General features: G+C 42.1%; 1 protein-coding gene across 2 annotated transcripts; it reads left to right on the top strand.

Moving 5' to 3' along the window:
• The first annotated feature begins 16,713 nt into the window (after window positions 1-16,713).
• On the top strand, window positions 16,714-92,931 carry LOC127580868 (chemokine-like protein TAFA-2). 2 transcript variants are annotated; one of them, XM_052034829.1, is made up of 6 exons: window positions 16,714-17,237; window positions 59,652-59,736; window positions 62,812-62,927; window positions 78,840-78,992; window positions 86,385-86,509; window positions 91,947-92,931. In XM_052034829.1, the coding sequence occupies exons 2-6, from the start codon at window positions 59,726-59,728 to the stop codon at window positions 91,956-91,958; spliced, it is 417 nt and encodes a 138-aa protein (XP_051890789.1). In that variant the 5' UTR covers window positions 16,714-17,237; window positions 59,652-59,725; the 3' UTR covers window positions 91,959-92,931. The 2 variants fall into 2 exon arrangements, with proteins under 2 accessions (XP_051890789.1, XP_051890787.1); XM_052034827.1 differs by having other exon boundaries at window positions 92,080-92,931.
• Window positions 92,932-144,179: the final 51,248 nt, after the last annotated feature.

Below are 144,179 nucleotides of genomic sequence, written 5' to 3' on the forward strand. Positions count from 1 at the left end.
ATAAACCTGATTCTGCATTAGGTCTGTAGCTTTCTATGCCATGGGGATTGTCACATCAATACAGTTGATGGGCAGTATGACCCCTGGTTTGTGGCCACACTATATTTAATGTAGCTGTGACATTAAAGGGATATGATCGACAATAAATTGAGTCAGTAGCACAATAAGTGGAGGCAAGGCTGTACAACAGTTACTGAAGGTGTGACTATATCGTAGTTAACAGGTGTGATTGTACTACAGTTAATGGAAGTGTGACTGTTCTACAGCTAATTAAAGTAAATAATAGAGGTGTGATTCCTGTGTTTGATGGATGTTTGACTGTACTGTAGATAATGGAGGTGTCTATAGTCAAAGAGGTCCATTAGTTAATGGTGATGTGACACCACAAGTTAACAGCAGCGTGACATTGTTACAATTAATGGAGTTTTGATGATCACAATTAGAGATATAATCACGCTATAATTAAATGAAATAACATTAACTTCTGTAGTTAATGGAGGTGTGACAATACAGTTAAAGGAGATGCAACTATTACAGTAAACAGGTGTGACGCTACCATAGTTAATGGGGGTGCAGCTGTAAATGAAGTGTGAGTCTATAGTTAATAGACATTTGATTGCACTACAGTTAGTGGGTGTAACTCTATTACGTTGGGACAATAAATAAACTGCTGGAAGCACTCAGCAGGTGGAGCAGCATCTGTGGAGGCAGAAGGGATGTGTCGATGTTTTGGGTCGAGACCCTGCATCAGGATTTGGTGGGTGGGGGGGGGGGGGGGGGGGGAGGGGGAGTGTGGGAGAGGAAAGATGGCCAATATGGAGTGCGGGGGGGTGGGGGGGGTGGGAGTAGGACAGGAGCTGGGAGGCAATAGGTGGAACCAGATGAGGAGGGGGGAATGATGGGCAGATGGAGCCAGGTGGGGAAGGGTAGGAGTGGAAACTGTGAACAAGAGGGGGAGAGAACCTACGAGAACTGGTGGGAGTGGGGAAGGAACACAGGGCGTGCGGGTTACTTGAAAAATTCAAGCGGAATATGAGGTGTTGTTCTTCTGGTTCATGTTTGGCCTCACCCTGGCAGTGGAAAAGGCCCAGGACAGACAGGTCAGTGTGGCAATGGGAAGAGGAGTTGAAATGGCATGCAACCAGGAGCTGAAGATGGCCATTGTGGACAGAGAGTGGGTGCTCTGCATAAGGCCACCTAGTCTACGCTGGGTCTTGTTGATGTAGAGGAGGCCACATCATGAGCATCGAATGCAATAGATCAGGTTGGAAGAGGTGTGCGTGAATCTCTGCCTCACCCAGAAGGGTGTTTAGGTCCCTGGATGGCGGTGAAGGTGGAGGTGAAGGGACAAGTTTTGCACTTCCTATGGGTACAGGGGAAAGTTCCACTACAATGGGGGTTTGACTCCTACAGTTAATAGAGAAGTGACTGTACTGCATTAATGTTGTCACTCTCCTACTGTTAGTGGAGGTGTGACTGTTATCAGTATTAATGGGGATAGAACATAGAACATAGAACACTACAACATAGTACAGGCCCTTTGGCCCACAATGTTGTGCTGACATTTTGTCCTGCTCTAAGATCTGTCTAACCCTTCCCTCCCACATAGCCCCCTATTTTTCTATCATTCATGTGTCTGTCTAAGAGTCCCTTAAATGTCCCTAATGTATCTGCCCCCACAACCTCTGCGGGCAGTGCGTTCCACGCACCCACCACTCTCTGTGTAAAAAAAACTTACCCTTGACATCCCCCTTATACCTTTCTCCAATCACCTTAAAATTATGTCCCCTCGAATTAGCATTGACGCACTGGGGAAAAGTCTCTGACTGTCCACTCGATCTATGTGACTACTAAATTATTTTTAAAGAGTCGAGTCTGTACAACAGTTAGTAGAGATATGGCTTTGCTACAGATAATGGAGTTATCCAAGACAAAGACAGCAGGCACATGGAAACACCACCACCTACAGGTTGCCCTTTAAGTCGCAACCATCCTGACTCGAGGAGATATATTGCCCGTCTTTTATTGCAGGGTCTAAATCTTTCCACTCAACAACACTACAGGGGGCCTTCACCAAAAGGACTGCAGTGCATCAAGAAGATAGCTCACCACCACCTTCTCAGGAACAGCTAGGGGTGGGTAATAAATTCTAGCCTTGCTAGCAATACCCAGAAAAAAAATGTGTGGCACTACTACTATTAATAGAGACGTGACTCAGTTACCCTTAACAGTGGTGTGACATACTGCAGTTAATGGAGATATGAATACTTCAGTTAACGAAGGCGTGACCAAACCACAGATGGAAGCGATGTGACTACAACAATTAAAGACAGTGTTACTGTGTTAGTTAGTGGAAAAGTTCTCCACTACAATTTATAGAGGTATGTATTAAATGCAGTGGTGACTCATTTAACAAAATAAACTTTATTCATAATAAAAGAAACTATATAGAATAATAAAACAGTGCAAACCTTTACATTCGTGTACAGATCAATTCTTAGTGTTACTTTTTATAAAAACCACAGCACCGATGCCACTCGTGTGGCTCCCTGGGGTGATACCCCAATCCCATATTTACAATATTTGAGGGGCTTCCTCGCCTGACCCCACCCCTCCCTCTCCCGTGGCAAAAGAACCCTAAACTGTCGTCCTTCCCCACCGAGCCCTTGCATTGGCTGCACCCATCTTCAGTGCGTCCCACAGCACGTACTCCTGCAGCCTGGAATGTGCCAGTCAGCAGCATTCCCCTACGGACATCTCGCAGTGCTGGGAGACCAACAATTTTTGGGCAGACCAAAGGGCGTCTTTCACCGAGTTGATGACCTTCCAGCAGCAGTTGATGTCCGTCTCTGTGTGCGTCCCCGGGAACAGCCCGTAGATCACAGAATCCTCTATTACGCAGCTGCTGGGGGTGAAACATGACAAGGACCCTTGCAGCTTTCACCACACCCTCCTCGCAAACCCACAGCCCACAAAGAGGTGGGCGACCATCTCGTCCCCAGAGCAGTCCTCCCGGGGCAGCGCGCGCTGTGAGTGATGTTCTGACCATACAGGAAGGATCTAACTGGGAGGGCCCCTCTCACCGCCAGCCAAGCGAGGTCTTGGGTGCTTGTTGGTGAGTTCTGGCGATGGGGCATTCTGCCGGATAGTCTGGACAGTCTGCTGAGGGAACCACCCCACAGTGTCCATCGAGTCCTTCTCCTGCAGTGTCTGCAGGATGTTCCGTGCTGACTACTGTCTGATGGACTTGGGGTCAAAGGTGTTGTTCTGGAAGAACTTTTCCACGAAGGACAAGTAGTGCGGCAACGTCCAGCTGACTGGGACGTTGTGTGGCCACAGGGCCCAGGCATATCCTTCGCAACAGCCGGGACAGGTGGAACCTCAGTACGTAGTGACACTTGGTGCCCACATACTTCGGTTCCACACACAGCCTGATGCAGCCACAGACGAAGGTGGTCATCAGCATGAGGGCGACATTGGGGACACCTTTACCCCCATTGTCCTGTCGGACCCGCTCCATCTTGGATCCCCAGATGAACCGGAAGATGGCACGGGTGATTTCCAAGCTGGAGGAGCGAGGAACAGGCCACACCTGGGCCAAGTACAGCAGCCCTGAGAGCACCTCACACCTGATGACCAAGTTCTTCCCAGTTATCAATAGGAAGCGCCGTTCCCACAGTCCCAGTTTCTGCTTCACCTTCCCAATCCGCTCCCGCCAATTTTTGTTGCATGCCCTGGCCCCTCCGAACCAGATCCCCAGCACCTTCAGATAGTCAGGCCTGACGGTGAAGGGGACATTAGATCGGTCGGGCCAGTTGCCGAAGAGCATGGCCTCGCTCTTTGCGCGGTTAACTCTGGCCCCTGATGCCAACTCAAACTGGTTGCAGATGCTGATCAATCTGCGAACTGACCTTGGGTCCGAGCAGAAGACAGCGACGCCGTCCATGTACAGGGAGGTTTTCACCTGGGTGACCCCACTGCCTGGCAACGTCACCCCTCTGATGCTCTCGTCCTTCCTGATGGATTCGGCAAAGGGTTCTACACAACACACAAACAAGACAGGGGAGAGAGGGCAGCCCTGCCTGACTCCAGACTTGATGGGGAAGCTGTTTCCCACCCATTGATTTGGACTGCGCTTCGGATGTCTGTTGGATCCAATTCCTGATTCCCTCCCCAAAGCCCATTTTGGAGAGCACGTCCAGCATGTACATGTATGATATCCTGTCGAAGGCCTTCTCCAATTATTGAGGATGTGCCTATTCTAGAGTTAATGCAGTCAGAACCTGTAGTGCAGGCAGGCACGGTAGTGTAGCAGTTAGCGTAATGCTTTACAGCGCCAGCAACCGGGGTTCAATTCCGACTGCTGTCTGTAAGAGGATTGTACGTTCTCTCCGTGTCTGCGTGGGTTTCCTCTGGGTGCTCCGGTTTCCTCTCGCATTCCAAAGACGTACGGGTCAGGAAGTTGTGGGCATGCTATGTTGGTGCTGGAAGCACGGCGACACTTGCGGGCTGCCCCCAGAACACTCTACGCAAAAGATGCATTTCACTGTGTGTTTCGATGTACATGTGACTAATAAAGAAATCTTACTACAGTTAAAGGAGATGTGGTATGATTGTACTACTGTTAATGATGGTGTGATGCAAGTTCAGTTAGAGATGTACTACAGTTAATGGAGATATGATTGTTATACATGTAATGGTGGTGTGTCTCAACCACAGTTAGTCGAGGTATGACTGCCCTACAGTCAATGGAGAAGTGACTCAAATATGGTTGGTAGACGTGTGACTTACGGTTTCTTTATTAGTCACATGTACATCGAAACACACAGTGAAATGCATATTTTGCGCAGAGTGTTCTGGGGGCAGCCTGCAAGAGTCGCCGTGCTTTTGGCGCCAACATAGCATGCCCACAACTTCCTGACCCGTACGTCTTTGGAATGCGGGAGGAAACCGGAGCACACGGAGGAAACCCACGCATTTCACGGGGAGAACATACAAACTCCTTACAGACAGCGGCCCGAATTGAACCCGGGTCGCTGGCACCGTAATAGCGTTACGCTAACCGCTACACTACTGTGCCTGCCCAAACTAGAGTTAATGGACATGTGACCATCACAGTTAAAAGGGATGCGATCCCACTACAGCTTATGGAGGTGTGACTTTGCTACATTGAACAGATGTCTATCTCTTCTGTAGTTAATGAAGATACAGTTAAAAATTGTACTACAGTTAAAGGACATGCCTCCAACAGGTTTGATAGAGGTGAACCTGCACTCCAGTTAATTGGGGCATGCCTATACTACAGTTGAAAGCTGTAAGAGTCTGCCACTGTTACTGCAGTTAATGGAAGTGTTACTGCAGTTAATGGAAGTGTTACTGCATTACAGCTAATGAGATGTGACCTACTATGTTTAATTAAGTTGTGCCTCTACCACATTTACAGGTCCTTCCAGAGCCTGAGGCTTTGCTGCAGTGTCTTCTGATGGCTGCTGATGGAGGTGTGAAGGAAAGCAGAGGAGAGTGCAAGAGGCCAGAGTTGAAGGACAACATCTGGAAAACTTGGGTGAGGGGCTTTTGTACCCTTTTTCAGACATTCAGACAAAGCAGGGAAGTGAACAGACAATTTTTCTCCCTGCACTGTTATCACTGACTCGTTAACTTCAGGGAAGTCCAATTCTTTGGTAATAAAAGATATACAGTATTGTTAAAACCAGATGTCTAAAGTTACCTCTCTTCTGTTTTCTGTGAGCTAAGGGGATGGCTGTGTCTAGGGTGGGTAAGGCTCAAAAGACTGTACAACTCAGCAAAGGGGTATACTCAACAACACCCAGGATTTGGGATTTTTCTGCCTCTGGTTGAAAACAAGCGTGAAAGTATAGACTTTAAGAGGGTTTCTCCATCTCCATTGATCTGCTCTGGTGATATTGCTAGTATTTTTAATGTAGTTCCCATTTTCCCCACCGAAGGATTTTCCTCCAGCCTAGTGTTACGTACCAGCAACAATAGAAACACAACGAGCCATGTTTAAATGTTAGAATCTATTTATTAATAACTACTTGTAATAAGAAAAATAAAAACATTAGATATCAGACATTGATCAAAATAAACCAAAGTGTGTGTGTGTGGCAAGTTCCCAAACCACCCAGTCTAGGAACAGTTCTCAAAGTTCAGTTCCGTCAGTCACGAAGCAAAACGATGAGCAAAAGCTTCTGGAAACCACAGTAGAATGTAGAGAGAATGTAGAGAGGAGGAGTTTACGAAATCCACAAGTTCCACGATGGAACCAATACGACACCCCAATCGCCGAAGATCTCCATTGCTTTTAGTCAGAAATATCTGCCACTCCGAGGGCACTCGATACGTGGCCGCCCACAGATATACCTGATTCCTGGTACAGGTTAACGACAAAGTGGACGCCACAGATTGCTCCAAAGATCCATGGATGGATTGTAAAGTGACAATCACAACGATTGTGCTTCACTCATAGATGCAGAGGCTGGCAGTCAGTGCTACCAACTCTCATGTCTTCACGTGTCTCTCTCTCCCTCTCTCTCTTTCTCAGTCTGTGTCTGCAGTTGCCAGCACTTCAATGAATCCGCCTTCAGACACTTGCATCATTCCAGTTATAGAAGCTTTTTGCTCCCACCCGCACAAGTCAGACAAAACCACCCACACTACAGTTCAGGTGTCTTAAAGGGACACTCACCAAGTAGTAACCTGGCTTGTAACACTAGTTATTGGGGTCCTTGGTTGAATCTGTGGTACAATCAAGACACTATTAACTAGGCTGTAGGAAGATCCCACAACTCTGCTCTTGTACCTTCCCCTCCATCCCAGATACAGTGGGGTTCCTGTTGTCTCATCTTCCCCCACATCATCTCTGAATCTCTCTCCACTATTTCTGACACTTCCAGTGTATTGCTCCCACCATCCTTTCCTCCTTCAGCATTCCTAAGGGACTGTTCTCTCAACAACATCCTGAGTCACCCGTCAATCACCACCAACGTCCCTTCTCCTTCCCTCGGCACTTTAGTAAGCAACCAAAGGTGATTCAACTTTTACCTCTGTGTTTCAAACAGGGAGAGTGCCTTACTTCTTTCAATTTAAGATGCTATACCAATGCTCATGACACAGTCTCCTCAGCAGTGGGTAGATCAAACACTTTGTGAATCATCTCTGTTTAGTTACAAACGTCACCGTGGGCTTTGAAATTTTCTATTGATCTTTCCTCTTCGAGCCAAGAGGATTTTTTTGGGTGGGGGAGAACGATCCAGATTTCTACTGCTCTTTGTGTGAAAGAATGGTTTTTAACATAATCCCAGAATTACGGGGTCAAGTCCCACTAGAGGAAATAGCTTCTCCCTCCTAATCCTTTAATCTGGTGTCCAGGTAATATGCAAGGAGATCTTGTAGTTTAACCCTCTTCAGTTCAAGAACCACCCAAAGTGCTATATGTATGCAGGCAGGTAGCTACAGCTGAGGTGACCAGAGAGAAAGGAGGAAGAGGAAACATATACAATGACCCAAGGGGGCAAGGGGAATCTAGGGTTAGGGTAGCACGAGAGCAGTAGATTATTTTGAAAACAATGTCATTCACAATAATGGATACGAGAAGATAAAAAGAGTCATGAATGTCTCTTGTTCAAAACCGTACAAAATTGTTCAAAACCGGACACAGGATTTCTAGCTTTACACTGAAAATATTGCTGTTAAAGAACTACACACATGCCAACAGGCTCGATATTCCTAACTCACTTAATATTTAGGCCTGTGTTAGAGGAGCATTTTGTTCTCTAATTTCTACCAAATTTTTTTCTTGCTGCAAATTACATTTTTTTAAATCAACTTTTGGAAAAATCCCCATTGATTATTAAAAAGTTGAAGGATTTTTCCCCCATAGACAATTCATGAGATTACCACAGGGGGGCAGCAGGACACCAAGAACCAAAGGTAATACAAGGTTGTATTACCTGAACACTAGATTAAAGGATGCTCCGATTGTGAAGTTCACCATTTTTTTGAGGATTTGCCAGGATTAGGAGGGAGAAGCTATTTCCTCTAGCAGGACATGATCCCGTAATTCTGGGATTATGCTAAGAACCATTCTTTCACACAAAGAGCAGTAGAAATCTGGATCATTCTCCCCCACCCAAAAAAAATCCTCCTGGCTCGAAGCGGAAAGATCAATAGAAAATTTCAAAACCAGGGTGACAACTGTAACTAAACAGAGGTGATTCACAAAGTGTTTGATCTACCCACTGCTGAGGAGACCGTGTCATGAGCATTGGTTTGCCCTTTTCCTATCTTTAGTCCCGAAGAAGGGTCCTGACCTGAAACATTGACCGCCTGCTTTTCTCCACAGATGCAGCCTGGCCTGCTGAGTTCCTCCAGCATCATCGTATTTTTCAACCAAATAGTTGGCAATACTTAAGCACAGCTCCCTTTTGATTACTAGCTTTCCTTCTTTCCCTTGTGAACCCAGTGGGGTAAATATTAAGTTTATCTAATGGTGAACACAGGACATTGCAAGCTGTTGCCCATTTTATCATGGTCCTGCATTTTATATTTCCAATGACTACTTAATCCAAATGGAAGCATGCAAGCGTACGCATGCAGGCAAATGAGCAGTTGCATGCACGAGCATGCACAAGTGCAAACACATTCCAGCGTGTCCCAGATTTAGAAATACACTTATGTACACACATCAAGCGCAAAGTAGACAACTACGCATTTTCCAGCAGAATTATGTGTGTAATGGACAGGAGGCTGTTTCCTATCCCAAGTGAAGGCAGGTAGTAGGGATCTGAGTTTCAGATCTGGCACCTTCTCATTTGCCATGTTCAAAATAGAAGGTAGTTATTCATTAAATTGCTAATGCAGCTGTAAAAAGTTTGTGGTCTATGCTCAGAGTCAGAGGAGACTGAGTAGAAATGAACTGATCAAATGTGATCAATTATGTAGTTTGAGGTACAGAGAGATCTTGGGGTCCAGGGCCACAGTTCACTGAAAGTGGCTACGCAAGTGGTAAAGAAGACACATGGCATGTTTGCCTTCACTGGTAGGGTGTTGAGTACAAGAGTAAGGAAGTCATGCTGCAGCTGTATAAAACTTTAGTCAGGCTGCACCTGGAGTATTGTGTGAAGTTCTGGTCACCCCATTATAGGAAGGATGTGGAGACTGTGGAAAGGGTGCAGAAGAGGTTTACCAGGATGCTGCCTGGATTAGAGGGTACAAGCTATAAGGAAAGGTTAGACAAACTTGGGTTGTTCTCCCTAGAGTATCGGAGGCTGAGGGGAGACCTGATAGAGGTTTTTAGAATTATGAGAGGCAGAGACAGTGTAGACAGTCAGAATCTTTTCCCCAGGGTAGAAATGTCAAACATCATAGGACTTGCTTTTAAGGTTAGAGGGGGGATGTTTAAAGGCGACATGAGGGGCAAGTTTTTTTATGCAGAGAGTGGTAGGTGCCAGGAGTGGGTTACCAGGGGTAGTAGTGGGATCAGGCAGTTTGGTGGAGTTTAAGAGGCTTTTAGATAGACACATGAATATGAAGGGAATGGAGGGATATGGATGATACATAGGGGGAGGACATTTAGTATAAATTGGCATCAAGATCGGCACAAATCGTGGGCCGAATGGTCTGTCCAGTGCTGTACTGTTCGATGTTCTTACGTGCCTTGGCCTTTGCGGATAGCAGCCCCTCTGCCCTGGCCGATGCATATCCCTCAACAAACTTCACTGAAGAAGAAGAAAAAAAAACTCAAGAAAAAAAAATGCTGCAGATGCTAGAAATCTGGCATAAAACAGAGAATACTCCACAGATCAGGCAGTATTTGTAGAGGGAGAAATTATTTCATAGGCCTTACATTAGAACCGAATAAAACAAGTTTTCAGATGCATAGAAAAGAGAGTGGGGTGGGGCAGGGGTGGTGTTGAGGGGAGGAGAGAACACAAAGAAAGGGATGTGACTTCCTTACTCTTATACTCAGCACACCTACCAATGAAGGCAAACATGCCATAGGCCTTCTTGATCACCTTATCCAATTGCATAGCCACTTTCAGTGAACTGTGGACCTGGACCCCAAGATCCCTCTGTACCTCAAACATTTGATCAGTTCATTTCTACTCAGTCTCCTCTGACTCTGAGCATAGACAGAGACCAGGAGAGTGAGTGACACAAGAACACGCGTGTTAAAGGCGTTAGTAAATAATAAGAGGAAGGTCAAGTGGAGATGTAAGGAGAAGATGAAATACCAGCAGAGAGAGAGAGCGAGAGAGAGAGAAATGGTGAATGTTGGAATGTGAGATACACAGGAGGGAACTGATTGTCCAATATTGTTGAATTTAGAGTCCAGAAGCATGAAATGTGCCCCATTGGAAGATGAGGTGCCAGTTCGCCAGCTCAACATTGGGCCGAGATGGAACAATGTGGGAGGATGAAGAGAGAGAGCTCGGAGTGGGATGGATAATGAAAGTGACAGACAACTGGATCAAGGCGTGCAAAGTGGTCACCTAGTCTACATTTAATTCCCCAGAGGAGAAGAGTCCAAGTGTGGTGGCTGATGCAGATCCCTGCTTTTCCTGAAAAGAATGTTTGGGGCCAACTCCACCTTTGCCCAGTCCCCTTCCCACCTCTCCTGTGCAATTACAGGCAACAGCGACACCTTTTTAATCTCTTCTTTTGCCATCATCTAAGGTCTTATGCTAGTTACTGCTGAACCAAGGCCAATATTAGGGCAATTCAACACCATTTAAGGGATGTTCACACATGTCGCCTACTGCATCCATTATAGAATCTGTGGAATGTCCATCCCATTTCAACAGCTAAGGAATCTGCTCTGCTGTACTACCTCCCTGATCTCTGAGTACCACATTAAAATCTTGAGTATCTACGTCAGGTCATCCTTAAACTTATAACTCCAATGAATGAAACTCCGACATACAAACATCTCTTCATCTCTGATTCCTGGCACAATCTTAATGAATTTACTTCTCAACTGCTTTTACAGTAGATGTGCAAAAGTACACTTAATAACGCAACTGTGGTCCAATTAAGATTTTGTAATTGCTTCATTACCTCCTTATCTTCACATTCAAAACCTCTAGATATTATATGAAGGATGCCAGTTGTCAGTTTTATGTTATTATCTAATTGTTCTGCCACATTTTATGACCCACGTACTGGCACGCCAAGGTTTCTTCTTTTCTTGATCCATTTAAGATATATTTCCTGTTCATTTTATTACTTCCAAAGTATATTATAAAGACTGTGTTTGCATATATATCTTATTGGCCTAAATGACTCAGACAGGGAGGTAAAAATTGGCAGACCAACTGGATAAGAAACAGAGGCAGAATCTGAATGATAGAAAGAAATGCTGGAGACAAAGTAAAAGAGAAAGGGGTAAGGAAAGGCAGCCAAAGATTGAGATAGAAACAGATACAAATGTTAATTTAGAGTCAGAGACAAATAGAGAGAGACCTTGGGAAAGAAAGAACAACTGATGGATATAAAGAATGGGAAAGACAATTGGATATAGAGAATTAGAAATAGATGGACATGGAAATGAGAGATGGGTAGAGATAGGTGCTGAGCAAAGATAGAGCTACGGGCTGAGAGTCATAAAGTAATATAGCACAGAAACAGGCCCTTCAGCCCAACTTGTCCATGCTGTTACGGACTCGGTGAATGTCCCTTTAAGATAGAGTTAGTAGTGTGTGTGTGTGTGTGTGTGTGTGTGTGTGTGTGTGTGTGTGTGTGTGTGTGTGTGTGTGTGGCGTGCTTACGTCAACAGAAGATAAAGGACGTAATGACATTGTTGAAGAAGTCAGTTGAAGTCGAAGAGAGAGAGAGAGAGAGAGAGGACAGGGGGAGAGACACCAGCCTGCTAGTTGCTCTATCGATGGATGAGAAACAATAACTGTCTGTTACTGCAATCCACGTATGGAAATTGGAAGTAATCTGGTGGAGTTCACTTTGTTGCTGACCTGTAGAAGGAAACAGGTATTTGTGTGGACGGCCACGATTCAGATGCTTTGCGGGGTGAGGAAGTCACTACCGAGTAAACACTGAGGTGTTGTTTGGGTTCCATCGTGGAACATTTGGATTTCGTAATTACCTTCTCGATGTTCTCTACCTCTACGTTTTATCTTCAGACAACGATGGTTGTTGAAGAAGCCTTTGCTCATGTTTCACCTTATGGCTTGCTGAACTGAACTTTAAGAACCATTCCTGGACTTGGAGTTTGGGACTTTGCCACACACACATGAAGAGTTTAGTTTTTGGGGTTAATGTTCAAGGTTTAACATTTTTACTTCTAAAATTCTAACTTTTATTTTTCTTATTATCATAAGTAGTGATTAATAAAATAATTCTTAACACTGAATCATGACTCGGTGTGTTTCTTTTGTTGCTGGTTCGTAACAATGCTGACCAAGATACCCATCTAAGCTAGTCCCATTTACCCACATTTGGCCCCTCTAAGCCTTTCCTGTCCAGAGATAAAGGAAGCGACAAAAAGGAGTGAGGGAGAAACTGATTCAGATTATTGAAGCAGTGACCGACCCAGAGGGACCAGAGAAATAGAAAAGTGAGTGAATGACAAATGGAAAAAGAAAAACATTATAATGAGACAGAGAAAAAGAAAAAGATGACAGTGTAAGAGAGAGTGGCCAAAAGTGAGAATGATGATGAGTAACTCTGCGAGACAGCACAACTCTAGAATATGTAAGATACTTTTTTGATTCAACAAGTAAGCTCCTCAGTGATACAGTACATGTCAGCATTCATGACCCCTCAGAATATTCCTTTCTTTTTTCTGTCCTATCAATGAACTTTCACAGGAAACATTAAATTCCTCTATTTATGTGGTTGTGCATTTTTCGAACATGCAGATGAGAGCAGTTGCTAAATAGATATCAGGATATTGTTCAGGTCACATTCCAGAGATTTCAGCAGATCAGCTTGGCAGACACACTCGTGTGGCACTTTCAGATGTGAGCTCTCTGAGATGGATGTGTACCGTACCATAGTTCCTTTCAAAGAAGAGGTGTTGTCCTGGTGAATCATTCACTCGACATCATCAGCTGAAGCAAATTATCTGATCATGATCACACTTCTGTTTGTGGGATCTTGCTGTGTCTAAATACTTTGTGTATGTTAGGTCACACTTTGTGTATGTTATGAGGGCAATTAAAATTCAAACGTACTTCATTGACTTATAAGATGTCCTGAGTTTCTAAATCGGAGTTTGTTATTTGTTGTCGGTCTTTACAACTCATGAAAATTTTACAGTTTTTCTTCTTACTCAAGGCTGCATGGTGGGCACAACCCTCCCCACCATCGAGGACATCTTCAAGAGGCGGTGCCTCAAGAAGGCGGCATCCGTCATTAAGGACCCTCACCACCTGGGACATGTTCTTTTCTCGTTACTACCATCAGGGAGGAGGTACAGGAGCCTGAAGACCCACATTCAAGGTTTCAGGAACAGCTTCTTCCCCTCCGCCATCAGATTTCTGAACGGTCCATGAACCCATGAACATTACCTCTTTTGCTCTGTTTTATTTATTTATTTTTGGTAACTTACAGTAATTTTTATGTCCTGCACTGTATTGTTGCCGCAAAACAACAAATTTCATGACATGCATCAGTGATAATAAACCTGATTCTGATTCTGGAAACCACCACGGTTTTGAGAAAGAAAAATCGTTCATTGGTGCTCTTTGAGGAAGGAACATGATGTTGTGGGTAAAGCAAACTGATGGAGATGCTAAGATTTCCAGAAGGTAATTGTTGGAGCACAGCATCAAAGGTTGGGAATATGGGAAATTGTGGAATTGTCCATCTTGGCAGGAAACATACAATAAGAAGAAGCAGATGGTCTCATTGGTGAGAGATTGCAGTGCGCTGAGATACAGAGGAAGCTGGGTGCATGTTTTGCAAAAGGCTAATATTCAGGTACACAGAGTAACTAAGAAAGCTACCAGAGAGTTATCTTTAGGGAAATTGAATATAAAAATAGTGAGGTTATATTTCAGTTATACAGGCCCTTGATAAGCCCACGTTTGGAGCATTGTGTACAAAATTAGCCTCCTTCTTTAAGTCAGGACATTAATGCATTGGAAACGGTTCAGGGAAGGTTTACCAGACTAAATGCTTGGAGATGGTGAGTTGCCTCATGAAGAAAGGCTGGAAAGACTAGACTGGAGTTTTATCTACTGGAGTTTAGAAGTGTGAGAGGGGGCTGGATTAAAACATATAAATCCTGAGGGGTCTTGAAAGAGTGGATGTGGAGAGAGTGTATCCTTCTGAGAGCGAGAGGTTGATAGAGGTTGATAGAGATAAAGTGAATTTTTTTCTCTCAGAGGTGTGCGAGTCTTTGGAGTTCTCTTCCTCAAAAGGTGGTGGATGCAGATTTTTAAATTCAAACTAGGTCGATTCTTTTTAAGTGGGTGGGGGTGTTGTGGGGTTTGATGGGCATGCAGAATTGAGATTACAGTCAGTTCACTCATGGTCTTATTAAATGGTGAAGCAGGTTCCAAGTTTGTATTCATGTATCTATGTTTATATATTTTAGTAAAGCCAGAAATAATTTATATTTATATCGTACCTTCAATAAAGTAAAATATCCCAAGATGCCTCCTCGGAAGCATTATCAAGTATAACACTGGGCAATTCAAGCAAACTTATTGCAGGTGACCAGGTGTTTGGTGAGAGGCTTTTAGGAATGACTCAAAAGAGGGGAGGGGGGAGGTGGTGAGGTGAAAGGATTTAGGGAGGGAATTACAAGGCTTAGGGCTCGGAACATGGTGAAACAGTGAAAATCAGGTATGGGCCTGAGGCTAGAATTAAAGATCTGAAAGATTTGTACCTATGAACAGACACACAGATCTATGAATTAGAAACAGGAGTAGGCCATTTGGCTCCTTAAGCCTGTTCTGGCATTCAATAAGATTGATCTGATTGCTACCTCCATCCTACGTTCCCACCTATCCCCTGTAACTTTTCATCCCCTTCTTGTCAAGAATTAAGCTACCTCAGCCTTAAAAATATTCAAAGACTCTGCTTCCACTGCCCTTTGAGAAAGAGTTCCAAAGATTCATGAACCTCTGAGAGAAAAAATATTACCTCATCCCTGTCTTAAATGCATGGCTCCTTATTGTTAAGCAGTAGCCTGAAGTTCTACATTGCCCAACACAAGGAAACATCTTCTCCACGTCCACCCTGCCTAGACCCCCTCTAGATTTAATATGTGCCTGATCTGCTGAATTCTTCCAGCAGTTAGTTTTTGCACTTAAACTCCAACAGATACGAGCCTAGTCTGTCCAAACTTTTCTCACAAGACCTCCCACCTATTCCAAATATTTGTCTATTCAAGGTATATAAAACCATGAGGGGCACAGATAAGGTGAATGGACACAGTCGTTTTCCCAGGATAAGAGGGTCTAAAATGAGAGGGCATAAGGTGAGAGGGGAAAGATTTAAAGTGGACCTAAGGGTCCACTTAAATCTTTCCCCCCTCACTGTATGCCACCAGTTTCACACAGAGGGTGGTGGGTATGTGAAACGAGCTGCCAGAGGAAGTGATAGAGGTGGTGCAGTTAGAGTCATACAGGCCCTTCAGCCCAACTTGTCTATGCTGACCATGGTGCCCACCTAAGCTAGTCCCACGCTCGTGTTTAGCCCTTTAAGCCTTTCTTATCCATGTACTTATCCAAATGTCTTTTAAATGTTGTTATTGTACCTGCCCCAACTACTTTCTCTGACAGCTCATTCCATACACACACCACCCTCTGCCTGAAGAAGTTGCCCCTCAGGTCCCATTTAGATCTTTCCCCTCACCTTAAACTTATGCTCTCTTGCTTTCGGTTCCCTATCCCCAGCATTCACCCTATCTACACCCCTCATGATTTTATACACCTCTATAAGTTCATTCCTCAGTCTCCTGCATTCCAAGGAATAGAGATGTAGCCTGTACAACCTCACCCTATAACTCAGACCCTCGAGTCCTGGCAACATTCTGGTAAATCTTTGCACTCTTAAGATATCTTTATTAGTCACATGTACATCGAAACACACAATGAAATGCATCCTTTTGTGTAGAGTGTTCTGGGGGCAGCCCGCAAGTGTCGTCACGTTTCTGGTGCCAACGAAGCATGCCCACAACTTCCTAACCCCTACGTCTTTTGGAAAGTGGGAGGAAACCGGAGCACCTGGAGGAAACCCACGCAGACACGGGGAGAACGTACAAACTCCTTACAGACAGTGGCCGGAATTGAACCCAGGTCACTGGCGCTGTAAAGCGTTACACTAACCGCTACACTACCGTGATGCCTTCCTATAACAGGGTTACCAAAACTGTACAACATTTATAAGACATTTAGACAGGTGCATGGATAGAAAAGGTTTAGAGGGATATGGGCCAAACGCAGGCAAATGGGACCGGCTCAGGTAGGCATCTTGGTTAGCACGGACGAGTTGGGCCAAAGAGCCTGTTTCTGTACTGTATGACTCTAAGGCTTCGAACACAAGACTCTCTCTGTACACAGGTTCAGGGTCATCCCATCACCTTTGGGTCCATGTGAGTTGTTTTCTCTTTTGCTAGCGGACAGGATTCGATCTGTTGGCTGCACTTAACTAAAACGGGCTTAGAGTGGCACTGTGCCCTAGCACATGAAGTTCCGGGGAGTCCCTCTAGAGCAAAGGCAACAGCAACTGCGTAGCCCAACCCTGCTCCGATTCACCCTCTCTCTCACCACAGATCACACAACAGCTCCAAGACCTGCATCTGAAGGAGCTTATTTTCTCCCGTAAAACAGCAGAGACATACAAACAGTATCACCAGTACCGGCCCTCATCTGCGACACCTCGCCCCTACGGGGAAACTCACGCAAATTCCAATCACAAATCTAGCAAGAAGTTGGACTCACTCGCCCTCCTGTTTATATAATTTCTATTTTCTTCTGGAGATTAAAGTCAAGACTTTTGAGAGGCGACGCCGCTGTGAGACATTGAAAGTTGGAAGAAATTATATTCCAGAAAACAATCCTTCCAAAAATCTGTCCTTGGCCTGGTGGGGGTGGAATATCCCCCGGTTAACAACAGGAGAGGACTCAGAGCAAGGGAGAGAGCGACACCGCCGGCGCCCATCGGTCTCTAATACCAGCGCAGAATGATTGGCGCTGCTGGGAGAATTTGAAGGGACGGAGGGAGACAGATAGTTCAGACCCACACAACAGGTAAGTGGGGTCTTGGCAGCGATGAGAAGAGAGGAGATTCTAGGGGAAGATACCACCAGAGGTTATTTTATCTTTTGGGAACTTTAAATGATTTTCAACATCCAATGCTAATTGGTTGCGAAAATTGCTCCCAGTTTATAATGTGTTCAGATTTTATCGATGGAAACAGGAGAGCGAGGTCAGTGCTAGCAAAATGCCAGCCCATAAACAATTGGCTTCTTCCATTTCACGGTATGCAACAAATAGGAACTGGTGAATCTTGGAGTTCATTCTCAGCGGTCCCATAACATGTTTCCTGGGGGAAGCTTTAAAATAGGAGCAATTTGGAGCCTGACTTTAACTTTGAAGTTCGCTTGACTGTGAGATTGGCTGTGAGATCGAGGTGGCATTCTGTGTGTATAAGCAGTCTAATAGCAACCAGCTCCACAGTTCATCACGTACTTCCAACCCCTCTGTGAGGAAAAAATAGATTTCCTTTAAGTTCACTAGGAGGGCATTATTAGTCGCAAAGTTAGTCGTGTTTACCACAGTTTCAGCCAAGGTGGCAGATCAATCAGCATTAGACCATTCGGCCCCTTGTTCCTGTGAGGGCCAGGCGAAAGAGCTTTTCGATGGGCCCCACCTTCCTGGCCTCCCCTTCCTTCGCAGCCAGGCAGACTTCTCCGCTTGAAGAATCATTCAATTATCTTTTGAGAGTTACCATTGAATCTGCCTCCGGCGCTCTTTCGGGCAACCAATTCCGGATCATAGCAATTCACTGTGTAAAAAGAAATTCTCATCTTTCCCCCTTAGATTTCTTTCGCCAGTTATGTTTGGTTAGAAGCAGTTCATCCCTATCAACAATCCTTGAACTATTGAAGCTGTCCTTTAGCCTTTTCTGCTGTCAGGTGAATAAATCGAGCTCTAGTCCCTCTATGTAATATCTGACGTGTTTATACAATAGACCCAAAGATAAGAATGCTTGAAGTGGCATTGAAACTAAATTAGCCCCACTTCTGATTGCACTTGGTCTGCTTAACAATCCTGTATGTTTTTGCCTGGGAATTCACCCCAAGGCGTTAGTGCAATATTTAGGTCAAAGGAGTGCATTTTGGAGGCAGGGTCCACACACTGGCACTACTACACGTCGAGACACAAGATACTGCAGATGCTGGAGTCTGCAGTAACAAACAAGATGCTGGAGGAATTCAGCCGGTCGAGCAGCATCTGTGGAGGAAAATGTTTGTCCATTTCCTGTCGCAGATGCTGTCTGATCCCTGGAGTTCCTCCAGCATCTTGTTTGTTGCTCCTATACATGTGTTTAATGTTACCAACCAGGGATGAAGTTCAAGTCATCTGTGTCTCTGCTGGTCAGCGTGGCGGGTGGATTGATCTTTCACTCCCTCCCTCTTTCATCTCTCTCTTCGCTTTTTCATTTCTCCATCCCTCTTTCTTCCCATTTTCTTTCCTTCCTTATTCACCCTTTTCTTCTCCCCTCACTTCCTCCGTCTTTCCTTCTACCTCTTCACCCTTTTCTACCTTCTCTTCCTCCCCTTTTCCTTAAATTTCTCTTGCTCACTCCCTCCCCACTTTCCATGATCTCTCTCTCCTGCAGAGTTGGTGAAATGCTTTGGAGATCTTTGAATAAGGATGAGGTTAGAGAGTTCAGGAAATTTCTAAACCTGGGCAATCAAACTGATATATCTATAGTCCCATGAAGAATTTGCAGGTTAGTTGTCATTGCCCACTCATTCTTAGTCACACTTCTTGAGTTACCTACACTATACCCAGGGGCTAAATAAGACCATAAGATATAGAAGTAAAATTAGGCCATTCGGCCCATTGAGTCTGCTCCGCCATTCAATCATGGCTGAATTTTTTTTTCTTTTCTCAACCCCATTCTTCTGTCTTCTCCCTGTAACCCTTAACCCCCTTACCAGTCAAGAACCTATCAATCCCTGCCTTAAATACACCCAGTGACTTGGCCTCCACAGCCCTCTGTGGCAATGAATTCCACACATTCACCACCCTCTGGCTGAAGAAATTCCTCCTCACCCCAGTTCTAAAGGCACATTTCTGTATTCTGAGGCTGTGCCCTTGGATCCTGGGCTCTCCTGCTACTGGAAACATCCTCACCGTGACCACTCTATCCAGGCCTTTCAGTAGGTTTAAATGAGATCCCCCCCTCATCCTTCTGAACTCCATCGAGTACAGGCCCAGAGTCATCAAACACTCCTCGTACATTAAACGTATAGACAAAAAAGAGAAAGAAAGAGGGACAAGTGAGGAGACGAAGAAGGAAAGGAGGAGCAAGGGAGGAAAGAGAATTGGAATGGGGATTGCAATCCACGATTAACTCACCCTTTGACTGCAATACAGGCAGCCTCCCAACCAGAAAATGATACAAATGTGTTGGCTGTCACTATAATAAATAAGTTTTGATGAAAAGCCATCAGTGTGAAGCTTTAACTCTGTTTCGCTTTCCACAGTTGCTGCTTGACTTGCTAAGGGTGTGCAGCATTTTCTGTTTTTAATTTCAGATTTCCCACATGTGTAGTTTTTTTGCTTTTCAAGATCATAGCTGATCTGGTCTCGGCCTTACACAGTCCAACTATTTGTCTTCCAGCAGATTACTTAGATTACTAAATTGCCACTCTTGGCCTGAGACTGTAGCTCCATGGTTTCATTTCTTGAAGGGAGCCTTCCACCAGCCATATTGCTACCACTGGGATAACATTGCATTGGACGGATGGGATAGGTAGAGACACAGGCACAAAGAGAATGCTCCGCTTGGGAACGTCATGGAATCAATGTTCCATCTGGTATTTGCTCCTTTTATTAGAGGATAAAGAATAGGTGGGGTCACTCTACTCTGGATAGAATAATGACTATTACATTAAATCAATTGGATTAATGTTAATCTCATATCCAAACTGGTAGCTTTACTCTGTACCTAATTTTGTGTTCTATTTGGTCTGGGAATGGGTGTAGGGACAGTGTAACCTTACACTGTATCTAGTCGCTGCTATGTATGCCCAGGGGCGGCACGGTAGCGTAACGGTTAGCGCAACGCTATTACAGCGCCAGCGATCAGGGTTCGATTCCCGTCGCTGTCTGTAAGGAGTTTGTACACTCTCCCGTGTCTGCGTGGGTTTCCTCCGGGTGCTCTGGTTTCGTCCCACATTCCAAAGATGTATGGGTAGGCTAATATGGGTTCAAAATGGGCGGCGCGGACTCGTTGGGCCGGAAGGGCCTGTTACCACGCTGTAAATAAAAAAAAATTCAAAAAAATGAAAAAAAAAGTTATTTAATGGGACAGCGCAGAGGAATCTTTACTCTAAATCCAATCAGTAATGTACCTGCCTTGAGAACGTTTGAAAACAGTGTAGGGGGAGATCCACTCTTCATTTAACCCATGCTAAACCTGAGATAAAACCAGAAAATGATACAAATGCTCAGCAGCACAGGCAGCGTGTATAGAGAGAGAAACAGAGTTAACATTTGAGGTTGGTAACCTCACATCAGGGCTAGGAAATGTTAAAAAAAATACAAACATATTTTAAGTTGCGGAGAAGTGAGAAGGGATGGAGAGAACAAAGGAGTGTCTGTGGAGATGAAGAGACTGAGTAATCTATCTGGAGGAGAAGTAAATAGGAAATGACTGAGAACAGAGGTGAAAGCGAAAAATGTGCTGGAGAGTGAGATACAAAACTCTGCAGCTGCTGAAAATCTGAAATTAAGAAAAGGGAATTTGAAAATATTCAGCAGGTCATGCCGCCTCTAAGGAGAGAGAAAAACAGAGTTAACTATTCATCAGAATTGGCCAGTTCTGACAGAAACTGGAAATGTCTGCTTATCTGAAATTGTTCAATTCAACGCTGACCCCTGAGGGCTGTTAAAAGGCCCAGCTGGTAGATGAGATGCTGTTCCTCAAACTCACATTGCAAGTGCAACAAAGACACAAGAGATTGCAGATGCTGGAATCTGGAACACAAAGCAAACTGACAGAGGAACTTGGAGCCAAAAAAAAAGATGCTGGAGGAACTCAGCGGGTCAGGCAGCATCTGTGTTGGGCGGGGGGGAACGGGGTAGTTGGTGTTTCGGGTCGAGACCCTGCATCAGGACAAAGTGTAAAGGGGAGATAGACGGTATAAAGAGGTGAAGGGGAGGGGTGAGGCAGGAGCTGGCAAGTGATAGGTGGATCCAGGTGAGGAGGGATTGATGGGCAGATGGAGCCAGGTGGGCAGAGTTAGCGACAGAGGCTGGGAGGTGATAAGTGGAGACGACAAAGGGCTGAAGATTATGGAATCTGATAAGAAAGGAAGGTGATGAGTGGAACCAGATAAGGGAGGGATGTGGGCAAATGGGAACAGTGAGGGGGTGGGGATTGTGGACCCAGGAGGTTGAGTGTGTGGGTGATAGGCAGCTGGAACCCTTGAGGGAAGGGAAAGAAACTGAGCAACAGATGGCTGGATGATGGATGGATCCAGGTGAGGAGTCCTGATGCAAGGTCTTGACTTGAAATGTCAACAGTTCCTTCCCCTCCACAGATGCTGCTTGACCCACTGAGTTCCTCCAGCGGTTTGTAGTTTAAGCTATACCTGGTGTCTGATGGCACAATATAGAGGGAGCTTTACTCTATCCATCCTGTGCTGCATCTACTTTGACAGTGTTTGATGGGACAGTGCAGAAGGATCTTTACTCTGTATCTATCCCACATTGTACCTTCATGGGGATTGTAATATTTGAACTTAGTTCTTTAAATACTTCCAGATCAGATGTAATGCATTAGCATGGTTGATCTTGATTAGTGTAGAACAAAAGTTGCAGATCAAAATATTGGGCAAGGAGTCAGATATTTAATGAGGTTGAGATTAAAGGTCTGACTTCATGGTGAGTGCAGTAAGTGATGTGTAAAATTGTGTGCAGGGCTTAATGGGAGTTTGGATTGGAAACCTTGATTGTGTTGCTATTCCATCGATACCCACTCATTCATCTGCCAGGGATTAGTGTTCAGCCAATCAACTGGTGGCAATAGCATTAAAATAGAATTTGTCAGTGATTTATGTTTTGAAAAAGAAGTAGAAAAATTTGCATTGAAAGACCAGCAATATTTCTGCTCAGTAACTGCATATTTAGTTGCCTTTTAAAATGTCTTCTGCAGCACTGACTCACACCATAGGTAAGTCTATAGGGTGAGCAGGAAGCATGGGGTGGGTGGTGAAGAGAGGCTCCTGCATCAATATAGATGTATGAACTTGGATAATGCACATGATGTAACACTCACTTTGCAGTGATAACCTCTGCAATGATACTGGAGCACATTATATGGTTCTCTGACTCCTTAGCAAGTATCTGCTAAAATGAGTTCAGTTTGCGTAAAATACTCTTAGAAGTACCTTTCACATACATTTGACTCTGAGCTCCAGTCCGTGCATTTTATACTTGTCTCAGTTAGCCCTAGTTTCAATTTACATTTTCTCTTTCGACTAAATTAGGCTGTTTTGTCATTTTTAACAGACGGTAAAACCTTCCTCAGTTGTGAGGAAAACAATTTGACCCCCCATATCTGTACTGAATTTAAAATTAATTCTCTCATGAATTTATAGATCCAAAATATTGTTCAAAACATCTCACACCCCTTCTCAGATCACAGCAATTATTGAGAAAAATTGGATTGGTTTCTCGTTCGAAAACTTTGAGTATTTTACTTTTAATTTCCAGCATCTGGTTCAAAACCTTGTGAACCACGGCCCCAGTGCTATTTTAGGAAGAGAGATAGTTTGATCATTCTGCCTTCTGTGTGGATTTTCTTCATGGTTTACATGCTTTAGAAATGCAATGAAAGAGTTTTCTTGAGGAACAAAGTCTCGTTCCTTTAGTGGTGGAGAGAAAAGACATTCTAGGGAGTCATAATAGGAACTAGGCTCTGACTGGGGAACATGCTTGAGGGACTGAATGACCTCTCTTGGTGGAGGCTGAAGATATGGCTGAGGGGCTAAATGAGTATTTTGCATTGGTGTTCTGAAGAGGACTTTGTCGTATCTGCAATGAACAAGAGGTTGTGGGATACAGGAGGAGTTACAAGTCAGTAGGAAAGAGTTACTGGAAAGGCTAATAAAGAGGTAAAATACCCAGGTTCCAATTCTTCACCAACCTATCCAAAACACTAAAGAGGAAAGCTAGGCTCAAAGGGGAGTGTTCATTATCCTCTTGTGGAGAACCGGATACGATCTGAGAAATGAGTGCATATCTGCTAGATATTTAGCATGTTACAACCTGTCCTCTGAGTACCTTTCCAACATGCTTATGACAATCTGTCATTTGGCAGATGAGGAATATTGGGAACAGGGTGGTAGATACTGAATAGAGTGAGTATGAGAACAAGCAGTTACATATTTGTTGCTTATGAGTGGAGTTTTGGGCTCCTCTCAGTGAATTAAATAATCAGATGGGCAAAGGGCCCTGTATGCTGCCTAACAGGCCATACTTCATAAGTGAGAGCCGAGACAATCACAGTGGACAAGGTTTTTTTCTCATGCTTTTTGATGTCTATGTACTTAGTGAGGGAAAGAGTTCCCTCCATTGGTTCCTGTTGTGTTGTCTGAGATCATTTCAAATCAAATAAAGATTTGCATGGTACGGTAGCGTAGCGGTTAGCACAACGCTATTACAGCGCCAGCGATCGGGGTTCGATTCCCGTCGCTGTCTGTAAGGAGTTTGTGCGTTCTCCCGTGTCTGTGTGGGTTTCCTCCGGGTGCTCCGGTTTCCTCCCACATTCTAAAGATGTACGGGTAGGTTAATTTGGGGGTTTAAAATGGGCGGTGCGGACTCGTTGGGCCGGAAGGGCCTGTTACCACACTGTAAATAAAATTTTTAAATTTAAAAAAAAATTGTAGAACTTTGGCACACAATGTAGTGAAAGAAATTGTACCCTAACCAGGAAGCTGCTTAACAGAGTAAGTTTGCAGAGAGATCCAGGGCTATAGTCAATATATTAAAAGTAATAACTCTCATTTTGCTGAAGTAGGGGTTCTTACTATGATTTGAACTCACTTTGACCTGTTAATCATTGGAAGTGCAAATTGATAATGGACCATTTGGGAAGCCTGTGAATAATGAGACTCATGGCCAGTTTCCTTTACCAATGAAATACAAGGTTTGACAAAAAAAACTTAGGAATAACGGAGGAGGAAATAGAGTGAACTGGATATAATACAGAAAAAAGAAAAGGGGGAAGGGAAGATGAACTTAAGAGAAATTGGGAAAGAAATACAAAGGAAAAGTAGGAAAAAGCCAAAACCTTAAAATTTGAATAACATTCCAATATTATTTAATAATAATTTTGTACTTACAGGATTAATTTTCCACAGTTTTAGTTGCACCCTCTCCAGTGTGGAGAGGTTGAGTGGTATTGTCGGAACAAAAATCTCAGCATTATAAAGGTATGATTTTGATTCTAACTTTGTGTGGTCATGTTAATTGGCAATTAATGTGCAGATGCAGTAAATTTGTGGAACTCAGGGGAGGGTTTAGGACCAGCTGCTTATTCAGGAGGCTAATAGTGAAGCAGTGTAAATTATACAGAAATGTTTATGGGATTCTCAATATCTCTGCCTTGCCGCAAATTTCTGGATGATTTACACATTAATAATGGCATTAAATGCTCCCTTATAAAACACAACTTTCTGTTGCCACTTGCTTCTTGCATTCCATCATTTTTGGGATCGGGACTTGTACTCCAGGAGAATCACAAACTGGTTGGGCTAAGCAGCCTGCTTCTGTTCTACAATTTCCATGTAGAGAAAAGGTCAAATATAAGTCAGCAGTCAGGAGACCTGCTGAAAATCTGTCCTTCAAAAGGAATAAAACAGGCTCACAGGCCTTGTCTCTCTTATAAACCTGACCTATATTTTCATACCAGATAAAGCTGTCAATCAAAGACACAAATCCCAACAGACCCAAAGACGTGCATCACATAAAATATTTACTCGACAGTTCTTGTTCAGCGTGTCATAGCTGAAAATTAACTTGTTCAACTAGTTATTAAAGATATTACTAAAGAGAATAAAATCCAACGAATCTTAATGCCCAAAGTATTAACATAAAATTGCATTGAAATAACCGCAGAGTTGCAATTGGTTCATGCTGGGATTCATGCTGCACATAAGCCTCCTCCTAATCTATTTCATGCAGCTCTAACAGAGTAACTCCCTATTTCTTTCTCCTTCCATAACTTTGCCTTAAATGCATCTGATCCTTTACTAATCTGACTAAAGGCATTTCTTCTGATTTCCTTGTTGAATTTTTCTACCAATACCTTAGAGTTATGGACTAGTTTTGGATTCTGCCACAGCAGAAACACATCCCTGGTATTCTCTTCTCAACACCCTTCACAATTATGAAGACTACAATGTGGTCTCTCCTTTGCCTTCCTCTTTCTAAGGAAGGAGCTTCAGCCTGTTCATTCCGTTGGATCGTCATAATCTTTCAATTCTTATTTTGTATTAATGCTCCTTTCACTTGACAGAAATCATTCTCCGATGCTTATTAATATTGTTGGCTTGCTAAAGCATAATTTATGTTCCTGTATCTAGCAGAAAGCAATAATAGCCTATGTGTTCAGGAAATAATCCAATAAATAATCCAACATAGAGGAAAATGCTCTGTTCTTATCTCAATTTCTCCAGCACAGTTTATGCAGTGGGCTTCCAATCATAGGACGGATATTAGCACCACAGAAATGATTAATTGCACTGAAGTATCTGATGAGGCTGTGTTTTTATCCTGGAGAGGGGTGTGAACCTTCAGACAGTTACAGGAAAGACTAATATCACTGAACCAAGTAATAAACAATGTTTGGAAGTTTAGAATGTAATGCATTGGAAGCTGATCAAAGAAAACTTACTGGATTAATATCTGTATCGGAGATACAAGTGACTGCCAATGCTGGAATCTGGAGCAAAAAACAAACTGCGAGAGGAAATCAGTGGGTCAAACTGCATCTATGCAGGCAAAGAGATGGTCAATCTTTCAAGTCGAGACCCTGTATCAGGACAAGCAGGGTCTTGACCCGAAACATCAACTATCCCTTTGAATCCATAGATGCTGCTTGACTCACTGAGTTCCTCCAGCAGTTTGTTTTTTAATATCTGGATCAGGGGGGTTGTCTTGTGAGGAAAGATCAGACAGGCTATGCTTGTACACACTGGAGTTTACAAGAGTGAGAGGGAACTTGATTGAAATATAAGATCCTGAAGGATTTAACATGGTGGGTGTGGAGAGGATGTTTCTTCTTGCAGAAGAATCTCAAACTAGGGGTTGCCATTTAAAAATACAAGTCACCCATTTAAGGTAGAGATGAGGCAAAACTTTTTCTTTCTGAGGATCATTAGTCTTTGAAACTTGTCCTCAAAAGGCATTGGAAGTGGTCTTTGAATATTTTTGAGGAATATAGATACTTGATAAGCAAGATTACTCTGGGTAGGATGGAATGTAATACAGAGGCTACACATTATCTTATTAGATGCTGGAAGAGACTTAAGGGGACATATAGCATACTCCGGCTGCTAAGTTGTATGTCCATATGTTCGTATCTGCATATGGATGGAACAGAGGAAGCAAAGTAGCCAATTGGCTTCTCAAGGCATTGGCTTCTCAAATCATGGCTGACAAGTACCTTAACTCATCTTCCTGTCTTGATTCCGTAAGCTCTAATGCTCTTGCCCTATTAAGGTGGTGAACTTTTTTTATGGATCAATGGTATTGCTGGCACTGTTAGCTTTTACTTCACGAGAGCTGCTCATGGATAGTTACTATGGCAGATGCCATATATTGTTCAAAAGAGAACTGGAAAATTAAATAGAAACAATATTAAAACACATGCCTATAGGCAAGAAAATTGGCTTAGTGGTAGTTACAGAGCAAGAAAGGTTGAATAGCCACTTAATGTAGTGTAATGTCCATCTGACAAGCTTAAAAGTATTGCTTGGATGAACACGAAAGTTTGATTTGATATTACTCTGCTGGTCTTTTCAGTGTGACTGTCAATCGTTTAAATTTGAACGGTTTTGTACATGTTAAACTAAAGAATAGATAAAGTTTTTTTTTATTCCTTCATGCAATATGGATATCACAAGCTGCACCAACATGTATTCTCCATCCCTAGTTGTCCCTTGAGTTGAGTGGCTTGCAAGGGCCATTAAAAATTAACCACATAGGTGGATCTGGGGCCACATGCAGACCAGATCAGATAAGGATGACAGATTTCTATCCCCAAAGAATATTTATGAATCAGATGGGTTTTTACTATAACTTGATATGGTCACTGCTGCTGACATAAGCTTTTCATTCCAAATGTATTAAATTATATGATTTTAAATTCTCTGACTGAGGTACAAACATTTGTTTCTTGATCAATAGTCCAGGTCTCTGGATACTAGTCCGCTAACTCGACACTTTTTTACCATACTCCTTCTATTAGTAAGCCACATATTAAACATTTGTCTATTAAATCATGACACCAGTCTCATATTCAAACTTGTTTTTTCTTTCCCCAAACACTCTTGGATCCCTCACTATTCCCTTAATCTCTCGATTTTGAACACCTTAACTCTGCCTCAGTAATTTACTACCGCGGGCATTATTCCTTCCTTTCTTTAACTGAAGCACAATTGGCCGATCACCCTGATAAATCCCAGGATGGTTGAATCCAGGTTACATTTCAAAGAACAAAATAAACCTTTTTGACATCAGGTATTATGCTTTGCAGGCTTTTGTCTTACTATTTGAGTGAGTCTATTTGTTCCTGGTACTATGTGCACCATGTTTTATGTTATTATTCTCAACTGAATTATATTTTTTGTAAGATGATCCGCAAAGAAAGAGCATTCACCTGTCATACCTGTGGTGGCTCTTTGAAAGAACTATCCAATTAAACTCTCCATTGTTCTTTCCCCAGTGGCCCGAGAAATGTTTCTACTAATGCAACCATTTCTCTTTGGAAAGTTATTATTAAATCTGCTTCCACTGCCCTTTCAGGGAGTGCATCTCAGATCAGAACAACTCAGAGTATTAAAAACAAAGTTCTCCACTGGTTCTTTTGTCAATTGTCTGAACATAATTATTTTTCATTGTATGATTGCACAAAATCCTTGTTCCAGTTTTTAAACCAAGCTTCTGCGAAATTTGAACAAAATTTCATGCTTTAGAATTCCTTTCACCAACACGGAAACCCCATTTTATTCCTTTCAATTTTTGCACTTTTCTGAAGGTAATTCTGACCTTATGTGAAACTGTTAAACAGGTGATAGTGAATTGGCAGCCTGGTTTAAATCTATCCTGGATTTGTTTTCTACGCACACCATATGTCATTGTCTCAAGTTACTCATATTCTGTTTCCCAAAATATTATTTCCTGAATTTGAATTTGAATAAATCAATATTAACTGCTACCACCATCTCCCAGGGGAGCCTGAGCCATAGTCTGACCACTCACTCACCAGAACATTGCTTTCGTGGTTTAGTTTTAAATTTATTCCCCTTTCAAGTGCAGGCAGTCTTCTCTAGTTCCACTGCCCAGGACAAGGTGAAACAGCTTATCATGCTCAGCATTATCTAGCCACTTTGAAGTCTCAGGAGCACCAACCAGATCAGAACTCAACCCTTTATTTTCCAATGAGAACATGCCCAATTTACATAATTGGTTGCCATAATCCAATCGCTTGCTTCTCTCCTTTCAATGAAATCCAAATGTTCTTCGTGTCATGCAGTGGCCAAAACTATACTCAGCCAGAAGACAGAGATTAAGGGAGGTAAGCAATTTCATAGATCGAGGACCAGGAACTGACAGGCTAGACTGTGTTAGTTCCAACTGAGTGAGTGTTTATATAAGCAATTATATAGGATGCTGTGTTTGTGTTGATTGTGACTTTGCCTCAGTTTAATGACATGTTTTGGAGTTTGATTGAGACGTTTCCTCAATTTAAACATATGTTTTGAGTGGTGGAATGATGTTCGTGGGATCTGGTCCAGGATATTACTAATTTAAGTAGTTGAAACTCCTGCCATCAGGAAAACAAAGAAGCTCAAAGATTGTGATGGAACACAAGCTGTAGGATGCTGGAGGTGAGTGTACCATTTTCCATGCGAGAAAAATTGTCCAAGAACTGTTGTTTCTCAGAGAATGATTTTCCATCAGAGAATGATTGTCTACCAAAGAAGGATTGTTCATGAGGAATTGACTGTCAGGGAACAATTTACTCTGCCTACCAGGCAACCACGGTATCTAAAAGAACAGTTGTCTGCCAGAAATTGTCTATCATAGAATGACTGTCATTAGCGAATAATTATCCATCAGAGAATGGTTGCCCATTAGAGATCGAATGATTGTCAAAAACTATCATAGACCAATTTACAATGATAAAACAATATCTATAAGTGAGCGGTTGTCTGCTATAGAATGATTTACTATCAGAGAACAGTTAGCAAATCAGAGAACAATATTCCAATGGAGAACGGATGATTTAGAATTCTCTCTCGGAGAATGATTTACAATTATAGAACGACTGTTTATCAGAGAACAATTGTCTATTAGAAATTATACATCCGAGTGTGATTTACTATCAGAACAGTTGACTATTAGAGGTTGATTTTTCGTCAGGGATCAATTGTCTAAGAGATGGATTAACTAACAGAAAAGGTGTGACATCAGAGAAAGATTATCTAACCGGAAATTGTCTAACCCAGATCAAATGAATGTTTAAAATTGTGCACCAGGGAACAATTGAGTGTTAGAAATTGTCTATTGGAGAGCAGTTGTCTATTGCAGCGTGATTTACAATCAGACGATTGTCCAACAGAGAACAATTCCCTATCAGAGAATGACTTATTGTCAGAGAAGGATTGTCCACCACAGTAAAATTCTCTACCAGGTAACGAAGCATATACGTGCACCTTGCCAGAATTATCTGAACAAACACGGATACCAAAAGCAGTGATCAGTGCAGTGTACCTTCCAAAAATAGAAAAGGGAATAGCTTTCAGAACGATTTCGCTAATTTGGATTTTTAATCATAAGTTTTTCTAAAGCTATGACATTTAAGATGTAATACATAGGGTGTCTTTGAATATGTCCACTTAACTGACGGTGGTGGGTGGTAAATCTGCTTGGTTTGGTATTCCTTTGGCGAGGTCTGTAAACATTTTATTGCTCTGTGGAATGTGTGCTCAGAGCTGACGGTCAACCATTAAGCAACAACTGCACCAACTGTGAATCGAACAGAGTGGTTGCAGGAATGAAGGCAGTTAAACAATTCATGAAAGACGCCAGCTACTTATCTCAACCTCGTGGCTGTAATTGCATTAGGAAATGAACCTTTGCACGAAACAACAGTTAAATTTCCCCTAGAAAGTGGAAGATTTCAGAAGTTCTACTTCAGCAGTCCACCATAAACAACAAACTCACAGCAACATAATGTACAGAGAAATCCGCTCAACCCACCCGACTGCAAGCACTTTGAAAGAGTGATCCTATTTGTTCACTCTTTCCCCACAGTCCTTACAATTTCCACTTTCAAATATCTTCTCATAGAATCATAACATCATATGTTGATGAGGCAGGAGGTGATTATCTGGCCCATTCTACCCCTGTTGAACTTGTCAGACAGATTACGCTTCTCAGCTCTTGATGCCTTTCTGGAAACTAATTCTCACCCAGGCACTTTTTAAAGTGACGAGAGCTTCTGCCTCCGCCACTCTTTCAGACAATGTTCGCGACCGGCGCTAGCCCGTGGTTGAAAATATTTCCCCACTATATCAATCTGCAGCCCCCTTATTATTAAGCTCCCTGGTTATGGAAATAACTCTTGCCTTTTAACTGCATCTGGGTCTCTCTGAATGTTATTGTTTATTCTGCTTCCATCATATTTTCAGGTAGAGCATTCCCAATCGAATAAACAAAATCCTCCTTTCCTTCCCTCTAGTTCTTTTGGCAATTATATCAAATAGAGTTGTGTGCAAAAAGAAGGCTAGATATCAATGCAACAGTAACTTGGTAACTTTCAAGAAGGTATGGAATGAATGCAGGAAGGGAAGAAAAACAAAACCAATGGGAAAGGCAGGAGGGGGGCAAAAAGTTAGCACAAGCATGATGGGCCAAATGGGCCCCTTTGTCTGTATATTTCAGTGATTTTATAACTCTCAGAAATCAATAGCTCAGCTTTTAGGGATCCTGTGCAACTAATATTAGTTGTTCAAATAAAGTTTATCCCCCTTGCACTGATGAGGTGACCACATATTGGTTACTCCTTTCCCAGTTAAAAAACTGGCCTTTTTTTTAGAATGCAAAGACCAACAAGCTAACATTGGGACCCATGTGCTTGTTCTGCCAGGCAAAGGTGCATTTCACTGTGCGTTTCGATGTACATGTGACTAATAAAGAAATCTTATCTTAAAGCTGACGGGTACAAGTTACTCACGATGTATGAGTGGAACGATTACCAAATTAGCAAATAGGATGTTACCAAGTTACTGTTGCATTGATATCTAGCCTTCTTTTTGCACACATCTCTATTCAAAACCATGCCCATTAATTCATGGTCCCCACACATTTTCTTCAGTCTGGGTAATTCATCTCAGGAAAAGCCACTGCCAACCAACAAAAAATAGTGAAGAATGAAAAGGGATGCACACTGGAGAATGGTGCAGGAGGATCTTTACTTTGTACCTAATCTGGGGTCTATTTCCCCTGAGGGGGGTTTGTTGGGACAAAGTTCTGCATTTAACCTGGCCCATATCTGTCTTGGAAATGTTTGCAGCAGTGATGTAGATGGAGTTTATCTTGTATGTAAACCATGTTAACTTGCATTAAAAGTGTTTGATGGGGCAGTGTATGGGGAATTTTAATTTATATCCAACTTCACTGTACCTGCCTTGGAAATGGTTGATGAGCAGCATGGAAGGAAGTTTGCTCTGTATCCACCCTGTGCTGCACCCATCCAATCTATGTTTCAGCGTAGTGTGGAGGAAGATTTACTCTGGACCTAACCTGTGAGTATTAGATGAAAGAGTATAAATGGATTTTTACTCTATATTTAACCTGTAGCATTCTGACACAGGAGTATCTGATACTTAGCGACAGAGTCAGAGGTATTACTAACACTATCAATTTGATGTTATATTGTTACTTCACAGCACTATTTATCCACAGTTCAGACAACTATAAAAGATCCTGTGGCTCTATTTGAAAAAGATGAGCTTTAGTTTGCTTCAATCAACATTATGAGGAAATGTGGGGCATTCATCTCATCCCTTTCTGTGGGATTTCTGTGGTTCGTCTTTCAGCAATAAGTATGTGGCTCCCAAATATTTTCACCGAGTCACTTTTCAGCGAGATTTGTTCTTTCTTCCCTCACCACCATTCTATTCTCCATGCTAATTGCTAATTTCTCCTGGTGACCCATGTCTAGGACTTTATCCTTTGGAGACTGGGGCATATGTTTAAGGTGAGAGGGGAAAGATTTAAAAGGGATCTGATGGGCAACTTCGTCGTGCAGAGGGTGGTCCGTATTTGGAGCGAGCTGCCAGAGGAAGTGGTTGAGGCAGAAACAGTAACAACATTTAAAAGACATTTGGACAGGTACATGGATAGGAAAGGTTTAGAGGGATATGGGCCAAACAGAGGTAAATGGGGCTAGCTTAAATGGGCAATTTGGTCAGCCTGGGAAAGTTGGGCTGAAGGGCCTGTTTCCGTGCTGTATTACTCTATAACACTATGTCAATTGTTACGATGTCCCATCCGGTGGGTGGGTTGGGGGGGCTTACACCCACAGTTTGAAAATCAATGGAATAGAGCATAGGAAGTGGAAGTAGTTGACAGTCTCAAATAGCTTTGAACAACCAATGAGTATGTGTGGTGTCTTTGTGGGTAGGAAAGAAAGGTTTGACAGGCAATGTAAGGTGTAGCTGGGTAGAATATGGCAGAAATATGATTAGGATCTATGGGGCGAAAAGAGAAGGAAAGAGGAGTTGAAGGTAATTTTAAGTGGAGAGAAGGCACAATATCTGTGTGTAGGGGATCATTGGAGGACCAGGAGCTAGGATGTGCTAGGAAACAGGGACAGATCACATGGGGAGATATGTCTTATTGGGCGTGAAAAGAATATAGAACATAGAACATTACAGCACAGTACAGGCCCTTCGGCCCATGATGTTGTGCAGACATTTTATCCTGCTCTAAGATCTATCTAACCCTTTGCTCCCACATAGCCCTCCACTTTTCTATCATTCATGTGGCTATCTAAGAGTCTCTTAAATGTCCCTAATGTATCTGCCCCCACAACCTCTGCCGGCAGTGTGTTCCATGCACCCACCACTCTCTGTGTAAAAAAACTTACCTCTGACATCCCCCTTATAACTTCCTCCAGTTACCTTAAAATTATGTCCCCTCGTGTTAGCCATTTTCTCCCTGGGAAAAAGTCTGACTGTCCACTTGATCTATGCCTCTTATCATCTTGTACACCTCTATCAAGTCACCTCTCATCCTCCTTCTCTGCAAAGAGAAAAGCTCTAGCTCACTCAACCTATCCTCATAAGACATGCTCTCCAATCCGAGCAGCATCCTGATAAATCTCCTCTGTACCCTCTCTAAAGCTTCCACATCCTTCCACATTCTTCCTTTCATAGAGGAGAAGCTACAGTGACTGAGGTTTGGTCTGGAGATATCTGAATGAGAAAGATAGTTGAGGAGGAGGAGAAATCTACATTTTGCAGATTAAAGGAAAATCCATGGGTTCCATAAAATGTGGGAAAGCTCACCTGAAGACCGGATGAACATCAGACAGTGGAGTCAGCCACCCTCACTTGATTATCTTGGATTAGGAAGTTGGTTTAGAGTGCGTGACTGGTGCTGGAGAGCATGGGATTGATCATGCTGAGTGTATGAAATCAACTGGAAGGAAAGGAATTGCTGGCCCATCAAGTCTGTCCTCACACATTATTGACCCAACACTTTTATTCCCTGACTTCCCCATCCACTCATCTCCATAGGTATGGAATCTCCAAGAGGAGGCAAACATAAAGCAAATTCCAAGAGGGAAAATACTTAAGTGATTAAAATTGAGCCAGGAGATAAATTATTCGTATTAGTAATAAAGGTTAGTATTAGTAATATCAGGTATTAGTAATAAAGGTTCATCTTTTATATGATGTAATATCTATCTCGGTCAGGAAGTGGCCAGATCTCAAATACTGACGTGGAATTAAAATGTTGTGGCCATTGAAAAAAAATTACTTCAGAATTTAGAGGCAGGTTTGTCATCCAAGAAAGTGGGTCCCCCACAGGTGAAACATGGAATCTGAGAGACACAAGAGACAGCAGATGCTGGAATCTGGAGCAACAAACAGTCTGCTGGAGGAGCTGTGGGAGGAAAGGAATTGTTGACATTTCAGGTCAAAATCCTGCATCAGACTTTCCCCCCACAGATGCTGCTTGACCCACTGAGTTCCTCCAGCAGATTGTTTGTCAGGGAATCTGAGAGGCTTGCAGTGCTCAAGAGCATCAAGCAAGTTTGACAGAATGGGGGTAGGAGACAATAAAATAGAAAAAACAATGTGCAACTTTCCAGAGTCAAAATAATTCTTGCTTTTGGACCGGTAGGTGCAAACCCTTTATTTTCTGAGAGCATAGAGATGTCATATTGTGACAGGATAGTTTAAGGGGTTTAACAACGTTAAGAAAGGACGAAAGGAATCAACTAATGGATCATAGGTTCATTTGGGATCAATTCTTCATGAGTTAGAGAGGGAAATTCAAGTGAATGTCCAGCTTTACTCAGTAGTAAAATAAGTTAAATTTTCCACCATTCTGTACCATGTGCTCTGTTTTTAAAGCACACTAATTCATTTATTCTTTTTTAAAAATTTGGTGTCATACTATTTTTCATCTAAATAATTGATTCTGTAAAGTCCCAACACAGCAAGGAGATAAATGACTTGAAAACTTCTCTTTTTTGTCATAATCAGTAAGAAAGTAAGTCCCCTTAGGAAGCACGAGAGAAGTGAGCAACTCTGCTACAAATTGATCGGAATGGGATTTTCTTCAACATCTTGAAAGGGCAGACAAGATTTACATTTAGATCTCATCTGAAAGACAGAAGCTCTGGCAGTGCAGCATTCCTGCATCATGGTTTAGATTATCAGTCATTTCATTGAAATATTATTGCTTAGGTCTCTGGAAACGGCTGTGGGACTCATTACATTCCGGCTCATAAACAAGCAAGCAAGCAACATAATGAGCCAAGGCTGACCCAATGCAGCTCCTAGGATTCAATGGGCAGCTGGTTCCTTCCCATCTCCTTTCCCCCAGATAAAGTTCTCAGCTTGGTTCCATACTATTGTTGTTAGAGTTCCCCTCACCAATACCCAAACCCTTTCCTGACAAACTGCCTTGTCCAGAGATGTCAGCTTTCTAGGATTGTTGTGGAATCACCAGGAATGCCCTGGAACTACTAATTCATTCGTTCTTATTTTTTTAAGTTGATGTTATACTATTTTACATCTAAATAATTGGCTCTCGGGAGAATTTATGTCATTAGAGCTTTAAGCAAAGTTTGCATTTTTTAGCAGGATTGTTTACTAGTTATAAATAGTTTGGAGTTGGAGAGATATGTTGTTTAACCATGTGGGGCAATTCATGGCAAGAGGTCACATTGCAGGAACATGGTTAACCAGAAATAGCAGCACCATGGGGTGACTACTTAATTATATGGCTTCAATCACCACCCCCCACCCTCCATGTACTCCCCACCAAACCCTCACTTTCCCAGGTTTGGAAGGTGTGCATGGCATGGGATTGCTTTCAATAGATGGGAAGTAGATGAGAAGGCGCATATTCAAAATGGGGATGAAAAGGAACAGGAAAGGTAGTGTGTTCACCCTCGTGTGTCTATTCTGCCATTCAGTTAGATCATGGCTGACGTGCAACTTGATTCCAGTTAACTTGAATTGGGAGTTTTCTATCAGGAATAGGACCTACATCCTTCTATTTTAGTACATACTCTAAATCGTTTATATTAAAAAAAGCTTGTATTCTCACTAAAATAGCCAGTAAAGTAAAGTCAAAATGACTTACTGTGTTCATTCATGTAACATTTCCAGGCTTATGTGGTGAATCATCAAACTTGCAGCTTTGGTAGTTCTTCACTCATTTGCTTATCATATTTCCCTCTCTGTTCCCCATTTGTTTATGTCTTTTCCTTTTAATATTTTAGTTCTCTTTTGAGCAATGTATTGGTCTTGCCTCAGTTCTCATTTGCAGTGAAGCACCTGTTGTTCCAATGGCTCTTAAATAAGATTATTGAAGATTACAGGTGGAAAGCAGGGGGTTACAAGTAAAACTTTAGAAAGAATAATTTGCAGGCTATGGGGAAAGAGCGGAGGAATGGGAATAATTGGATTGCTGTTCTAAAAGCTAGCATAGACCTGATGGGTCGAATGTGCCTCCTTCCGTGCTGTAACAATTAAATGAAAGTTCCACATGCTATTCTATAAGTCAACTAGGATCTAACTGAATGTAGGAGCAGCCTGGGAGGGTTAAATGTCCCACTTTTCTCTCTTCAATTACCCTGGCAGCAACCGAAGGAAATTTTGATTACTCTCCAGGAAGTTATTATAATTAATGCAGAAGGAGGCCTATGTTATAGTCATAAAAATATCAGCAGAAATGGAAATGAAAGTTTGAGAAAAAATACATACTTTTAAGATTATTTATATATTTCAGCATATTTTACCCTTGTGTCAAGATTCATTCAGTTGGGTTAAAAGGTGAATGTTGGAAACAAGTAGGCAAGTTATTGAGGGTGGACATCTTGGGCATCTAATAGGGGGAGCATGGAGATGGGAGTTGCTTTTGATGAAACCACTAACCAGAGTTGCCAAAAATCCTAGGAAGGGACGACCAATTAAACCAAAACTTTCATGTGTTACACTCAGGCACAGTGGACACAGAGATTTATGAATTATACCAGGTTATTCATACCAAGTCTACTTACTCTGCCTTATCACGCACTACTAGAACATAGAACATTACGGCACAGAACAGGCCCTTCGGCCCACAATATTGTGCTGACATTTTCTCCTCCTCTAAGATCTATCTAACCCCTCCCTCCCACATAGCCCCCCATTTCTCTATCATTCATGTGTCTATCTAAGAGTCTCTTAAATGTCCCTAATGTATCTGCCCCCACACCTCTGCAGGCAGTGCATTCCACATACCCACCACTCACTGTGTAAAAAATCTTACCCCTGACATTCCCCCTTATATCTTCCTCTGATCACCTTAAAATGATGTATCTTCGTGTTAGCCATTGTCGCCCTGGGAAGATTGACTGTCTACTCGATCTTTGCCTCTTATCATCTTATTGATTGATGATAACCAACGAACATCAAACGCATTCTACTGCAGAACCAGTTTAACAGTCACAACATTGCTCATCAGTGCACCAACAACTTGAAAGCTCAACTCTGTCTAATGGGAAAAGATTCAAAAGTCACCACTGCACACACTTCAAGAGCACTCGGTTTCTGAAAATTTTCCCTGTTACTCTGGTTAACTTTCCCTGGATGTAATTCAGTAATTTAAACAGATCCATCAGTGAAATGAGTTTCCGAATAGCATTTGGCCTTTGCATCATCTTTCACTCTCTTATGTTTGGGGTAAAAGAACAATGAAGTATCAAGGAGGCTATAGTTATGAGTTCCAGTAAGTAAATTTGCTGAAAGTCCTATTAAAAATCATCCATTTCCCCAGTGCATTTATGACATGCTACACATGCTACTACTTTGGATATTAGCAGCTGCCATTTTGGAATTAGACAAGACCAAGAAGACAACATAATACTGCCACAGGATTTGCAGTGAGAAATGAGGTCAAGACATATTTTTAGTTAAATGCAAACATCTAGAAGTTCATGTCAATGATTCCCTGCTCACCCACAATGTGTGCTGTTTGTGATCTTCACTTGCGTAATCTGCAGAATTCAGTGATTTATTGAAAACCAAATTGTCAAACCACAGTCACTATTTACAAAAATTCTGAAAATGTTGTGCTTTCTTTTGCATGATGTGTAACTGAGATGTTAATGGCCCATTAAATAATAATTGTTTTTAAAAACCTCTCTACACCCCAAAAAATAACTTTATATATTTGGATTGTCATTCCATCAGGTAGGTATATATGTTCTTGTTTAAAATGCATAGTTTATAAGATTTTTCAGCTTAAATTTGACTTTTGTTTGTGTGTGTAAATCTTTACTTTGTAAAGATTAGGACACACATCTTTACAATGTTGAAAAGGTTATGAAATGTTGAAAAGGTTAGAAAAAAACTGGGGTTTTAGCTTCCTGGTTTGTAGTCTGTGAGAAATCCTCAGTATGATTGGCTGCTCAGCAGCTGGTTGACATCGTCAATGGATGCCAGACATCCCTTGGAACTGAGGCTAGACAGCAAACGGCGTCAGGAAAAGGGACACTCATACCAGAGGTCACAAATCCAATTCATATTCCAAGATGGAATGTGGGTAACTTCCTTCCAAGGCTGTGATGAGAGTCATTGACTGACTACCCATTACAAAATCTGGGTCTTTGGTGATAATATGGAGGGTTAATGGAAACATATGTTTAGGGGGTTGGGGAGAGGGTTTGATTATATACACACAAGTTTCCCTCATAAGCTATTAATGCAGTGTGGTTCTGAACCTAATGATGACGTGGATGGCCCAGATTCAGCGAAACATTTGGTCAAGAACCCAATAGTGATAACTGGTAGGTTGAGTTACAACACAAAACACAAGGATTGGCAGAGGGCAAGAATTTGGAGTGAGGCCTAAACACTTAGTGGGAAGCCATTGTATCTTCGATGAATCAGCAGCAAATCCAAATAAAATCAGTACTACATCATTAGTTTGAACCACCCTCCACTTGCTGTTACAAAGCAAACTTAATGTTCTGGGTTTAAAACCCCTGCCGAGATCTGATAGATTTAATGCAAGAACATTCTGCGGCATGTGTTAGGCATCAGGGAGCCCTGACCACCGCAGGGAAATGAGTTGATATATTTATGTATACATATTGAGATCAATAATGAGCATAAACAAACAGAATGACAATTAATTTCTTCACATCAAGTAGTTTCTTTCCCCTCCCTCACTCTGAAGAGCTTTTGGCTCCAGTCTGATTTATCTATAAATCTGCCATCTAGAGCAGGAACAATCAGTAGCGATACAGGGTGATAGAACGCTGATGCCCCTTTCGCTACCTCCCTCTGAGCACCCATCAAACCCCTAACCCTCCTACCCCAAACCGAATCAACTCTTTCTCTATAAAAGCAGTACATTCTGGAGATATCAGTAAAGTAGATATCAATAATTGTTCATCCTAAAATGGGATTCTATTCCCAACACACATAACAATGTATCAGACAGTGAGATTCCATGCAGCCCATCGTGACCGTGCTGGCACCTTCAAAGAGATATCGGATTACCCCATTTCCTGCTCTTTCTCCAGAGCCCTGAAAAATTTAAAGCCTGCATCTTATTCCCTTTTCACTGTTGCAACAGATAGTTTGTGCTGTGTTTTTACTCTTCCGAGTAGTGATTCCAATGTATCCTTCTTGCTAGTTTATGTTTTGCTTCAGATAAGCATTGTTTTTATATTTTTCCATGGTGCTTTTGTTTTGCTGACTTTGATAGGTGGCATTCTATCTGTGTGTCTGTGAGTTGCAGAGCAGTTTGTGTCCAGAGTCCTGTGGAAAGACAGGTTTGCAAATTGCTGCGTGCCTCGGGTTCATTTCACTTCCTATTTGCAGCCTGATAAGCCTTCACCAGAACTTCTGCAAAGATATCTTTTGCCTTGTGTCACATATGGTCTAACAAGATGAGTTTCTAGCTTTCCATGTCTTAAACTTGAGATCTTTAATTCACATTTATCAGCCAAGCAGTGAAGTTCAGCTCCACTGTAGCGAAGACTCAGACCTTATTATTATACAAGTGACAGAGTAGTTCTTAAAAAGGAATTCATCTTATCAAGGGCTGGATATCCTTATTGATTGCAGTGGAGTAGTTGATCGGGCTGGAGAAACATCTTGTTTCTTTTTAAGATTCATTCCTTGAATTCAAAGCCCCAGCTATTAGAACTTGAATAAATCAATATGGCTGATATTTATTGGCTAACTGTGCTGGGTAAAAAAGAACAGGGATCATGTGTAGTTACACTTTCTCTGTGCATCATGATCATAAATTTGAATGGTTCTTGATTCTGGCTCCCAATGGTTCCTATTCCCCAGGCCCCCAACTACATCTGCTTGTACCCTAATGGTCTAAATTAGAACAGTTGTCCACTAAGTACAAAGAAGCTTGCATGAAAGATGATTTATATTCATAGAAACTAATGATTCAACATGAAGTCTTCGAGCACAGCAAGAGTCTATTCAGCCCATCATGCCTGTGCCACCTCTTTGAAAGAGGTATCTAATTAATCCCTCCCATGTTCTGCACTTTTTTGAGTTACTACTGAAGCCAACAGTACCATCCAGATCATAACCACACATTGGCCTGGAAATGCAACAGGATAATGCACTGAAAATTTACTTTATTTGGAGTGAAATATGATAATGACTATTTCCAGGTTGTTTTGCATCACACTGGAGACTTCACTGGCCATTTCCTAGACTGAACTACTTTTAATTCCCTAACACATATTTCACATCAGTAACATGTAGGTTGATGTAATTTCCCCATGCATGGTTCGTTTTGGAGCATTGTGGGGAAAATTAGACTGAATTGTCCTGGGGATATGTACCACAGCATTGCTTTGGGATCCTGTAATCTACTTCGTTATGGCCTTGCACCTTGTTTTCTGCCTGCTCTGCACTTGCTCTTTAACTGTAACACTTTATTCTGCATTCTGTTTTTGTTTTCCCTTGTACTACCTCAATGCACTGTTGTAATGAAATGGATGGCATGCAAAACAAGTTTTTCGCTGTGCCTCGGTACATGTGACAATAATAAACCAATTTACTAATTTAATGCAAGTCCCATGCCTACCTTTGTATCTTTGGGTGCTTCACTACCCTCACCACCTTCCAGAGCCCCTAACTATGTCAATGGCCTCTGTACATGCGCAATCTGGCTCCTGAACCCCTTGCTGAGGCCTAGGCTTCATCAGCCACAGCCCTCGGATCTCCTGCTGTTCAAGGCTCTGACTCTCTGGCCCCAGTGGTTCCCATCCTCTCCAACTGCACCGCCTTTCTCCCCGACGGTATCAGCGGCTGCCCCCACCACCAAGACCCAGGTCTTCAACCCCAGTTGCTGATAATCAGCCAGTTACCTCTTCATCCCCGGCTCTTGGTCCCTGTCCTTCTGTCAGACATGTCCCCTCTCTGGCTACTTATCGCGCTCACAATTTGACCCCTAGGATCCACAACCTATAAGTTCATGGCCTTGACCCCTGCCTCCATCCACCCCCTCCCCTCCCCGCAACATACTTGCCTAGACGGACCAAAGTGTCAGTGTTGGGTGGCATGTTTTCCACCACTGAGAAAACAACTCCTTTCAGCTCCGCTTAAGTACTTGAGCCTCAAGAACTGCTGAAATTTGCAGTGGCAAAACTGTAGCTCACAAATGGATGCACTAGTTGACACCCCCAAGTGGTATCCAACTAGAACCCCCATTTGGATGTACAAGGCATTGTGCTTTGAAAATATCCCCTTATCTCCCTTCCAGCCATTTTCCACTGATATTAAAATGCCCTTTGTTCTACAAAATCACTCATTTTCACTCGCAGTGAAAACTGCTTGTATCAACCAATTGGATCATTAGTAAGGTGTTGAAAACAAATAGCTTGGAATTCTAGTCAATCAGATATTACTCTGTGTTGTGCTTCTATTTACAATGAGGTCTGGAGTCTCAAGGCTTCAGCTGCATGTGTGTTTGTTTCATTGTTATCCCTTAAAAAATTATATAGTGGAAACAAATGTTGTGATTGATATCTGGAACTCGCTGCTAGAGGAGGTGGTGGAATGAAATGCAATAAGTTTAAGAAACATTTAGACAGGCACTTGAATAGGCATGGCATAAAAGGATAGGGACCTAATGTGGGCAAGATGGATTAGTATACATAGGCCAAAAGGTTGGCATGGTTGTGGTGAGCCGAAGGGCCTGATGCTGTGCAGTACAACTCTATCACAAGAGACTGAAGATGCCGGAATTTCTGGAGCAAAACACAAAATGCTGGAGGAACTCGGGCAGCATCTGTGGAGGGATATAAGATAAGATATCTTTATTAGTCACATGTACGTCGAGACACAGAGTGAATGCATCTTTGTGCAGAGTGTTCTGGGGGCAGCCTGCAAGTGTTGCCATGCTTCTGGCGCAACATAGCATGCCACAACTTCCTAACCCGTATGTCTTTGGAACGTGGGAGGAAACCGGAGCACCCGGAGGAAACCCACACAGTCACGGGGAGAATGTACAAACTCCTCACAGACAGCAGCAGGAATTGAACCCAGGTCTTTGGTGCTGTAATAGCATTACGCTAACCGCTACACTACCGTGCCTGCCCAGGAAAACTTGTCTTGCATTCCGTTCGTACAGATCAATTCATTACACGGTGCAGATATGCTCCAGATGAAGGGTCTTGACCCAAAACATCGACTGTCCATTTCCCTCCACAGATGCTGCCTGACGTGCTGAGTTGTTCCAGCATTTTGTTTTTTGCTCTATCACTATGATGGTTGGGTTGGGGTGTGTATGTAGAAAAAATATTTCAATGCAGGGAATGGTTGTGAGCTGTAAGTCAGTGCCCATAAGGATGATGGAAACAGAGTCAATCAGGGCACTCATTCATTCATTTGTTGGTTTGAAAGGACAGATATGTGAGGAATATACTGGGGATAAAACAGGGAATGGGAATGACTGGACACAGCAAGGACTTGATTGGTTGAATAGCCTTTTGCTGTAACAATTCTATTGTTCAATGATTCTGTGAAATTAAATGGCACACAATACTGAAAACATACAGCTCATCCTTGCTGTTTCATCTCCTAGAGTTATCCAGCTTGATCTACACCCCTGTATCTCTGGAATACTTTTCCTCTTCAAGCATTGATCCAGTTTTTGTCTCGCTTTCTTCTGTCATGATTTTGGATGGAACATTCCAGATCATAACAACTTGCTGAATAAAACATCATCAGGTACTGACCCTCTGCTGGTTTTTTCAAATTCATCTACAAACTTGGGCATCACTGGCTAGGGCAGCACTTGGTGCCTTGTTCACCAATTGCTCATGGGAAGGTGGTGGTGAGTTGCCTTCTTGAACTGTTGCAGTCCAATGATGGGGATGCGATCACTGTGCTGTGGGACCGTGAGTTCTACAACTTTAAACTAACAATGATGAGGGAACCAAGTCCAGTAGTTTGTGAATTGAGGATGAATTTACAAGTGGTGATGTTCTCATTTGCCCATTGCCCCTGACTTTTAGATGCTAGAGGTCATGGCTTTGCGAGGTGGTGTGGAAGAAGCCTTGGTGAGTGGCTGCAGTGGTCTACCAGCCCATGACCTTTCCCTCATTCCCTCACCCATTTGTCGAGCCAGATCCCCAAACTAGTGACCCCATATCTGATCATCAACCCACCCCACTAACTATAGTCAACAGCCCACCTCATAGTTTTTTTTACTTGAATACTAATTGAATACTAATCCCCCTTTCACACCCACAAATTCCTGCATAAGAAACTTGCTCGGACCCCTGTCAATCACCCTGCCCCATACATTTACAATCCTGACCTGAACCCTGCATCATCTTTCCAGGCCCTCTTTCCACAGTGAGTCAGAACCTGTATTTTGATCAGGCTCAGGTATATGATCTATTTTGTGAGCTCTACCATTTAATTCCTGTTCAGTAGCACACAATATCTTGGCCCGTGTGGGGTATTGTATTTCCCAGCAGCAGATCCTCAAACAACTCCTTCATTGACCCATTTCGACCTGAATGTTTAATGCAGCTTAACAGGCACAATTTCTAGATACTTGTCACTTATCAATGTAAGCCCTCATGTTATTCAGATTGCTTCATTATCTGAGGAGTCGCAATTGAAACTAAACATTGTATGATCAATGCTAAATGTTCCTACCGCTGGCCTTGTGTGAAAACGGTTTCTCCCTATTTTATACATGAAAACAGTGAGCATACTCCAAAGGCACTTCATTGGCTACAGAGTGCTTTCTGACATTCTGAGGTCATGAAAAACAATGTAAAAACACTAGTCCTTTTTTTCTTTCTTCTTATTCTATCAGCATTTCCAGAAGCTCTTCATTTTATTAAAATGAAACTTTCTGGGACATACTCTGCTGTTGTCTTATGTAAGAGTTTATTTTCTTTAATCGTGGTTGTAACTATTTGTTTGAGATATGTCAAATGTTCCTAGGTGTGAATACTTTAACTGAATTTATTTGACAATTCCTCTTACTGTACAGACCAAGCTGCCAAGCTTTGGAGATAAAAGGGTGTGGGTTTGGAACAATGATGAATTTTACCAAATAAAAAAAGCGACAGCGAGATTCACACTGAGTGTGTTCCAGAATAACAATATCTGCACCTACTCAAGTGTCAAAATTCAAAATGTTCTGAGAGCCCTGTCATAATAAAAAAAACTGATGCTTTCAGTACTCACATTCAGTGATTTCTAACTCATTAATGCAGCTGCAGTGGAGAAACGGTTTTGTTACTGATTTGCAATCCAGCAAATGGGAGTTCAAAGTTCACAGTTGTAAGAATTTGAATTTTTCGAAACGCCTGAAATTACAGAATTACAGAACAGGTCTTATGTTCCAATTAGCATATGCTTGAGTTTATGCTTCACAGAGAATTAAAAACCTCCATACAAATCAGAAACAAGCAAGGTTTGTCTGTAATGCAAGGTCATGTTTCTTGATGCTACTACCATCGGGGAGGAGGTACAGGAGCTTGAAGACCCACATTCAATGATTCAGAAACAGCTTCTTCCCCTCCACCATCAGATTTCTGAACAGTCCATGAACCCATGAACAGTACCCCATTTTTCCTTTCTTTAACACTATTTTTGTAATTTATAGTAATTTTATGTCTTTGCACTGTACTGCTGCCGCAACACATTTCACGTCATCTAAGTCAGTGATAATAAATCTGATTCTGATTCTGAATCTTATAGGCATTGATGTCTCCATGATCCTGTGCCTCCATCTCTGCATCTGCTTCACTCTTCTCTGCTGTATGAACAGACCTTCTTTCCCTTTAAACATTTACGGTGAGAATCTGGTGTGACAATAAGAATAAGCTTTTAGTGGTTAGGAAGGAGGAAAAAAAACAATAGTTCAAAAATGCAACTGATCTTCTTCAGAATCAGTGCTCCACATGAGTCTCCTCCTGCCTTAATCCATCTCACTATCACCACATTTCTCTCTCCCTCATGTACTTCCCCTCAAATGTGACTGAGATTTTCACTACAACTGTTTCCTTTGGCAGTAAGATCTACACTTTAGTCAGGCTCCGCTTAAATGGTTTTCATCTGAATTCTTTATTGATTTATGAGTGGTGACCTCCTAATTTTGGTCTTCCTCATAAATCCCATTGTTTCTACTTTTACCTTGTTTGAACCCTTTTGTAACTGATTGCAAAGATGACCATTGGCCAACTGAACCCAACAGATGTGGGTATTCTTCTGCTTAGAGCCTGAAGGTTTGCCAGTCATTGTAGTTGTCAATTTCTGTGTTGAGGAAAATTTCCAGCCTTCTGGCCTCATGTAAAACAATTGCTCAGACAATATGGTGACCATATTTTGAGGACCTAGAAAGTTAAAAGGATGGGGCCCAGTCTTGTCTTGTAACTTGTACTAGTTTGAGTTGCCAGTTTTTTACCCAATAGTCACCCAGAGGTTTCATGTTGTGTTCTGCTGCTGTTGACTTCCCACCTCTACTAAGAGAAAGATAGTTCATAGAGCCATAGATTATCGTTTGGCTTACCAATTCTGGTTGAATGTATCCTTGGAGGTTTAAGTACATCAATCCCTGCTTTACATCCTCCAGTTGAGCAGCCTTTTTCCTAATTGCCACACTATTTAGAACAAACCGAGGCCTTTCTGCATCTTCTGCTGGGCTTTTGCTTGCAGTGTCCAGGAAATTAACCCTTTGTTCCTGGAAACTGCAGGGCTAGAGTGCTGGCAAATCTACACCTGACTCAACAGCCAGTAGGTGGGTTGAGAGGCTTGTTTATGGCATCATAAAAATGGTAGGCACTTTACATTGAGTTTAATGCAAACTTAACAGGCATAGCTGCTCAAATGGTGAGGTAGGATTATCTCTCTGGCTGAGCTAACAATGATGCTCCTGGCTAGCTACGGTTTAACAGCACCTTGAGTTAAGTCATTGTAAGTGCAAAGCTCTAACAAACTTGCATTCTGTGGAAACTTTAGATTGCATTTTTTTTTGACCCCAAGCTGTTTTAGAAACATCAAAGTACTTTTGAAGTGGAGTCACATATAGGCAGTCAATTTGGGGAGGGCTAGATCCCACAACCAGCAATTGATAGCTACCAGATGATGAAAATATCCTGGCTCTTCTGTGCCATGGGATCTTTTACATCCTTAGAAGGCAGGCAGAGGATCAGTCCTATTGTCACATTTTAAAGACTGCAACCTGAGTAGTGTGGCACTCCCTCAGTAATGCACAGTGAGGTGTAAGCACGTATTATTTACCCACTCACTGGATGGGACTTGAACCTGCGTCAGGGAGCAAAGTCAAAGTCAAAGTCAAAGTTGAGTTTAGTGTCATCTGTACAAGTCCATGTACGCAGAGGTGCAATTAAAAACTTGTAGCAGCATCACAGGCACATAGCATCAGATAAGCAGCATTCACAAGAAAAACATTATTTAAACATAGATTATACAGAATTTTTACAAGAAAAAACACAATTAGAACAAAAAAACCCAACGTTGATTGTAGTGTTCCTTTCAACCATTCGGTTCTTGAACCAACCTGCAAAAAAGCTGTTCTCGAACTTGGTGGTGTGGGACTTCAGGCTTCGTTACCTCTTGCCTGGTGGTAGCTGCAAGAAGATGGCATGGTCCAGGGGAAATCAATCAAAAAAGAAACAAAGTTGCTATTTCAGGTCCAGGACCTTTTATTCGAGTTGACAAAGGATCCCAGACCTGAACCGTTAACTGTTCCACAAATGCTGCCTGCTTTGCTGATTTTTTTTCCAGCATTTTCTGTTTTTATTTTAGATTTCAGATTCAGATTTTTATTTCGGGACATAGGTTTAGGGTGAGAGGGGAGAGATTTAATAGGAACCTGAGGGGCAACCTTTTCACCCAGAGGGTAGTCTGTATATGGAATGAGTTGCCAGAGGAAGTGGTTGAGGCAGGTACATCGACAACTTTTAAAAGGCACTTGGACAGGTACGTGGATAGGAAAGGTTTAGAGGGATATGGGCCAATTATGGGCCAATGGGACTAGCTTAGACAGGAATCTTGGTCAGCATGGACCAGATGGGCTGAAGGGCCTGTTTCCATGCTGTACGACTCTATGACTCTATTTACAGCATCTATGGTGTGATATAAATTCAAATTCCTTTTGAATTTCATTGAGTATTGGTTAGGGCAGGTGGGATATGGAAAGGTCTAGAAGTGAGCAATATGGGATGAGACTAAATGCCTCATGTGGAGGGGAGGAAGGCATAGGTTTGATGGGCTATATTTGCTCTATCCCTGCTGCTTTAATTGTGTGTTTCCTGATGGTTGTTACTACTTCAAACAACTCACAGTAAGTTCCTGTTCCTCATGCAGAGTTATATGTAGGGATAGAAGCAATGAGAGTCTCTGCTTTTTCTGTCACAGCCTCTGATCAGGAAGCAGAGGAGGCAAATACAGGCTGGGTAACAGAAGCGCAATTTATGCCCTTCAATAATTCAGCCTTCCTTCTGTGCTGATGGAATTGCCAAGATCATTATAACGTGTGCACCCATTGCTCAGTGCTAGTAGCATGTCTAGCTGTTACTATTCTCTTTGAAGGGTCAAACAATATTTCATTGGTGTAGATTGTCTTTCCTACCTCACTAATATCCTTGCTGTAATTATGGCTGTCTGATTAGTCCAACATCTTAAACTTGCTGTTTTAATTAAAAGTCTATCTCCCCTGAACAGGAAATTAAGTTGATGAAATCTGGATTCTTTCTGCAGACAAAGCTGTATAAAAATAAGTTCAATTTTGCTTCACTCTGTCTCACTAAAGCCATTTGCTTTTGACTAGTTGAAAATGACACAGCAAGCCTTCAATGACACATCATAAATCATAACCCTGGGTTTTTTTTACATAAAGGTCGAACTCTTTAAATAAATTTATATTTGAGGAACGTGCTGAGCATGTCACAGTGAGATCAGCTTTTAACTGGAGATCTTTACAGCCTTTGACATGAATATTTAAATGTCGATTTATTTTTAATTCCGCGAGTGAATGGTGATGTATGGAATGTTTGATAACTAATGGGCAGGTTCAAGAGGTAAGGAGTCAATTTAAAAAATCAAAATGGAAAGAAAGTCTTTATATTGCACCTTTCAAATCCGTGGAATCTCTCAAAAATGCTTAATGATCAAGTAAATACTTCTGAAGTATAGTTGTGTTAAACAGACAAATACAGCAGTTATTTTGTGCCCAGCAGGACTCATAAACAGCAATAACTTGCCAAATGATCTGTTCTATTGTTGTTGGTTGAGGGATAAATATTAGCCAGGGCACTAGTGATAACTCTCCGGCTCTTCTTTAAAATAGTGATGAGGGATCTTTTATATTTGCCTCAGAGGGTTCAGGAGATGACACCTCTGGCAGTGCAGCACCCCATCAACATTGCAGTGGGTGTCAAGCTGCACTTAAAATCCAGTAGCAGAACTAGGAGTCCCTAATCTCTGACTCAGAGGGAAGAGTGCTATCAATTAACACAAATAAAGAAAACAAAATGAAATTGTGAGTGACAGGACTCTTCATTAAAAAAAAAGCATTGGATTTTTTTTATCTGTGTTTAATTGATTAACAGCTAAAGTTCCTACCATGCCTTAAGCCTGCAGTGTCAATCAGTAGCTGGTTGCTGCTGCTTTCTGTGTCTGCTTGCTGGTAATGCTGTCAATTGAAATATAAGGTTTGAAGCAATGCTCAGCCGATCCACTATTGTAACAGCTCACTTATTCAACAGTTTGAACTCTTCTTACATTGTGTAAAGACATCGATAGTATTCAAATTGGAAAGACTATCAACACTACAGAACTTGACGATGGTGTAGTTCTGAGACCTGCCACCAGAGGCTGCAATTCCCTGCAGTGATGATAATTCTTTACAGGCCTCACTAGGGATGTCCAGAAGCAACATGGCATCAATGCATCATATCCAGCTTTGGCTAACTTTCAGCCCTTGTGCTCCTTAGGGTGCCTTTGTTTCAATAGTGAGTGTGGCAACAAGGATAATATTTGCTGGTTTTCTGTGATAGTGGTTCTGGATACTGGGGGAGGTTGCTTGCAAGAAAAAACCCTCATGAATCGAGCTTTCAAAACTGTCCTCTCTACGGACCTCGAGTAAAATTAGTTCTACCCCCTCCCACTTCCATGAAACCCACTCCTTTTTGAAACTGAAACTCGGTGAAATGTTGGTGAATCAACCGACCTACAAATCCTGTTAACCATCCCTGTTATCTGACCCCTCCGAGAACTGAGCTGCAGTGAGTTGTGCCTCGTCCTGTGAAGAAGGTCTGATGTTAACCAGGCTCACTGACGTTTATGTGAAAATCAAGAGGCAATGGTGGTTCAGGAGTTAGTACTGCTGCCGACAGCTCCAGGGACTTGGATTCGATTTTGATGTTAGCTCTAGTTTGTGTAGAGTTTGCATGTACTCCCTGTAACTTTGTGACTTTCCACTAGTTGCTCTGGTTTCCTCCTACATTTGAAAGATACTCTGGTGGGTTAATTGGCCGATGTAAATTATCTCTTAATGTAGGTGAGTGGCAAAAGAATCAAAGGAGAGTTGATAGACATGTGAAAGTTAATAAGTTGTAGGACTACAGGAAAATAAGGAAGGGGGAATGGGACTGATGGGATTGCTCTGTTAGGAGTAGTATAGACCCAATGGGCTGAATAGCTTCCTTCCGTGCAAGTAAGTTTTCAATTTTGTGTGTGGAACCGTACAGTTAATGGCAAAAATACAGAGGTTGCTGTCCTAATGCCTTGTTCTTCTGGTAAGCTCCACAAAAGTAGGTATTTCACATCTGTGTGCTCATTGAAATATGTTGTATGGTGTGAGGTCCTGTACAAATCCCATAGACTAAGCCCTATGTACCCTTTTTAAAAGTATGATAAATGTTAATTACTGCCAAAAAAACTTCTTCTAAAATTACCTTTAACGTGTAGTTTAATTATTGGAGATTTAAGAAAAAATATTTTTCTGTCCCTCTTTCTCTTTCTCTGAATTAAATCTTTCTTTCCTTCCCCCCACCCCTGTTCTTTCCATATGTGCTTTTACATTGAATTTGAACCACTAAGTTTTTTTTCCCCTGGTTCAGGCTCTATGGTGCTTAATAACCATTCTTCAGTTTGTTTGTTAAGGAGACACACAATTGTTTGTTCTCTTCGCACAGGCCACTACAGGTGCCCTTATAGAGAGAACACATTGTTTGATTATCCTGCTGGCAGTAACTTGCCTGAGTGTGGGGAAAGAAGGAAGATGCAAAAGTTCTTTATTTTAGTGTTCATTCTCAGGATGCGAGCTTCATTCTCAAGGCAGGTGTTTATTGACCAATCTTTGATAATGTATTGAATACTGTAGTCTATGCTGTGAAGTGATGAAGGATGGTGTTAAAGTGGTGTGGGTCCTGACGTAGAACAAGGAGATGGTAGTGACACAAGAGACTGCAGATGCTGGAATCTGGAGCAACAATGAATCTGCTGGAGGAACTCAGCAGGTCAAGCAGCATCCGTGGGAGGAGAGGAATTGACAACATTTTGGGTCCTGATGCAGGGTTTCCACCCGGTTTGTCAACAATTTCTTTCCCCCCACAGATACTGCTTGACCTGCCGAGTTCCTCCGGCAGATTGTTTGCTGTTGAGGAGATGGGTGGTGCTCTCATATGTCTTCTGCACTTGTCTTTTTGTGTGGTGGAAGCTGTGGGTTTGGGGAGCCAATGGGAACCAGTTGGATGCTGTGATGAAGTAACTAAGATACGTTGGATGGGTCAATATCTTCCTGAGCCTAGGGTTTTGCTCACATCTGACAATTTGTGATCCTATGTTGGATGTTGAAGCAGCAGAGGTCATTACAGGGTTGAATTGTAACATAAGAGTCACTCCTCTGAGATGATAAATCTACAGGTTAAAAAGCACAGGACAGGAAGAAGCTCTGCTGATTAGTTACCAAAAGGTTAAATGCTGGGTAACATTTGCAGCCCATTAACTCTGATTATTAATTAATGATTTTAATGATAATTACTATTACTGAACTGAAAACCAGGCACATTATCTAATTATGGGTTCTTTTGGCTTCTTTTAACATTTGGCTGAACTGACAAGTTAATTAGTGGAAAGTTCCAATATTAATCTTTGCATTCCATTTGAAATGATAAAATGCCATTTTACCTCCAGCATAGACATGACTGGCTGTTCTTTTCGATCCTGTTTAATGTAAACATGCCACGTGAATTTAATGAACAGGATGGGATTTAATGAACTCTTCCTTCAGCTTCAGACTCAGAATCACAGAACTATATGGTGTAGAATATGGCAAAGGGTGGCTCTTTGAGAGAGATATCCAGTTAGTTTTATTGTTCTCTTTAGCCATAACTGCACAATTTTTCCCCTATTCAGTGTTTATCCAGTTCCCTTTTGAAAGTTTCTATTGAAGCTGCTTTCAAGAAGATCATTCTAGATCTTCAAGGTGAAATTACTATTCTCTTCATCTCCTGCTCAAGCCAAGCATCATAAAGCCTCCCTCCCAGTTGGTCTGTAGAAGCAATTTCTTCTTATTTACCCCATCCACAGTCCTTGTAATTTTGAACATTATTAAGAATGTTAGAACGCAGATATAAGAAATGGGAGAAGGAGTAGGCCAGCTGGCCCTTAAATAAGATCAGGGCTGATTCAAAATTGGCTTCATCACCAATTTGCTGTTCTCTCCCCATGTCATTTGACTCCCTTGTAGTTTAAATGTTTGTAAATCTCTGCTGTGATTATATTCAACGACTTTGCTTCCACAGCTCTCTGGAGCTGAGAATTCCAAAGATTCATGATCCTTTGAGAGAAATTCCTCCTCATTTCTGTATTAAGTGGGAAAGCCTTTATTCTGAAATGATGCACCCTAGCTATAGGTAGCTCCATTCGGAGAAACCTTCTCTCTGCATCCATCTTCAGAATCGTATATAATGCAATAAAATCGCCTCTCACTGTCCTAAACTCCCACTGAGCTTAGGCCTAACTTCTCTTCATGCGTCAACCCTTTATCCCAGGAGTCAAGTGAAGCTTCTCTGCACTGCCTCCAACGCAAGTATATCATTCCTTAAGTATGCAGTTCTCCAGTTGTATAAACAATTTGGATGTGATATACAAAGCATGGTTAGTAAGTTTGCGGATGATACGAAAATAGGTGGTGTTGTAGATAGTGTAGAAGGTTATGAAAAATTACAGGGGGCTCTTGATCAGCTGGATATGTGGGCTGAGGATTGGCAAATGGCTTCCAATCCAGGGAAATGTGAAGTACTGCATTTTGGGAGATCAAACCAGGGAAGGATTAATACAGTGAATGGTAGGGCCCTGGGAATTGTAAAGGAACAGAGGGACCTAGGAGTGCAAGTGCATAGATCGCTGGAAGTGGCATCACCAGTAGAAAGGGTGTGAGGAAGGTGTTTGGCACGCTGGCCTTCAGTCAGGGCACTGAGTATAGGAGTTGGGAAGTTATGTTGGAGTTATATAAGACATTTGTGAGGCTGCACTTGGAGTATTGTGTACAGTTTTGTTCACCCTACTGTAGGAAAGATGTTACTAAACTAGAAAGAGTGAAGAAAAGATTTACAGGATATTGCCTGGACTTGGGGACCTGAGTTACAAGGAGAGATTGGGTAGACTAGGACTTTATTCCCTGGAATGTAGGAGATTGAGGTATATAAGATCATGAGGGGCATAGACAGGGTGAAAGCACATCGCCTTTTCCCAGGGAGGGGGTGCTAAAAACAAGATGGCATAGGTATTGGTATTGGTTTATTATTGTCACTTATACCAAGGTACAGTGAAAAACTTGTTTAAGAACTGAGGCGAGAGATTTAAAAGGGACATCAGGGGCAGCTTCTTCACACAAAGGGTGGTGCATATTTGGAATAAGCTGCCAGAAATAGTGGTAGAGGCAGGCACATTAGTAACGTTTAAAATCCCTCTAGATAAGTACATGGATAGGAGAAGTTTAGAGGGCCATGGGCCAAACACTGGCAGATGGGACTAGCTCACTCGGCAACACAGTCGGCGTGGACGAGTTGGGCCGAAGGGTCTGTTTCCATGCTGTATGACTCCGTGACTCTATGAGATGCAATCTCACCAGTGCCCCGTAAAGTTGCATCAAAACTTCCCTACTTTTATTTATACTCCTTACTCCTTTCAATAAAAGCAAGTTTCTTCACAACCTCTCTCATCTACGGAGAACGATCTCAGTTGAGTCACGTGAGTCAGGTGCTGGAACAACTCAAGCTCACTACTTAGTGTAAGTCTGAGAGATTGCTACATTGGCATAGATACATGCCTTTAGGGTGAGACTGCCTTTCCACCAGGCAGCTCAGATATCTGTAGCAAGACCTCAAGGCATTTTTAAAAGTGTGCTGAATAACATTTATCCAACATCAAAAAACAGAACTGATCATTTATCTTTGATCCCTGTGTGATCTTACTGTGAACAAATTAACTGCAAAACAGCCATGGCTATGTTTCAAGAGCAAATCATTGTGAAGTGCTTTAGAGTAAACTGCAAATTCTTTCATTCCTCATTTAAAAATTGAAATCTACTCAGTGTGTTGGACATTGTGGGATAATGCTAACAGTACAATAGTGTAAAATGGATGCAAGAGAATCAGGATCCCAACTTACATCTCCCCTCCAACTCCCCCACGACCTATGTCAGTGGAACTTACTTAGCACATATTAAAGATATTAATGTCAGGCAGGTGCCTCAGATATCTAAAAATAGTCAAGTCACCAGGGTGGTGGATGAGAAAGGAGCAGGAACAGACTGATTCTATTCTGTGTGTGCTTCATTCCCATAAACATGATCAAATACAGTAAGTTAATCTTCCTCCACCTCCGGTGTACACCAATGCCTCTTCTATAATTACCTTAAACATTCATCCATCCAACAGTAGTGCACTATCTACAGCATGATCTGCACCAGCTCAACATAGCCTATTCAACAGCACTTTCTACCCATGACATGCAAGGACAAGTACTACAAACACAAGGAAACACCACCACCTCCAGGTCTTGCTCCATGTCACAAACCATCCTGACTTGGGAATACATTGGCTATTTCATCATGATCGTTGGATCAAAATCTTGAAGCTCAGTATGGGGGAATCTTCATGTCATGGACTGCAGTGGTACAAGAAGACCCATCATCACTTTGTCAAGGTCAGTAGTCTAATGGCACTTAATCCTGGCTGTTTATGCAGCATAAAAATTAGTACTGAAATAAATTTAAACATACCTAGTAGCTTTTTTATTGACTTTTGTTTCTTGGCCATTACTCTGATAGTGAAATAAGGAAATTTGATGGGTGAATCTAATACCATGGATCTTGTTTTTTTTTATCCTGAGAAATTACAAACATAGCAACAGTGGGGACAGTAGGAAGACATTCAGATCATCCATTTTGTACTGTCGTTAAATTAAATAACAGATCTGTATGTTGCTTCTGTTCCATATCTGTTGATACTTTTATTCAACAAAAGTCTGTCAGATTTTGCCTTGTCCCTTAACATTCACAGCCTGTTGTGTGAAAAACAGTTTCCCAATTTCAATTTTGAACAGCTTAGCTCAAATTTAGGATTATGTTGCTTTGTTTTTGATTTTACCCAACAGAGAAAATTGATTCTCTATACTTACCTTATTGAATCCTTTTAATAATTTAAACTCTTCGATCAAATACCCCGTTCAATCTATCTAACTTCAAGTAAATGTAAGCCTAGTTTATTTAGCATAATTAAATGCCTGGTATAATTCTGGAGAACAACCTCTGCACCCTTTCCAGGAACCATCACTCCTTCTGGAAGTAAAGGCAGGTACAATTGGACCAAGGTTCTACATAACTGAATTAATCAGTCATTTAATCAGCAGGTATGATAGTGGCGTTCGAGTTGCTTTTAGACAGGCAGGTGAATTTTCTGGGAATGGAAGGATATGGATCATGTGCAGGCAGAAGGGATTGTTTTAATTTAGCATCATGCTTGGCACAGACATCGTGGGCTGAAGGCCCTGCTCCTGTGCTGTGCTGTTCTATGTTCTATGTCTTATTTCTAATGACTTTAAACAGCAACATCTGTATTTATACAGCACTTTTCACATAGCAAAACATTTAAGTGTGCACTGTAAACAAAACTTGATAGGAGTCACATAAAATTACGGCTGATTGATTGGCGATAGGCTCTGGCAAGCATCTTACAGGAGGAAAAGGGGCAGAGAAGCTAAAGGAGAGAATTACAGAATTAGGGCCTTAGCTGTGCCAATTGTGGACCAACTAATCCCAGGGATGAGGAAGTGATCAGAATCCTAGAATTGTTATGGCAAAGGCCATTCAGCCCATCAAACCTGTGCTGGTTTTCTTTTGAGCAACCTATTTAGCCTCCATTCCTATACTCATGGGGCAAGCTGTCTAAGATCTTCCTCTGGTATCAATTCCCTTTTTAAAGCCTTGATTGACACCATTTCCACCTACTGCACTGGGCAGTAAGTTCCAGATTTTCTCCATTCTTTACGTGAAAATGTTTCTCCTTAAATCTTGCCCCCCACCCCACTGCTATAATTCTTGATTTCCATTTCAAATCTCTGCCTCCTGGATCTTGGTCCATCTGCCAATAGATGAACCTTGAAGGAGTGCAGTTATCTCAGAGGGTTAAAGGCTGGAGGAAATTGCTAAGATAGTTAGGGGTGGACCACAAGAGGATTTGAAGGCAAGGATAAGAATTTTAAACTCAAAATATTGCTTAACCCTGAGTTTGGGGATAAGGTTTTGGTGGAACCTTAAAGGTTTGTCCAGGAGCTAATGGAAAGGAGGAAAGCAGCAGCTGATTAGCTAGTCCCACTCTTAGTGGCAAAGGAGCCCATGAACTCTTCAGGTCCTTTGTTTGAGGTGAAGGTGGAGAGTTAGACAGTGGTTAAATGGTTGCAATAGAGAAAATAATCCAGGAGAAACCATTATGTTACACTGTGATCGTGGAAGAGTGAGTAGTTTTGACAAGTAAAAGCAAATGTGCTGCTTAATGTGGTCTAGTCAGATTTGACAGCGCATTGCTGAATCTGTTCTCCACCATATTGATTCAAGTCTGAAACCCTTAGGTCAAGAGCAGAGATGGAGATGTAACCAAGCTGAGAAAGGGTCATATTTTCAGTGGGGACCAAACTTCAAAAATATGGGTTGAAGATGCAGTAGATCGGTCGTGGCAGAAATGTAATATCAACTGGAAGGCCAAAGTTTAGACAGTTGGGGTTGGGAACGCATAGGTATAAATAAATTGGGAGAGAGCTTTCTCCATTGAAAGGTGCTGCCAGGGGAGGTGGTAGAAGCAGATCGACAGCAATGTTTAAGAGACATTTAGACAAACACATGAACAGGCAGGGAATAGAGGAATATGGACCATGTGCAAGCAGATGGGATTAGTTTAAGTTGCTATCACGGTCAATGTAGACATGATGGCCTGAAGGGCCTGTGCTGCACTGTTCTAAGTTCTATGATAAAAGACAGAAGGAATCAGGGTTAGTAGGGTGGGGGGGTGGAGAGTGATATAAGGAATTGATCAGAGACAGTCCTACCTGTGATTGACACAGTTGCTAATTGAACCACGCACAAGTGAATGCAACCCCAGCCGGCTCTCCTGAATCCGTGCATTTGGTTCAGTCAGTCAGTGTGAGGTCTATGAGGAGTTGCCACTGACAACCATCCATCTGCAGCAGCATAACCAGTTTGTGAGATATTAACTGAAAATTATGCTGGCCTTTCAGAATCAGCTCTTCAATTATTTCTTATTTTAGCTTCATTTCATTGGTCCATTTTTATTTTTAGGAGACAACGCAACTTGTTTTGTGGAAGATTTTTCATGAACTTACGAAGTAATCGCCAGTTTCTTTCCTGTTGTTGGTCTCTTTCTGTGCCTGTGATTAGCAAAGGTTGCACTGCTGGAGGTGCAGATGGGAAACCAAGTTAAACTAAATCCCCCTCTGCTCCCACAGGTGAATGTAATTAAATTTATAGCCATATTAGAAAGAGCAGGGAGGTTGTGCACAGTGTCCTGGTCAATATTCATCCCTTAACCAATGCTGCTGGAGCAGATTATTTGTCTCATTGTTGTTTGTAGGTCCTGAATGCGCATAAATTGGACGCTATGTTTCTTACATTGTGGCAGGGGCTTCAAAACATTACACATCAAAAGCACCCAGTTGGTTACAAAGAACCATTCTCGGTTTGAAGTGGAATATATATTGTACAATAATGTTATGCAAGTTATTTTTGCAGCTATGTTGTGCCACTGAGATTTCATATTCAATACTGATGATATCATGAACAAATATAGGTACAGTGACTCAAATACACTGATATTTTTATGAATTGTTGGTTGGATTCTTGAAATCTGACATCATGTTTCTCTTTGGGCAAAGCAAGAACTATTGAGTCATCTGTCAATGGCTCAGCACCCTCCTTGTGACTGGATAATGTCTGGGTGGCACCTGGTCCAAAAATTAATCAAATTGAAAATTTGCGTCTTCTAATCTCTTCATGACTGTGGCCATGTCCTTTCCTGTAACCTTCTGCAACCTTCACAGTCTCCGTGTTCCACCAATTCTGGCCTCTGTACCTTCCCAGTCTCCACTATTTCACCTTTTTTGTTCATGCTTTCATCTCTAGAATTCCCTCCCTAATGCTGGGAATGGTGGGGGGGGGGGGGGGGGTGGGGGGAGGGGAAGGGGGTCATGTATTAGCTTGGATTTAGGAATGCGAACAAACAAAAAGCAGAGAATTGGAATAAACGATTCATTTAGAGGTTATCAGGTAGGTTTAACAACTGGGATCAAAGCTTAGCTAGTCATAATTGAGGAGGCTGAGGGTTCCGTTTTCTCATGGTACAAGGTTAGGTGGGAAAGTAAGCTGTGATGGTGAGGCAAAGAAATTGCAAAGAGGCATGGAGACTTATTAAGTGAGTGAGAAAGAGGGTGATAGATGCAATCTTGTGTGCACAAGATTAAGGAAACCTTGCTGCAATTATATAGACCTTTGGTGAGACCACGGTTGGAATACCTCGTACAGTTTTGGGCTCCTCACCTAAGGAACAAAAAAATCTGCCTTGGAGAGGGCTCAGCAGTTTGCTAGATTTACTAAATTCATTAGATTGATTACTGAAATAAGAGGATTATCCCTGGGGAGAGAATGAGTTGGATGTGCTTATATACTGTGGAGATTAGAAGACTGAACATATAAAATTCTTAGAGGGTAAATGTTGAGAAGCTGCTTTCCAGGGCTGGAGAGTTTAGACTTGGAATCAGTCTTGGGATAAGGGTTTGGCAACTTAGAGCTAAGGTAAGGAAAAGTTCTTTCACTCAGAGGTTTGTGACTCTTTGGAATTCTCCACACTGCAGCAGTGCAGAAACTTGGTCGTTGAGTGTATTTATGATAGATGGACTGATTTTTGCACAGGGAGGAAATCAAGGGATATGGTGGGGAACACAGTGAATGGCCTTGATCTTATGGAATGTTGGATAAGACTTCAGGGACTGTATAGTTGACCTATGTTCTTGTGTATTTATTACAACTGTGACTACTCTTCAAAAATAGCTCTATAATGTGTGTAAAGTGCATGGGACGTCTTGATGCCTTGAAAGGTTCTGTGTAAATGCATCATACTCTGGTGTCAGATTTATTGAATCTACATTTACGGCTCGTCATGGTGGGTTTCGAATCCACAAAATTTGTGCTGCTAGTCCCATGCCATACTCACCAGCTTACCCTACTCTGTATTCAATTTGGACTGTAACAATGCAGAAATCACCAATGATTCTGGAAGCTGCTTTATGGGTTTAATGAGTATCACAGTGCATAAGTTCCCTGTGGATTATTCCTAATTGAATTGCTTCATTCTAGATGCACCCATGTGTTTGTCTCCTCCAAGAGAGCATCCAGTTGAGACCGGCTAATGTACACTCCATAAGACTGCAATGCTAAAGAGGTACAGTGCTCACTCACTTCTTTCATGTACACTGCACACTTATTTATTTTGAAGTGCACTGGTGACTGCATCTTTTTTATAATGCATGAAGTGAATGTAAATGATTTAAACTGCAGGATCACCCAACAACTGCATTTGAGCTCTTAACAAGAATACCATTTATCATTATTCCTTAAAAAAAAACAAAAATCAATGGAGGGAATAAAATCTCAGGCATTTCTTTAAGTGCGGGGCAGGATAAAAAGGAGGAATGAATTGGAGATGAGCCAGGCTGTGTTGTAGAAACGTTACAGAGGTTCTTGTTGGACCTTAACAACAAAAAGAATTCTGAGTTATTAAGCACTATGGGATATATATTTTTGGCTCTGGCAGGGGCTGGAGTGTTTCTCTGCTCTGGCCAATGTCAGCATAGAAAAGGAAGGCAGATGTTTGGGTTTGTCACTGTGATCTCATGGAACTTATTTTAATCACCTTTAGAAGTGTGAGAGAACTTATCATAGCCCTTTTCCATCTTTCCTGGAGGTTACATAACTGCATGTAGATAGGTATACTGGGTGCCATGATGTTTAGTTCAGTCATGGCTGTTTGGGATGGGCTTAATGGGTCCTTTCCAGTCTCACTGTTCATGACTGTTTATAAGTAACACAGATTGTTGTCTATGAAGAGCATATCGTGTGTAATATACATTATTGCATGCACTGAGCATTGTTTGGTGTGGTATGCATTGATGGATGTGACATGCTTTGCTGGGTGCAACATGCTTGTTTGATGTGGCATGCATTTTTCGGGTGCGATATATTGTGAAGCACAGATGTTTTTAAGCATGAGGTATGTTGTTGAACATAGTGTGATTAACATTGTATGTGACAGGTCTCATATAGCTTGCATTACTGGGTGTGCCATGCGTTGTTGACTGTGATACCGATTTTAGGCTGGCATTGAGAGCTATGATATACATTATTAATATGCATTTCTAGTTGTGACATACATTGTTAGGTGCAGTAAACATTCTGTTTATGAGGTGCATTGTTAAGCAGAACATTGTTGAGTAAGCCATGCATGATTGAGCAAAATGATGCGTGGTTGGGTTACAGCACGCATCATTGGGTATGGCATGCACTATTGGGTATAGCATAATTTATTAGTTATGACATGCATTTCTATATGTAACATGGATTGTTACATCTGAAAGCATTGTTAAATGTGATCTTATTGTATGGTCTGGCATGCATTGTTGAATATGGAATGCATTGTTGGGGGATCATGCATTCTTGGATATATGTGTTGGAGGTATCTCGTTTTACTGTACTTACCCTGTAATTACCCTACTATGTCTTTTTCTCTCAAATATTTATTGAGCATGCCATTAAATCAATCCATGGTAAATGACTTCAACTACCCCATGTCACTAAAGTTGTGCATTCTCACCGCACCAGTGAAAGGAGTTACTCCTTAATTCCCTATTGGATTTATAAAAGACTGTGTTATATTAATAGTTCCTAGTTTTGCACTCTGCAGGAAGCTTCTCTTTATCCCATCAAACCATTTCCTAATTTTATTTAAAATCAGTTATACATCAAAGAAACAGGCCCTTTGGCCCACCACATCCATGCCAACCTTTTTGCTCTTTTACACCAATCCTATTTGCTCACACTTCAGCTGTATCTTTCTATGTCTACCTATTAGTTCATCCTTCAGCATTCTCTATAGAGAAGACCCGAGCTTGTTTTCCTAATAGTTAGCACCCATCAGTTCTCCCTTGTCATTTTGCATCATTTCCAGTGTTGGCATATAATTTGGAGACCAAATCTACACACAGTCTCCGAGGTATATTGGATGCAACAGCAGCAAATCCACAAGGGCTGGCAAAGGTAGTGTTTGCTCCCACTGTTAATTCAGCACCCGTTCTTACTCAGGTCATCAATCAACAATGTCAAGCCTCACCGTAATCCTTTCATCTTCAGGCTTTGACGCAGCATCTCTAATTTTTGCATGTGTTTTTTTATCTTTGACCTTCTATTTGCAAACCAATGGTAAAATATAGAACATGATCAATTAGACAAGGATAATAAGGCCTTGAATTAGGATATCAAATGTTCATGAACACTTCAACATTGGGCATTAGAAATTATTGGAATCCCTGTTAAAGGCTGAGTCAAAAGGGAGCACGCGGTTTCCGCGGGCACCCTAGCTGAGTTCCGCGCTCGGTGGGCACCTCAGGGGATCGCGTGTGTCGTGGACGGTACGAACGCGATTCTTATTTGAAGTGTTGCGTGTTGCGTTAACGGGTGTAGCGTTGCGTGTGTGTTTCATTAGTATTAGTTTGCATTCTCTACTGTAGTATGTCGTTGCTTAGTTTCTTCTTTTCTGTATTAGATGTAGTGTATTGACACTGGTTGTCTTTTTGTAGTGCTTTTAGTGAATAAACGTTTATATATTAAAAAAAGGCTGAGTCAAATAGATAGATGCAGAAAGTTTGAATCCCAGGTTAATGTCAAGTTCGTTGATCCGAGATAGGATCACAAGGGGTGTGTGGGTGGGTGGGCAGTGGTTAAGCACTAACTCGTCACCTTATGATTCTGCTCTCAAACACCGCCCAATGAAAGCAGTGTTTAGTAGGCTTTGGGTGAAGGCATGCTGGATAGTACCCCACTGTAGAAACTTACCAAGACTTCTTCAGCAGCATCACCCAACCTGCAGAAAGGCGAGGGCTGCAGGTGGATGGGAACAGCAGGAAGTTCCCCTTCAATACACACCATCATGAACCATAAACTGGAAATATATCGGCCCATCTTCATTATGTCTGGGTCAAAGTCCTGGCCTACTCATCTCTGAGTGTATTCCAGGACTTCACCATGGTTGAAAAAAGATGGTTCTTTAGAACTAGTTGACCAGGAAATGCTGGCTGTTCCTCCTTCAGTTGAATAACTGGTCAGAATTTGTTGCCTTGGTTTCCATGTAGAGTGAGATGGAGATGAAATGAAGATAAAACGTAAGAGTCAGCAGCTTCCAAAAAGGAGGAGGAAGCATTTTTAAAAAATAAAATCTCATTTCTATCTTATGAATTCCTTGCAGAATGAGTGGGAAGTATATATGGAATGTGGGTAAATGGATTATCCTGCTCACCATTTGCCTGATAACTACTTTGGGAAGAGTGAGTCTGGCTTCAACCCATCATCGCAGCCACTCAGGTCAGTACAAATATACTGTGTGTTTATTTTGGAATCGATGTTTCCAAATGTTCGAGATGTGAATGTTATCCAGAAATTGGAAGGCTGTTCTGTATTGACTAGGTCAAGCCCCATCTGGAGTTCTGTAGTCAGTCGTGGCACTGCACGTCAGGAGGGAGGCAATGCAGCTCAATGCAATCAGCAAGAGTTTAAAGGGCTAAGTTATAATGGTACATTGCAGATAGCTGGAGTTTAGAAGGCAGAGTGGGAGATAAAATGGAGGTGAATAACATGATAAAAGTTTTCATCAGGGTAGATGAAGAGGTACTATTTCCTCTATTGGGGGAACCAAGAACAATAGGACAGAGCCTTGAAATCAGAGCCAATACATTCATGAAGTACCTATTCACAAAGGTAGTAGAAATCTGGAAGTCTCTCCCTCAAAGTGGCTACAGATCTTGGAGTCAACTGAGCTTTCAAAACTAAGATTGATTATTTCTGTTGGGTAAGTAGAGGTCTGATGGATAAATGGGACTGAGCTACACATCAGCCATAGTGTAACACAGTGGCAGAACACTTGGGGAGCTAAATGACCTCCTCCTCTTCCTAACTGATCTCTAACTGAAAGTGGAACACGTGGTTGAGAAGCTAAGCAGAGAAGTTAGTGCAGTATTGGAGGCACACGAAAACCTACACATTTATTTACACACTTGTATGAGGGCAAACGCTGGATGTACTCAATGAATACTGTGGAGGTTCCTTCCTTACCTCCCCACACACTAGATCTCCCTGGAGATATGTAAACATAAGGATTGGTTCAGGGTAAGAGATTGTGAATGGAGATAATAGGATCCGTGTGACATTGTATTCCAGTGGAAAACAGATGGAATACAGGGAAACGCAGAACAAACTTGCACATAATATTATCCCACAAACAGCGAGGAAATAAGATGAGATAATTGTTTTTGAATGATGTTGATTGACGGAGCAGTATGAGCCTAGATACTGGGGAATATACCTCTAGTGTTCATCAGAATGGTGCCATGAGATCTTTCATGTCCCCCTCACTAAGTTTACCGGGTACCTCCCCTAGTGCAGGTCACCTATAGCACTGCACTAGAAACAGAAGAGGAAGTGTTTGGACTAATTATCTATACAGATGCATATTTCTTTCTTATGACAGAGAAGGCCATTCAGCCCATCAATTCTATGCTGGCTATCAGAGAAAACCTAACTATCCCATTCTCCAACTTATTTCCAGTAACCTATTCTCTCACACGTGCCCATCAACTGCACTCTGATTCTCCTACCATCCATCTACACTACGGACAACCTTACATTAGCCAATTCATCCACCAGTGCGCCTTTGGATGTTGGAAGAAATTGGAGCAATCGATGGAAATCCTTGAAGTGAGAGAGAGAATGTGCAACCTCCACACAGGCAGCGCCAGAGATCAGGATTGAACTTGGCTTGCTGGAGCTGTGAGATAGCAGTGCTGACTGCTTCCTTCTGTGCAGCTCCTCATAGGTAGCTACCTACCCTGTTGTGACACTCTATGGATGAGGAAATGACCCTGCATGAGGCATCTGAATCTAATGGTCTAGCTGTAGTGTGTGGCCATTTCAGATTCAAATGATGCACCTTTATTGTTTGAAAATATGCCTGGTTCTTCCCTGGAGCATCATTAAACTAAATACCAAGTCACACAAAGAGAGTTGAGGACCATTGTCCAAAATCTTTGTCAAGGAGGTAGGTGTAATCAGAGAGAAGAAGGAAGTAAAGAATTGGAGAGGTTTAGGGAAAGAATTCTAAAGCAAAGAGCTGAAGAAACTACAAGTATTGGTGCCAATAATGAAGCAATTAAAACTGGATTGCATGAGAGGCTGGAATTGGAGGAGTGCAGAGGTATTGGGAGACTGTAGAACTGGAGGAGCTCATAAAGATGGGGTTGGAATGAGGCCAAGGATGTACTCACAGGTTGAGCATTTTAAAACTGAGTTAGTGTTGTAACTGCCCGCTGATTCTAAGCGAAACTTAAACCACTCCACTTTTCTCCAGTCAGCGTTTCCTGATTGAAAGCTTTGGAGTCTGGTCATGAACTGTGAGAAGTCCTGAGTGGAAAATAAAATGTGTTTCTCACCCAGGAGAGCTGGGCCTATTATTGGCTTTGACTGTGTTCTAGATTACATGCTCAAGAGGCTGGAATGACCGTTAGCAGTGGTTCAGTAATGAGATTTTTCACTCACTCCTCTTAATATCAGGCATTCACTTTTCCAAACAGATAAACTGCTCCCCCTCTGTCCCTTTTCTTTCCTCTCCTGATCTACACAGTTCTTCCTACACTCACCCCAGCCCCCATCACCCTGTTTCTTTCCCCTCCTCCACCCACCCCATCTGCCCATCACCCACACGCTCCTCCCACTGGTTCCCCTCTCCCCACCGTTCCCATCTGCCCCCCCCCCCACCTCCCTTAATTGATTCTATGCTCTACCTTTCTCTCCTATCAGATTCCATCATTTGCAGCCCTTTGTCACCTCCTCTTATCACCTCCCAGCTTTTGTCTCAATTTAAACTGTTCCATCCTCCATCTGCCTGTCACTCCTCCTCACCTGGATACACCTATCGTCTAACAGCTCTAACCCCACCTCTTCCCCTCACCTATTTATACTGGCTACCTCCCCTCTATCTTTCAGTCCAGATGAAGGGTCTCCACCAAAAACATCGACTGTCCAGTTCCGTCCACAGATGCTGCCGGGCCCACTGAGGTCCTCCAGCATCTTGTGTGTTGCTCCTGACTCCAGCAGATGAAGCCTCTTGTGTCTCCAGATCAGCAGTGCATTGTGCCATGCACATGTAAGAAATGGGAATGTTATCCAGGATAATTAAAGTAAGGGAGTAAAACCTATCCGTAAAATTTATTCATGTGTCCTTACAGCTCAGTCGGACTCTATTGGTCAGTTTCCCCAGTGTTTGTTAAACCGGTGGTATTAGCAGGTATTAGCAAAATTGTTCCACCATATTCACACCTTCAAAGAAACCTGTCAGCAAAAGCCTTAATTGAATTCATTACCACAAGGATTTCATTTTGTTCACGAATATTTTCGATTGAAACAAGTCTCCAGTCATTGCCCTTGTCATTTGCAAGTACGACCCAGTTTGGAAATGTCCGTAGTGATCTGCCACTCATTTATCAAAATAAATTGTTTTTTAATTGTTTATCAAAAAGCAGCAGCAGAAACATTGACAGCCAGGGTTGGTGCACAGCTACAGGTAATGAATATCCACTCAGAAATGTATTAGTTCCCAAGCACAAATTGTATAAATATGTTTTTATTGCCTAACAGCTATTGCCTTAGGGAATTAGAGGGAGGACTCAAGTTAGTGTAGGCTGGGTAGGGGTGTGATGGCAGGTTCCCTTCCCTGAAGTACACCAGTTAGATTTCTGTGGTTATCTAGCAACTTTCATGGCTATCTCTGATGTTAGAATACTCGATATAATGAACCCTGATGGAATTTGAATTTATAACCTCTTAGCTGATGAATGGTCTACATAGATAATGGAACACCATACCCATCTAGAACAGCTTCTACCCATACACTTTCTCAAGCAGAATCTGATGACTTAGAACCTTGGCACCCCAGTTAACCTTGAGCTGAGAATCAGCCTTTATAACCATTGGCGAGACAGCTTAATCCAGAACATCACCTGTCGCCACTCCCACCTCAGCTCCTCCAGACTTGCACTAAGTCCTATTCACCAACCATCATTGTTTTTAATGATCCACAATGGTACCAGACCCAGAAATATCTTTATTTGTGATGTTTTCACCCTTGTATTCAGATCTCTCTATTGTCATTTTCTGTAGTCTCCTCTAACCCAGCAGACTTCAAAGAAAAATGTGCTCTTCCAATTCCGGATTCTTCCACTTTTCCAATGTTCCTGTTTACTTCACCACTGGCAGCAGTGGTTTCAGCCTCCAAAGCACTGGGGTCCTTTCACCGAACCTCTCTACCCCTCTAGCCCTCTAAGCCACTCTTTAAAGCTGCCATTTGACCAAGCTTTTGGTCTTCATTCTTTATGGTTCCTGATGTGGCTCAGTGCCAAATTTTGTCTGATCACACTCCTGAGAATCACTTTGTTATGTGTTGCTAGGTACATAGGTCCAAGTCTTGGCTGTTTAAACAAGAGTCAGAGTTCAGCATTTTAAGCAAAGACCCCACCACTTATGACAATCCCTGAATGATTAACACTGAATCAGTGCCCTCAATCTCCCTAAAAGGAACAGGAATAATTGTGTCCATCAAAATTCATCCAGAGGGAGTCAGTCTGGCTAAACACCACCAACTTGCTTTCATTTACCTTATGTTAACTGGAGCACTTTAAACAGTGCAACATTGAGTTGGTGCTGGTCGGCAGCCTTTGATACACTTGAAATCTATTGGTACAGGTATCAGTTTAATGAAAATAAAATGTCTTAATCAAGGTTAAAACAACAAACAATACAGAGTTCACCTTCCCAATCACTTTTGTAGTGATGATTTTATTTTTGTCAAGCCCCTTAAGATTGAAATTACATCAACTGCATATTAACAGCAACTAATGAAATACTGAATGTTCGCTGGGAACTGGTTAATATTATCAAAGAGCAACCAATCCTAAACTTGTAAAATGCATCAATGATATGAAGAGAATAGTCACATAATTAACTCAATACAAATATTTGCAGGTAGATTTTATGGTCAGTACAGTGGGCAAAATGATTTTGCTTAGGCTAAGTATTGAGTGAGCACTGACCTGTCAGACAGTCAGCACTGGGGGAGCACCACAATCCCAGAGAGTCTGTACTGAGGGAGCACCACACTATGAGAGGGTTAGCATTGAGGGAGCAGCGAGCTGTCAGAGGATCCGTGTTGAGGCAACATCACGCTGTAAGACAGTCAGCACTGGGGGAACACTGCATTGTCAGGGAATCTATACTGAGGGAACATCACGTGGTCAGGGGGTCAGCATTGAGGGAGCACCACATTGTTAGAGAGTTAGCACCTGGGGAGCACTGAACAAACCTTACTAGTCCTAACTGGAGGTGATGCAAGTATTATTAAGAACAATGGAGAGACAAGGAAAGCTGCTAAAACATGTGAATCTTGTTCATTCAACGCTACCTGCATGCATACTTAATACATTTAAGTGCACTACTTTGCTTTCCTCTTTTGTGATTTTCATATTAAAATTTCTTACACGTTCAGAGGTTTTCTGAGAATATTTAATCTCCTCATAGGGAGATATTATTGGCATTGTCTTGATGAGGAAAGTATCACTCGATACCATTCAGTAGAATCCTGCATTATTTCTTCCGCAGCCCTCACTGCATCAGCTTCTGAAATATACTAATGATCACATAACTTTGTTATTCTCTTGTATCTCTTGCTGGAATTTTAATTTACACACTTGTTCCTGATTCCATCTCCTATTTTCACAAGGTTTCTCTTTGTAACACGTACTTCAACTATCACTCCTACATTCCATTATTGAGTGTCAGTGTGGTGCTAACACATGGATTCTATCTTGTCGTTTGAATTATTTCTCTCGATAGCTTGAGTCATAGTTTTGTTTCAGGCTCAACTGCTTCTCTTCCTTTCTCCCTCAAGACTTGGCTGAACAAAAACTCAATCGTGTTTCAAGTCTTCTACACATTAGTAACTCAGCAGAAGTATAACAGGTTGAGCATGTACCTTGCATTCACTCCACGTACAATCCTGTACTAACCTGTTACTGTCCTGCTGTCCAATTGAGCTGAAGGTTTTCCTGTCAATGCTGTCATATTAGGTGGAGTGGGGCCAGGAGGCTGGAACCTGAAGACCCCCACACCCTGATGGCCTTTGACAGCTTGTACTTGCAAAGGCTTTTCCAACTGCCCCTGATGATGGAACACATCTCCAATCAGTTGAAATAAATATAAATAATTAAATATTTCATTTTAAAAAGTAAAGATTTTATTCAAAAATATATTTTTCTCTAAGTTTAGAAACACTAATATTAAATAAAGAATAAAAAAAAATCACTTACCTTCACAAACCTTTACCATAAAGACAATTCCATTCAAATGAATGTGCTGATGCTGGATATACAGTAGTGAATCAGCAGCAGAGTTGGATCCAGACAGAGCAATGTCTGACCTCCAGTGTATTTCTGCCTTCTGCTAAGCAATCATTATGGAAATCATGAACCCAGATTGTTTAATGAAGAAACATTACACAAGTTATGCTTGTATCTGCTGTAGTTTAGAAAAATGAAAGTTAATTACAACATATAATATCTGATGGGTTTTGACATGGTGAGGATGTTTCCTCTTGTGGGAGAACCTAGAACTAAGGGGTCGCTGTCTAAGTATAGAAGGTCACCCATTTAAGACAGGGATGTGGCAAAGTTTTTTCTCTCAGGGGACCATAAGCCTTTGAAACTCTCTTCCTCAAAGGGCGGTGGAGGTGTAGTCAGATCAGTCATGACCTTATTAAATGGTGGAGCAGGCTTGAAGGGCCAAGTGACCTACTCTTGCTTCTAATTTATGTGCATGTATGTCTTATGTTCGTATGTAACCTTGTTGGTGCTTCTCTTCCAAACCGTTGGAAAAAGGTCTGTTTTGGCCCAGCCTGTGGTGGAATGTGGTGCCATTCTTTAATTGAGCACAAACTTTGCTAATGATTGTTGTATTATTAAACTTAAACACCCTTGTAAGACCTGTTTCTTCAGTGTTTCCTAGACAATTTTCACTTATTTCTTTGGAAATGCCTCTGTTGTCATTTCCAATTCAAAAGAGGTGTATTCAGTGATTTGTCTTAATAGATGACCTTTATCTATGAGCTCACCACATCTTTAATTCAGGCAAATGTGTAAGAACTCTGGCAATTGCCTTGAAGCTCACAATACCAGAATACTCAGTACGTAGCTCTTCTAAAATTTATGTTTTCAACACTCTTGTGAAAACTCCCTGTCCCCATTTCAAACAACTTTGTTCTATTAACAACATGTACCATTGATTATAGTCTCGTATCTTCATCTAGACACTTGTCTCATTCTATCCATCCTCTTAAAGATTTTTCATAGACTTGCTTAGAATGATATCTTATTTGTCTTCCAGTCTATTCCTTTGCTGTAGCCATAAAATCATTTTCTACTAATATTATTGTGACAATCATGCTTTCATTCCCTCTGTCTGAACTCTCATCTACAAATGCAAGTTTGTTTCAAAGTTCTGTATTCAATCATGTAATCTTATTGACATTAGAGAATGGCTGACCTTTGCGTTCTTGTTACAGCCACTATTAGCACTGACAACTTAATAACATGAAGTTCTAATAAAGGCTGTGGTCTGTAACAGAAGTAAGAGGTCTGCCCATTGGAATTTATGAATTTTTTTTACTCTAAAGGAAATTTCCCATGCTTCCTCAGGCTGAGCACTCTTGTGGCAAGAGAGATGGATGTGTGTGATTTAATTGCTATTGGTCTTCCTTGACCATTAGCTATGACTGATTGCAATTCCTACTCCATAATTTGAACCATTATATGCAAGCTTCAATAAATGTTTTGTATCACAGTAAACTAACAGTGACTCACTTCCCAGGCTCCTTCTATGTCATTTTCTGTTCTTTGTCTCTAATTCCATTTCATATCTTCTTCAGTAACTGACGGAGTGATGTCAGGATTGTTGCAAGATTTGGCATGTTGCTGTACCACGCTTAGAAATGATCTAAATCCATCTTTGATTGATTTCAATCTATTTGCATTTACTTTTAACCTAAGGTAAACCACTTCCTTCTGCATGATTAACACTTTCTTCTTTTATGTTTTACATTGTGTTCATGTGGCTGCTGGAACATTTCTAATATTCAAAGACTTTTTTCTTTTGGTACTTATGCCAATTAGCACATCGTCACAGGCAATGATCTATGACTTGTAGTATTTGCCCACTGTAGCTTGAAAAATCTTCAGTGATGTTCTTACACCATAATACAGTTTTGTGCAGCAGTGAAAGTCCTAATGTGTATTAATTGTCAAAGGCCTTTGACTCTCATTCAACTAGGCACATGATGTGACAGATCTAGTCTGGTATGGGTTCTGCCAACTCTGCATGCTGACCCTTGTGAAGTAATTCATTGTTGTGAGAAAGGTTCTTTTGGTATCTTAAAGATAAAGGTCTGGACACACAGTCTTTGTAATTTAAAAATGGTTTATTAACAAAGACAAACGCAGGACAGAATGAATGGGAACAGATGCACACTCACACACTCTCAAGCATGAGATCATGAATGTGGAGAGAAATCGCAACAGAGGGCAAGGTACACACACACACACACACACACACACACACACACACACACACACACACACACACACACACACACACACACACACACACACACACACACACACACACAATAACTGGGTACAAATGATCAAGGAATAAACTATACAATGTTTGGACACCCTGATTCTGGACAAACATTGGCTCTTTGGTCTCGGGAGTCCTTAACTAACTGCCCTGAAGTAGTGCGCAGCTTACCTCAACATCCTCGGACACAGAAAAAAAGAGAAAGAAAAACCAAACATGCAGCACTTTTATGCTGCTGGGGGGCTGGGTAGCCCAGCAAAGACAAAGGTGTTTTAAACGGGCCAATAGTAGATGTGTCCAGGAACAAAGGTGCTCGCACAGACCGATCCAAGTGGTCCAGCTAGACAAAGGTGTTTACCTAATGGGGCGGAGCCAGACCCCTGATTGACAGTGGTATAGCTTCCGACTTGATAGGCAATGCTATCATCCGACAATGGGGGTCAGTAGTGTTGTCACTGTCATCTGACCCCTGGCCTTTCATACTACAGTCACGGATTTTCCTTGTTTTCAACTGCCTTGATCAATGCCACCTTTTAATCAGAAAAAAGTCTAAAAGTCTTACTCTCTTCAGGTTCCACTTCAATTGGTGTTGACCAGTCACTCTCGCTTCTCTGCACTTGAACTCCATTCTAATTTATCTAACTCTTGTTTTTTCAATGCATACAGAACAGGTCAAGGCTTACACTAGATTGATTTTGCCCATACAGTAACTTGGTGAGAATATGGACACTGCAACCTGTTATACCCATACAGGTAACAGAAAATGCTTTGCCAACAGGAGGTCTAAGTATGATTTTGCTGCATTCATGTTGAACACCTCTTTTCAGTCTAGCTTCATTTTCCTGAGCCAGTCTTTATCCATTAGTGTTGGTTTATTTTGTGTGTGTGTGTGTGTGTGTGTGTGTGTGTGTGTGTGTGTGTGTGTGTGTGTGTGTGTGTGTGTGTGTGTATTTGTGCAGGTGTATGTAGAAGTATGTGCACACAGGAACTCTTCTGACTGCTGCAACCATTGATAATTCAGTTTGCTAACCATTGTGCCTCGCTGGCCTTCGGTATCCTGTCTGAATATGTTTACAGACAAAGTCAGATAAAGTGTTTTTCTCAGTACTTTCCCTCAGTGGTACTTGAGTGAACTTACCTAAATTCTTTGGCCATAATTGAGTGATATTCTACCGTTTCAATGCTCATGTTGATTATGGACCATTTAACCATATTTTTGTCTTGAAGTCATTTGCTTTCTGTTGCTGCTGGTTACATGGTTGTGAAATAAGTTCAATTCTCCATTGTTCTCACAAGATTTGAAACTATATAGATTTTCTCTCTGTGAGTTTTTGCTGTGAAAACTTCCCCTCTGTGAAGAAATCACACTACTGGAATTGCTTTGATTAACTAGTTTGGAGGACTTGCCTGCTGAAGATATGTGGTGTTTTTTCTGAGAAATAAAGCATTTTACCATTTTAAGCTGGCACACATGTGCAGGGATGGCTCCCATTAATCTATAAAGCAATTTGTGCCAGTCTTATCCACTTGCTTCAGGTTCTGATTTGGAACTCTACCTTTTCTGGGAGAGTAATCTTGTACCTTGTATTGGACAAGATTATTTTATATTTCTCTATGCCATAGATACCAACAGGATCAAATGTGAGATTCTGCATGTTTAATAGCCAATTTATTTCACTCATTGATTGAACCATAAACAAACTTGTCATTTCATGCATGGTCGAAAAAAGACACATCTTTCACTGGGACAATGCGCCCAATAACAGTCTCGCCTGACTTCTTATTCTTAGTTCCAAAGCTGTAGTCTCCATAAATGCTGAAGATTTAGGTGGAAGTAATCTGATAACTTTCATACCACTTCCTGAAACAAAACACTATTTGCTTTCCATGGCAGCAAAATATTAATACATTTCTGAACACATTGCAGTATTTTTGCTGGTACAGTATATTTTCACCATCAGCATAAATTTCCACTCAGTAATTTGCTCCAAAAAACATTTCCCTATGATCTGTGTATGAAAGGTTCACACAGCAGATACACACACTACGGCTTCCTGCATAACCAGCTTGTATCTGAACAGTCATTTGGTCCTCTTCTTTTGAAGTCTTTTCTGTCAAAGCTGTTGATGGCACAACAGAGCAGTTGATTTCCCACCTATCCAAAGCCCGTTTAGCCACAGCCTTGTATTCATTAGCAAAGCTATTGGCAACAAGATTCCTACTGGACCCACTGGGGAGAGTTTCTATGCCAGTGGTCACATAGACATGCCACATACACACACACACACACACACACACACACACACACACACACACACACACACACACACACACACACACACACACACACACACACACACACACACACACACACACACAAAGTTCCACTTTTTCCCCACAACAATTGTTCCAGCCATTGCCTAAGGCACTCTCATGCCATGCTGATTCCCCTTTCTTGTGCCAAGTTTGGCCAGTATTGTCTCCCATGCCCATACCTGCCAGTACTCACTCAGGGTCAGCCTCTGGTATGATCAATGCTGCCAGTGCTTCAAACTGCATTTGTGGTCACCTGTACTGTCAGCTCACAGGGAAGCCTTCTTGCTTCAAGCAAAATCTGTTTGTTATATACATGTCATCAATTTATAATGCATGAAGGTACATCCGTTCTGCGGCCGGGAGGAGACGGTGTACCACACGTACGCGGAGTGCGAGAGGTTGCAGCCCCTCTTCGAGTATCTGTGGGGGCTGCTGCTGAAGTTCTGGTTGCACTTCAGCCCGGCGCTGTTGGTCTACGGGCACCCGGTGCGGCGCGGGGAGGGGTGCGCGGCGGATCTCCTGGTGGGTCTCCTGCTGGGCCTGGCCAAGCTGGCCATCCACGGGACGCGTCAGCGGGCGGCCGAGGGTCCCGGCAGGTCGGCCTGCCTGCCCGTCTTCCGCGCTTACGTGCGCGCGCGGGTGCGTCTAGAGAGGGAGCACGCGGTTTCCGCGGGCACCCTAGCCGAGTTCCGCGCTCAGTGGGCCCCTCAGGGGATCGCGTGTGTTGTGGACGGTACGGATGCGATTCTTATTTGAAGTGTCGCGTTGACAGGTGTAGAGTCGCATGTGTGTTTCGGTAGTTTTAGTTTGCATTCTCTACCGTAGTATGTCGTTGCGCAGTTTCTTCTTTCCTGTATTAGATGTAGTGTATTGACACTGGTTGTCTTTTGTAGTGCTTTTAGTGAATAAACGTTTATTATTAAAAAAAAAGTACATCCGTCATTGTCACCAAACTCTTGAGACCTAGGACTCAACACCTCCCTCTGTAACTGGATCCTTGACTTTCTAACAAACAGACTGCAATCAGTGAGGATAGGCAGCAATACCTCCGACATGATTATTCTCAACACTGGTGCCCCACAAGGTTGCGTCCTCAGCCGTCTACTCTACTCCCTATACACTCACGACTGTGTGGCCAGATTCTGCTCTAACTCCATCTACAAGTTTGCAGATGATACCACTGTAGTTGGCCGTATCTTAAATAACGATGAGTCAGAGTACAGGAAGGAGATAGAGAGCTTAGTGGAATGGTGTCATGACAACAACCTTGCCCTCAATGTCAACAAAACAAAAGAACTGGTCATTGACTTCGGGAAAGGGGGCGGTGTACATGCACCTGTCTACATCAATGGTGCTGAGGTCGAGAGGGTTGAGAGCTTCAGGTTCCTGGGAGTGAACATCACCAACAGCCTGTCCTGGACAAATCACGTAGATACCACGGCCAAGAGAGCTCACCAGCGCCTCTACTTCCTCAGGAGACTAAAGAAGTTTGGTTTGTCCCCTTAGACTTTCACCAACTTTTACCGATGCACCATAGAAAGCATCCTATCTGGATGTATCACGGCTTGGTACGGCAACTGCTCTGCCCAGGACCGCAAGAAGCTGCAGAGAGTTGTGGACATAGCCCAGTGCATCATGGACACCAACCTCCCCTCCTTGGACTCTGTCTTTACCTCTCGTTGTCTTGGTGTAGCAGCCAGCATGATCAAAGACCCCACCCACCCGGGACATTCTCTCTTCTCTCCTCTTCCATCGGGTAGAAGATACAGGAGCCTGAGGGCATGTACCACCAGACTTAGGGACAGCTTCTACCCCACTGTGATAAGACTATTGAACAGTTCCCTTATACAATGAGATGGACTATGACCTCGCGATCTATCTTGTTGTGACCTTGCACCTTATTGCACAGCACTTTCTCTGTAGCTGTGACTCTTTGTACTGTTATTGTTTTTACCTGTACTACTTCAATGCACTCTGTACTAACCCAATGTAACTGCACTGTGTAATGAATTGACCTGTACGATCAGTTTGTAAGACAAGCTTTTCACTGTACCTCGGTACAAGTGACAATAATAAACCAATACCAATACCATTAGTTTTAAATATGGGTAATACAAGTACTATTAAGAATCATGGAGAGACAAGGAGAGTTGCTAACATATGTGCATTTTGTTTATTTAATTCTAATGTGTACATGCCATTCATGTATATCATACATTTACTACACTGCAGTGAGAACTGAGGGAGCACCATATTGTCAGAGTCAGTACTGGGGGATGGCAGTGTTGTTTATTAGTCTATAATGTGATATTGTCACGCTCTCAGGGTTAGTACTGAAGAAGCAATGCTCGCTTGAAGGCTGAGTGTGAGCGACTGCTACATTGTCTGCTGTTACAAGACCATTGAACCTATCTGCCCTGCTGTTATAAGACTATTGAACGGTTCCCTAATATGATAAGATGGACTCTTGGCCTCCAGTCTACCTCGTTATGACCTTGCACCTTATTGTCTACCTGCACTGCACTTTCTCTGTAGCTATGAGACTTTATTCTGCATTCTGCTATTGTTTTACCTTGTACTACCACAATGCACTGTGTAATGAATTGATCTATATGAACAGTATGCAAGACAAGCTTTTCACTGTACCTCGGTACAAGTGACAAAAATAAACCAATACCAATACCAATACCATTGTTTGAGTAACATGCAAGATGCAGTGTTGAATTGGGATGGAGCTTTATAGCCAGGATTCAGGAAGGCTGTGAGTCTATTTCAAAGCCCAGCAACCCAGGGATCTAGGGAATATTATCTACTCTGGGCAGTTGATTGCAGGTAAGCCTGAAGGAGACAAATGCATCTTCCAAAGAAAGGACTTGTATTTACATAACGGCTCATAACCTCAGAACATTTCCAAATACTTTACAGTCAGTGAAACACTTTGGAAGGATAATCATTGTCAGCCTGTCTGAAATGCAGCAGCCAATTTAGGCAAAGGGATCTCTCACAAAAAGCAAGGTGATGATGACCAGAAGCTTTGCTTCAGTGATGTTGATGAGGGATATTGGGAAAACTTGCTTGCATTTCAATGACGTGTTCAAGACCATGAGCTGTGCTGAGAGCCATGCTTTAGGAAGAATATATTGGCCTTAAAGGGTGTGCAATGCAGACTTACCAGAAGGATTTTTAAAAATTCATTTTTGGGACTTGGGCATCACTGGCAAGGCCAGCATTTATCACCTTCCCTGGTTGCCCTTGGAAAGGTGGTAATTAGCTGCCTTTGTGGACATTTGCAATCCTTCTGCAGGTAATCCTGCAGCATTTAGGCTCAAAGATGATAAAAGGAGTAGCAAACTATCTCCACGTCAGGATAGTGTTTGATTTGGAGGGGAACCTGTAGGTGATGGTGTTCCCAGGCATCTGCTGCCCTTGTCCTTCCTGGTGGTAGAGGCCATGGGTTTGGAAGGTGCTGTCATTGTTGCCTCGCCAAGTAACTGTAGTGCATTTTGTAGATGGTACAAACTGCTGGTACCAGTGCTGGAGGGAGTGAATATTTAGGGTGGGTGGTGGGATGCCATCCAAGTGTGGGCTGTTTTGATCTGGATGGTGTTGAGTTTCATTAGTATTGTTGTTGCTGCATTTATCTAGGCAAGTGGAGATTATTCTACCCTGCACCTTCTTGACTTGTGCCTTGTAGATGGTGAAAATGCCTTGCAGTGTCAGGAAGTAAGTCACTCACCACAGGATACCCAACCTCTGACCTGGTCTTGTAAGCAGGACTCTAAGGGTTAAATTACAAGAAGGGATTATACAAAGTGGGATCGCATTTCCTGGAGTTTCGAATGTTAAGCAATGGTGTGACTGAAGCTTTCAAGTTCTTGGAGCATCTAATGGAGTAGAGAGGAAGAAACTATTTCTCATGTTTGTAGAGACCAGAGCTAGGGATAATTGTGTAAAACATAGAGCCAGGCCTTTCAGGGGTAAAATTAAGAAACACTTCTATGCTCAAATTATTAGAATTTGGAAACTCTCTTCCTTTGATGACAATTGATACTTGACAGATAAATGTGTCTCTATGACAGAGAGATTTTCATTTGCCAAAGATGTACAGTAAAACTCTAATAATCTGATAGCCCTAGAACTTAGTGCAGGACTAGCAGATTTTCTGGACTATTTGATGTTACTCCTATTAATACCCAAACACACTTTTAGTTCTTTTTTTACACATTACACAGTAGTGTAGTAATTTTTCCAGTGAACTTGGTGTGTTTAAAGGGAGCAGGAAATATACAAGTACTCTGAATCCCAGTTTCTGCTGCAAACCTACCCACATTCCTGGCTCCTGGTGTTCTGCACCCTGACCCTGGCTCCAGCCATACACTCAGCCCACAATCTGCACCCAGGGCCTGGCTGCACTCTGGATCCTCAGGTCTGGCCAAACAGCCCGGTTGCACTCTGTATCAATGGCTCACAATCTGGACTATTGAGTGAGCCAGATATTGGACCATCAGGATTTCTGAACAATCGGATGCTGGATTAAGATAAGATAAAATAAGATATCTTTATTAGTCACATGTACATCGAACCTACAGTGAAATGCACCTTTTGCATAGAGTGTTCTGGGGGCAGCCAGCAAGTGTTGCCACACTTCCGGCGCCAACCTAGCATGCCCACAACTTCCTAACTTGTATGTCTTTGGAATGTGGGAGGAAACCAGAGCACCCGGAGGAAACCCACGCAGACACAGGGAGAACGTACAAACTCCTTACAGACAGCGGCAGGAATTGAACCCGGGTTGCTGACGCTGTAATAGCGTTATGCTAATAGAATTTTACTGCAAATGGAGTTAGTTCAGTCCTGATATTGAATGAGAGAACAGATGGTCCCTATGTTTTTGGTGCTATGAAATCTTTTGAATTGATCTGAGAAAGTAAATGACAGCTTGGGTTTAAACATTTCATCTAAAAGATGACACCCCCTGAGCACTGTACTGGAGCATCAGTCTGGATTATGAGCTCACATCTCTGGACTGGAGTCTTGAATGTGCAACCTACTGGCCCACAGGCAAGAGAGCCAGCCACCGAGCCACGCCGGGACATGGAGTGGGCTTTTCAGATCTCACTCGGGGATCCTCCTGTGTGGAGAATGCACAGTTCACGTATCCAGAAGTGTACGTATCAAGGAAGTGCTGGGGGATTTGCCCCTCACTGTGTCCTTTCTGTTTTGCAGTGGTTCATGTTAAAGCTGGAACGTGTGAGGTGATTGCTGCCCACCGATGCTGCAACAAGAACAAGATTGAGGAGCGTTCCCAGACGGTGAAGTGCTCCTGCTTTCCTGGCCAGGTAGCTGGGACCACACGAGCAGCTCCATCTTGTGTTGATGGTAGGACCTTCCTCTGAAGTTGAAAGAAATGCCTTTGAGTTTTATCCTGTGATTGACAGACACAGGATTACATTGAACTTTACAGCACAGAAGCAGGTTGTTCAGCTGATCTGGTTTAAGCTGATTCTCATGATCCCCCTGAGCTTGTTCTTGTTCTACTCCTCTGCACCACATCATAGAACATTGAACATAGAACAGCCCAGGATCTTTGTGCCGAACACAATGACAAATTAAACTAAATCTCTTCTGCCTGCACACAATCCATACCCCTTCATGCCCTGCATATTCATGTGCCTATCTAAAAGCCTCTTAAATGTTACTATCGTATCTGCTTTCACCAGTACCCTTGACAGCCTTTGCAAGACACCGACCATTCTCCATGTAAAAAAACTTGCTCCGCACATCTCCTTTAAACTTTCCTCCTCTCTCCTTAAGTGTATATCCTCTAGTATTTCAAATTTCTTACCTGGGAAAAAGATTCTGTCTACCCTATCTATGCCTTTCATAATTTTATAAACCTCTATCAGGTCTCCCCTCAGCCTCCGTCGCTCCAGAGAAAACAACCCAAGTTTGTCCAACCTCTCCTTTTTAGCATGTGCCCTCTAATCCAGGCAGCATCTTGGTAAACCTCTCTTGCACCCTTTCCAAAGCCTCCACGTCCTTCCTGTAATGGGATTGCCAGATTTGCACACAATACTCCAAGTGCGGCCTAACCAAAGTTTTAGAAAATGATCAAATCCTCCAGCACATCAGTCCTATAGTTATAGAGTCATACAACATGGAAAAAGGCTCCTCAGCCACCGTCCAGACTGACCGTCAACTACCCATTTACACTAATTCCTTTATTTTAATTCCTTTATTTCAATTCTCTCCTCATTCTCCTCAACTACCCCCAGATTCTAACACTCGTCTACACTAAGGGCAATTTACAGTGGCTAACTAATCTATCAACCCACACGTCTTTGGGATGTGGGAGGAAACCATAGCACCCAGAGGAAGCCCATGCAGTCACAGGGAGAATGTGTAAGCTCCACACAGGCAGCACCCAAGGTCGAAATTGAACCTGGTTTGCTGGTGCTATGTAAGGCAGTGGCTCTACTAGCTATGCCTTTGTGCCACCCATCTATTCCATTGTGGGTACACCGAGTGTTGAAAAGAGCTCTGAAATTAATCCCACTAACTCTCTCCACCTCACCCATTCCCCACAGCCCTGCAAGTGTTTCTGTTTCGAGCAATTCTCTTTCACGAGTTGTTACTGCATCTGCTTCCACTATCTTTGCAATCAGTGCTTCCAAATGTCTCTCTAATCTTCCCTACCCTGAGGAGAACAATCCCCACCTCTTCATTCTCTCCACAGCACAGGATACTGGAGGCACTCTTACTCTTTCTCTTTATTGAGCTTCCCCTGTTAAACACAACAGCAAATGAAAATCAAAGCAAAATAAAAAAAACTGTAGAAGTTGGAAATCTGAAATAAAAACAGAAAATGCTGGAGGTCAGACAGTATCTGTGAAAGAGGAACAAAAGTTTAGGTCAAAAATTACATGGTTAAGGTTCTGATGAAGGGTTTTTGAGCTGAAACATTAACTCTGTTTCTTTTTCCACAGATGCAGCCTGACCTGCTGAGTGGATTCCAGCATTTTCTGCTTTTATGTATAACAGCCCACATTCTGCGAGTTTCATAATCTAACTACACTTTTGGGAATGGAGTTTTCTTGCAAATTCCTTTTTAGAATTATTAGCGATAATCATATATTTATGTTTTCCTGTTTTGGATACCCTCCCCATCAAGTGGAAACATTTCCTCTATCTTGAAGTCTGTCATAATTTATTGGTGCTGTGTTGGAAACTGTAGCGGGTCAGGGACTCTTTCGTCATGACAACAGATCCCTAAAGCTAACAGGACTGGTAGATAAGTGGTGAAGAAGGCACACGGGATACCTTCCTTTATATAATAAAAGAGCAGGAAGGTCACCTTGGATCTCCTTAAACACTAGAGAGGGCACAGCTGGCTGACTGTGTATGGTTCTGGTCAGCACACTGCAGGAGGGTTGTGACAGCACTAGAAAAGACCCAGAGGAGATCTACAAACATATTGCTAGGGATGGAGGTTTAATTATGAGGAAAGATTAGTTGGGCTGGGATTATTCAGAACCAGAGAAGACTGAGGAAAGATTTAAATGAAGTATGTAAAATTATGAGAGATTCAGATAAGATGAATAAGAAGGATCATTTCCCTCGGCAGAGGTCAATAACTAGGGGACATAGATTTAACGCAAGCAGATGGAGGATTACAGGAGAGATGAAGAAAAAATTATTCACTCTGAATTCAGTGTAAAAGGATGGGGGAAACAGAAACTCTGTTGACATTTTAAAAATACTTGGAAGAGCACTTGGTGTGCTGTAACCTACAGGGCAACAGACCAAGAACTGTGATGTGGGATCAGTCACATGAGCTCTTTATTGGCCGACATAGACACATTGAATCGAATGCCACCTTGACCATTGTTTGTTTCACAGATTCTATGGAAAGGCTGCATGAGCTTTAGGGTGCCTTTTATTGACCACTAAAGAGATCAAAGTAGTGACATCAATCAGTGAAGAGCAAAGCAGATGATTAGCTTTTAATCCTGCCCTTGATCTGTTGCCAGTTCTGTGGACGCCCCTGTGTAAATATAAATCTGAAGTTCCCTGCAGTAACTGTACCTGCATGGTGGTGGTTGATGGGAAGGATGGAAATTAGGGGCTGTGAAGATAGTTGGGAGGAGTCTGAAGGGCGCTGAGTTCAGGTCTGATGAAATTGAGGGGAGGAGATGGCTTTTGATGGGGCAGCTGGTGTTAAGGGGTTCTTTTGATGGTGGTTTGGAGGAGTCTGAGGAAGATTGGGTGTCCAGTTTGTCTAAGTGAGGGCACAATTGTGTGGTGATTGGAGATGGGGGCGTAAGGCAAAGATGGCGTCCATTAGCATGTCATGGTGGATGGGAATAGGGTAGTTAAGGGGCATATAAGGGTCAGTAGGGATCCTATATGGGGGTGAGAGAGCAGCTTGTAGGTGATGGTGAAGGGTTTACTGAGTTTTCTTCTTGGGATTGGAGGAAATCTTCCTCCCCTTGAGCACAAAGTAATTCTGCAAAGCCACTTACTTCATGAATTCAGCCTTTCTTTGCAACTTTCAACATAGAACAACACAGCACAGGAACAGGCCCTTTGCCCACAATATTGTGCCGAAGTTACTAAATTAGTAATTAAATGCCTAACTAAACTAGTCCCTTCTGCCTGCACGATGTCCACATCCCTCCATTCTCTGCATATTTGTGTGCCTAAGAGCCTCTTAAACGCCTCTATTGTATTTGCCTCCACTACCGCCCCTGGCAGCGCATTCCAGGCAAACACCACTCTCTGTGTAAAAAACTTGCCTTGCACATCTCCTTTGAACTTACCCTCTCTCACTAGGAAAACAGGCTGAGAAATGGCAGATGGAAATTAATGCAGACAAGTGTGAGGTGCTGCACTTTGGGAGGACAAATCAGGGTAAGACTTACACAGTGAATGGTCGGGCTCTGAGGTGTGCCGTAGAACAAAGGTAGATCTATACATATCCATAGTTCCTTGAAAGTGGTGTCACAGGTAGATTGGGTCGTAAAGAGAGCTTTTGGCACTTTGGCCTTCATAAATCAGAGCATTGAGTACAGATCACAAGATCACAAGACAAGGGAGCAGAAGTAGGCCATTCGGCCCATCGAGTCTGCTCCAAAGAAAAAGAGAAAAGAAAAAGAAATGAGAAATTGGGGGGGAAGAAACCTAACTTCAATTTCCAGCCTTATCCCCATATCCGTTGATACCCCGACTATTTAGATATCTATCTATCTCTTCCTTAAACGCCTCCAATGATCTGTCCTCCACTGCTGTACATGGCAAGGAATTCCACAAATTCACCACCCTCTGGCTAAAGAAATTTCTCTTCATCTCTGTTTTAAACCTGTACCCTCTAATTCTAAGATTGTGCCCTCTGGTCCTGGACTCACCCACCAAGGGAAACAGCTTGACCACATCTACTCTGTCCAGTCCTTTCAACATTTTAAATGTCTCTATGAGGTCCCCTCTCATTCTCCTGTACTCCAGTGAGTACAGTCCAAGAGCTGACAAACGCTCATCATACGTAAGCCCTTTCATTCTGGGAATCATCCTCATAAATCTCCTCTGAACCCTCTCCAACATCAGCACATCTTTCCTAAGATATGGGGCCCAAAACTTTGCACAGTATTCCAAATGAGGCCTCACTAGTGCCCCGTAGAGCCTCATCAACACTTCCTTACTATTATACACTATACGTCTAGCATTTGACCCCTGCGGAACACCACTAGTAACCGCTAGCCAACCAGAACAATATCCTTATATTCCCACCCTTTGCTTCCTGCCAACCAGCCAATGCTCCACCCATTCTGTTATCCTACCTGTTATCCTACCATGACCTCTCATCTTATTAATCAGTCTCTTATGTGGCACCTTGTCGAAGGCCTTTTGAAAGTCTAAATACACAACATCTACCACCTCTCCCTTATCCACCCTACCTGTGATTTCTTCAAAAAACTCCAATAGGTTGGTCAGGCAGGATCTTCCCTTCACAAAACCATGTTGGCTAAGACCTATCTTGCCTTGCACCTCTAGGTATTCCATAACCCCATCCTTGAGGATCGATTCCAATAACTTTCCCACCACTGACGTCAGACTAATAGGTCTGTAATTTCCTTTATGCTGCCTCCCACCTTTCTTATACAGCGGAACTACATTTGCGACCCTCCAGTCCTCCGGAACCATGCTGGAGTCTATCAATTCCTGGAAAATTATCACCAGTGCCTCCGCTGTCTCTAAAGCCACCTCCTTCAGAACCCGGGGATGCACCTCATTCGGTCCGGGAGACTTATCAATCTTTAGCCCATTTAATTTTCCTAGCACCTTCTCTCTAGTAATCTTAACTGAACTCAGTTCCATTCCGTGAGACCCCTGACTAACTGGTATATTGCTGATGTCCTCCACAGTGAAGACCGATGCAAAATACTCATTTAGTTCTTCTGTCATCTCTTTATCATCCATTATAATCTCTCCTGTACCATTATTGATTGGTCCTATATCAACCCGTGTCTCTCTTTTACTCCTTATATATTTAAAAAAACTCTTAGTATCCTTTCGAATGTTATCTGCCAACTTCCTTCCATAATTCATCTTTTCTTTCCTAATGACCTTTTTAGTTTCTTTCTGCAGGTTTTTAAAAGTTTCCCAGTCTTATGTTTTCCCACTAATTTTTGCTTCCTTGTATGCCCTCCCTTTTGCTTTTATTTTAGCCTTCACCTCTCTCGTTATCCACATTTGTGCCTTTTTTCCATTCAAAATCTTCTTTTTTCTTGGAATATATCTATCCTGCATTTTCCTTATTACTTGTAGAAATTCCTTCCATTTCTGCTCCGCCGTCCCTCCGGCTAGCTTACTCTTCCAATCAATTTGGGCCAACTCCTCTCTCATACCACCGTAATTTCCTTTGTTCCACTGAAATAACGATACACCAGTTATCAGCTTCTCCTTCTCAAATTTGAAACGGAACTCAATCATATTGTGATCACTAGTTCCCAATGGTCCCTTTAACTTCAGTTCCCTAATCACCTCCGGTTCGTTACACAGCACCCAATCCAAAACAGCTGATCCCCTGGTGGGCTCATCAACAAGTTGCTCCAAAAAACCGTACTGTAGACATTCCACAAACTCACTCTCGTGAGATCTACTGCCTTGCTGGATTTCCCAGTCCACCTTCATGTTAAAACCCCCCATAATTATCTTCACATTGTCACTCTGGCACGCTTTTTCTATTTCAAACTGCAACTTATCGTCCACTTCCTGACTGCTATTAGGGGGCCTATATATAACTGCCGCTATTGTCCTTTTACCCTTGCTATTTCTTAGCTCCACCCATAAGGATTCCGCCTCTTCTGACCCAATGTCCTTCCTTTCTATTGATTTTATATCATTACTAACCATCATGGCCACACCTCCGCCTCTGCCTACCCACCTATCCTTCCTATACACTGTGTACCCCTGGACATTCAGTTCCCAATCACATCTGTCATAAAGCCATGACTCGGTGATTGCCACAATGTCGTATTTATTAACCTGTAGTTGTGCCACTAGGAATTGGGATGTTATGTTGAAGTTGTACAAGATGTTGGTGAGGCTGAATTTAGAGTGTTTTGTGCAGTTCTGGTCACCTACCTACAGGGAAGAAATCAATAAGCCTGAAAGAGTGCAGAGAAAATTTACACGGATGTTGCCGGGACTTGAGGACCTGAATTATAGGGAAAGGTTGAATAGGTTAGGACTTTATTTCCTGGAGTGCAGGAGAATGAGGGGAGATTTTATAGAGGTATAAAAAATTATGAGGGATATACTGTAGATAGGGTGAGTGCATGCAGGCTTTTTCCCCTGAGGTTGGGTGAAACTAGAATTAGAGGATGTAGGTTTAGGGTGAAAGATGAAACATATAAGGGCAATCTGAGGGGGAAATCCTTCACTCAGAGGGTGGTGTGAGTGTGGAATGAGCTGTCAGCAGAAGTGGTGGATGCGGGTTCAAGTGTAAATTTAAGAGAAGTTTGGACAGGTACGTAGATGAGAGGGGTTTGGAGGGATATGGTCCGGGTGCAGATAGATGGGACTAGGCAGAAGATCAGGTCGGCATGGACTAGATGGGCCGAAGGGCCTGTTTCTCTGCTGTAGTACTCTATGACCTTATATGCATGCCCTCTGGTATTTGACATTTTGACCCTGGGAAAAAGATATCGGCTGTCTACTCTAATTATGCCTCTCATAATCTTATAATCAACAGCTGCTATATTTCCTTAATCCTGGGAAGCAAGGATGTGATTAGGATGAATTGCAGATTCTCCATTTCACTTTGTAGCCTATGTGTGGTTTTAGTATTTATTCCCGCTGGGTGGCATCTGTCTCGTCAGATTAGCAATGCAGAAGGTCAGGAAGCAGTTTGGGTTCTAACCCTCAAACATTCAAAATGGGCACAACAGAGAGATTCCACAACCCTTTTCCTTGAGATTTCTGAGTGACTGTATGTTGTTCTGAAAATTACCTTTCTTTTTATGCATAAGTTAATCATCATCATATCAGCCCCTCCCTTGTGTCAGCTGTGGTATAGTTGGCTGCATTCTTGCCTCTGTTGAGGGTTCACTTCCCCCTCCAGAAACTCAAACCCTTAATCCAGGTTGGTGCTCCTGCACAGTTCCAAAGGAGTGCTGAATTGTCTCCGTTTCCAGAGCTTAGGGCCCAGAGGTGAGTGGGTGAGAAGTGGTGTTGGGTTCCACTCTCATGGCAGTGTCTTCTCTTTCATTGCAGCCTCGATTGTTGTTCAGAAGTGGTGGTGCCACATGGAGCCGTGCCTGGAGGGGGAGGAGTGTAAGGTTCTACCGGATCTGAGTGGGTGGAGCTGTAGCACTGGAAACAAAGTCAAAACCACCAAGGTTAGTGACTCCCTCAGTGCGCATAGACATCAACCTCCTCCACGTCCTCCTCACATTGTGGAATTTCCATCCTAGTCTCTGCATGGTCATGCCTCATCCCTACATTTGTTACTTCCTGCAGCCTGGTAACCCTGAAAGATCTCTGTGTCCCTCCACTTCTGGCTTCATGTGCATTCCTGACTTTAATCACCTTGCTCTTTACCAGCTGATCTGATCTAAATTGGGTTTTGATCTGGAATCTTTACTTTAGACCTTTTGGCCTTCCGTAAGATATTCTTCTAAATTTAACATCTTCCATTAATCTCTTGGAGTAAACCAGGAAGTTGGCCTGGAATTAATGGTCTTATTCACATATTCGGGGAGAGCTTCCATGCTTTATGGCTGCTCATCCAATGGGATTATTCATTTTTGGGCCATAAAATCCTGGGAGAAATGTTCTGATTTTAAAATATGGGTGAGAATAAATCAATCCGCTGGATTCCCGAATCATGGCAAATTTTCTTGCCCTTAAGCAACTCCAGAAAACTACTTCCATTGCCAAGATTAAGTGAAAAGTTACATTTAATTGACACCTACCATTTTGTTAAAGGTGCCTGTTCTCCACCTTGTCTTACTTCATAGAAGGGGTCCTATAATCACTGTAAAGTTCCTAATGATCAAGTTCCATGGCCAAAGGCAGCTTTAACCATTTGCGTGGGATGGTTTAAAATTTAGCCCGTTGAGTCCTGATACAGGGTTTTGAACCGAAATGTCGACAATTCCTTTCCTCTCACAAGTGCTGCTTGACCCACTGAGTTCTTGCAGCAGATTGTTTGTCGCTCCAGATTCCAGCGTCTGCAGTCTCTTGTGTCTCCTGGTTAAAGTTCTGGTCCCACGGTTAAATGGGAAACTAGTCTGCTTTGGGTTTAATAATATTGGGCTCACCCCATTGATTGACATTCATGGAAGCTGGGTTTCTGCCCAAGCTCTTGCAAAGTTAAAGTGGTGGGGTAGGGGAGCAGATCCAGGGAAATTTCCAACCAAAGTGCTGTGTGCACAAACTACTGTGAGGTTCAAATGGCAAGATTTGGTTGTTGCTTTTCACTGCATATCAGATGTATCTGAATCACTGACTTGTATGAATTGTCATCTCTGGGTCTGACATTTCAATACTCAGTCCAGGGTTGAGAGCTCACAACTCAAGCTGACGCTTGTAGTATAGCACTGATGGACTGTTACACTAATTGACTCTTAGAGTCATGGACTTCAAAAGGAGTTGTTAAAATACTTGTTCTTAAAGTTCAGCGAAATGTTGAAAATCCCATGTCACGATTTGACAGGAGTTCTCCTGGCCAACAACCCTCCCTCAACCCACATCAGCAAAAGCAGATTAAGTGACTGTTCATCTCCTTTCTGTTGAGAACCACAGTTAATGGATTTCAATGTACTTTTTGTCTGTGAGCTGGTTTGAAAAGTCATGGTTAGACCACACTTGGAGTATTGTGTGCAGTTCTGGTCGCCACACTATAGATGTGATTGTGCTGGAGAGAGTGCAGAGGAGGTTCACCATGATATTGCCTGGATTGGAGGACTTCAGTAACAGGGAGAGATTAGATAGGCTGGGTTTGTTTTCCCTGGAGTGACGGAAGCTGAGTGGTGACATGATGGAGGCACATAAAATTATGAGAGGCATTGATAGATTAGATAGTCAGGATCTTTTTTCCCATGGTAGAATTGTCATAAACAAAAGGACATTGGTTTTAAGTGAGAGGAAGGAGATTTAGAGTGGATTTGTGGAGGTGGTGGAGTCAGATGCAATCACTATGTTCAAGAGACATTCAGAAAGGCCCTTAAAACAGCAAGGCATAGAAGGATACAAACCTATTGCAGGCAACTGGGATCTGTGTAGATCGGCAAAAAGGTTGGCATGGATGTGGTGGGTTGAAGGGCCCATTTCTATGACTCAGTCTTACCAGGCCCTGGGGAGTTAAGCCCAAAAAGACATCTAATACCACCCTTTTAATAATAATATGTTCTAGAATTTCATCATCCCCCTCCTTGAATCCTTCAGCTGCAACGCCCTTTTCCTTAATGAATATAGATGAGGAGTGTTTATTTAAGACCTCACCCATGTCCTCTGGCACCACGTATAGTATGCCACTTCACTATGCAGCAGGAGGATGTTTGTGTGTAGACAAGTCCCCATTGGAAGTCAGTTTTGAGCACAATTAAGTCCTTGAAAATGGAGCAAGGCATGGTCTTAAGTGTAAGCATGGTGTGGAATGAGCAGTGAGGCTGTAGAGGATGTGGAGCAGCCTGGGCAAGCAACACAGTCTCAGTGTTGGCTCTTTAAATGCACGGTTTCAGGAGAACTGGGGTTAGTGAAAGCTGGTTGTTCTGGGACTAAACAAGGATTCCCATTTCCTGTGATCTGGATTCCATCCTGATCTCTTGTGCTTTCTGTGTGGAGTTTACATATTCTCCCTGTGACCACCCGGGTTTCCTCTGGGTCCTCCAGTTTCCTCAATCATCCCAAAGACATGCAGGTTGGTAAGTTAATTGGCCACTGTAAATTACCCCTAGTGTGTGGATGAGCACCGGGGAGTCAATGGGAATGTGGGGACAATACAATGGGATTAGTGTCGGATTAGTGTAAAAATGGTGCTTGACGGTCAGCATGTACTGAGTGGGCTGAATGGTCTGTTTCCATGCTGTGTGACTCTATGACAATGATTCTAATGACAAAGGAGCTAGAGCAAGGCAAGTCAATTTTATTGTTGCAATTGGCTCTCAGTCAGCTATGTGGGCAAATATAGAGGCTGTAATTCCAAAAAGGTATGGTAGCATGGTGTTTCATTGACATTCAATGGAGTGGACCATTGATTTGGAGACATGACTTCAAATCCCACCAAGTCTGTGGGGAATTTAAATTAAAATAGATAAATGAATCTGGAATGAAAAAGCTGCAAACAGTAATGATGACCATGAAATGACAACATTGGTAATTGGTTTATTATTGCCACATGTACCGTGATATAGTGAAAAACTTTGTTTTGCAAGCCATCCATACAGATCATTCCAAAACATAAAGTACATTGAGGTAGTACTAAGGGAAAGGCAATAACAAAATACAGAACATAGTGTTACAGTTACCTTTACAGAGAAAGTGCAGTGCAGGTAGACAAATAAGGTGCAAGGGCCATGACACAGTGGATTGAGAGATCAAGAGTTCATCTTTATTGTACAAGAGATCCGTTCAAGAATCTTATAGCAGTGAGATAGAAGCTGTCTGAGCCTGGTGGTACGTGTTTTCAAGCTTTTGTATCTTCTGCCCGATGGAAGGGGGGAGAAGTGCACTAATATCTTTCAGGGAAGGAAGTCTGCCATCCTTACCCAGTATGGCCCATGGGTCACTCCAGAACCACTAATGTGGTTGACTGTTAAATGCCTCCCCATTTCATAGATCGTAGAGCATAAAATAATACAGCACAGTATGGGCCCTTCCGCCCACAATGTTGTGCCGACCTTTAAGGGGTAATTAGGGATAGATAATAAAGTTGACATTATCAGTGATGTCTATATCCTGTGAATGAATAAATGAAAGAAAAAGTCTGGCAGACTACCAATTTGATGTCTTTTCCTGATTTTCACTAGAGTGTGTCTCAAAGGTACTGCCTTGTTCATTGCCCACATTGTTGCATAGGCAAACCATGACAATGACTGTCAGTAGGAATAATCGTGATACACCCGCCCAGTTTCCAGGTGCATCAAAATCATCTCCATGTCCTCCCTTCCTAACAGGGCCAACTTAGACAGCTATACCTCTTCAAATAACTTGCCACATTGAATGTGGAACAAATTTCCCTACTGGGCTATTATTCTGGGTGCCAGCAGGAAGGGTGAATTTAACAAATGTGACAATGAATTAGAAATCACCCCTTACTTCTTAAATCAGAATCATGTATTCTGCTGATTGTATCCGAACACACCCCAAGTCCTGCTCACCCATCACCTCTCTACTCACTGACCTGCATTGTCTTTCAGTCCAGCAACATCTCCAATTTAAATTCTGTGCTTTATTTTCAAGTTCTTCCATGACCTTGCCCCTTCTGTAACTTGATGATATCCACAGGTGCTGATATCTCTTCACTTCCCCCTATTCTAACCATGTCCCCTCCAGAAATGGCTATGCTCGTTGTTTAACTCCCCTGCTTCTTTAAGGTGCCGGTGTAATCACGTACGCTAATTTCTCCTCATATGGATCTATTTAAAATTTTGTCTGCTAATGAATCCCATGAAAGGTCTGTAGATGTTTAGCATGTTAAAGCCATAATAAAACAAAAACATGTTGTGTTGTTGGCAGTGAATGAATTGCATTGCACTGCATCTAACTGGGAGAAATATATTGGTGTAGAGCCAAACACAGTGAAGGATACATTGAAGGACATGCCGAAGGGCAAGCTTTTCAATCTTCCAGCTCCTTGATGTAACAAGATAGTGTGCTGAGTGGCTGCTAATGGCATTTAATCAGATCGCAGTAGGTTTGACATTTCCACCCCAGATCCAAGTCTTTTATTGCAGACTTGCCAGTCATTCCCTTTGGGAATCACGGATTCATACTGCACAGAAGGAGGCTATTCTGCTTTTAATAAAAACAGAAAATGCTAAAAGAAAAAGCCTCAGCAGGTCAGGCAGCATCTATGGAAAGGGAAACAGTTAATGTTTCAGGTCAAAGACCCTTCATCAGAACTGAGAGAGAAAGCAAATTAGTTTAGGTAGCAGAGAAGGTAGGGGAGAGCAATGAGTGGAATTAAGGGAATTTCTCTTGATAGGATGTGGTTATCAAGGGGTAATTAAGCTCCTTTGTGCTATGTTTTGTTACTGTTGTAAAGTGTAGGTAATGTTGTACAGTCAGCCTACAGGCACATGTCCAGTAGGCCCAAATATACCAATAGAAGGGAAAAAAGGGATGGGAGGCAAAAATGGCCAATGCTGATACAAACAGAAAGAAAGAGTGAGTCATCTAAAGTTGGAGAAATCAGTATTGGGTCCTGCAGGTTGCAATGTGCCCAGAAAGAAGATGAGGTGTTGTTCCTCGAGCTTGCATTGGGCCTCATTGTAAGGAGGCCACAGATAGGGTGGGAGTGAGATGGGGAATTAACATGTCATGCAACTGGGAGCTCCTGTGAACTGAGTACAGGAGCTGATGTAGAGTGATCACCCAATCTCCAATGTAGAGGAGGCCATATTGTGAACACCAAACGCAGTACATTTGACAGGAAGAAGTTCAAACATGAAACCTCTTGACAAACCCGTTATATCGCAATAATGATACTAATGGGACAATTGAGGCTTGTGGACCAGCAGTTGATAGCTGGAGCCCATGGGCCATCAGATTTCTTCAATAATAAGCTGCTGTATCCCATTCATTTACCTATTCACTCTGATTGTATTCCAGGTTACTCGATAGTCCTTTGGGAAAACGGGAGGCAGTGATTTAATTTTTTAAACCTGAAAAGTGTTCCACCTTTCAACTGAGGGGGCCCACAGATTGGACCGGTTAACCTGACTTATAGTTTGTTCCCAAGCAGCTGCTTTTGTCCGAATGGGAATCGCTTGGGCTCCCAAAGGAACGTCAGATATAATGAATGCAGTCGGGACACAACACAGGAGGAAAGGAAGCATCGGAGAGCCTCTAGTGAACACTGTGCAGCTGGTCAGGACAAAGACTACGGTGTCCATGAAGTATTCTTAACAACACACTCTGGAGATGGACATCGGTCACTCTGAAAGTCCAGCTTACTTCCAACCTTCTGAAGCCTGAAAAAAGAGGGACATCTCACCCCCAGCCCCTTGTTCTCACACAGGGACAATTCTCCCCTGCCTCTTTTCCCAGTCCAGATATAACTCAGTCTGAACACAAGCTGTGGTCTCCAAAAAACATGACATTAAGCTGCCTTCCAAAGGAAAAGGAAACCATGTTGATCTGCACCATTCCAATGGTTTTTTTGCCACTTTCCATTCAATTCCAGTCGACAAAACACTGCCCTCTGTTTTTAAGCTGCTTCAACCACTCACCTATCTGGAGAAGATGTTGATTATGGCAGTAGAGCATTTGCCTGGTTTGTAGCATCTCCTACATCCACAGGATATTAATGCTAATGCTTAATAGCCACTACCTAAGTTGGAGTTGAGTCCACAGTGAGAATTGTTGAACAAATTTTAAGGCAGCTTCAGGATTGCCCGTTTCTATACCTGACTGGATCCCATTCACTTCCTGCCTCAGTGGGTCTAGTTATACTGCTGCAAGGCTTCTGGGAACAGTGGTTCTGTTGTGATGATTCCTCCCCCTCTAATTGCTCCGTTACCTACTGACATTGAAGTTCTTGTCCTTATTTTTATAACAGGCCTGCTGAATGGCTTCTTGAGACTGAGTAGTGAGAATTAATCCAATCTTGTGATTACTGTAGACCCCAATTAGACTGTATTATAACTGTACAAATTCAGAGTTAATACATGTTAATGTCTGATAAAGATAATGACTTGTGTTGTGAATTTCATTGCCATTAATATTTGTAAATCATCTATGCAGTGACTGGGTCCTCCATGGTTGAATCCCTGTCATTAGCACTGAAGTGGCTCTTTTTAAAGTGACAAATGACATTCTCTGTGACTATGAGCCCACAGTGCCCTTTCAAACATCACAAAGTACCTGCAGCCTTTAATAGTGTTGACTACTCCATCCTCCTCCAGTGTCTCTTAGCCATTGTCTAACTAGATAGGACTGCTTGTCAATGGCTTCTTTCCCAGCTCTTGTAACAATGAAGTTTCCCAAGGATCTATCCTTGGTCTCCTCCTATTCATCCTCTCACTGCCATTACCTAAAAATACATTAGGACCTTGTAAGCCAATAATTGGTCCCTACATCATGATCACCTCCCTCCTCCCCTCCACTGACTTTGACTTATTGTAATGTTTGTCTGACATCCCATGTTGCACAAGCAGAAATTTCCTCCAGTTACATCAAGGTCATTGGGTCCATTTTGTGGAGATCATGATGTGGGATTAATTAGCACCAATGGGTGGTTGATGGTCAGTGTGGACTTGGTGGGCCGAAGGGCTTGTTTCCATGTTGTGTGTCTCTATGACTTCTGATACAGATTACATGCCAAATTTGTTTAGTCTGGCAACTGATGTGATGGCATTGTGCAGTCAGCAGCCAGCAGTAACTGCATGGTTGAATGTCTATAGGTCTTGGCGGGGGCCCACTTCAAACTGGTCTGGAGCTCCTGAACGACAGACACGTGGGTGTTTTTGAACTCATTTTCACCTGGGAGGCATTGAAGAAGGACACTGAATTTTACTACCTTTGATACTTTTTCATATTTGCGACATGGGAGAGCGCTGACTCCATGAGTTTCTGTACTGGAAGCTTTGGAGAAATTTGTGGAAAGGAGGAGAGAAGTGGTCTCTTCAGAGGGGGAGCAGACAAATTCACAGAAGGCAGTCGGAATAGACAGCCATGGAGATCGGTGCCAAGAGTCAAGCCACAAAGACCTGAATATAGGGCTACAAGAAGTTCAGTGACTTCACACGCATGGTCAAGGTTGGAGAAGCATCCCACTGATCTTAGACACTGCTCACTTCACCACACCATCACTGGGAACCTGCCAATAATGTTTGGTGGCTTATCTCACCCTCACCTACTTAGCACTACTGTAGCCTCAAACACTCATCTCCCAGTTACAGTGCTAACTAGACAATCATCACAGAACACTCCCTGACATCCTTCCCTCTCCCTTCCATGCTAAGGTGTACAGCTGGAGGCCTCAGCAGGTTCCTGGCAGGGGACAGATGCAACTGAATCTCCCCACAGCCCTGGTGGATACAGCGTATACCATCATTGAAATAAACACTGCATTGGCTCTAGGCAACAGCAAGGATGAAACAAAGTACGTAACGCTCCTTCTCACATCCCACTGATCACTCGTCTTCTGATAAGAAGTGACAGATGTTTTCTGCGCCTCTTCCCTGACCTTATTCCTCACGCTGCAAACCAACCTCCACACTGCAGACAATATCTTGACCCTTACTACAAGCTGTCCAAGCAGGATTAGAAGAGCAACCAGGTGGAAGAGCAAGAAAGTAGTGATAGTGAAGGCACGCTATCACCCAATTTCACATTAGCAGCTGCCAACTCAGGATGTTGGCATTTAGTTTACAGGTTCCTTAAGAAGCAGGATCTACAAGAGGTGAAACACTGATCATAAGTGGGCTACAGGCAGGGCAGCGGGCGAGGGTAATACAAGCTGAGGGTGAGGTCACACATGATTTCTTCTGCAGAAGACTCAGCTAAAGAATACATTGGGGGCAGGCTAGAGAAGAAGGTTGTGGGTGTGCACAGTGAAATGCATGGTGCTTTGCAAGCCTATCAAAAACTCCTCATTCTGTCATGAAACATAGAGCATGGCCCCAACTTTGGACAGGGTTTAGTGCAGAACTTAGAGCCCGACTTCAGAGGGCAACTCCATCTGCACATTTGTGGACCTAACAGTGATGCAACATCTGACAGCCAATATCTTAGTGTGTAATAGAAGCTGAGACATTCTCAATGCAATCTCAGCTTGCTGCCATTGTGACTACAGGCACCAGTGTTCACAGAGGCTTGCAGGGTGTCACAGGGCTTCAGCAAACTGACCTCCAACAAGTTACTGAGGTAACACTCTAAGGGAGTGTTGATGGCACTGTGGAGCACAAAGCTGTTGTCCTCTCTCAAGATGACAGAATTCATTCTCCACCCTCTGTGTGTGCTTGTTGATGCCTGTAGTGGCAGTTGCTCAATGTTTTGTCCCAAGCCTAGGGGGTATAGCCTGGCAAGAGAGAAAGAAATGCAATCAGCTGTCTCTGAACAAAGACAGCTCGTGCCCTCTTCCCCTTCTGCATCACATATTGCAAATATCTAAGGAGCCAACTTTAGTATCTGAAAGTTCATGGCCATTGTGGTCAGAAGGGGAACTGGCAATATGGTCCTCAGCCTTCCCTGTCCCCTCTGGTTCAGAATTGCTCCCTAAATGACCTAGCTAGGTCAGTCCTCCAGCTGACAGACCCCCGCCCACCCCCCCTTCCTCTTTCAGCAGCTCTGCTTGAAACCTGCTCAACCTTCTGGTCATGATGTATCCAACACCTCCAAGGCTTTCCTGGCTTCACATCCAGCGCCCTCCATCAACTTCTGCTGTCCGCATCCTAACCTGCATCATCTCATTTATCCACCATCTTATTCTTGCCGACCTGCATTAACTCCTAGTCCAGCAAAGGCACCATTTAAAAATTCTCAGCCTTCTTTTTAAATTCCATGCCTTTGCCCCAGTGTATGTATGTAATCTTCTCCCATACTACAACCCTCCGAGATTCCAGAATAAATTCTGGTGCGTGTAGTCACAATGGCAGCAAGCTGAGATTGCATTGAGAATGTCTCAGCTTCCATTAACACTAAGGTATTGGCTGTCAGATGTTGCATCACCGTAAGGTCCACAAATGTGCTGATGGAGTTGCCCTCTGAAGTCGGGCTCTTAGTTCTGCACTAAACCCTGTCCAAAGTTGGGGCCATGCTCTATGCTTCTTGACAGAACAAGGAGTTTTTGATAGGCTTGCAAAGCACCGTGCATTTCACTGCCCTGAGTACCCCTGATTTTCATCAGTTAACAACCACTGTGGCTACGCATTCAGCCCTGCAAATTCCTCTTAAACCTTTCACTCTCTCCCCATCTTTCTTTTCCATTATGTTGCTCCTTAAGTCTTTGACTAAGCCTGTGGCCATCCTAAACTAGTGGTTCCTTGTGTGGTTCAATGTCAAATTTAGCTTGATACACCTTAGTATATCCTACAATTGATAAAGGTACAATATAAATACAAGTTGTTGTTATACAGTTGGGATCAGTACAGAACTAAATTTCTCTCTGGTGATGCACCAGAATAATTTGCCAAATTCAGAGTTTAAACATTTTAGAACAAGATAAACATAGAATAGTATAGACAGTTACAGGCCCTTCGGCCCACAATGTCTGTGCTGAGCATGATGCTGAATTAAACTAAATCTCTTTTGCCTGTACGTAATCCCTATTCCTCCATCCCCTGCATATTCATGTGTCTATCTAAAAGCCTCTTAAATCTAGCTAAAAGCCTCTTAAATGCCACTATTGTATCTGCTTCCGCCACTACCTCTGGCAGTCCATTCCAGGCACCCACCACTCTCTGTGTATAAAACTTGCCCCACACATCTCCTTTAAACTTACCCCTGTCACCTTAAATGCATGCTTTAAATGCATTTTATACACCATGGCGAGTTGGTGTTGCTTAAACTAAGTTTAAAATCATGATTACATTATCCTAAATTTTAAACAAACTAGTGAAAAATATTAGGGGGATGTTGTCGATATTTGTTGGTAGTCACTGATTAAGACTCCACAGTAAGAAGGCTAAATATTTCTGCCCTGTGGAAATAGATGCAGGGAAAGACAGCATCACGGGAGAGGAACAGAGAGGACTGAAAAATATCTTATAAATACATTTATGGATAGTTAATGTGAAACTGGCACCTCCACTGGCAGGAAGATTAATTACAATGTGACTTGTTTACCAAGGCAGTTTCTGATGTATATGTTGACGTAGGGATTTGTAATGGGAAAAATCTGCAGGAAAACCATATGGGTGTAATATTTTAAAACATTTACCAAGGGGGAGATTATTGTCACTGTGTGTAGCAACATTGTAAACGAGTGTGGGAAGATTTCTTCCTACTGCTGGAGAAATACATGAAGAGGAACAATTTGCAGAGCTTTGGGACCACATTGGATAGATCTTACAAATGAACACTATGGGAGGAGTGACTGTAAGATTATGTTAGGGGACTGGGTCAGAAGTAGGGTCTTTAAGGAGAATAGGGAAATGTAGAGCTGTAGATATAGAGAGGTTTAAAGAGAGTTCCAGCATCAACAGTCATCAATCTAAGAGTCAAGGCTCTTCAATCCCTCATTTTCTTTAAGTTACAGATATTAACCATTATTAAGAAGTCTCTTAGTATCTCAAAATTCCATCAGATAAGTATTTGTCATTGCTGTGTCCTGATTTAACGTTTCCCCTTTAATCTTGTTCAAGCGTAAACTGCTTACATGCTTTATCCCCAGATATGACAGTAGGATTCTCTCCATTCCTGCATCACAACTGGGGGTATTATACGTTGTGCCTTTCAGTGGAGTATCAAGATTCTGTGTTACTGACCTGACAATAACAGTTGCTGTTTGACCAAGATGGGTCAAGTCAATGGTGAGAATTGGGTGGGGCACCCTCAGCTCATGCTAAGACTTTGCCCACTCACTCTCCAGCTTCAAATACCTTTGCCCTGAAAGTTGCCGGAAGTTACATCTGTTAATAACCCATTGAGGATCACTTGGCACACTGGACCTCAATGGACAACTGGATCATCAGCCTATCTTTTCAACCAGTAAGATTTAAGGATAAAGATTAAACAAGGATTATAGAAAAGGAAGCAGAATGAACAAGAATCAAATTGGGTACGTTAAGAGAAATAGGGAGAGACAGAATGATTAGAGTAAGCGAGTGAGAAAAAAGGCAGGGAAAACAAGACAAAGATTCTTAATCTCAAGGAATAATTTATTATTTGTCGGAATGGGATAACACAGTGTTAATTCTTTCCTTTCTGGGCAAACTGATTTGCATTATGGGAGCATTGACCTTGTCATTAAGTGGGTCCATAGGCTGTAAAGTACCCTAGCCTAATATTCCGTGGTAAATTTTTCCTCTTTAAGGAGTACCTTGGTATTGAGGATGACTTGCTTCCAAACTGGTTTTGGAGTTCTGAAATGGTTAATGAAGCCAATTTGGGAAGAGCAGATTCTTCCACCAATGGGGCAGGAGATACCAGATGGGATGGGCAGGTGGGTAGTTTGTGAGGGGGTGTGCTTCTTCCACTGTTCACACAGAGCCTCCCTGTGTTCCTCATGCAGGGACTCCAGGTTCTCAATGCCACCCCGAAGACTCCTTCTCCACTTTGAGCGGTCATGAGCCAGAGGTACCAGGAGTCAGTGAGAATGTTGCACTTCTTCAAGGAAGCTTTGATGACATAATTGAATCTTTTCTTCAGTCCAGCAGGTAGTCTCTTCCCATGACAAAACTCAGAATAGAATGTCTGTATTGACGCTAGTGAACTTGAAGGACTTTGCGCTAACAACACTGGTGTTATATCTTTCCAGTGCCTTGGAGAGCCTGCTATAGAGTTTGATTTTAGTACATAAATGCATCAATTTCATAAAACACTTGAAGAGGTTAAGGCTGAGATATTGTTTTCATGAGCCAGAGCTGTAACTTGTGGCAACTTCTAACTTGCATTGTGCCATCAGGGAGTTTGAAATGCTCTTTTACTGACTGCTCAAAATCTTGAGCTTTTAGAGACTGACAATTACCCAAAGTTTGGTTTGTTCTTGCTTCCTGGAATCTTGCCCTGGGGTTGCATCCTCAAAAGAAAAAGAACATCCATTTTTTTCAAACTCTCAAATGTTGCTGGAAGGCCACACGACTCACAACAAAACTACCTGTCAGCATTTGCAACAAGATGGACTCATGCTTTCATCAAGAGTCAACAGCATTCCAGATGTTCAACAGAACAAGTCATCGGCTTATGATTCGGGTAATCAATAGCTCATCTTGCTCTCTACAGATCTGCTTGAGTGAAGAACTAAACAAAACTGAACTAAAGGTAAAATAATTGTTGTACACACTTGTCCAGAAACAGACAAGAATACCTGATTAGATCAATCCACTATAACTTTTTAAAATTTGATTTACGCAGAGATTAAGGCAACTCAATTTAAGATTTAGATTGTGGTTTCCATTTCTCTTTGCTGTTTCATCTCCCCTGAAATAAAGGAAGAATTTGAATTTATGTAGAGCTGTTCACAGCCTCAAGATGACTTGAAGGTTAGATAAGATAAGATTTCTTTATTAGTCACATGTACATCGAAACACACAGTGAAATGCATTTTTTGCGTAGAGTGTTCTGGGGGCAGCCCGCAAGTGTCGCCACACTTCCGGCGCCAACATAGAATGCCCACAACTTCCTAACCCGTACGTCTTTGGAACGTAGGAGGAAACTGGAGCACCCAGAGGAAACCCACACGGACACGGGGAGAACATATAAACTCCTTACAGACAGCGGCTGGAATTGAACCCGGGTCACTGGTGCTGTAAAGCATTACGCTGACTGCTACACTGCCGTGCCTGCCCAGTTTATTGCAAATGAGATATTTTACTGAGACCAGCATACCATTTGCTTTCTTAATTGCTTGCTGTACCTGGATGTTAACTTTAATGATCTGTGTGCAAGCACACCCAGGTTTGTCTGAACACCAACATCTTTTAGTCTCTCACCATTTAAAAATTATTCTGCCTTTCTAAAATCTGTACCATACTGGGCGACTTCACATTTTTCCACACTATATACCACCATGTGCTCACCAACTCACTTACCTGTCTATATTCCACTGAAGCTGCTCTGCAACCATCTCACAACTCGCACTACCACCTAGCTTTGTATCCTCAGTGAACTTATATATATTACATGTGGTCCCCTCACTGATGTAGATTTTGATCAGCTGGGGCCAGTACCAACCTCTATGTTACCCCACTAGTCACAGCCTTCCAACCTGAAAATGACCAGTTTATTCCTACCCTCTGTTTTCTGTCAACCAATCCTTAACTCATGTCAGTATATTGCCCCAATCCCCATTTGCACAAATTTTGTAAAATAATCTCTTGTGTGGTACCTTATCAAAGGCCATCCAGGAGTCCAAATACATCACATCTACTGGTTCCACCTTATATATTCAGCCAGTTACAATCTCAAAACTCTAACAGATTTGTTAAACGTAATTTCACCTTCATAAATTCAATTCACTCGGCCTAATCCTCTAAATATCTATTTCATGCCACCTTTTCCTTATTAATAGATTGTAACTACAGTAGTCAATCTAACTGACCTATCATTTCCTCCTTTTACTCTTCCTCATTTCTTAAATAATTTTACATTTTCAGTCTCTGGGAACAGTTCTGGAATCTATGGAATTTTGGAACATGACGACAAATACATCCACTATCTTCATTGTTACTTCCTACAAAATCCTGCATCTGCCGTCTTGTTTGTCTTCATACAACAGCTGGGAATTTATTGCCTTTCAGTCCAGCTCACCTCTGGGGAGTGATTTATCAGTGACAACGAGGTTCTTGAGAAGACTGGATTGTGATCTATGCAGAGTACTCTGGATATGCTCAAAATTGCTTGCTCTACCTGCATGTTAACTCAGTAGGCTTTGCTGGCTGGGATATGCCACAAACTGCTCTGCTGAAGTGCTACCATCCCTTGGCACTGTCACTGTGGCAAATGCACAGAAAGGCCAAAGGTCTGATACAGTGACAGTGCCAAGGGAGGTGTGAGAAGCATGGCATTCCCACTGTAACTGCCTGTCCACAACTACTCAGTCAGGAGAAGTCAGGACATGGTTGGGGCAGTGAGCTTTCAGAGATCCTAGTCGAGCCAGGATGCAGGGAATCAGAATCAGGTTTATTATCACTGACATATGGCATGAAATTCGTTGTCTTGTGGCAGCAGTACAGTGCAAGACATAAAAATTACAAGAATAATAAGTAGTGCAAAAGAAGAATAACAAGGTAGTGTTCATGGGTTTATGGACCATTTAGAAATCTGATGGTGGAGGGGAAGAAGCTGTTCCTGAATCATTGTGGGTCTTCAGGCTCCTTTACCTCCTCCTTGATGCTAGTAATGAGAAGAGGGCATGCCCCAGATAGTAAGGGTCCTTAATAATGGATGCTGCCTTCTAGTGGCACCGCCTCTTGAAGATGTCCTCGATGGTGGGGAGGGTTGTGCCCGTGATGGAGCGGGCTGAGTCTACAGCTCTCTGCAGCCTCTTTCGATCCTGTGCATTGGAGCCTTCATACCAGGTGGTGATGCAATGAGTCAGAATGCTCTCCACCGTACATCTGTAGAAATTTGCAAGAGTCTTTGGTGACATACCACATCTCTTCAAACTGCTAATGAGGTAGATCCAGTGGTGTGCCTTCTTTGTGATTGCATTAATGCGTTGGGCCCAAGATAGATCCTCTGAGATGTTGATGTTTAGGAACTTGAAGCTGCTCATCCTTTCCACCGCTGACCCCTCAATGAGGACTGGCATGTGTTCTGCCGACTTCCCCTTCCTGAAGTCCACAATCAATTCCTTGGTCTTGTTGATGGTGAGTGCGAGGTTGTTGTTGCAACACCACTCAACCAGCCAATTTATCTCACTCCTGTACGCCTCCTCATCGCCATCAAGTATAATCCATTCTCCATCTGACCAGTGGATGGTAGCCATAATGGGATAGTTTGCCACCCATAGATTGGATTCTTCTCTTACATTATGCCAAGGGCCATTAACTGACTTAAAAACAGGAAGCACTTGGAATGTTCATTAGGTCAGGTAGGGTCTGTGGGGAGAGACTCGGGGTGATAATATTTCAGGTGGATAGGTCCTTTCTCACAACTGGGAAAAGTGAGAGATAGGAATGGTTTTACATTTCAGAGAAAGGGGAAGGAGCAGAGAGAGCGAAAGTGAAGATCTGTGATAGGGTCGAGGCCAGCAGCAACTGAATGACAGTAGTGGTGACAGCTGAAGGAGGTTTGTGAGGGCAGGTGATTGAGAAAAAGAAATGTCTGGGGAGGGTGCAAATAGGGGGCAGATGAAATCTGAAATAACTCAAAAATCTGAAATGACTGACTGATTGATTTTGTCGTCTCCGTTCATCTGTCAAGATGCCGATCAACTTTTTCAGTGGTTTCTCTGAGCTTAGAGCTCTGTTTCTCTTTCCACTGAAAAGTTTTTGTTGTTTTTCAGTTGCATTCCAGCACAAATTCACCAGGATGCTGCCTAGATATAAAATGTGAAGTTATCAGGACATGGGTGCATGAACATTGTTTTTAGTTCCTTGAGTTTGGAAGGCTGTGGGCAAGTCTCATAGAACTGTTTAAAATGCTAAAGACTTAGACGAAACTTCCTATAAATGCACAAAAAATAGAAAAGTCATTCATCGCGTTGTACCTGCTCCAGTATTTAATTAGATTATAGCTGATCTTTTACCTCTGCGTCATTTACCTATACTAATCCTTTGATTCCCTTAATATCCAATAACCTATCTACCTCTGTTTTCAATATACTCAGCAGCTGAGCCTGCACAGGTCTATTGGGCAAAGAGTTCCACAGATTCACTATCCCCTGAGTTTTCACTGGTGGGAGTGCCTTGAACAAAGAGACGCAACTACAAGATAAGGGACCAAGCAATTAAAGGTGAGGTAAGCAGAAATTTCTTCTTGCAGAGGGTGGTGAATCTCTGGAATTCTCTGCCCTGGCAGGTGCTGGAAACTGGATCATTAGGTGTATTTAAAGTGGAGGTGGATAAAAAATTGATAGATTGAGGAACAGAGGGGTATGGAGAAATGGCAAAGAAGAGGAGTTGAGGCCAGCATAGATCAGCCACAATCACATCAAATGATGGGGCAGGCTTGAAGGATCTGATGGCTTTCTCCTGCTCCTATTCTCTGGTGTGTTCTTCTGAAGAAATTTCACTTCAACGCTGAATGGCCAACCCCACTTCTGGTGCAGGATGGCAGAGCAAGGAGGCACAATCTTAAGATGAGAGACAGGTCATACAGGAGTTCATTTTCACACAAAGGAGAGTGGAAATCTGGAATTCAGTACTCAAAAGCTGCAGTTGCTCGGGATCAATAAGAGCTTTCAAGACTGAGATCGATAGATCTTTGTTGGGTAAAAGCATCAAGGGATTTGGAGCAAAGGCAGGTAAATGGAGTTGAGATTCAGGTCAGGTATGATCTAATGGAATAGGCACAAGGCTCGAGGGACTGAATGGCCATATGCAACTCAGAATAAACAATGAAACCAAGAACTTTTAAACCACCTTATAAAGGACTGCAAGAGATAAAACAAAAACAAGGTTAAATAACAGTAAAGCAACCATCTAGATCACAGTGTAAAACTCAGAAGCATTCTTTCACACAACCCTGCTTATTCCAACTGTGTCCATAATCTTTGCTGTTGAATTTAGGTCCCTTTGTTTGTTCGAGGCTTTAGTCAGTTTGCAGAAGGACTGCTATTGAAGGAGCACTTTGCCAAGGTTAGCCAGGTGAAGGTTTATTAAAATTCATGCCATTTGATTTGTATTTTAGGATGCATAATATGTTGTAAAATTCTTTTGCCTCATTATTTCCAACATAATTCTGTTTCTCTGATCCAATATTGTTTTAACAAACGGTTATATTTCGCAGTTCCATTTTCCTGCAGGACCAAGCTAATGGCTTCCTGACCCTCTGCTCCAATTCAGATTTTTCCACCTCATTAATGACCATTGCAAGAATGGGGTAGAATTAAAGGAGCAGCATCTCAATGAAAAATAAAACACCTCAACAAACTGGATGGGGAGAGGCTGAACCTGGAGACCTATTTAATGTCTCTTCAGCAATATTATGGGTAAAATAAATGCAGATTTTTAATATGTTGCTCTATAGAACATAGTACATAGAACAGTACAGCACAGTACGGGCCCTTTGGCCCACCATGTTGTGCCGACCAATATAAACCTTATTCACAATCAATCTATCCCCCTCTCTACTTCACCTCCTATAACCCTCCATTTTTCTTTCATCCATGTGCCTATCTAAGAGTCTCTTAAATTACCTATTGTATCAACCCCTACCACCACTCCTGGCAGTGCGTTCCAGGCACTCACCATTCTCTGTGTAAAAACCCTACCTCTGACATCTCCCCTGAACTTTCCTCCACGCATCTTAAATGGGTGACCTCTAGCATTGGCCATTGCCACCCTGGGGAAAAGATTATGACTGTCCATTCTGTCTATGTCTCTCATAATCTTACATTCCTCTATCAAGTCGCCTATCATCCCTCATCGCTCCAAAGAGAAAAGCCCCAGCTCACTCAACCTCTCCTCATAAGACATGTCCTCCAATCCAGGCAGCATCCTCGTAAATCTCCTCTGCATCCTCTCCAGAGCTTCCACATCCTTCCTAATATGTGGCAACCAGAACTGAACACAATACTCCAAGTGTGGTCTAACCGGAGTCTTATAGAGCTGGAACATTGCCTCTTGGCTCTTGAACTCAATCCCCTGGATAATGAAGGCCAGCACACCATAGGCCTTCTTAACCACCCTATCAACTTTTGTGGCAACTTTGAGGGATATATGTACTTGGACCCCAAGATCTCTCTGTTCCTTCACACTGCTAAGAATCCTGTCATTAAACATTTACTCTGCCTTCAAGTTGAATCTTCCAAAGTGTATCACTTCACACTATGTAATATCTCAAGCTGTTTTCAGTTGATGAAGCTCTTTTGAATAGTAGTTACGTGTAGTGTAGGAAAAGCAGCAGCTAATGTCTGCACAGCCAGGACTCACCAACAGCAGTGAAAAAGGAATGCAGGTACAGTAGCACTGTGGTTAAGATACTGTAACAACATAAGAGAGATGCTGGACTATTCATCCAGAGGCAGGAGTTCAAATCCCACCGTGGCCACTGGGGAATTCAGTAAGTCTGATATATATAAAAAGACAGTGCTTGGGATGGTTACTGTGAAACCATCTGGTTCGCTAATATCCTCCTGCTGTCAATGCCTCTGAAGCATTAACTGTTTCTCTTTCCACAGATGCTGCCTGACCTGCTGAGTGTTTCTAGCACGTTCAGTTTTTATTGCTGGCTGGAATGGTTGGTTCTGAGTGGAACTGATGGTGCTCGGTTACTTAAGCTCTAGCAAGTCCTGCACTTGCATGCGTACACTGTTGAGTGTGTACATAGAGTGCAACAGCAAGGCCCAGTCTTGCCTGTGTTTCCTAGCATAATAATAGAGAATCATCTCACAGATTCTAAGCTAGGATCAAATCTGACATAGAATCAGACTCCCCACTGATTTCAATGGGGATTCTAAATTTGCAGATCAGGAATCAAAGAGGGGGGTAAACAATTAAAAAATATGTTTAATGGTTTTAATTATTAACATTCCTGACTTTTTAATTACATTAATAAAAAGATTTTTCTTTGATCATTTACTTCAATATTAATAATTCTTAAATATCTCTCATTGTCAGAAGCATTATAAAACACCTTAAAGTCCATGACAGGTTTGACAGGGGATAGAGCTCCTTCCCTTTCTGTCAAAGTAGTCTTCTGGGCCTGGGACCTCTGAATGAAGTCACTTGAGACCTAATGACTATCCTGTCCTGAAATTACTGTCCAACTTCAAGGTATGGAGGATTCTGCAATCATCCCTGGGTGTTTGGGGTCTGGGGGCAGTGGAGGTAGCGTAATGCAGCTCATTGAAATCTCAAGCCTATTATCAGTGGCAGCTAAATATCAGATATCCTGGGTAGTGTGTTTACACTTGTTCTTGCCTTATGTGCAAAGGCTCTGGTATAGAGATCCCGCTCTGTATCATCGTCAGAACAACATGACACACTCAATATGGCCTTCGAATCTACTCCACCATTTATCAGCATCATGGCTGATCTCCTACCTTGATGCCATTTTACTGCACTCAAACCCCTTGATTCTCCTAATGTCCAGAAATCTATCAATCCCTGATATGAAGGTACTCAATGACTGAGCCTCCACAGCCCTCTAAAGATTCCCTCCCATCTAAGTGAAGAAAATTCTCCTCATTTCAGTGCTAGCAGTGTGGAGGAATGGGGATCTTGGGGTCCAAGTCCATAGATCCCTCAAAGTTGCCCCGCAGGTTGATAGGGTGATTAAGAAAGTGCATGGTGTGCTGGGATTCATGTCGGGGAATTGAGTTCAAGAGCAGCAAGGTAATGTTGCAGCCCTATAAAACTCTGGTTGGACCATACTTCGAGTATTGTGTTCAGTTCTGGTCGCCTCATTATAGGAAGAATGTGGAAGCTTTGGAGAGGGTGGAGAGGAGATTTACATGAATGGTCCCTGGATTAGAGAACATGTCTTATGAGGAAAGGTTGAGTGACCTAGGGCTTTTGTCTTTGGAACAACAGAGGATGAGAGGCGACTTGATAGAGGTGTATAAGATAATGACAGACATAGGTAGAGTGTACAGCTAGCACTTTTTCCCGAGAGCAGCAATGGCCAATACCAGAGGACATCTGTTTAAGATGAGTGGAAGAAAGTTTAGGGGAGATGTCAGAGGTAGTTTTTTTTTACACAGAGAGAGGTGGGTGCTGGAACGCACAGCCAGGGGTGGTGGTAGGGGCTGATACAATAGGGACATTTAAGAGACTCTTAGATAGGCACATGGATGTAAGAAAAATGAAGGGTTATGGGCTGTATAGGAGGGAAGGGTTAGATTGATCATGAAGTAGGTTTACAAAGGTCAGCAAAACATCATGGGCCGAAGGGCCTGTACTGTGCTGTACTGTTCTATGTTCCATGTCAAATGGCCTACTCCTTATTCTGAGACTGTGATATCTGGTTCCAGACTCCTTAGCCAGGGAAACATCCTCTATACGTCCACCCTGTTGAGTCCTTCGGAATTTTGTTCATTTCAGATATTCTTCTAAACTCCAGTGAATACAGGCCTGGCCTCTCAATCTCTCTTCCTATGGTAAACCCACCGTTCCAAGAACAAGTATGGTGAATTTTTGTTGAACTCCCTTTATGAGAAGTATGTCTTTGGTAACAATACCAAAACCCCAGGTGCAGTCTCACCAAACCCCAATATAATTACAGTAAGGCATCTTTATTCCTGTTATCAAATCCTCTCATAATAAAGGAAAACATACCATTTGCCTTCCTAATTACTTACCACACTTGCATATTAGCCTTCCGTGACTTGTATACAAGGACACTCATATCTTTGAACATCAATATTTCCCAATCTCTCACCATTTAAAAAAAATGTTCTGTTTGATCAACAAAGTGGATGACTCCATACTTTTCCATGTTATATTGCATGTTTATAAACAATGAATGCTGATCTAAATATTATTCTGGGCATCTGAATATAACATAAAAACAATACACCATATAATACGTCCTTTGGTTAACTCGTTGTCACAGAGGTGGAAATGATGGGAAGTTTAATCAAACATTTAGGACCAATGTGTAACTGTGGCTGTTTTAATTGTAACCAAGACATATCTCACAGATCCTCAGTACTGAAGTACTGAGTACTGAGTACTTCCTGACTACTGAATGATAGCACCTCAGATGTGACAACACAGGGCACCTGAGCACACGATCCAGCATGAGAGTCCAGTGTTGTCATGTCAAAGGTGCTATCATTCAGCTCTTAAGTCAAGATCCCAACTGTCCTCTCAGGGGTCATGAAAAATCCCATGGCACGAGATTGTACAAGACTGCGAGCTCACACAGGTATCCCTCATTCAAAATCACAAGGAATAGATGATCTGGTCATGATCACTTTTCATAATGCAAAACCTTACTGTGCAAAAATTCTTTGCTGCATTTCCTGCACAAAAGCAGCTGAGCTTGCTCCATAGATTTAACATTCTTTTATTAAATTATTGGCCACAAAACTTGTCTTGCTTGCTGGTGCACTGATTGCACTCAACTCTATACATATGATTCCATGTGCTTAAATTAACTGAATTTCTCCCCAGACGTTCTTGCAACGGGAGTCAAATTTATCCTCTTCAAGCACAGGCCGCTGCCTCTGGTTCTACTGCTCTGGAAAAGTTGGAACAGCTGCCCATGTTTGACATTGTCTAATCCCATTAGAATCCTAAAAAAAGGCAGCAATACAACCTTGCAACCTTTTGTTTTCCAGTGAGAACATGCCCAATTTACCCTTGTCACAATCCAGTCCCTTTCCCCTCAATCATTTGGGTTGCTCTGTCCTGAATTCTTTCAAAAGCTGCAATATCCCTTTTGTATTGTGGTGACCAGAACCTTAAGCATCATTCGAAGCAGCAGGATGATGCTGCGTGTGCAGTGAACCTATGCGCAGTGATGATTGGGATTTTATCTTCAATGCTTTTCCTCACTTCTGAAGCTCTTGGAAGTAGACATGTGGCAGATACCAGTACATTAGGTGGATAATTGAATTTAAGTTTAAAATTAGCATCAATGGGGAGGAAAATTGATGTTCTTTCATTCTGCATTTTACATACGTGCAGGGTATCAAGTGACTTTCACTCCCAGGTATAATAGTACACAGGATTTTTTCAGACCTTCCATACATGGAAGGGCATCTAAAAAGCATGAGCAAGGTAAAGTGATAGACTGAAATAAAACAGGTAATACTGGAAATACTCAGCAGTTCAGGCAGTGTCTGTGGGGAGAGGAACAGTATGTGGGTCAGTTTGATCCTGACCGATGCATGTGTGTTGCAAGACAAGTTGGATATCTGACTGGGGCATATGACCTCACGCTCTGATATGCTGAGCTCAGGGATAGATTACAACCGTACAGAGCTGAGAGGCCGGGTGCACTTTGCATTTCAGCTTTCTATCAGCCACAGATGGTATGTGTAGCTTTGGAATGGGGTCTCCAACAGTGCAGCAGGTAGTGCTGCTACCTCACAGTTCCAGCGACCTGGATTTGATCCTGACCTCGGGTGCTGTCTGTGTGCAATTTGCATGTTCTCACTGTGACCTCATTGGTTCCCCCTGGTGCTCTGGTTTCCTCCCACTAACCAAAGACATGCTGGTCGGTTAATCGGACACTGTAAATTACCACTGGTATAGATGGGAGAAGGGGGAAGTTGATCGGAATGCGAGAAGGAATTGGTTATAGGAAAAATAATGAGGGACTGGAATTGACAGGACTGCTCTGAGACCTAGCATAGACCCAAAGGGCCAAATGGCTTCCTTCTATAGTGAATGAGAACATGACCTTGATTGTAAAGGAATCTATTTCTTTAATTTTACTTTATATTTTTAATTCATCTTTAGAAGAATGTGTTTTTACTGAAATATATATTTTTTATTACCTTTATGTCTTAATTGGACATTTTAAGTATCTGTCACAAGGCAATCGGGGCAGTCATGTGGGCAGGGCTTCAGGATTCATCATCTGAAGCCAAGTCATCATTCATGGATCACTCCATCCCGTAGGGCAGCTAGTGGCCAGTTCTTGAGGTTGATTGAATCCTTGGGACTATAAAAAAATATATTGGTATTGGAATTGGTTTATTATTGTCACTTGTACCGAGGTACAGTGAAAAACTTGTTTTGCATACCGTTTGTACAGATCAATTCATTACACAGTGCATTGAGGTAGTACAGGGTAAAAACAATAACAGAATACAGAGTAAAGTGTCACAGCTACAGAGGAAATGCAGTGCAGGTAGACAACAAGGTGCAAGGTCATAACAAGGTAGATTCTGAGGTCAAGAGTCCATCTCATCGTATAAGGGAACAGTTCAATAGTCTTATCACAGTGGGATAGAAGCTGTCCTTGAGCCTGGTGGTATGTGCCCTCAGGCTCCTGTATCTTCTGCCTGATGGAAGAAGGGAGAAGAGAGAATGACCCGGGTGGGTGGGGTCTTTGATTATGGTGGCTGCTTCACCAAGGCAGCGAGAGGTATAGAGTCCACGGAGGGGAGGCTCGTTGGAATAGCGTGGGCAGTGGGTGCAGACTGCGGGTTGAATTGAACATGATCTAGCACAATCACAATACTTGTGGTGTATGTAATATTGGGTTGGTACCAGTTTAAGATTGGTACCATGTGTTCAACTGTTCTCTTATACGTATGACGACAATACTTAGGGAGAGCATTGGCAGAAAGGTCTTACTCACCATAGAGAAGCTGGTTATCTCTGTAGGTGAAGCCACAGCAAGAAATGCTGCTTTGCAAATGGAAGTTCTTTTATAAATTAGTACAATGGTCAGTTTAAGTTATAAGCTTCCTCCAATATCCTGGAGAGAAATACTAAGGCATCAATATTTCAGGTATGTTTTGCTTTCTTCTTTTGCTTGCTGGTCTGTAGAGTATTCGTAGCATCTTCTGTTTTATTTCAGACTTCCAGCATTTGCAATACTTTGCTTTTGCACAGATTTTCTGGTGTTCATGCTGAGGGTCTTTTCTCTAAGAAGCTAATAGGTAATCCAACATCTGTGATAAGGGTTGAGGGGGCAGATACGGAAAAAAATGTTTCCACCTGTGGGGATGTTGAAAACTAATAAACTCAATGCGACATTTAGAAGAATCTATGCTACCCAGATTGGGTAAAATGTATAACTTACTCCTGCATGAGTAGTTCAGGTGAAAAAAATAGCTTACATAGAACTTAGAACATAGAACAGTAGAGCACAATACAGGCCTTTCGGCCCACAATGTTGTGCCGACCTTTAAACCTCGTCTAAGACTATCTAACCCCTTCCTCCTACCTTAAAATCCCTCTGTTTTAAATTCCTCCATGTGCTTATCTAGTAATTTCTTGAATTTGACCGATGTACCTGCCTCCAGCACCACCCCAGGCAGTGCATTCCATGCCCCAACCACTCTCTGGGTAAAAAACCTTCCTCTGATATCTCCCTTGATCTTCCCACCCATTACTTTAAAGCCATGCCCTCTTGTATTGAGCATTGGTGCCCCGGGAAAGAGGTGCTGGCTCTCTACTCTATTCTTCTTACTATTTTGTACACCTCCATCATGTCTCCTCTCATCCTGTAAAGGAAAATCCATAAAACGAGAATGCTATAGACAGGCATGGTAGAATGAATGGATAATTCCCCTGTCAATCTATTGGTGACCACATTGCAGTTCGTGACTGAGACTCTGCACACACTGGCTTCCTCTGGGGAAGTTTATCCTGCTTTTATTGGGAGAAGTTGCTGTAGTTTCTGTTTCCTCTGCTCTGTAGGTAGTCTGCGTTTCCTGAATATATTGACACTATTGACCTTTTTCAAAACAAAAATGAAGTCCGAAGTTCACGTGGTCCTTTCTAGTGGAATCAACATCTGATAGAAATTGTATGGGACACACCCAATCATACAGTACTCCCTTGGTTGAGTTAATAGACAAGACTTTAGGTAAGGGGATCAAAACTGTAATCAATATTCCAGGCGAGGCCTCACCAACATCCTGTACAATTGCAACAAAACCTCCCTATTTTTAAACGCCAACCCCTTAGCAATGAAGGCCAAAATACTGTTTGCTTCTTAACTATGTGTTGGACCTGCCTGCTAGTTTTATGTGACTCATGCACTAGAACGCCTAGATCCCTCTGTATTTCACTCATTCGCAGTATCTTTCCATTCAGATCTGCCCTTTGATTTCTCTTACTGAAGTTCATGACTTCAATTTCCCTACATTATACTCCATTTGCCAGTCTTTAGCTCACTCACCCAATCTATCTAAATCCCATTACAGACTCACAATATCCTTATCACAACATTCCTTTCCACCTACTTTTGGCAAGTTTGGAAACCTTGGAAACCTTACATACTGTTCTTTTCTCCAGGTCGTTAATGTAAATAGTGAACAATGAACTATCTCTGGTAATTAACTAGTTACCTCCTTCCAGTCTGAAAAGATTTATTCCATCTCTCTGTTTCCTATTAGACTGCCAGCTTTCAATCCATTCCTAAGCACTTTCTTGGATACCATGGGTTTTTAATTTAGGTACCAGCCTCCTACTTGGCACCTTTTGGAAATCTAAATACAGTACATCTACAGGGTCTTCTCTACTACTACTACTTAACCCCTTGCTGCCTGCCTCCATACCTTTGACCCATCCCCCGATGGATCTGCTCTGCCCTCCTCCCCTACACCTCCCTATCGCTATCTTTTACCTGCATCAACCTATCACCACCTTGCACCCACCCTACCACCCACCCACCCTACCTCTTTTATCCACCTATCACTGCCTTGTTTTCCCCCTATATAGTGGGCTTCCCCTTTTCCTATCTTCAGTCCTGAAGAAGGTTCCTGACCTGAAATGTTGACCGCCTGCTTTTCTCCACGATGCTGCCTGGCCTGCTGAGTTCCTCCAATGTCTTGTTTTATTATCTAGATCCCAGCATCTGCAGTCCTTTGTTTCTCTTCTCCACTATCCCACCCTGTTACATCCTCAAAGAATTTGAGCGATGGCCTGTTGGATAGCTTGAATGGCCTGTCTCTGTGTAAAATTCCTCTCCAGCAGGCAGGTGGTTATAGAGTGATCAAATGAAGCCCCATGGTCCTCAGATATCTACTTTTAAAAGGCTAGCTCTCTTCTTCAGTTGTCTGAGGTACTACACTGTCTTCTCACTGGAGGTCCACAGGATTCATTTACATTTTCCTCCCCAGTGGGGTGTTCCCATGCAGTGTTCCCAAACCCAATAGCATTAAAGTCATTCCAAAAGCTTGCCATGGTCAGTGCAGTAACATTCAATCTGTCTTCCAAATTCATGCAGAGATGAAAACTGGAAACACACTAGAATGGGTAACAGAAGATTAAAATGTAGCTGACCTGTTGCCTTGCAAGCAAGACCCGGTAAACTTTTTTGTAAATTAAATCAGCTCAACAACTAGAAGCTGTAGGTATCTTTTGCTGTCTGGTGACTTTATGCCAGGTCCACATTTTATTTTGGTTTTAATGCACTTAATACTTTCACTAACCTGACCTATTGATGAAAAGAAGTCACCTGAACATCAAAGGCGTCGCCATTGAAATTAAAGAAAGGCTTCATGTAGAATTGGTTGGAAGCTCCTGATCTGTATTCCCTGCTTCCCTGTGGGTTCAATCCCCACATGTGAAGAGGTCAAAGGGAGTACTCAGTGACTGGGAACCTCCCACATAACTCCCTTCTAGTAGAAGGGTACACAGGGACTCTGGACATTTTCCTCGATTGTCTTGTTTTTTGAAGCACCTTGTGTATTCTTCATATCCTCAATTTCCACTTCTTTGATCAAACTTTTCATTTGTTATCCAAAATTACCCGAAGTTAGTTATCTTATTCTTTGTCTTTGTATCCATTTTTGGTCTGAGTGCATTTCTGTGAGTACTTAGATATTTACGCATTGAAAGTGTAAGTTCTAAAATGTTTATTGTATTTTTAATACATGGCCATGCCTTTTGTATCATTATACCAGTAAATAAACCTAATGCAAGTTCAGTCTGTATCAATTGTCATTATTCCAATGTTATTGTCTGCCTTTGTTTTGGAAGGTCAGGGAATAAGGGTTAATATGCACATGATTCCCAATTAACAATACAGGGGGAATGGGGTTCACAGTTAAAACATATGTGACAGGCATTTGGATTTTTGTTTCCAGGATTAAGTAATTAATATGAATCTTCCTTTTTGTGGTAGAAACAAGACTGAGATGCTTTTAGAAAGTCTGGGCCAATAACCAGCTGGCTGACAGCCTCTACTCTCAAAGGTTATACAAAGCTTTTGTGACAACCTTGAGACTGTTGAGGAGAAATAAAACAACAATATCACTGTAGGAAAAAAAAATGTTTAGCACCTACGTAACATCTGGACCCTCAGAAGGACTTCACTGCCAATGAAGCTCTTTTGGAAGGATAGTGCTCATTATATGGTAGGTGGCAGCTAAATTACCTCCTCTTCCCAACAGTATCAGTGTGGATGGAAAAAAGAAGTTGCAAGGAAAAGAAGTCACTCTTGGGGTGGTCTATCATTTCCCCCTTACAGTAACAATACTCTCGGAAGAGTATAAATCAAGAAATAAAGGGGTTTTGCAGGAAAGATACTGCAATAACCATGGGCGATTTTAATCCTCATATAGATTAGATAAATCAAATTGACAAAAGTAGTCACAAGGATGAGTTCATAAATTATATTCAGGACAATTTCTTAAAACAATATGTTGTAGAACCAACCAGGGAACATGCTATTTTAAATTTGCTCATGTGTAATGAGACAGGATTAATTAATGATCTTATAGTAAAGGATTCTCTGGGGAAGAATTTCATGTTCAGTTTGAGAGTGTACAACTTGGGCCTGAAGCCAGTGTCTTAAACCTAAATCAAGGCAATTACAAAAGTATGAAGACAGGGATGGTTAAAGCAAATAAATTAAAAACTAAGATGGTGGATACACAGATGCATCTATTTAAGGAAATATTTTATTCTCAACTAAGAGAGAGACGATCCTCTATAGTTAGCTAAAATTAGGTTGGTATCAAGCTGAAAGACAGGGGATATAATGATGAAATGTTTGGTAGTGGGTCAGAAGACTGAGGTCATTTTATAAACCAGCAAGGGATGACTAACAAAATAATGGGAGGAGAAAATAGGTTGTGAGAGTAAACTAACTTACATAACAATGGACAGTAAGAACTTTGTCAAGCATATGGAAAGGAAAAGATGAGTTAAAGTAAACATTGAACCCTTAAGAGTGTGAGACTGTGAATTACTAATAGGAAATAAGGAAATGGAAGAGACATTGCATAAATTTTTCATATCTGCCTTCATGGTAGAAGATGGTAAAAGCATCCAAATTTCAAGGGATAAATGGAAAGGTGTCACAATCATTATCTCTAGAGAAAAATTACTAACAAACTTCTGGGATAAGAGGGTGATGAGTCTCCAGACGTGATGGCCTTGTATCCTACAGTCTTAAAAGAAGTGACTGCAGAGATAGTTGATGCATTGGTTGTGATCTACCAATATTTGCAAGATTATGGAAAGATTCCAGTAGATTTGAAAACCACAAATGTAAACCTCTTCTCAAGAATCAGCGCTGGGGCCTCAACTATTTAACCTCTAATAGTAATTTAGATGAAGGGTATTGTAGCAAAATTTGCTGATGATACAAAATGGAAAAGTATGTTGTGTGATGGACAAAAAGAGTCTGCAAAGGGAAATAGTTGGTTAAATGAGTGAGCAAACGTTTGGCAGATGGAGTATAATCTGAGGAGATGTGAGACTATGCATTTTCAGGGAAGAATAAAAGACTGTTATTTGAATTGAGAGAGACTACTGAATGCTGACGTAAAGAGGGATCTGAATGTCCTTAATCATAAAATACAGAAAGTTAACTTGCAGATACAGCAAATACTTAGGAAGGCAAATGGATTGTTGATTTTCATTGCAAGGAGGATGGAGTTCAAAAACAAGGGAGACCTCACCTGGAGGATTGCATACAGGGCTGATCCACTTGTTTGAAGAAGGATGTATTACCTTGGAGGCTATTCAGAGAAAGTTCACTGGATTGATTCCTGGGATGAATGGGTTGTCTTATGAGGAATAATTGGACAGGTCAGGTCTACACTCACTGAGATCGAAAGATTCTGAGATGTAATCATATTGAATTGTTTGAAATTCTGAGGGGACTTCACACTCTTAGAGGATGTTTCCCTTTGCGGGAGAATCTAGAACTAGGGGACAAAGTTTCAGAACTTAGGGTTGTATGGAGCTGCTCCCTCCCAGCTCCTGTGGCCTTTGGTGATGTCTGTGTGGAGTTTGTACGTTCTGTGTGGGTTTCCTCTGAGTGCTCTGGTTTCCTCCCACATCCCAAAGATGTGAGGGTTGGTAGGTCAATTGGCTAATCCAAATTACCCCTAGTATGTAGGTGAGTGGTAGAACCCAGCAGGAGTTGATGGGAATATGGGGAGAATAGAGTAAGATCGGTGTTAATGAGTGCTTGATGGTCTGTTTCCAAGCTGTATAACTGCATGACTATGACTCCATAAGAATAACGAATCAGCCATTAAGATGCAGATGACAGTTGTGAGTCCCTGGATTTCTTTAGTCCAGAGGCAGTGTCACTGAATATGGTCAAGGTTGGGATAAACAGATTTTTGGACACTGGGGAGGTCAAGGGAGGACAATGAGCCGAGGCCACGATCAGATCAATCATAATCTTATTGAATGGTGAAACAGGTTTCAGAGGCTGTGTGGCCGACACTTACCCTTATGCTCTTAACCTTGTGCTCTTACTGTGTTATGACCAGAACATTTGTTTGTTGAGGGCTAATTATTGGCCAGGTCACTGTTGGAAACCCTGTGTTATTGCTTAAAATTGTGCCGTGGAGCATTTTACATAAGGCTGAGAGAGGCTTTGAGGGAGGAAACGTCAAAGGTTAGGACTTAAGCATCTGAAGACACAACGGGGATTGGGGGAGTGTTGGACACTGGGGATGCGCAAGAAACCAGCATTGGAAGAGGGCAGAGGATTGTAGTGCAAGAGGAAGTTACAGAGATTTGAAAAGTTAGGCATTTGAAAACAAGAATGAATGCTGTATATTAATGTAATGGAGGTTTGGAAGGTGTAAGATACTTCTTGGCTGCTGAATGATATTCAGAGGCTTAGTCAATCACAAGCTAGCTGTACTGCTGTAACAGCAAGGCATTGATCCAGATCATACTGCCCTGTGGGGCATGGACTGGGTTTAATAATCACTTTCACTAAATATGGAGTCATTACACTGGAATCTGCTGTTACTGCTTTTGGCAGCTTAACTTTTCATGCATCTGTGCCACGGGCCTTAATTTGCCGTTCCAATGCAAAACTGTTCAAAATAAATGGCATGAAGCTTGCTTTCATCTAGGCCTCAAAGGAATGTCACACCATGGTATCTGTCTGCTGTGTTGTGTTTTCCAAACAGTATGCCTGAGGAGAAATTCAGTTACAAAGTGTTCACAATTTAAATAGAGGTGGAGAGTAAATGAAACGGTTGTGGCGACACCCCAGAGGGAAGATCTTCCTGAGGACCGAGCCAATATTTATACCTCAACCAACGTCACCAAAAACAATATTTGGACAAGTGAGAAGCTGCTTCTGTTGGCAGGTGGCAGGGGATGCAGATTCGCTGTGGTGGGGTAAAGACACAGGAGGAGATGTGAGTGCAGTGGGTGCACTGCCTGCAAGGGTGGGGAAAGCAAAACCATTCAGGCTTTTGTGGAGAACCAAATAGGGTACTTGTGGGGAAAATAATTTGTAGAGATTTGGGATATAGCAGGAGAATGAGACTGAACAGAAATCTCCACAAAGAGCCAGTAGGGAGAGTAGGGATTTGATGGCTCAAATGTGCTCTACCCCAGTGTGGCAATTCTAAGGAGACACAAGAGACTCCAGATTTTGGAGTCTGGAGCAACAAACAATCTGCTGGAGGAATTCAGCAAGTCGAGCAGCACCCGTGGGGGGAGAGGAATTGTCAACGTTTCAGGTCGAAACCCTGCAAGAATTCCTCCCCACCATCCCACAGATGCTGCTGAACATGCTGAGTTTCTCCAGCAGTTTGTTTGTGGCTATTCTATGACTTTATCATCACAGTGCTGTTTCTGTGTTGTTGCTGTATAGAGCTTGGCTGCTACATTTCCAATAAATCATTTTAAAAAGTAGTTCAAAGAACTCTGGAATGTCCTGTGATCATGGGTCACTCTAATGCAACCTCTTTCACTTGGTGATGACAGCAATGCCATCACCAGACTTTCAGTTATAAAACATACAGCAAAAACATTAATATAGAGTTGTGTGTCCAATGGATGATTAATGTACTTTGGTCGTGATAGTAGGGCAGAGAATAAATACTGCAGCAATGTGTCTCTGTTTTCAACTTACACTCCAGAGTGACTCCAGAATGGGAGGAGACCTGGGTCTATCTGACTGTGTAACTTCTTCTGAAACATCCTCCATCCTATAACCTTCTGAGATCTCTGTGCTCCTCCACTGTGGCCTCTTGCACATCCCTAATTTGCTTTGCTGCATTGTTGGTGCCTTCAGCTGCCAATAGCCTAAGCTTTGGAAACCTATCCTAAACTCCTTTGCCTCTCTAGCTTCTCTCTTCCTTTAAGATGTTCCTTGAAACTAACCCTTCTTCGTCTTTCCTGACATTTCCTCTTGTAGTTAAGTGTCAAATAGTGTTTGATAATGTCTGTAATGCAATATTACTACATTCAAGGTGTTATAAAAATGTTGGTTGTATCACATCATTTACTCAATATGAAGGATAGGCTGACGGCTATTGTAAATTAACAACAGCCTACACTTAGTATTAATGGTGTTGGTCCACTGAGCAATTATTAATCCTCCCCTTGATTGAATGTGAGTATCTGATTGGACTGAAGTGCACTACTTCACTTCAATCAGATTACTCAAGCTTGATCAAGCCAAAAGGAAGCCAGGGCCAGGATCTAAAATTTCCTCTGAATGTTTGTTTCAGGAATTGATGTTACCTTCAGATTGTTGGTGATCCCACAAACATCACGTTGATACTTATCATTGAGAAGATACATTACTTCGCAAAATAAATCTTGAATCAAATCCCAGTTGGTAATTAAACAAAATCAGGTATTGTTTCAGATTTGAGAGCCTGCATTTGATTTTATTTTGATCAATTTTCTCAGTAGATCACCACAATTCCTGTGAGAAAGTCAGTCCATCCTTGAACCATACATAATCTGCCAGGACTATTTAACAATACAAAGCAAGTGAGATAGTAAGTACAGCTTCAGAATCTATAGTCAATACACCATCATTATTCCACTCACACTATTTCAGTATCTTGGTAGTGTTGACTCTTCTTGGCATAAATATCCAGTACTTTCCACTATGTGATAAGTATCAAGATTTAGTGATACGTATGTGACTCACTAATACTTACAAGAGATTCCAATGTGTAAATGTGATTGTATGAGTGAGATTGGGTAGTGAGAGCTATGATTCTGTGCGTGTGTGACTCAGTAAAATGTGTGTGCATGCTTAATTAATGTATGTAATCCAGTAACGTATTTCAGTAGAACAAGTGTGTATGAGATTCAGTTGCTCAAATGCACGTGATTCAGAAGTGTGTGTGACTTACTACTTTGTACCAAATTCAGTATGGCATGTGTGATGTAACCTCATCTGAGCAGTCATGTAAAAAGAAAAGAAAGATCCAGAAAGTTTAAATGAATTCAGCTGGTTTAGATATAAAATTGATCTTTAAATTGGTAAAGTGGGTTATTATTGTCATGTGTACCGAGGTACAGTGAAAAACTTGTCTTGTATGCCGTTCATACAGATCAATTCATTACACGGTGCATTGAGATAGTACAAGGGAAAGCAATAACAGAAGGTAGAATAAAGTGCAAAGAAAGTGCGTTGCAGGCAGACAATAAGGTGCAAGGTCATAACGAGGTAGATTGTGAAGTCAAGAGTCCATCTTATCGTGTTAGGGAAACATTCAATAGTCTTATAGCAGTGGGATAGAAGCTGTCTTGAACCTGATGGTATGTGCTTTCAGGCTTTTGTATCTTTTGCCCAACGGGAGAAGGGGAAGAGAGAATGTCGGGGTGGGTGGGGTCTTTGATAAAATAGTCAGAAATGGAAAAACTATTGTTATTGAAATTTTCCCACTTCGCAACAGTAACCTGATTTCAAAAATGCCACAATAATTGAGGGGTTAACCAAATGGAGATCTTTAAAATTTAAAACATTTTGATAGTGTTGATTTAGAGGTCTAAAAATTCTTCGTTGCCCAACAAATTTCAACAACTTGTAGAGGAAAGACAAAAGGTAGAGAGCAAAGGGAAGGGTGTCCAGAGTCCAGACTATTCCTCTTCAGTTCCCCAGCAATGTTATCGTGTGTGTCACATTTCAGAGCTAATGGAGAATAACAGGCAGGCACTGGTCCTGCCTCAGCTGGAGTATTGTGTTCACTTCTAGTTGCCTGATTTTGGAAGGATGTGGAGACATTGGAGAAGGTCCAGAGGAGATTTACAGGAATAGTTCATTTGATGAGGGACCACAATTACATGGATAGACAGATGCAACTGTTTTCTTTGCCGAAAAGAAGACTGAGGAGAGATCCAATTGAAGTACATAAAATGACAAGAGGCTGGAACAATAGATAGTGGGAGGCTGTTCTCTTTATGGAAGATACATGCACTGGAGATCCTGAGTTTAAAATAAAGCAAATTAATAGTGATGCGGGGTAAACCTTTATTTACATAGGATGTTGTTTGAATCTGGTATGCATTCCCTGCAGAGGCAGACAAGTGGAGTTCCATTGTGGCCGTCAAAAGAGAATTGGATAAATACAAGGTGAAGAAAAATTTGCAACATTATGGAGAAGGGGCCAGGGTGTGGAGTTGGTGTGAGAGGGAGCCAATGTAGAGATGATGGGCTGAATGAGTCATCGAGTTATACAGCACAGAAACAGGCCTTTCGGCCCAACTTGTCCATGCCGACCAAGTTGCCTAACTGAGCTAGTCGCATTTGCCTGCATTTGGCCCAAACCGTTCCTATCCATGTACCTTTTAAATGTCAGAATGGCCTCCTTCTATGATTCAATGACAACATAAGACAGTCTCCAATATTCAGATAGAAGGTCCAGAAGAAACTTGTTTACCCAGAGAGTGGTGAGAACGTGGAACTCCTTCTCACAGGGAGTGGTTGAAGAGAATAGAGAAGGGTACGTCAATCTCCTGTAAAGCTGGGCTAGAACAATATAAGAAGGTTTGAGTGGGTCATAACTTCTAGCATGGCTTGGTTGGGCAGAATGGTCTATTTTGGTGTTGTAAGTACTTAGTTCCACAAAGATGTTTGTAGAAACATGGATTCTTCTATTGCAGAATGAGTAAAGAACATTGATAACTTACTACTGGAGTTCTGACTGAATACTGGAGCCAATTAATGAGTTACCCAATCAAAGTTGCTAATCTAATTGCCAGCTACCTAATGGAATCAGACTATTTAGAGGTTTGAGGGGAGAGGTAGACATGAAGGTGATATTTAGTAGTTGGTGGAAGTTTCAGGAGGGTGGGGATACAGGAGGAAGGCAGTTCTGTATACATAGTGAGTAAAACTTTAAAAAAACTTTATTTATACAGCACGGTAACAGGCCCTTCCGGCCCAACGAGCCTGCGCCGCCCAATTACACCCATGTTAACCCACCAACCTGTACGTCTTGGGAATGTGGGAGGAAACTGGAGCACCCGGAGGAAACCCACGCAGTCACGGGGAAAACGTACAAACTCCTTACAGACAGCAGCAGGAATTGAGCCCCGATTGCTGGCACTGTAATAGCATTACGCTAACCGCTACGCTACCGTGCCGCCCTGAGTAGTGCACTAAAATATCCTAAGGTGTTTCGCAGAACATTAGCATAACCTCAAGAAGATAATTGGACAGGTGATTAGAATATTACTCAAAGAGGCAAATTTTGAGGACCATATTATAGAAAAATAAAGATATGGAAGGTGTAGGGAATAAATTCCAGAGCTTTGGATCTAGCAGCCAATGGCAGAGCTGCCAATGTTGGAACACTGAAAATTGTGAGTGTAAATGTGGCCAAAACAGGAAGATTACAGAAAACCTGGAAGGTTATACGGCTGCAGGAAATTACTAAGTATGGGAGGGAACAAAGCCATGGAAGGGTTTAAAAACAAATAGGAGAATTTAAATAGAAGCTTTGATGAGCTGGGGTGACAAATGTGATGGGTGATGAGTGTGAGGTATGGTATGAGTAGCAGAGATAGATCAAAAGTAGAAGGATGGCTTTATTCCAGCCCCGGTGGAAACACTTCACACACATTGAATCCAGGATTCGCCTACAGAATCACAGTTAATAAAAAAAGCGGAATAAGATAATCTGTCAGTAAGAAATTCTACATGAAAATATCACTTCTTGAGGCTGAATATGTTCTGCGGATGTCAAAGTGAAGATTGAACATATTTGAATGTTGCAGTAAAGGAATGTAATCATTTTTTTGTTCTGTGCAAGAGCCACAGATAGAATATTAAGAGTGAAGAGGGAATTTACTGAGAGATGCAAGTATGGTTCGAATTCCTTGCACAGGAGGATTTAGAGGTTAATTTAATGTTATTAGCATGACCTTAATGAGAATGAAGTCAAACATCTTTTATTAAATGACTGCTAACTGGGAACACATATAAATTACCACACACATCATTGCTTCCAAACAACACTCTGCTGTTTCTCAGCTCAAAATGGCTCTGAAATTCAGTACTGCTGCATAGGGACAGATACCTCACCACTGTGTTCTGTTTTCACGAAGCCATCCCTTGATACTTTGTTGATACATTAATGAGCTCATCAAAGTCTTTTAGAAGTATTCTTTCCACCTCCAAGTAATATAAAATTTATCTCAAGAGTGTTTAGCACACTTCTTGAACCCATCCTCCTTGTCCTTCCCACCATTTTCTCCCCTTTGACCTTTCCAGTCAGAAAGTGCTCCTGTGGTGTACCATGTTTGCAAATCTTTTTCAAAGCAACAATTTGCATTTTTATAGAACCCTAAAATAATCTAAAATATTTCACAGAAGTTTTGTCAAAAATAACCTAGGCACCAATGCTTAATTGGTTTTCTACCAGGATCAATTGGCTCCAGATCTCATTATAATCTTGATCTAAACAGAGGTGATGTGAGGGGATTCCCATTATCACTGAGGCAGCATTTGATCGAGTCCTAGTAAAACTGAGCCATGCCTAAAACAAAGGAAGATACCTGTGCTTGTTTGGAGGTCAATCACTTTAGTCCCTGGACATAACTGCAAGATCCCTCTAGGAAGTGCCCTTGATCCAATTAGCTCCCACTACTCCATTCTTGACTTTTTCTCCTTCAGAAGCAGAGAACCACAGATATTTGCTGATGATAGCGTATTGTTTAATGCCATTTGTAACTCATCAAATAATGAAGCAAGTCACAATCTCATACTGTTTAACTATGTTCAGACTTGGATCTGATAATTAACAAATTATATTTTCACCCCAGGCTATGATTATCTCCACCCAACCATTCAAAGGCATTAACACTAGGGGACAAATCCACTACTATAAATATCCTGAGGTCAGCATTGACCAGAATTTTGACCATGGCTACAACAACAGATCAAAGGCTAGACATTTTGTGGAGCATGACTCTCTTCCTAATTTCCTCAAAGTCTTTCCACCATCTAAAAGCTATCAGTTAGGAGTGTAATGGAATGCTTTTCACTTACCTGGATGAGTGCATCACCAACAACACACAGGAAGCTCCACGATTCTGGCAAAGCGTCTTGTCTGCTTGATCATCATAGGCACCATCTGAAATATCCACTCCTCCACGAGCAGTGCATTATAGATGCATTATGTACAGTCTACCAAACGCACTATGGTAAATTGACAATCCTTCTTCAACAATACCTCCCAGATCCACCACTTCTTCCACCTGAAAGGCAGAAGTGAAAATAACCAGTGCAGTTTGGTCTGGTGTACTGGTAAGAAAGTGGCCATCACAATCAGAGTGAATGAGTTAAATCAGCAATCTTAGCATTACGATTGCACTGGTAGGAAATTTAAGTTACTTTCACTCCTCTTAGAAGGAGAATGGCAGAAGACACACTGAAATGTCATCATCTGCTAGTTTTTATCTAAGTCATATGAGTAATCGAAGTAAAGCATTACACTTTCGTCGTCACTTGATCAAAATCCTGGAATTCTTTACCCAATAGCACTGTGACCAGAAGACCACAATGGTTCAAGAGGAGAGTTTACCCTTACCTTCTCGTGGTCAAGTAATAATGATTGCTGCTTCCCCAGAAGCACCACAGCCCAGAAAAGCTCAAAGCTTGTCACAGAGCCACATTGGGATATATTACCACAGGTTTGATTGAAGAAGTAGGTTTTAAGGGGGAGAGAGGATGTGAGGAGAATTATGGGTGGAATTCCATAGTTTGGAGCCTTGGCAGCAAAAGGTCAGGGAACAATAAACACCAGGGTGCTAAAGAGGCCAGAATGAGGGAAGTGTGCCGATTTTACTGGGTGAACATGAAAATGAAAATTTAAAGTTTTATTTTTACTCCTTCCAAAATGAGTATGTGTTTCAATTAAAATCACAGACCCTATTGTTCTTTTAAAGCTGCAGGGCCTGTGGATATTTTGTGGTGTCTAAACAGGGAGTAAGGCCCTGTGTAAAATAAATTATTGAACGCGAGTTAATGTTTTCAGAACAATTACGCAGCTGAGTCAAATCTATTCTTGTTTGGGATCATGTCCAGGTTTGTGACAAATGTTAGTAATGTGCAAATGATGAATTGCTTTAAAAGTTCCCACTTGTTAAATTGCCAGGCTGATGCAATTTGAATAAACTCACAGTGTAATAAACAATGCAATCAGGAAACTTGGGCTGTAGTAAGAGGCGATCTGATGGGAATTGAAAAATAAATATACTTTTCTCACGCACAAATGAAAGACTTAGTATTTATGTGACTATAAATCTAATTAGGCAACTGTTAGAGTTATTAATATTCCAACATCTGTACAATGCTTCCATCCATGAGGAATAATTTAATTTTGTTGAATTTAATAAATGCATGAGTGGAATACAGTAACCAAACTGCACAAACCACTTGGACTGTGGCAAACTAATACGCGAGAAATGCGAGGGAATTTCTACCCTACCTCACCAGGACAATCCCAAGAATGGATGTAGAAGTTTTCTTCTCCCTGTTCTATGCTGGGTATTGTTCTACTGTTGTATTGTTTAACTTTATTATTTATGGTTCTACATCTTTGATGGATTATATTGCATCATCCACTGCCTGTCTTTTCATTGTGTGAGGGGACAAGTAAATCATGTCCTTCTGGTGTTTTATGCCAGAGCTTAATCCAGTTGCTACTGAGATTAAACTCCCTGCTCCTGGGAGACTTAGTTTTCTATTGAAAATAGTAGATTCCAAAACATCAGAAACTTAAACGCGTTTTTGTTCTTGGTGGTTGCAAAATGGTGCCTGTTTCGGACCACATACTGAAGTGCACATATTTTAATAAAGTGATGGGATAAAGGTTGAAACCAATGATGGGGTGGAAAACAATCAACTCAAATTATTAACATTTTCCCTAACAATTAACAAAAGAACCTGATATCCACAATGAATGACATGGAATCATTTAAAAGGAAGTTAGATGAGAGAGAAAGAAATAGAAGATCATGCTACCAGTACTTAAAAGTAGACTGGAGATTCTTGTGTAGTGAATGTCTGAATGTCTGGTTTTGGTGCTATAAATTCAATGGAATTATCTACAGACATTGGTTGAAGGATAATTGTGACCAGGACTCTGGGAAAAAGTCCCCATTTCCTATTTAAATAGCACCATGGAAAGTTCTACATTCATTCAAGACTGGATTGTTAGAACAGAATTTGGCATGGACTTGATGAGCTGAATGGACTCTTTTTTTGCCTTAATACTACAATGGTTCTATGAGAGGTATATGGTTTAAACTTCTGCTGTTTTATATATTTAAAATTGTAGTTATTGCCACAGATCAAGTCAGTATGTTGGGAGATAATCTACTTTTCTTGATCATCACTGCAATATTGGTGTTTGTTCCAAAGCTCTACTGTCAGGATTTTAACTCACACCTAAAACAAAACTCACAACTCAAACTGGATGCAAAATCGGCTTGGCAATATAACACAGAGGCTGATGGTAGAGGGTTGTTTTAACAATTGGATGTCTGTGACTAGTGGTGTCCCACAAAGATCAGTGCTATGACCTTGCTGTTCATAATGTACATGAATGACTTAGATAGGAATGTGGGAGGATTGATCAGTAAGTTTGCAGATGACACAAAGATTGGCGGAGTTGATAACCGCGTGGAAGTAAATGTTATGCTGAGGTTATTGGTGTGTCAGTAAAATGGGCTGAAAAATGGCAGATGCAATTTAATCCAGGCAACTGTGAGGCTAGGACATACACCATGAATGGTAGGGTCAGGGAATATTGAGGAACAGAGGGACCATGGAGTACAAGTCCATAGATTCTTGGAGGTGGAAACACAGGTATACATCATGGTTCGGAAGGCACACAGGATACTGGCCTTCATTTGTCGGGGCATTGAATACAGAAGAAGGAAGGTTATACTCCAACTTTATAAAACCTTAGTCAGACTTCAGCTGGAGTACTGCATGCAGTTCTGGTCACCACACTAGGGGAAGGATGTGATAGCACTGAAGAAGGTTCAGGAGAGATTCACCAGGATGTTGCCTGGGATGGAACGGTATAGTTATGAGGAGAGATGGAGAAGCTAGCCCTGCTTAACCTGGACTGGACAAGGTTAAGAGGGGACACTTCGAGGTTTATAAAATTGTGAGGGGTATTGATAGGGTAGACTGCAGGAAACTTTACCCATATCAGAGGATATAGAGTTAGAGTAAGGGGGAAGAGATTCAGAGGTGATATGAGGGGACCTTCTACACCCAGAGAGTGGTGAGTACCTGGAATGGACTGCCTAAGAGAGTGGTTGACAGCATTTAAAAAGTGTCTGGATGGATACTTCAGTCACTTAGGCATAGAGGGCTATGGATTAAGTGCTGAGCGATAGGGTTAATATGGAAGGATACCTACTGGTCAGCATGGATGAATTGGGTTGAGTGGCCTGTTTCCATGTTGTACAATTCTATGATACCATGATTCTCCATGGTTCGGCATCTCCCTACCACTGTAACTCCTTCAAGAGCTACAACCCTCCAAGGTCTTGGTTCTCCCCTAATTCTGGTCTCTTGGACATTGTTAATTTCAGTCCCTCCACCTCTGGTGAGTTGTACTTTCAGTTGCTTGGAAAATTTGGAATTCCTTCCTTGAGCCATTAGCTACTCCACTCTCTTTTAAGGTACTTTTGAAAACCCACCTCTTTTAAATATCTCCTGATAACTTAGTGACAAATGTTGCCTGAAAACTTTCCCGTGAAGTGCTTTGGGATGTTAAAGTCATTGTACAAATGCAGGTTAATGTTTTTCTTTGTGGTTACCACAGCACAAGATAATAAACTAAAATTAGTCTGCCCAGGAGAAGAAAAGATTTCTCGAATCCGCTTGGAATCTGAGGGGTTATCTTATTGATTAAGATTGGAAAGATAATTTCTGTCAATAACTAAATTTGGAAGAATAAAATTATAACCATCTGCAAGTAGATCGCTGTCAGTTCTTTACTGTTTTAATGAAAGATAAATGTATTTTAAACATAAAACAACTCTAGAAAAGATGTGTTAAAATGAAGTTATTAAATTAAAGTTCAGGGTGGAGTTAGAATTGCAATAAAATTATGTTCTATTACTGTGAATATGGTACATAAGATCCTGTGAAAAGCAAAGTTAGTCGTCAACCAAAGGGGACAATAAAAGAGTGAATTCACATAAAGAAAGAGTTATATTTCCATTGCACTGTTCAGAATATCACAAATACTTCAAAAGTCAATGAACCACTTTTGAATTGTAGCCACTTCTACAGTTCAGGAAATGACAATAAATTTGCCAAAAGCAAGTTCCACAAATGACTAGTTTGTAAATTGTTGGACTTTTTTTTTGGTGGGGGTGATGTATAGTGTTAGTTTGGGGATAACTGTTGGTCACGATACTGGAGACACTCTCAGAGAAAACAGTTCCTGTTTCAATCAACTCCCCTCTCGCTCATCTAAACTCCAGCGGATAAAATCCCAGCTTGTCGATCTTTCTCAGAGTCAGAAAGTCATAGATTTGTACAGCACAGAAACAGGCCCTTCGGCCCACCACATCCATGTCAATCCTTTTGCCCATTTACATTAATCCCTCTTGCCCACTCTAGGTCTGTACCCTTCTTATTCAAGTGCCTGTCTAAATGTCTCTGATTGTACCTGACTCCACCACCTCCTCTGGCAGTGAGTTCCAGATATCAATAACTCTTTGTGTAAAAATAAACATTCTCCTCAAATTTCCTTTAAAACCCCTTCCTTTCACCTTAAACTTAAGCCCACTACCCTCTGCCTCCTATCACCAAGCCAGTTTGGATCCAATTAGCCAGGTTACCTTGGATCCTATGTGCCTTAACCTCCTGGACAGGCTATCATGTGGGACCTTGTCAAATACCTTCCTAAATTCCATATATATGTCTATCCCCTGCCTTCATCAATCTTCAAAAACCTCAATCAGACTGGTGAGGCAGGATTTCCCTGTTTACTATCCCTGATCAGCTCTGCCTTTCCAAATGTACATAATTTCTATCCCTTAGGGTTTCCTCCCATGATTTTCCTACCACTGACATAAGGTGTATAGTTCCCTGGCTTATCCTTGTTGCCCTTCTTAAATAAAGGAAGAAATTTAGCCATCCTCCAGTCTTCAGGCACCTCACCTGAAGATGCAAATATCTGTCAGGGCCCCAGCTATCTCCTCCCTTTCTTCTCCCAGCAAATTGGGATAGATCTTATCCGGTCCTGGGAATTTATCAACCTTTATGTGTCCCATAGCATCAAACACCTCCTCCTTCAATATAGCAACTTGATCTAGATTATCCATGTACCCCTCCCTGAACTCACGGTCTTCCAGATCCTTCTCCTTAGTGAATACAGATGAGAAATTTTCACTGAGGACCTCACCCATATTACCTGGCTCCACACACAGATTACCCCCGTGGTCCCTAAGGGAACCCATTCTTTCCCTGGCTACCCTTCTGCTATGACATATTTATAGTAAGACAATCTGCCATTCCCAGTTTTAGCCTAGTAAACCTACTCTGAACTGCTTCCAATCCATGAACACCCTTCCTTAAATTGTGAGACCAAGCACAGCATTCCAGATGTGATCTCATCTTGAAATATTTACTAGTGAACTGATGAACTGATGCATTCACTCCTTATATGGTGGAAAGTACATAAGATAGCAAACTCTCCACTCCTATTTCCTCTGTTGGCTTGGGATCTACATTCCCAGCAGATTCTTAGCCATCTCTCCCATTTGATGCCTCTGGGCCTGCACTCAGTGGAGTTCAGAAGAATGAGGGGGGATCTCATTGAAACTTACCAGATATTGAAAGACCTGGATAGGGAGGACATGAAGAGGATGTTTCTATGACTAGGAGAGTCTAGGATCCTCAGAATAAAGGGATGTCCCTTTAAAACTGATATGAAGAGGAATTTCTTCAGCCAGAGGGTGGTAAATCTGTGGAATTCGTTGCCACAGAGAGCTGTGGAGGCCAAATCATTGCATGTATTTCAGGCAGAGATTGATAAATTCTTGATTGGTAAGGGGTTAAGGGTAATGAGGAGAAGACGGAAGAATGGGATTGAAAAAAAATCAGCCATGATCGAATGGTGGAGCAGACTTGATAGGCCAAATGCCTAATTCTGCACCTGTATATCTTATGATCTTATTGATCTTATTGGTATTGGTTTATTATTGTCACTTGTACCGAGGTGCAGTGAAAACCTTGTCTTGCATACTGTTTGTACAGATCAATTCATTACACAGTGCAGATATACTGAGTTAGTACAGAGTGCATTGTGGTAGTACAGGTAAAAAAAAACAATAGAGTACAGAGTAAAGTGTCACAGCTACAGGGAAGTGCATTGCAGGTAGACAATAAGGTGCAAGGTCACAACGAGGTAGATTGTGAGGTCAAGAGTCCATCTCAACGTATAAGGGAACCATTCAATAGTCTTATCACAGTGGGATAGAAGCTGTCCTTGAGCTGGTGGTATGTGCCCTCAGGCTCCTGTATCTTCTGCCTGATGGGAGAGGGGAGAAGAGAGAAAGACCCAGGTGGGTGGGGTCTTTGATTATGATCTTTGATTTGATCTTCAACTGGGACATGGTGTTGCTGACAATTGTTTGTCCTTTTGACACACTTTGTTCCTATCTTCAGTTCCTGCCTGAATCGAATGAGGAGAGGTATGCCCACAGAAATTGGTTTGCATTGGAATGAGCTGCTCCTGGTGGACGGAGAAGAGTATGTTGTATGTCACAGTCAAATGAGCAAAAGTACAGATGAAAACATGAAACATCCTGACACAAGATCACAGAAAGGGCAATGATATAACAGAGTGTGAATCAGGAGAAAATGGGGGAATTGGTGTGACTGTGTTGGCTGGGGGAAGATGTCTGAGGTGGTAGAGAGTGTAAATGAGTGTGAGCTGGAGAAAGTGTGAGAATGAGGTTTAACCAGGTTTGAGATGCAATGACAGCAGAGTGCTTCAAATGATGTTAAGTGTTTGAGTATGTGGCAAGGAACTAATACCAGATGATATGGATTTTCTTGAATAAGGGATCCAATAATCCCTGGATAACTTGTTCTATCCTTTCGGAGGGAGAGCAGACAAGGTACAAGATGGATCTTGAGAGTGAGCAATCCCATTTTTCAGAAAAGCGTAAGGGAGTTGTCTTTATGTCTCTGTGAAACAGGAAGATTCATGACAAATCTAACTGAAGATCAGAAGATTACAAATGGGGAATGAAGGGTTCAAGGTCGAGGAGGTACAAATGAAGAATGAGGGACAACTTATGAATAAAAAATCTTTTATACTCAAAGGATAATGGAGTTACTGAATTGATTGTCAGGGAAAAATGTTAAAATGGACCATCTAAATTGGGTCAAGCAATAATCTGATTTATCTGCAGTTGAGGCTTGAGAGGATTTCGTCAGAAGGCTGGTGCATAGGGGTTACCTTCTATCTGATTTGTGGGCGCAAAATTCTTTCTTAGCCCCTCTGCACCCTCCATTTGTTATTACACAGCTTACTGTAATATGTAGAACGTGATGTGTTATAGATTTACAACACTGAAATCTTTAATATACACCCATCCAGACCGGGACATCAGCACACCAGTTATTAAAGTCATCTTTTTTTTGGGCTTCTTTCCAAATTCTGAGCACACATGCACCTCATGCCAATCCAGGGCTACCTTGTCACTGCTGAGTCTTCCTTATTATTTTAAATTAATCCTATTAAGCTGCAGAAGTCGTTTCATTTCATCTGCAGCCTGTTACTTATCAAGCGAGAATATGACATCAATTATTCAATAGGAACAGTGCAGTAAAAACGTTCATATTAATTATACATTCAGATGTCTTAGAAGATTAGACTTTAATATCCGGATAAGTGTTAGGGAGTATCACTGTGTGATCAGGGATGAACCACAGAGGTGGAATTATTCCACAGGGGGAGTGAGACCGGCTGTAACTCCAAATGGTACCGCCTGCATTGTCCTCATTGTTCTGTAAATCACTGCTGAAAGGCTGTCATTATGTTAAATGTCTTTACTGCGGTTTGCAGGATAAAATGACAATTACTACATTTATCAGATTGCCCCCAAAACACTAGAGACTGAGCATTATATCTAGTCTGACCTTCTCAGGAGAAGTACTGTGGGAGTGCTGCATTGATGGAGGAGCCCCTTTCAGATGAGTCTAAAAATGAGTCTCTCTTGGTTGGACTCAAAAGATCACGTGCCAAAATGTTGAAGACGAGCATTGAGGGCCTTCATTGGTGTTTTGGGACATTTGTTACCCCTCTACCAACATCACTAAATTAATACAACAAACAAGATGCTGGAGGAACTTAGTGGGCCAGTCCAGATGAAGGGTCTCGACCCAAAACATCGACTGTCCATTTCCCTCCACAGATGTTACCTGATCCACTGAGTTCCTTCAGCTTCTTGCTCCAGATTCAACCACATGCAGTCCCTTTTGTCTCCATCAATAAACTAATAAACGAGTCTTTAAAACCTTGCAGAATTGACTGCCTCATTTTCTACATTAAAATAGTGGCCACTTTTCTTCTTAGGCAGTCCCATGGGATTGAGGATGATTTGTTTCCACTCCAGTTCCAGGGGTTCTGAGGTGACTGATGATACAAATGTGGGAACCACAGGTTCTTCTACAGTGGGGCAGGAGTTGCCTGACAGGACAGACAAGTGGGTGATTTTGGAGGTGGTGTGCTTCCTCCAGTCTTGTGTTGGGTTTCTTTGTGTTCCTAACCCAAGGTTCTGAGTGCCATCCCGAATGCTCCTGCTCCACTTTGAGCAGTCACGGGCTGGAGGTTCCCAGAAGTTTGTGGGGATGTTGCATATTTTTCAAGGAGGCTTTGAGAACATCCTTGAGTCAGTTGGCATGGGAGTGCTGCGGTTAACGTAATGCTATTTACAGCGCCAGCGACCCGGGTTCAATTCTGGCCGTTGTCTGTAAGGAGTTTGTATGTTGTCCCCATGTCTGCGTGGATTTCCTCAGGGTGCTCCAGTTTCCTCCCACATTCCAAAGACGTACAGGTTAGGAGCTGGGGGCATGCTACGTTGGCGCCGGAAGAGTGGCGACACTTGTGGGCTGCCCCCAGCACATTCTCAGTAACACAAGAAGATGCATTTCACTGTGTTTTGATGTACTGTACATGTGACTAAGAAATAAATATCTTATCTTATCTTATCTTATCCTTTGACTGTGTGTAATCTTATTTTATCCTTTGACTGTGTGACTGTGTGTAATCTCTTTGTGTGACAGGCATCAGATTGGAGACTCTATTTCTGAAGTCAGGTGTTGGGCCTGAGTGATGAAGTCTGCCCAACTGAGCCAATTGGGTGTAACTGAGGCCTCACTGCTGGGAGTGTTTTCCTGGGAGTGGACACAAAGGTTGGTTTGCTTATCCTTCCAGTCAGTTTCAATGATTTTGTGGGGGCAGCATTGGTGACATCTTTTGAATGTTTTGAGTTGCCTGATAATCAAGTTCTCAGAAGCATAGAGGGCAGGGATCACTGCTGCCTGGTAGACCATAAGTGTTGTGCCATGTCCGAGTCTAGTCAGTGCTCTTGACTTTTCAAAGACTCTTGCTTCAATTGGTGAAGGTGAATTTCATCATCAATATCTCCTTTGCTGAGACCTACACTCTCAAAATGTTGTTTGACTGTAAAGTACTTTGCAAAGCTCTTTGGTTATGAAAAGTGCCATATAATGGTGTTCTTTTTTTCATTAACAGTCACTCCCTCTCCGTGGTCCTGGAGCTGTTAACCTCTCTCTCTGTCGACCCATTAATCCCATTAATCTCTCCACCCCTTCTCATTACTCTTTTTCCTCTAGTCTCTCTCCAGTCTATCCCTTTCTAACACTTCCCCTGTCACCCATTCCTTTCTTTTCATTAATCTTTCCCCATCACTTCCTTTCCATCAGCCATCCATTGTCACGGGTACAGCAATCTGCACTGACCCACAAGTCCCCTGAAGCAATGCAACACGGATTTTAGACTAAAGCTCCCTCTGCGTGTTCTCTCTCAGGTCATTTGTGGCTCAGTTGGTTTCACATTTGCTGTTGAATCAGAAAATTGTGGGCAGGTCCCCTTCCAGGGTTTTAAACATAAAATACAAGCTGTTGCTCCAATGCAGTACTGAGTTAGTGCTTCCAGAGATTGCTCTTTCACAGGGGTGTAAATGGTGCTATTTAAAAAAAAGACTGGGGTTCTTGATCAATATTTATTCCCTAAACAGTATGACAAAAATGGATTATCATAACAGCAGTTTCACATCAACAGGACAGAATGTTGTCTGGGATGGAACATTTCAAAAGACTGGAGAGACTGGAGAGGCTGAATTTGTTTTCCCTGGAGCAGAGGAGGTTCAGAGGGGACATGAACATGAATGTGGGGAAAATGGAAGGAAATGGACATTGTGTAGGCGGAAGGGATTAGCTTAGTTGGGCGTTTGATTACTAATTTAATTGGTTCGGCACAACATTGTGGGCCGAAGGGCCTGTTCCTGTGCTGTACTGTTCTATATTCTATTCTATGATTGGGGTATATAAAATTGAGGGGTATAAATAGGGTAGACTGCAAGAAACTTTTCCCCATATTAGAGGTAGATAAAACTAGAGGACATAGAGACTCAAGAGACTGCAGATGCTGGAATCTAGAGCAACAAAGCAATCTGCTGGAGGAACTCGAGCGGCATCCGTGGGAGGAAAGGAACTGTTAGGTCAAAATCTGCATCAGGACTCAAAACATAGGTCCTGAAATGAGGACATAGATTTAAGGTAAAAGGTAAGAGATTAGAGGGAATCTGAGGGGGACCTTTATCAGCTAGGAAGTGGTGAATGCTTGGAATGCACTGAGAGAGTGGTTGAAGCAGAGTCGCTGACAGCATTTAAGAAGTGTCTAGATGAACATGAATTGCCTGCGCATAGAGGGCTATGGACCAAGGGGTGGGCAATGGGGTTAATACGGAAGGGTGCCCACTGCTCAACATGGATGAGTTGGGCTGAATGCCCTGTTTCCATACTGGATGACTCTATAATGCTATGACTGCTTTGTCTATAGGCACTTTGGAATATTCCAGGGTCTTGAAAGGTGCTATAAATCCAAGATGGTCGGTCTTTTACAGTCTCCCATCAAACACATAGGACATAGAAATAGCAAATACTGGAAACACTCAGCAGGTTGGGCAGCATTTCGGCAGAAGATGTGGAAAGAGAAACAGAACTGATGTTTCAGGTTAAAGACCCTCTGTCCGATAAAGTATCTTTGATCTGAAAAGTAGTAAGCAAAAGAAGTGGACAGCGGAAAGAAAGGCAAGGAACAAATAGAATCAAAATACAACAAAATGTTAAAATTGCAAAATTAAAGATGTTATATCTATATGCTTGCAACATTTAGAGAAGGTAGATAAATTAATGGCACAAATAGAGGTAGATATGCACAGTCTAATTGCATTATGGAAACGTAACCAAAGGTGGGAATATTTGATATTTTGTAAGCGTAGACACAAAAGGAAAGGAAAATCAAAAACCTGCAGATGCTGGAAGTATGAAATAAAAATTCTAGAGCAGAAAGATTCTGCTCTAATTCCATCTACAAGTTTGCAGATGATACCACCGTTGTAGGCCGTATCTCAAACAGCAATGAATTGGAGTACAGGAAGGAAATAGAGAGCTTAATGGAATGGTGTCATGACAACAACCTTGCCCTCAATGTCAACAAAACAAAAGAGCTGGTCATTGACTTCAGGAAAGGGGACGGTGTACATGCACCTGTCTACATCAATGGTGCGGAGGTCGAGAGGGTCGAGAGCTTCAAGTTCCTGGGAGTGAACATCACCAACAGCCTGTCCTGGTCAAATCACATAGAACCACGGCCAAGGAAACTCACCAGCACCTCTACTTCCTCAGGAGGCTAAAGAAATTTGGTTTGTCCCCTTTGACTCTCACCAACTTTTACCAATCCACCATAGAAAACATCCTATCTGGATGTATCATGGCTTGGTATGGCAACTGCTCTGCCCAGGACTGCAATAAAAAGCAGAGAGTTGTGGACGCAGCCCAGCCCATCACGGACACCAGCCTCCCCTCCTTGGACTCTGTCTTTACCTCTTGTTGTCTTGGTAAAGCAGCCAGCATAATCAAAGACCCCACCCACCCGAGACATTCTCTCTTCTCTCCTCTTCCATCAGGTAGAAGATACAGGAGCCTGAGGGCACGTACCACCACACTTAAGGACAGCTTCTACCCCCTGTGATAAGACTATTGAACAGTTCCCTTATATAATGAGATGGACTATGACCTCACGATCTACCTTGTTGTGACCTCGCACCTTATTGCACTGCACTTTCTCTGTAGCTGTGACACTTTACTCTGTACTGTTATTGTTTTTACCTATACTACATCAATGCACTCTGTACTAACTCAATGTAACTGCGCTGTGTAGTGAATTGACCTGTACAATCGGTTTGTAAGAGAAGCTTTTCACTGTACAAGTGACAATAATAAACCAATACCAATACCAAAACAGAAAATGATGCAATTTGAAACTAACTTATTTTCTCACTTTCTTGGTGCTGATAAACTGAAATGTTAACTCTGTTCCTCTTTCAGCAGATGCTGTTGTGTGTTTCCAGCATTTTTGATTTTTATAAAAAGGAAAAAGAGGTGGTGTAGCACTGTTAATAAGGGAGAAGTTCATTGGGGAGGTAAAAATGATCTTGGCTTGGCAGATCATGACACAGAATGAGAATCAATTTGGATTGAAAACATTGATTGGAGTTACTTATAGACCAAAATATGGTAGTAGTGTTATTAGAGATGGCATAAGTGAGGAAATAAGAATGCATGTAACAGGGATAGTACAATAATCAGATGGACTTTACCTTTCACTTATGGACTGGTGCTGGTACTTATTTTCATATGCTAAGGAACAAACCAATGAGAAAGTTATTTTACATCTCACTAAAAGCAAACATGCAGGTGCAGCAAGCAGTTAAGAAGCCAAATGATATTGAGTCTTCATGCAGGGTTTTGACCTGAAATGTTGACAATTCCTTTCCTCTAATGATGCTCGACCCACTGAGTTCCTCCAGGAGATTGTTTGCAGTGTTAAGCCAAATGGTATGCTGTCCATGATTGAAAGAGTTTTCATGTACAGGAGGGAGGATGCCTCAATACAATTATACAAGCCTTGATGAGACTGCACATGGAGAACTGTGTGCAGTTCTGCTTCCCATACCTAAAAAAAGGTTTATTTAGTGTAGAGGGAGCGCAACGAAGGTTCACCAGACTGATTCCTGGGATGGGGATCTGTCATGTGAGGAGAGACTGGGTTGACAATGCCTATATTCACTAAAGTTTGGAAGGATGACAGGAGCTCTAATTGAAACACAAAAAACAAGACAGGGTTGAACAAGGAGGATGCAGGGAGGATATTTCCCCTAGCTGGGGAGGGGATGGGGTCAAGAACCAACGGTCAACGTACTAGGGTGTTGTGTAAGACATTTGTACTAAGATGATGAGAAAGTTCTTTACCCAGAGGGTGGTGAACTTGTGGAATTTTCTACCACAGAAGTCATAGAGTCATACAGCACAGGAACAGGCCCACCATGTCCATGCCATTTGTTTATCTATCTACAGTAATCCCATTTACCTGCATTAGGTCCATAACCTTCTATGCTTTGACAGTTCAAATGCTTCAAATATCTAGATGCCTGTTAAATGTTGTAAAAACATCTGCCTCCACAACCTTTGCAGGCAGTGTGTTCTAGACTCCAACTACCCTCTGTGGGTGAAAACATCCCCCTCAGATCTCCTCTAAACCTCCTACCTCTCACCTTAGGCCTATGGCCTATTGTCTGGAATATCCTCTAGTCTGTGGTGGCTAACTCACTGAATGTACTGAAGGAGGAAACAGAGAGAGGATCAGCCATGATCATGTTGAATAGTGGAGCAGGCTCAAAGGACTGAATGGCTTACTATGTTTTGTTTCTATTTCTAAGATCTTATGCCCCTCCCTTCATGTTACTTAACAAAAGCCACCCATTTAACGTTCACAGGGGAAAAGAAATGAACAAGTTAGTCTGTTCTATTGTAACATTAGGTACATAAAGACTCCTGATTATAACACAGGCTTGCCTCACCTTAGATGTATCATACATGTCTGACCTCAGCCTTGTGGCTTTGAAGTACAGGATCAGTTGGATGAGATTGGTCTACAGATGGTGACTCACAAGCAGTATCTGAATGTCTGACAACGTGCTGATTGTGAAGCATGTGTGTGTGAATCATCATTTCTCTGTTGCCGTAGCTGTGGTGATCCCATAGTGACAACTCTTTATATTGGAACTGTTCCACTAGACAGAATGCTGCTCTCATTGAGACGTGAAAGAAACAAATTTCTGTTTGGCACTTTTCAATGTCGCTTCGTTGGCAAATAGAGCAAGAATGTCAGTCAAAACCCCTCAGATTGTAGGAGACCATGCCAGCAATCACTAACTTAAATAAATGATTTGTTTTAAGCCTGCATCGCTCCCCTAAACTTCAGACTCTATTGCATTACTAAGAGAATGTTCATTTTGCTCTTCTCCCCTCAGGCGTTCAGTTGAAGACTGGCACAAATACGGTCACCAGGCATCTTTGAAGGTTTGAAGTCTGCATGTAGAAGCCTCAATTCTAGAAAGACATTTTCTGCAGAGATGAGGCAGTTTATTGTTTCCTATCACCTCCATTAGACAGAAGATTAGGAAATTGTGGAAAACTATTGCCTTTAGTTGGCCCTGGGAGTCATTGACAGGGAGCCAAACCATGAATGACCGAGTTATCATTGAAATCCTGGTGCTGTGGATATTTGATAGTAGTTTATGATTAGAATGTGTTAATACATAAAGAGCAAAGCTCCCTATCGCTCCTGCCCTTGCTGGATCACTGTGACCTTTACATTGTCCGCACAGTGATGATCTGACCTCCTGGAATGCAATTGCCAATTAGTGCCACATTACAGGGAGACGCACTGCATTTTCATTCCAGCTGTTAACTGGTTGGAGACTGCCACCCAGATGTGATTTGTTTTGTTGATATCCGCAGTCACTGGAGAAACCACACTGAATCCCATCTTCTGTCTCGTCCTTTGGCTGTATTGTACGACGGCCTGAAGTCAGTTTCAGCATCCCCACCCCAAAACCGTCAGCCTGTCAGTCTGAGATAAACCTGAAGCCTGATTGCAGATTTCCATCGTATCACCCCTGGGATTGGGTGGAAATAAACATGTAGCCCTTGATTCTGTGGTGATATCCACCGACTCTACACCGCCTTGTTCCACAGCAAACTTTATACTGAGGTAGCGATCTGTACGTTGACAGCTATTCGGAAAGCTCATCATCTAACCTTCCCTTAGTGTGCGAGAACTGTTTATAAATCAATAACTAGTATTTGTGCTCTACTTAATACACCTGTGCGTCTTCCTGAGTGGTTGTGCGTTTAGGTATCGGGGTGTGCGTGCATGTGTGCGTGTGCATGTGTGAGTGTGAGAGTGTGTATGTGAGTGTGGGTGTTGCAGGCCCCAGCCAAAGGCCACTACCAAGTTCTCTGCCCAAAACCCCTACCCCATCCTCAAAGTTCTGGTCTCAGGACCAGGCCCTATCCCCTGGTCCAGTCTTCTTCAATAGCACGCCACCCACCCATCAAACCTTTGCACTAGACTCTAGTCCCTGTTCCTTGCCTCAGAATTCTGTTTTAGTCACGTGCTCTAGTCTCCTTCTTAGGTACCCGTCCTCAACTTTCATGTATAATATTGGGATGTTGATAATTATGCCCACACACCCCTACCTGGTTTCTGTTTCTGCAGACTTGTTCCCACTCTGCACCCTTGCTCAAAGTACGGAGCCTGGAAGAAGCGATTAAACAGAATCAGTTAACGCTGGTAAGTGTCTTGCATGCAATGCCCTCCATGAATTTGGCCCTGTTGAGTTCTTGGTGACAGTTTGAAGATTGACTTCCTTTTGTTTACAAGCATCTTGAGTGTCAAACACCTCTTGAGGCTGCCTGTGACATCTGTGCAGCATCAGATGTCCTGAAAACCCAAAGCTGACAGCAGCCCAGGAAGCACAAAAAGAGATGTGAGATATGATTAAAAACAACCTGTGAGCTAAGAGAACCTTATAACAAATGAATAAATGAAGTGAGAACAGAGCTTGCAGGTAACCAGCTATTTGAATACTTTGGGACCTGTCAGCAGAAAATACTGTAAAAGGAAAGAAATGCAGATGCTCGAAATGCAAAATAAAAACAGAAAATGCTGGAGATTCCCAACAGGGAGCATCTGGTGAGAGAAGCAGGATTAACATTTCAGGTTGGTGACCTTTCATTGGATTGTCAGTTGAGTCACCTTCTGTCTTTCCACATCTGAATCTATGAGTGTAACCTTCTATTCCCTGCCTGCCTTATGCTTGTCCAGCCTTCCCTTGAATGCATCCATAATCTTTGCTTCAACAGCTCCCTATGGTAGTAAGCTCCATGTCCTTACCACTTTTTGAATTTTTGATTGGCTATTTATTTGACAGTCTTATAATATTGGCCTTTAGATATATTCTTCCTTGCAAGTGGGAGTATTCTCTTTACATTCACTCTATCACTCTTTATTTGAGTATAAGAATAAAGTCATGTTGCAACTATATAAAACGTTGGTTAGGCTGCAGTTGGAATATTGTGTGTAATTCTGTTTGCCCCATCATAGGAAGGATGTGGAGGCTTTGGAAAGGTTACAGAAGAGGTTTACCAGGATGCCGCCTGCATAAGAGGGTATGAGCTAAATGGAGAGGTTTGACAAACTTTGATAGCTTCATCTGGAGCATCAGGGGCTGAGGGGAGACCTGATAGAAGTTTATACAATTATGAGAGACATAGATAGGGAAGACAGTCAGAATCTTTATCCCAGGGTAGAAATGTCAAATACTAGAAGACATGCATTTAAGGTGAGAGGGGGAAACTTTAGGTGGTAGTGGTGGAAGCAGATACGATAGTGGTTTTTAAGAGGCTGTTAGATAGACACATAAATATGCTTGGGATGGAGGGATATAGATCATTTGCAGGCAGAAGAGAGTTAGTTTAATGTGGCATTGTGTTCAGCACAGCCATTGTGGGCTGAAAGGCCTGTTCCTGTGCTGTCCTGTTCTATGTTCTAAAACCTTTCATTGTTGTAAAGACCTCCATTAGGTGACCCCTCAGCCATCTTTCCTCAAGAAAAGTGAGTTGTAGTTGGAAATTGAGAGAACTGTTGTGAACCACCCAAGATGTCAACTGTTTCTCCGTATGCAGCGCTCTTCCGTAGCACTTTTGTTATCCACTTTTCCACAGAAGGTTGGGGTTTCAAGTCCCAGAAGAGACCCAAACCTATTTGGTGAGGTTAACACTAAGAAGCAATGTTTTCCGCTCTTTCTCACTGTGACTTTGTCAGTTAACCCCCGGTTACTCTTGTTTCCTTCCATATCCCAAAAATGTGCTGGTTGTTAGGTTAATTGGCTATTGTAAATTGCCCCAAAGTGTAGGTGGGTGGCAGAAGAATTGAGGATGAGGAGATACACAATTGATGGGGATGTGAGAGGAAGATGGGATTGGTGTAGATGGGTGCTTGATGGTCAGCAGAGATGCGGTGGGCTCTTTCCATGCTGTATCACCTTAGAAAAGATCCTGTAGAGAATATTATTTTATCAGTCTTGCATCCCTCTGTAACATTTAATCTATCACTATCTTACTGTGTATCTATCTGTAATACTCAATATTGCTATCTATTCTATCCTACTTTATCATTGCCTGGCTCTGTATCTTTTGCTCCATTTCTGTTTCCCTCACCTTCGGTCTCTTTCTACCACTGTGTGTATCATTGGGTCAATCGCAGTGTCTCTGTCAATCTTACTCTGTCTCTTGCTATCATTATCTTCTCTTCTATCTCTGGAAAGGCGACGATTTATTGGCTCTTAAACTAAGTGGCTTGGTAACCATTTCAGAGGCAGTTAATAGTCACCCACATTGGAGGGTCATATATAATGAATAATGTATAATAATACGTATATAATGAATGATAGAAAAATAGGGGGCTATGTGGGAAGGAAGGGTTAGACAGATCTTAGAGCAGGATAAAATGTCGGCACAACATTGTGGGCTGAAGGGCCTGTACTGTTCTGCAGTGTTCTATGTTCTATGTTCTATAAGCCGGGACAGCTAAGGGTGGCAGATTTCCTACCCTGCTGGAAATCAGTGAGACACTTGGGCCTTTAATACAATCTGGAAGTTTAATACCAGATTTGCATTCCCATATAGCCCCCTATTTTTCTATCATTCATTATATACGTCCAGGTATCTGACCACTATGCTACCATACCCTTGATTCAACTACCAACACTCAGCTTTAATAAGTTGTCTTTATAAAATATGTTCTGTGAAGTAAAAACGATCCTTGGTACTTTAAAGGAGAGCAATGAGACAAAATTTGACACAGAGCCATAAAAGGTGATATTAGAACCAAAATCTTGGCAAAAGGGATGGATTTTAAGGAGCATCTTAAAAGAGAAGGGAAAGATAAAAAGATGTAGAAGTCTATGGAGGGATTTCCAGAGCTTAAGATCTAAATGGTAAAAGTCACAGCTACTGCTGGTGCAGTGATATACATTAGAATGTGAAAGGGCCAGAATTGTAAGACAATGGTATATGAAGTTTGGTCAAGAATCAACCATGATCTCATTGACCAGCATAGCATGCTTGAGGGTTAAATTGCCTAACCGTGTTCCTATATTGCCCTGACTGCAGTGAGCTTGTAAGGGATGGTTACCATAATGGAAAGGGGCAAGCTAATTGAGAGATTTGAAAATTAGCCTGAAGATTTTAGAGATTCTGTGAGTTAATGTAGGTCAATGAATGCAAAGGTGGTTGGTTCAATGAGCATTTTGCAATAATGGAATAGATTATAACATGTTTATGTGCATTAACGGTGCAGAAATAAGTTGTTTTGCTCAACCACTCTAGGTTGTTATTCCATTAGAGTCTCCTTAATCTCTTTTTCTTCTCATCATACATGTTTCATTGCCCTTCTTCCTCCTGTATTTATGTAGCTCCCTCTCAATCCCTATAATATTTATTTCAACCTCTTATGATAGTAGGTTTCACATTTGAGCCACTCTCCGAATAAAAATATTTCTCCTGAATTTCTTCTTGGATTTATTAGTAAACACCTTATATAATAATCCTTAGGCAACTTTGCAGGAAACATGCATACTAATGATGTTAAAGACCTCTATTAGGTCAGTTTTCAGCCTTCCTGTTTCGAAGGAACAGAGTTGTAGTCTCTTCAGTAGATATAAGCTCTCTGATAATGTGCTTCATCAATGAACGTTTCCTAATAGTTCATTAATAAGTGATTGGAAGAACAGAATTCTGCAATTACCTGGAACTTCTCTTGCCTTTCCTACTGTTTCCAAAGCTGGTTAAACAGTTGGCTCTGAGCTTGGCTCAGCTTCACAACAGCAAGTGGCTGTGTCCTGTTGTTTCAATCTCTGCTGTCATTAAATCAGCTGTTGAAACCCCATCATCAATTTACAGCACTTGTAACACTTGTCAAGATGTTCCAGCACTGACCAGCTTTGTCATCTGCATTAAAGGAATGAATCGAATTAGATAATTATCATTTGCCTTTCAGCACTCTCCCAATCTTCAATAAAAGAAAGACTTATATACCTCAAGATGTCTCAGAATTCTTTACAATCAATAATGCACCTTTTGAAATACAATCACTGTTGTTATATAGGGAAGAATGGTAGCCAACTTGTGCACTACAAGATATCACAAGTAGAAAAGTAACATTGACTTGATTGTATGTTTCTTTCAGGGATAAATATGGGCTTCTAGTTGGGGGATAATTCCACCGATGTTCTTCCAAATAATGGCTCTTTTATATTAAGGGTAGGAAGTCTCCCAGTTTAATATCTCATTCAGAAAATGGCAGCTCTGATTGTGTAGCACCTTCTCAGTGCTGCACTGGAATGTCAGCCTGGAGTGGGTATTCAATCTCTGGACTGAGTCTTAAAATCTCCGATGAAGAGCAGCTAAGAGTCCATCCAGTATGCAGGGTCAACATTTAGACCCTAATCAATATCACTTTAAAAAAAGATCATTAACATATTACCGTTTGTGGGAGCTTACTGCAAGCAAATGCCTGTTGCATTTCCCACAGAACAACAGTGCCTACACTTCAAAAAGTATGTAATTGGCTTTGATGTCCTGGATGTTAATAAACTTTATATGAATGCAAGTTCTTTTTTCAGTGACTTATGCTGGCTGATTGGTGCTTTGCCAGAGAGAGATGTGGATAAGTTCTTGACTTCCTTAAATCAAGGGCTCCTACCTCAGTATTGAAAAGGGTCTCTGGTGACGGCCAGCCCTGGTCCACGGGTGGAACCTTGTACTACTGATGACATGAATAGGATGGGTGAAAGGCGGAGAGGGAAGTCTCTCTTCTGCTTGAGTTCCAAGCCAAATGGTGGCCTCTTGGCACCTGACTGAATTCATCAATGTTGCTGTTTGTTTCCATGGCATTACCCTTGCTGAGCATGAAGCACATGCATTTTTATAAATAGACAAATAAATCACCAAGAACAAGGGAAGATGGTTTCTCTCCATTATCCTGCTGATCTTGAGAGCTTA

Source organism: Pristis pectinata, chromosome 20, assembly GCF_009764475.1.
Source record: "Pristis pectinata isolate sPriPec2 chromosome 20, sPriPec2.1.pri, whole genome shotgun sequence".
In the NCBI taxonomy this organism is placed as follows: domain Eukaryota; kingdom Metazoa; phylum Chordata; class Chondrichthyes; order Rhinopristiformes; family Pristidae; genus Pristis; species Pristis pectinata.

What these genes read in the sequence shown, in the direction of transcription:
- LOC127580868 (XM_052034827.1), top strand. An exon ending in CCATCATCGCAGCCACTCAG is followed by an intron (nt 62,928 to 78,839) that starts GTCAGTACAAAT and finishes TCTGTTTTGCAG; the next exon opens with TGGTTCATGTTAAAGCTGGA. An exon ending in ACAAAGTCAAAACCACCAAG is followed by an intron (nt 86,510 to 92,079) that starts GTTAGTGACTCC and finishes GTTCCCAAGCAG; the next exon opens with CTGCTTTTGTCCGAATGGGA.